At 41.8% G+C, this 118,363-nt stretch overlaps 3 protein-coding genes across 5 annotated transcripts; 2 read left to right on the top strand and 1 right to left on the bottom strand.

The window, feature by feature from the left end:
• Nucleotides 1–10,056: 10,056 nt before the first annotated feature.
• LOC142202994 (pseudouridylate synthase 1 homolog) lies at nucleotides 10,057–22,856 on the top strand. 3 transcript variants are annotated; one of them, XM_075273407.1, is made up of 6 exons: nucleotides 10,057–10,060; nucleotides 16,942–17,044; nucleotides 19,677–19,820; nucleotides 19,910–20,044; nucleotides 21,929–22,034; nucleotides 22,138–22,856. In XM_075273407.1, the coding sequence occupies exons 2-6, from the start codon at nucleotides 16,949–16,951 to the stop codon at nucleotides 22,800–22,802; spliced, it is 1,146 nt and encodes a 381-aa protein (XP_075129508.1). In that variant the 5' UTR covers nucleotides 10,057–10,060; nucleotides 16,942–16,948; the 3' UTR covers nucleotides 22,803–22,856. The 3 variants fall into 3 exon arrangements, with proteins under 3 accessions (XP_075129508.1, XP_075129511.1, XP_075129509.1); XM_075273410.1 differs by lacking the exon at nucleotides 10,057–10,060 and adding an exon at nucleotides 16,270–16,302; XM_075273408.1 differs by lacking the exon at nucleotides 10,057–10,060 and adding an exon at nucleotides 16,352–16,422.
• Nucleotides 22,857–25,538: 2,682 nt separating this feature from the next.
• STARD5 (StAR related lipid transfer domain containing 5) lies at nucleotides 25,539–37,102 on the top strand. The gene is made up of 6 exons (XM_075276193.1): nucleotides 25,539–25,681; nucleotides 28,334–28,383; nucleotides 29,730–29,862; nucleotides 30,585–30,702; nucleotides 31,427–31,520; nucleotides 36,679–37,102. The coding sequence occupies exons 1-6, from the start codon at nucleotides 25,592–25,594 to the stop codon at nucleotides 36,824–36,826; spliced, it is 633 nt and encodes a 210-aa protein (XP_075132294.1). The 5' UTR covers nucleotides 25,539–25,591; the 3' UTR covers nucleotides 36,827–37,102.
• Nucleotides 37,103–39,682: 2,580 nt separating this feature from the next.
• Nucleotides 39,683–101,916, bottom strand: IL16 (interleukin 16). The gene is made up of 20 exons (XM_075273371.1): nucleotides 101,468–101,916; nucleotides 81,468–81,532; nucleotides 75,677–76,061; nucleotides 72,895–72,997; nucleotides 67,506–67,648; nucleotides 66,516–66,626; nucleotides 65,262–65,376; nucleotides 64,784–64,857; nucleotides 63,416–63,608; nucleotides 62,808–62,925; nucleotides 61,731–61,863; nucleotides 59,467–59,539; nucleotides 58,386–58,783; nucleotides 54,841–54,964; nucleotides 50,595–51,642; nucleotides 48,617–48,806; nucleotides 45,568–45,669; nucleotides 43,915–44,155; nucleotides 42,645–42,776; nucleotides 39,683–40,512 (listed from the first exon to the last, which is right to left on the bottom strand). The coding sequence occupies exons 3-20, from the start codon at nucleotides 76,016–76,018 to the stop codon at nucleotides 40,337–40,339; spliced, it is 3,816 nt and encodes a 1,271-aa protein (XP_075129472.1). The 5' UTR covers nucleotides 76,019–76,061; nucleotides 81,468–81,532; nucleotides 101,468–101,916; the 3' UTR covers nucleotides 39,683–40,336.
• Between the last annotated feature and the right edge of the window lie 16,447 nt (nucleotides 101,917–118,363).

The following is a 118,363-nucleotide window of genomic DNA, read 5'->3' as shown; positions in this document are numbered from 1 at the left end:
AAATAATACTCATACGACACATTAAAGAAAGCCTTTTACTTCCATTGCCCCTATATTGTGACTACTGTGACAGTCCTTATACTAGGTTCTGGGGATAATATCACTCCTTAAGGAGTGAGCACCTTTACAGGCATATGGAGACTTACAAAGCCATTTTCGTTCCACTGGGGGATTATGGGAAAAATATGCAAATCTGTTTTCAAGATGTAAATAGGACAACAGTGCCTCTGCTTGTTGCCCTCTAGGGGAAGCCCTCTTAAACATGTTGTGTTATCCCATTGTGTCCTTATAATGTTATAGTCCTGCCTCCATCCTCTGAAGAGTAGGTATTCCATACTTACATTAGGAGAAGTTACATCTTGGAAAACAGATTTGCATATTTTTCCCATAGTCCTTATACTGTGATATTAGCAAGACTGAAGAACATCAATCACAGCATAGGGACAGTGTTGGAGTAAGAGAAGGAGCATGCAGGAACTGGTCATCTTGAGGTGAGGAGGCACATCAGTGACCCTTAGACTTCAGATGATCACTGCAACCAGGGCACCAACACCATGTGGTTCACATGAGGCAGGTGTCACATCCCCCAGGCTAATGGAAGTGTAGTAGTTGTCACCAGAGCCATAAGCTGTACCTTAGTTCCATATTGTGTACAGCACAGGTGCCAGAAATGGCTCCATACAGCTGAAGGGGCAACTGTGCCCCCCCCCCCCCAATTAGGATGCGTAGAAAAGCCATATTTATTCTTTATTCGAATGAGAATCTTGGAGCACAGGAGGAGTTTTCTTCTATTACTGAGCACTGCTGCATCAGCACTAAACATGGCCATCCTGCATACAGCCTGTCCTGCTGGGCAGTGGGAGGATCTGAAACATAACATTTTATTCTGCTAAAGACATCTACAGTATTAGTGGAGCAGTTTTTGAAGTAGCTGGGGGCAGTGATAAACTCGGTTTAAGACTAAAGCCCCATCTTGCATAAACACAGCGTTCTGGCTGTGGAAGAAACGCTACGGCAAAAAAAACACTGCATTTTACAGTATCTACAAAATGTATGGAATTCTGGCTAACGCTAGGTTCACACCTGCGTTCATCTGTCCGTTCTGAGCTTTCCATCTTCTGCATGCCAGAAGTCGGAAAGCTCAGACCGGGTCCGGCCGTGAGCGGCGGTGAGCGTTTTAGGCTCTCCGCCGCGAAACCGGATTTTTTAATCCGGACACAGAGTACTGCATGTCCGACTCTGTGTCCGGATTATAAAACCCGGTTTCGCGGCGGAGAGCCTAAAACGCTCACCGCCGCTCACGGCCGGACAGCTTTCTCACCCATTCAAATGAATGGGTGAGAGAGACTCCTGCAGGTTTCCGTCTCCTGCTCTGTTTTAGGCAGGAAACGGAAACCTGAACTACGGAGAGGGCAACGCAGATATGAACGAGCCCTAATTCTATCCACACATTGCCGAATAAAATCAAACAATGTAAAAGCAGCATTTTGAAAGATGCCACGTTTTGATAATCACAGCCTGTCAGTTATATCTTTGGAAACGCTGGCATTCTCTTTACAATTACAATGGGGCAAAAAAGTCCGCAGAGGAAAATTTTGTGAAAAAGCAATGAAAAGTGCTGTAGAAAAAAATTAATGGCTTTTCTGCTGATTTTTTTTTCTATCACTATGTTTTTCTAGAATGGGAGGAAATCCACACAAACATTTGGAGAACATACAAACTCCTTGCAGATATTGTTCCTGGCGGGCTTCAAACCAGGGTCGGACTGCTGGGGACTTCCCTGTTGGGCCCCGAGGCTTGACTTTCATATCCCCCCTCCATCTCTGTCCCCAGTTTCATGTCCCCCCCCAACTCTGCCCCCAGTTTCATGTCCCCCCATCTCTGCCCCCAGTGTCATGTCCCCCCATCTCTTCCCCCAGTTTCATGCCGTCCCCCACTTCATATGCCCCCAGTTTCATGGGCCCCCTACATTATGTTCCCTTCAATGTTTAACACAAAAAAACCACTTATACTCACCCTTCCAACGCTCCCCAACAGCTCTCTCTGCAGTCTCAATCACTCATAGTAATAGGTGCAATGTGACGTCATCACATCGCGCCTACACATGCAGGAGATGGAACGCAGCGTAAAAGCAGCAGCTGAGGACTGACAGCTCCTGCTTTAATCGTCTATGTATTCAACTCATGAGTTAAAACCGGGACCGCGGGACAGGACACCGACTCCGTGAATCCGGGACGGTGGGGAGGTATGCACTATGATGTGCAGGATGCCACACTGCATGTGAGAAGGAGGGGGTGGGGGCGGCACAGGATGCTGCTAAATGCCGGTAAGCTGTAGAAGTTGCGATCGGCTCACCTTCCATAAGATGCTTTTATCTACTCCGGAGTATCAGTCCTCATAATAGGCAAAGAATGGGGCCCCTAAAGGTGTGGGGGATCCTGGGCAATTGCTCAGTTTGCCCCCACCCCCTAACACCGGCCCTGTGTGTAAGTATGTGAGTGTAGCTTACAGCTGAGTTCACAATGGAAGATGGTGATCACAGCAAAAAAAACAAAAAAACTATTGAGTCTCACATCAGCTGAATCCTCAGCATGAATGACCTCTTTTAGGACATGATCACGCAGGATATCTAGTAATATTTTCATCATTTTACTGGTGATACATAGGGGGTATAGTGTTGTACCGTTTAAAAAAAACAATCTGGTTTTGATGTGTTAAGACAATAGGGGAGAGTGCAGAGAGGCCGATACCAAATTTATACCACATGTTGTATATTTTGCTACAACTTAACTTTTAATAATTGAAAAGGTAGCAAAAGACTGCCCAAACTCCAGGGATCACATGAAAACACAAGTCTCCAAAGTAACCACTATCGAATCTTTCTGACAAGAGAGAAAAGTGCCTGATGGACGCCACCGGGAATTTTGGCCTAGTTGAAGGATAACGTCTAGCTCTCCATCTGTCTGGTGGAGAGGATGGACCTTGGTCAGATTGATTGGAAGCTGCCATATGAGTAATACTTGGATGGCTCAGGGCACAGAATTGGGGCAGGTTCTCACTACACCCTGTGGTCTTTAGTAGAGATGAGCGAACAGTGTTCTATCGAACACATGTTCGATCGGATATCAGGGTGTTCGCCATGTTCGAATCGAATCGAACACCGCGTGGTAAAGTGCGCCAAAATTCGATTCCCCTCCCACCTTCCCTGGCGCCTTTTTTGCACCAATAACAGCGCAGGGGAGGTGGGACAGGAACTACGACACCGGGGGCATTGAAAAAAATTGGAAAAAGTCATTGGCTGCCGAAATCAGGTGACCTCCATTTTAGACGAATAGTGGATTTCAAATCCGGGTCATATGAGAATGTGAACTTTGTGACTATGAGACAGGGATAGCTGTACAGGCAGGGATAGCTAGGGATAACCTTTATTTAGGGGGGAATGTTATTAAAAATAACTTTTTGGGGCTCTATCGGGTGTGTAATTGTGATTTTTGTGAGATAAACTTTTTCCCATAGGGATGCATTGGCCAGCGCTGATTGGCCGAATTCCGTACTCTGGCCAATCAGTGCTGGCCAATGCATTCTATTAGCTTGATGAAGCAGAGTGTGCACAAGGGTTCAAGCGCACCCTCGGCTCTGATGTAGCAGAGCCGAGGCTGCACAAGGGTTCAAGCGCACCCTCGGCTCTGATGTAGGAGAGCCGAGGGTGCACTTGAACCCTTGTGCAGCCTCGGCTCTGCTACATCAGAGCCGAGGGTGCGCTTGAACCCTTGTGCACACTCTGCTTCATCAAGCTAATAGAATGCATTGGCCAGCGCTGATTGGCCAATGCATTCTATTAGCCCGATGAAGTAGAGCTGAATGTGTGTGCTAAGCACACACATTCAGCACTGCTTCATCACGCCAATACAATGCATTAGCCAGTGCTGATTGGCCAGAGTACGGAATTCGGCCAATCAGCGCTGGCTCTGCTGGAGGAGGTGGAGTCTAAGGTCGGACCTGAATGGAGACTGGTGTGGAGCGATCTTAGACTCCGCCTCCTCCAGCAGAGCCAGCGCTGATTGGCCGAATTCTGTACTCTGGCCAATCAGCACTGGCTAATGCATTGTATTGGCGTGATGAAGCAGTGCTGAATGTGTGTGCTTAGCACACACATTCAGCTCTACTTCATCGGGCTAATAGAATGCATTGGCCAATCAGCACTGGCCAATGCATTCTATTAGCGTGAACTGAGTTTGCACAGGGGTTCTAGTGCACCCTCGGCTCTGCTACATCAGATTGCTACATCTGATGTAGCAGTGCCGAGTGTGCATCAGATGTGTAGTTGAGCAAAACTGACTCAGCACTGCTAAGTCTCTGCATTCGCATAGGAATGCATTGGCCAGCCTTCGGCCAATCAGCGCTGGCTCTGCCGGAGGAGGCGGAGTCTAAGGTCGGACCTGAATGGAGACTGGTGTGGAGCGATCTTAGACTCCGCCTCCTCCAGCAGAGCCAGCGCTGATTGGTCGAGTTCCGTACTCTGGCCAATCAGCACTGGCCAATGCATTTCTATGGGGAAAAGTTAGCTTGCGAAAATCGCAAACTGACAGGGATTTCCATGAAATAAAGTGACTTTTATGCCCCCAGACATGCTTCCCCTGCTGTCCCAGTGTCATTCCAGGGTGTTGGTATCATTTCCTGGGGTGTCATAGTGGACTTGGTGACCCTCCAGACACGAATTTGGGTTTCCCCCTTAACGAGTTTATGTTCCCCATAGACTATAATGGGGTTCGAAACCCATTTGAACACTCGAACAGTGAGCGGCTGTTCGAATTGAATTTCGAACCTCGAACATTTTAGTGTTCGCTCATCTCTAGTCTTTAGGAAAGCACCACTGCGTCATACATAATTTATTTCATAGACACTTTATGTGGATTTGGATTGATTTGGGATTATTTAATGTTTAGAAACATGAAATATTTATTTTTGTACCCACCCTAAGGCGGCGTTCACACTGCCGCTGCTGTCTGCTTTGAATGGTATCTGTCCGTGCAAGTCATTCAAAGGTGACCGCTCATGTGTGTTTTCAGCCTCTCTGCCTGGAAACCATTGTTTTCCCACGGACACAAAGTCCTCCATGAAGGGCTTTGTGTCCGCGGAAAAAAACGGTTTCCAGGCAGAGAGGCTGAATAGGATTTCAAAGGTGACCGCCCGTGCGTGTCATTCGAAGGTGACCGCCTGTGTGTGTCATTGAACGGTGACCGCCTGTGCACATCATTCGAAGGTGACTGCCCGTGTGCGTTTTTAGCTTCTCCACCTAGAAACCGTTGTTTTCCCACAGGCACAAAGTCCTCCACTGAGGGCTTTGTGTCCGTGGAGAAAAATGGTTTCCAGGCGGGGAGGCTGAAAACGCACACGGGCGATTATCTCGTGGCGCATTGCAGCAGGAGAACAGTGCCCAGAATCTGAAAAAGAAAGAAATGGGATTTCGCAGAGAACAGCAGCACCTCCTGGTGACACAGCATTGTTATGACATCATTGCCCCCCTCGTTAGTGCAGCCACCACATCTTACACTGGAGTCAGGCGGAGTCACTCAGGATGGGGGGTCATATACTTAACCTGCAATATGAGGACCAAACTTTTCTGCTCCCTCCTCCCATTACGGTGGTGATTTTACAAGGTGAGGCTGAGCCACCCCCAATATTCCCAAACTTCCCCTCAAGGAGAAGCACATAGGTCCCAGACTCCCAGCAGCTTCTGTGGAGGATTCTGACTCTGCACTAACATTCTATTAGGGAGGGAGCAATCAATAAGAATATCTTATTCCTGGAGCTCGGCCTTGTACTTACCTCGAAGGGCGTCTCTCACTGCGGCTGCTGGGGCTGGAAAGAAATAAAAACAATTAGTCCCAAACAAATCCTTCATTCCCTGAGGACCCTAGTGGGCTGGGGGTCATGTATCCTGCCCCAGTAACCCTATGGGATATCTCCCTATAGTATGGGAACGTCCACAATGATGTGTATCGACCCCTGTCCCCCCCTACACAGCTGGTTACATTCCTCTGCCCCCCAAGCTCTGGCCCACATTGTGACAACCATGTCTACTGTCTGCAATATATAAGAGGTGACTGTAGAGATTACGCTAAAGGCAGAGGAATTCTGCGACCATAAAACCTTCTGCCATTCAACTGTTTCTTATTCCCCACCACCTTCCAAACCAGCGTCTTGGTCTCCTAAGAAATTCAGATGGAGAAAACACACAATAAGATGTGATGAGGTCGGTAATGAGCGGAATCAGCGGCCGCTCTATGTACCCCTGTACTTACGTGGTCTGGGTCTCTTCAACTTCCTCCCTATAGGAGACATAAAAGGGACACCTGTCAGATATCAGTCTAGTGGTGGAAATATATTTATATCTGTACTGTATGTATGCAGTGAGTGCCCCCTAGTGGTGGCTGTATATGTAGTATGTATGAAGTGAGTGCCCCCTAATGGTGGCTGTATATATAGTATGTATGAAGTGAGTGCCCCACAGTGGTCCCCCTCTAAGACAATCCGCCCCCCCCCCCCTCCTCTCCATGCCATAGACTTACCTAATTTTGTACGGGTCTGGTTGATGGGAAAATTCGGGTAGATGTTTCTGTGTTCTGCAGTGGTAAAATTCATCTCAAGGTAACCTCATAAACCCTTTATTCCCTGTAACAACCCGTCTCCACCACATCTATACATGGACTTACAGGAAACCCCCCACCCCCACCCACTGTAATGATAATAAAGCTTAAAGGGCTCTGGCTCTGGCGAACTGACATTGCTAAAAAAATGGCCTGGGAGCATACGCAGAAGCCGTAGTAGAAGCAGCATGCTACTGCGCATGCGCCCAGGCTTTTTGCTGATAGAGCCCCTTTAAAGAAATATACCAAGTCCTAAGAATAAATCCTACTCCCCCCCCCCCCAATATCTGGTCCCCCCATGTGTTTAGTGCACCCCACAAGCAGGATTCATGTTTTGTTACAATGTATCTCTTCTCATACAGTAAAGATGGTGGTTTTCCGCTCAGTGTAAAGTATTGGCCCCCCCAGGACTAACCCGTTGCTCTAAACATAGAGGACCCTAATACTGTAATACTGTAACTATCATAGTGTCATTAAAATGTATCAGTGTAGCCTGCCTGGACTCTAGAACAGGAAAGAGGTTTCTACCACTGCTTAGCTCATAGAGCATTACACTGATACATTGTAACAAATCCCAAGCTGTGTGAGCAGAACGTGGTCTATACAGGTCTTGGCCTCTCACAACGGTCTTTCCTCACACAGTATAAATGGTGGTTGTCCGATCAGTGTAAAGTATTGGCCTCATCCCAGGACTACCTCGCTGCTTTGTACATAGAAGACCCTAATACTGTAACCCAAGAGGAATCGGGGGTGTCCCAGGATAGATACGTGAATGGTGGCTCAGCTAAGAAGACGTTGAGTCTGATTCTAGTGAGAGAAAAGAGACACAAAGAAGAAATATTATCTAGAAGGTTCCGTCACTTCCAGGACGACTTTCTTCTGTATCTTATGGAATAGTCATAAATCTCGGGATAATGTCGGGGTTACATCCAGTATTGTAGTGCAGACCCCATAATGACCACAAATGCCCCATTATCCTACTAGTTGGGGTCAGACTATAGAGGGGGAACCTTCCCATCATCCTCCACCCTCTGCCCTACACCACATAGGAGAACATGAAGGAGAACAATGGCCGCCATGTCTCCTCTCGGCTCCCCAGTACAAGTCTCTGTTGGTATCACATTACAATAGTGGAGCGCCCTTCAGTATCTGTGGCCCTGTGAAGATGTCAGATAACTGGGAGCCCCCTAATCCATGTCCTGTGCCCTCATAGTATCCATGTACAGTACTATCTGCTGCTTGCTGGCACCCCCAGTGGTCAGACTTCTCATCCCCAAATCTTAGAGATGAGACGTCTATGAAGTTGTGTCATCTCTGGAGTCTGTATGTCACCCCCTGCTTCTATCCCACCACTTACTGTGTCATGTCAATTTCTTCCTCATTTTTCTCTTCATCTTCCTCACTATTGGAGACATAATATAGAACCTGTCAAACATCAGTCTATAAATATATGAAACCCCTTATGTCCACTATGCATGGCTCCATGGATCAATTCTGGATTTTCTTATCTAGAACTAGAAGAAGCTGCAGATCCCGCTCTGTGTTATGTCTGGGATGAAGGTAGGGGGAATTACTTATCATGACAAACTTCTAGGTACTAGGAGCTCCCTCCAGTTCTGAAAAAGATATAATTATTTAATTTCATCAATCACTAATAGGGGGCGCTAACTGCATACTGATTTATTAATGAGTTCATTGGGAGTCTTATCAATTCATATACTGTAACCTCCCCCTTGTGGGGCTGACTATCCAGTATGTATGCAGTGAGCTCCCTCTAGTGGTGACTGTATATCCAGTATGTATGCAGTGAGCTCCCTCTAGTGGTGGCTGTATATCCAGTATGTATGTAGTGAGCTCCCTCTAGTGGTGGGTGTGTATCTAGAATGTATGAAATGACCTCCCTCTAGTGGTGACTGTATATCCAGTATGTAGGCAGTGAGCTCCCTCTAGTGGTGACTGCATGCCCAGTATATAGGCAGTGAGCTCCTTCTAGTGGTGACTGTATATCTAGTATGTATGCTGTGCATTCCCCCTAGTGGTGGCTGTATATCCAATATGTAGACAATGAGCTCCCTCTAGTGGTGACTGTATATCCGGTATGTAGGCAATGAGCTCCCCCTAGTGGTGGATGTATATCCAGTATCTATGCAGTGAGCTCCCCCTAGTGGTGATTGTAGACAGAGTTATTTATTGTCCATAAATATCTGATAGTAGCAGAGCTGACAAGAGGACCACTACAAGTATTTAGTTGTACAGTGCCACTTCTGACTCCCATACTATATGTAGTAAAGAGCTAAAAGCAGTTGGCTATGGTCTTTGTATAGTGGCCGTGGCTCAGCTGCCATTGACTTTAAAGTAAGGTGACCTGCAGTACTGGTGCTTGGCCACTATATTGGGTATGGAGCCACCTGCTACTGGTTCTGTACTGTACATAGTATGGACATCAGAAGTGGTCCTGGACTGCTGACCCGTGGGGTCTACCTCTCGATTAAAAATTCTTGGACACCTCCCTATGACTGAGTGTGGGAGTCAGGAGATAGTGTAAGAAAACCAGATTTGATCTTCCTTCACATTACTCAGTTTTGCCTTCTTGGAAACCCCTCTCTAAAAACCCAACGTCTCCCTGTCTCAGCCTTTGTACTTAAGTGATGGTGTCTAAGTCCGGCTCTCTGGAGATTGGATAAAATGTTTTGCTGCAATAGAAAAAAATGGTTACCGTTATTAACCCTTTATTCCATGTAATAACCCGTCTCCCCCACATCTATACATGGACTTATAGGAATCTCCAATCTAATAGGAATAAAGCTTAAAGAATATTGTCCATTGTACTCAAATATCTGTGTCTCCCCTAACCCTGCTCTATTTTCTTGACCCCAACCCACTATTATAGTGTCCTTACAATGTATAAGTGTAGCCTGCCTGGACTCTAGGACAGGAAAGAGGTTTCTACTAAAGATGAGCAAAGACCTGTATAGACCACGTTCTGCTCACACAACTTGGGATATGTTACAATGTATCAATGTAATGCTCTATGAGCTAAGCAGTGGTAGAAACTAGAGATGAACAAATAGTATTTGAAACTAGAGTTTCGAATACCTTGCTCCCATAGGAATGCAAGGGAGCGGCCGTACAGCAAGGGTTAAGCGCCGGCCGCTTAACCTATCGCTGTACGGCCGCTCCCATGCATTCCTATGGGAGCGAGGTACTATTTGTTCATCTCTAGTTTCTACCACTGCTTAGCTCATAGAGCATTACACTGATACATTGTAACAAATCCCAAGTTATGTGAGCAGAATGTGGTCTATACAGGTGTTAGCCTCTCACAACGGTCTCTCCTCATACAGTATAAATGGTGGTTGTTCGATCAGTGTAAAGTATTGGCCCCGACCCCAGGACTACCTCGCTGCTCTGTACATAGAAGACCCTAATACTATAATCCAGGAGGAATCGAGGTTGTCCCGAGATAGATACCTGAAGGCTGGCTTGGCACAGAGGACGGTGAGTCTGAATCTGGTGGAGAAAGAGACACGAAGAAGAAATAATTCGGTTCCGTCACTTCCAGGACGACTTTCTTCTGTATCTTATGGAATAGTCATAAATCCTGGGAGTATGTCGGAGTCACATCCAGTATTGTAGTGCAGACCCCATAATGACCACAAATGCCCCATTGTCCCACTAGTCGGGGTCAGACTATAGAGGGAGAACCTTTCCATCATCCTCCACCCTCTGCTAAACACCACATAAGAGAACATGAAGGAGAACAATTTCCGCAATGTCTCCTCTCTACTCCTCAGTACAAGTCTCTTCTGGTATCACATTTGAATAGTGGAGCACCCTTCAGTATCTGTGGCCCTGTGAAGGCGTCAGATAACTGGGAGCCCCCTAATCCATGTCCTATCCCCTCATAGCGTCCATGTAGCGTCTCTCTGCTGCTTGTCAGCGCCCTCAGTGGCAGTGTCCCTCAGAAAGAATGTTACTGGTGGATCTTAGGTATCTCACTCTGAAACTGTACAGATGGATTGCACAGTACAGACAAGTGCAGTTATTTAATACATAAAGGACTTTTTCTATCGAAAGGGGTGTTCACACTAGCACTGCAATCTGCCCTTTGTGAGTCCGTCAAGTAAGCCAGGTAAAACTGTTCATTTTTTTTGTCCAGACACAAGGTCAGACATGCAAGACTTTGTGTCCATGAAAAAAAAAAACAGTTTCACACCAGGGAGGCTGCATACAGACACTGACGGTTTGCTTTTAAAACCTTTTCAAATGGATGAGTTTTTAAACTAAGTGCTGGCAAGCCGTCCCTGGGCATTTTTGCCTGGCTTTTCGATGAACTCACAAAGGGTGGACGGCATTACTAGTGTGAACGCCTCCTATGTATGTGGTAGTATACTATCAGCAATCGATCTTTAGATCTTGACTGTGTGGTGGAGGAATAAAAGAGACATTGCATCCTGTGAAGGTCCACAGTTCCCTGAATGAATGGCACCACTGCCATCGACATATAGTGTAAAAATGTGTTAGTAATAGAAATCTATGAGCAGTGCCAATGGGTTTATGGAGGATTTGCAATCAAAACAATGAAATATATTTATTAGTAAGCCAAAAAGCCCTTCTACAGCTGTGTAGAAAAAAAAATCTTTACGTGAGCAACAAAATACTTAAAAATAAATAAATATTAGTAATAAAAACGTTACAGAATGAAGTTAAAAATTACAGGTTACTGCAGGGCAAATGCTGTAAATACAATACCAAAAAACAATGGCAGAATGGCTCTTGGTTTCCATTTCCCCTCTAAAAAAAAAAAATTGTTATTAAAGGGATTCTATCCTTAGAAAATTAGGTTTTGTAGTAATGACATGTTGGAATGGCCTTTAAAAAGTCTATTCTACTCCTCTCATTCTCATGTCCTCCCTGCTGTTTCTGTAAAAAAGTGTTTCTTCTGACATGCAAATTATGTTCAGTGAGCACAGGGGGCATTGCACACAGCGCCATCAACTGCTTGCTGCGCCTTATTGCCTCCTGTTCAATACCCCCTGCATCTTCTCCTTGTCTTCAGCCTTGCGTAAGTATCCAACGCTGCGCTATTCAGGTTCAGAGGTGACTGCGCATGCTCCGGCAGCAATTTTGCAGTGGTCTGTTAATGATTTCAAAAACATAGCGCAGCAGGAGCAACACGGTGGCTCAGTGGTTAGCATTTCAGCACTGGAGTCCTGAGTTCGAATCTTGCCAGGAACAACATCTGCAAGGAGTTTGTATGTTCTCCCCATGTTTGTGTGGATTTCCTCCCATTCTACAAAGACATACTCAAATGAAAAAAAAAAAAAAAAAGTACATTGTGATCACAGAGGACAGATAAGGGATTAAAAGTAGAAAATTGTAAACAGAGTAGAGATAAGGACATTTATTATATATCCTTATCTCTACTCTATTTACAGTTGCTACTTTTAATCCCCTTATCTTTCCTCTAGGGGATGGACAGCGTTTGTTATCAGCATAAAAAGGTGTCAGTATGCAATCAGTATGTGTATCAGTCCGTTTTAAAGTCTCAAACTGAATTCAAACGGACGGATGGCATACTGATGTGTGAACCAAGCATAACATGAAGTAATTTAGAAAAAGACAGAAGACCAAAGCCATTCCTAGGTCTCTCTCAGGTCCAGTCCACATACATTACAATGGCTGGACTAGTCACATTTGCATGCTGCAAGGGTCTTATAATTTAAAAATTAAATATTTTTTTGCTAAAATGAACCTATCGATAACCTAACTTTGAGTTCTTTTATAGATGATTTAGATTTGGGAAAATGGTGGATTCTGGTCCTGATATGCAAGCAAGCACAAGTAGAACCATTACAGGTCTCAGCTCATGAGAGCCATCACTGAAATATGGTACAAGTCCTGAGGGTAGGTGTTTGATAGGGCTATGGTCCAATCTGGAGAGTGAGAGCTTTTTGTATGTTTAATATTAAGCCCAAATGGATTTCCAGGCTATTCCGGTAAGGTAGAGACCCTGCTGCTGCTCCTCACACAGGTGGGTATAGTCAAAAGTCAAGGCACACACCAAGACTGATAGTAGAGGTAACATGTGGGCAGACGTTACCACTAACCCAGCTGCAGAGAGGCCTAGGGGACATGCCTTACTGACAAATGGTCACTATAATAGACCAAATCATGTTCTAAAGCATTGCAGCACCAAAATGGTCGAGACTTGGAAACAGTAAGGATCGAAAAAGGATGTACAAGTCCTGATGGCCAGTGGTAAGAGTGTTTGTCTACTGAGAGCATTGTTCCCACTGATGGCATAAGCAGCTCATTCCTAAGTGCACTGTTTAGAAGCAGCCATGTGTGACCTGGTGAGCAGAGGATGGGCAGCTGCAAGATTTAGCATCACTACAGTCAGATATATTTGTGAGCCTGCATGGCATGTGTTAAACACAATGTAGGCCAAAAAAAAAAAAAAGTGACGCTAGGTTCACACCTGCGTTCAGCCTTCCGTTCTGTGCTTTCCGTCTTCTGCATGCCAGAAGACGCAAAGCACAGACCGGGTCCAGCCGTGAGCGGCGGTGAGCGTTTTATGCTCTCCGCCGCGAAACCGGATTTCTTAATCCGGACACTGAGTACTGCATGTCCGACTCTGTGTCCGGATTATAAAACCCGGTTTCGCGGCGGAGAGCGCAAAACGCTCACCGCCGCTCAGGGCCGGACAGCTTTCTCACCCATTCAAATGAATGGGTGAGAAAGAATCCTGCAAGTTTCCGTCTCCTGCTCTGTTTTATGCAGGAAACGGAAACCTGCAGAACAGAGAGGGCAACGCAGATCTGAACGAGCCCTGAGAAGTTTCTGAGAGCCATGCCCGAAACCTTTGTACCTGTTCCAGAGATTGCAGGTTAACTACTGTATATGCAGTTACCAAAGGTGGGAAGGAATGAGTTTGTGCTTGTGTGTATGGATATCTCCTTTCAGGATGGCCTGGGGCATACCTGGTGAAAAAAGCCACCACAAACAAGACAGGTAATGAGAAATAATGAAGGCCGTAGAGATATAACAAATGTTTCTAACCCCCGTACTGTTCCCAGAGTATTGGGAAGTATTTATCAGTTGTCACTTGTATTTGTCTTTTCTGTAACGCTACATTTTATACAGGAAAATTGGCCTTAGACTCTATATTTTTCACAATTGTTCCAGATGTAATATGGTGTGCTGACTGATTATGTGATGAATTATCAAAAACATGTGATTAATGTATATTCTCGAGTTTTTTCCTTCCCTCCAAATTCTAAGTCAGTGGAAGGAACTTATAAACTAAAACCCAAAGATTGGATGGTGATAAAGAAATATGAGATTCAATGGTCCCTTCCAGTTCCTGTTGATAACCAGTACAACTGTGAGATAATAAGGAAAACTTTAAACCTTTGCCCACTCAATAATGGTCTTAAAGATAAAGTGGACAATAAACAGCTAGAGGATATGGATCCTGAGGGGAGAAACATAAAAGACTGTTGGATCAATTTACACACCTATTCCTGTTATGCTTTTATGCAATGTACAGACTGATCATATGTATTGTAGAGAAATGTACTATTTGTGAGGAGAAATAAGTGAATATATACCCCTATAGAGGAAATATATATATTTATTATCCAATTAAGCATTTAAGGGTTAAAACACAAACAGATAAAACAATAAGCTGTTATAAGCCGAGGACGACTGATACATTTAGCCTCAGACATATAGAGTCTCACTGCACATCAGTGCTGGGATATATTTACTGGATTTTCTCCTTCAGCAAAATAGATAATAAATTTTATGTTCCAGCCTATAGTTATTACATTCATACTGTTTATAGCTATGATAATAGTCAATGTACTGTATATGCTTTTAATTTTCCTACAGGCCAGTAGAAAGGGAAAAACTGATGTTGTGAATATCAGAACAATTTTAACCTCCATCTGAAATCTGGTACAACCCAGCAGATATGTTCTGAATGTACATAAGCTGGAGTCAAATTGTATTGATATATCACAAAAGGTGGGAATTGTGGTGGAAAAATATTAGATAATGGCTTGCAAATCAGTAATCAATGGTAATTGTGTCTATGGCTTTAAGAGAATATATTCAGTATATGAGGAGAAGCTTGATTCATTAGAATGCCTTATTGTTAAGCAAGTTCTTCTCACAGCTTATTATCAAGGTCTCCTGATAAGATGGTTCGATTATCCCATACTCCCTTCATGTGGGAAACGAAATACAAGAGCTAGGCCTTATTGTGAAACATTCCAAGGTCTACTGACAATAATGAGCCAGTGTTGTCAGGAGCACAAGATGGCGGACAGGGATATTCATGTGTCAACTAATGTGTTGTCCACGTGCTCATCATGTGTAAACTCCCATTTTATTCTTTAACCAATTATAATATGCGTTTCTATATGCTGTATTGTGTGACACATAAATTGGCATGAAGGCATTATTTCCTTTTATAATCCTGTGAACAGCCTCAATAAACCTGAGAGAATTATCATAGGGAACACACGTTGTGTCCTGGTGATCTTTCTTTTCCGAGCTCGTTATAATTAATTTGGACATCTCCTGACAATCTGAGACTGAAACACTTGGGTTCTGATAACATCCCTATATGGGGCTCACAATCTACATTTAAACAAAAAGGGGCAACACGGTGGCTCAGTGGTTAGCACTGCAGCGCTGGAGTACTGGGTTTGAATCAGGAGCAACATCTGCAAGGAGTTTGTATGTTCTCCCCGTGTCTGCAAGGAGTTCTGTGAGTGAGGACCTCTGCAAGGAGTTTGTATGTTCTCCCCGTGTCTGCAAGGAGTTCTGTGAGTGAGGACCTCTGCAAGGAGTTTGTATGTTCTCCCCGTGTTTGCGTGGATTTACTCCCATTCTACAAAGACATACTGATAGGAAAAAAATGTACATTGTGATCCCTATATGGGGCTCACAATCTACATAAAAAAAACAAAAAAAAAAAACATAGCGTAGCATCGGATGTGTACGCAAGGCTGAAGGCGAGAAGAAGATGCAGGGGGGAGTAAACATGAGGCACTAAGGCGCAGTGAGCAGTGGATGATGCTGATGTGCTCGGAGCACAGGGGGAACGCCCCCGCTCTGCTCCCCAAGCATAATTTGCGTATCAGAAGAAAATGCTTTTTTAGAGAAACAACGAGAACAACAGAGAATGTGAGGTAGGAGGAGAATACTTTATAAAGGTTATTGCAAAGTGGCATTACTTCAAAACGTCATTTTCTAATGTTGGACTCCTTAATGTACATGAGTCACTTCATAGTCCCATCTAGGCAGATATAGCTTTTTGGTATAGTAGGTAATAAAGTAGGTGGGGGAAGGGAGGGGTAGTTCAGATTAGGAAGGTTGGTTTAAACTAGACAAATACACACACACTCTACTACACACATACATACAACTCTACTACACACATACACATACATACAACACACAACTCTACTACATGGGCACTATAGGACAACTCCTAGTCTAACCCGCGCTAATAACATCACGCATTTCTAATCCATCACAGCCTACTCTCTATCTATGCGGAAGTGACTGACTCCTCCCACACACGTGACTGATCACATGATCATGACATCACCACAGGTCCTTCAGATCACGCTGCTCTGTGAGTACAGTAATGTGCCCTTGCAGTCAGACCAGTCGCTCCCTGATCAGTCATTATTCTCTAGCATGAAGAGTCTCTGTGTTGTAGAGGGAATACCTACCAGCTGTCATAGAACTACAGGTCCTTGTATACTGTAATACTCATAGTACGGAAGCCCATGTGGTCCATACGGTAGTTTGATGGTCTCTATTCTGTACAACTACAAGGTGCTGATGTATCCGCATCACCTGCAGTGATTTCTGCAACTCCGTTCAGATGTATGGAAATGAAATACTAAATCTTCTGTATGTGAATACACTCCTAGTAGAGAGGAGTGCAGTGATTTTTCCATTTTCTTCAATGTTTCTTCGTGTTCTATCTGAAGGATTAAGTGTTTTCTTCAGAACTTCCCTATCCCAGTTCCCCTTCCAGCTGCCCCACAGTATATAAATATGCCCTCTCTTGTCAATTAACATCCTCATCTAACAAGGTCTGGACATTACTTTTGAGGGACGGGAAGGGTTAATGTAACACAGTTACATATTATTCCATTGAGGAGACCAGAACATAAAGACTGTTTTATCGTTTTCTATACTTTATATTGTTACTACATTGTATAATAAGTGACCTGAGATTTGTTTTTTTATCACATTTCACCAGAAAGAAAATGAAGAAACTTACATTGCTGGGTCGTCATTCAAGGAGTATTTGCAGAAATCACTTTCTTTGCTTTTCAAGCTCGACCGTCAGTATTCCATACCAGGTACTGCCAGTTTTATACAGGGGTATACCTATCTTTGGATGTGAAGGAATGTCTTAGGATATACTATAACATTTTGATCGCTTTGACCACAGCAACACCGCTGACCAAGAGAATGAAAGCTGTATATATAGTGTGCAGAAGGCTGTATTTCTCCTGCAACTGAGGCTAAATGTACCAGCCCTAGTTATAGGAGAAATCAGCCTCCAGTACAAAAAAAAAAGTGATCAGATGTCCCCAAAGGCCTCTTATCACCTTATGGGGACACAATCTGAAAAACTAAATAAAATAAAATTATAATAAAAAAGTTTTTAAAAACATGTAAATAAAATACTAATAAAAATTTTTAATAATACGCTAATAAAACGCCGTTATTAAAGGTTATAGCCCCACCCCCAACGACACCATACAAAATAAAAATTACCGTAACGGAGAGGAAAAACTATATTATAAAGTTTTTCAGTGACACTGTGTTATTAAATAAAAAAAATAATAATAAATTGAAAACCAGACACAATTTCCCTCCTATTATGTTTATATTTTCCCGGATATAAAAAAAATTAAAACACATTTGAAAATAAAAACAACATAAAAATAAAGCCCTATGTGTCCCCGAAAAAAAGACGCAAAAATTAGTTGACTGAGACATACGGGAAAAATGTTACAGCCCTCAAAACCGCACATACAAAATAAACCCAAAATGTGTCTGGTCCTGGACCAAAAATTGGCCCAGTACTGAAGTGGTTAAGGGAATTCTTAGTATAAATTTCTTGCATAAAAAACGTTCAAAAATAGAAGACATTCTGGGGGCCACACGGTGGTTAGCACTGCAGTCTTGCAGATCTGGAGTCCTGGTGTTCAAATCCCGCCAAGGGCAAAACACCATCTGCAAGGAGTTTGTATGTTCTCCCCGTGTTTACATGGATTTCCATCTCATATTCCAAAGACCTACTGATAGGGAAAAATGTACATTGTGAGCTCTATGTGGGGCTCACAATCTACATAAAGAAAAAAAAATAGAAGACTTTCCCTGCTGAGATGCTATTGAAATCTGCATCTGATTTTCTGTTAGGAGACTCTGCCACAGATTTCATCAAAAATAGCGGATGCAAAGTTCCTGCATGCAGGGCCAAAATGGGGCCATCCTCAGATACCCAACAGACCCCGTTATCATCAATGGGGTCAATTGGGATCCCTTTTTCTCAGTCATATGACTAGTCTGCTCCACCTGAATATCTGTTTTTCTATTCCTAAAGTTGGTTGTACACGACCATGTGCTGCCAGTCATGAATTAAAGACACAGGTGGCGCACGGGACACTCATGGATGTCCCCCATATACAGCCAGTGCACAGGCCATGCTTCCGCGGCTCCTTTCATTAAATGACTAAAATAGGAATAGCACCTGTTCTATATTTCGTGGCACGGACTGTCGTCACACACGCATGACCGTGTAATTCAGCCGTGTACGGGCCCATAGAAATGAATGGGTGAGTATGATATCCGTGAAATACACAGATAGCACACTGAACACGGCCACAGACATCTGCAACAGAAAAACAAGAAGGGGCCACACGGTGGCTCAGTGGTTAGCACTGCAGCCTTGCAGCACTGGAGTCCTGGTGTTCAAATCCCGCCAAGGGCAAAAACCCATCTGCAAGGAGTTTGTATGTTCTCCCCGTGTTTGCATGGATTTCCATCCCATATTCCAAAGACATACTGATAGGGAAAAAATGTACATTATGGGGCCACACGGTGGCTCAGTGGTTAGCACTGCAGCCTTGCAGCGCTGGAGTCTTGGTGTTCAAATCCCGCCAAGGACAGAAAACCATCTGCAAGGAGTTTGTATGTTCTCCCCGTGTTTGCATGGATTTCCATCCCATATTCCAAAGACATACTGATAGGGAAAAAATGTACATTATGGGGCCACACGGTGGCTCAGTGGTTAGCACTGCAGCCTTGCAGCGCTGGAGTCTTGGTGTTCAAATCCCGCCAAGGACAGAAAACCATCTGCAAGGAGTTTGTATGTTCTCCCCGTGTTTGCATGGATTTCCATCCCATATTCCAAAAAAGACATACTGGTAGGGAAAAATGTACATTGTGAGCTCTATGTGGCACTCACAATCTACATAAAATAAAAAAAAAAAAGAAAAATGTGCAATATGCATTAAACCAAAAAAAAGAAAAACAAGAATCCAATGGAGATATGATGAACTTAGCCTTAGAGTAAGTTCAAACATGAGGCCACCTCAGATTCCGGTCCAAAAAAGGCTAGCTGTGCGACTGGATGCCAGTTCAGTGCACCAGCATCCAGTCGCAGCATTCCGCTCCAGATTAGGCCCAAATGAATGGGCCTAGTCGGGAGGGAGGTGTCGCGAGGTGGACGTCCCACGGAATCCGCCTGAAGAACGAGCAGGGAACAAAACCGCTTGCGGAAAAAGGAAATGACCAGCTCCCATTGATTTCGGTTTCCGCATCAAAATCCAACCAAAAAAACCTTTGTGAACCCGGCCTTAGGGATAAGGTCATATTTTCTTCAGTTTGCTCAGTATGCACACAGTACAGACTACCACCACATCATTCTTTTTTATTGCATGGAGTTTGAAAGAGATTTATTCATTTTATTTTTGTTTTTAGAAAAATGAAAATAATTCATATGAAAAGAAGTTAGAGGAGGAAGATAAAGAGGAGCCTAAGGCTTTTACTGGAAGTATTAGTATTCCAAAAAAGAAACATGCCATACAAATGGTCTACTGTGGTGCAGGGTATCATGGCATGCAGGTGACGTCACTATTCATTGACTATTGACTACTTCCTTTTTTTTCACAGTTCAGGATTGTGACTCTTATGTTTTTATTCTGTTTTTGCAGATAAATACTACATCTCCTTTGCCAACTATAGAAGGACAAATTGTTTCTGCACTTATCAAAGCAAAATGTATTCCTGAAATTTGTTTTAATAATCTAAAACTTGTGCGATTTCAGCGCTGTGCCCGCACAGATAAGGTAGGTCTTTTTATGTTGTCTTTATTTTATAAGTAACGTCACTTAAATGGTTATTTGTAGACCATTATATATATACAGTATATAGATATATATATATATATATATATATATATTCACATACCATGTTTCTCCGAAAATAAGACGGTCTTATATTTTTATTTGCTCCGGTTAGGTCTTATTTTTTTCCATGAACAACAGTCCACTCACTAGACCCCCTTACACCCAAAACAATTTAAAGTTGGCAAGTGCTAATGGTGGATGGGTTCTCTCACACAGAACTCCTGTCTCAGGCACCTTGACATTGCAGCACTGTTCCACTGCAGTCAAGTTTAGCAGTTGGCTCCCCCTGGTGACTGGAGGCAGCCACAATGTAGTCATTCCAGTGGGACTACCTGATCTGTGTGTGAGAAACCAGCACTACTGGTAGTCAACCTTTACTGTTGTGAAGAACTCTCTCACTAGTGCCATCTTGTGCAGATAGCTCCCTTAGGCTAAGGCCATGATCGCAGCGCTAAAGTGCTGCGGAAAGAACCGCGGTGTGAACGCATTGCTTTCCGCAGCGCTTTTAAGAGAAAGTTCACAGATTTTTCCTCTGCGAATTTTCTCTTAACATTATATCTACGGGAAAGCCGCCGGCGTTTATGTAGATATAATTTACATACTGTGATTTGCAAAGCCGCAACGGCTTTGCAAATCGCAGCGTGCGCTGCAATCTTTTCCACAAAGTGGGGATGGGATTCGCATGACCCCTTTGCGTCTCCGCTGCGGGCAAATTGCGGCGTTTACATCCCGTGGGGCCCCGGCCTTAGGGTAAGTTCCCACTGGGTTTTTTGGATCACAACCTGAACCAGAGGCTGCCTCAAGTTCCTGTCCAAAATACGGGCAGCCGCAACTTAATGCCGATGCACTGCATCGGCATCCAGTCACGCACTCTGATCCGGATTAGGCCCAAATGAATGGCTCTAGTCGGGAGGGAGTGTCTTCAGGCTGAATCACGAGATAAAAAGCCTGAAGAATGAGCATCTCGCTTCTTTTTCCGGGAGTCGGTTTGTTTCAATGGGAGCCGTCTTTTTGGTCAAGATTTTGAGGCGGATACGGCATCAAAATCCTGACCAAAAAACTCTGTGTGAACTTACCCTTAAGGTCAATGTGTGATTTTCTTGGGGTGCACTTCTTTTTGGGGTGTCTGCTTTCATTGATGAAGGCTCTACTGTATCAGTTCTGTTGTATTCTATTTACTTTTATACATGTATAACGGTCTGGACACTTTTTTTTTTTTTTTTAATGAACTGAAGCTAGGGCTCATTTTCAGGGTGGGTCTTATTTTCAAAGAAACACAAACTTTCCAACTCTCCTATTCATTTCAATGGGAGTCAGTTGTAGATTTTTTTTCCTCTAGTTGATTTTTCAGCTAGAGGAAAAAGAAGCAGCAGGACACATCTTAAGGTGGATTTCACTGTGCAAACTGCATTGAAATGAATGGGAGGTAGAAAAAAATGGTAGCTTTTTTTGCAGCGGTATTTGGAAAAACCACTGTAAAAAAAACACTAGCAGTTTTTCTCTGTCTTCCATTCATTCCAGTGGACTTTTCAAGAGAGAATCCCATTGAAATGAATGGAAGATTTGGGAGGTGTTTTTTAGAACATATTTCACTTCAAAAATCAGAATAGAACACAGTTTATCCTAAAAGATGGAGCAAGGCCAGTCAGAGAGGTATTCAATCAATAAACCTTTATGTTTCTAGTCTTCATAGCCCGGGCTGAAAGCTTATGAAGGTGCATTATGTTCATGATGAGTAGTGACATAACCTAATATGTGCCAAATGAATCTAATAAATACACAATGTTGTTTTACTCTCTTTTTGCATTTTTTTTTGTTTCTTAGGGAGTTTCTGCCTTGGCTCAAGTTATCTCTGTAAGACTCTTTGAGAACTGTGCAAATCCTGTGGAGGTTGTCAACTCTTACCTTCCACCAGAAATTCGTGTCATAGGTAATAAAACCAAGTAATACTACATTTGTAGTATAGACTGTATTATAATACATTAATTTATCATAGTACCCATCATGTTTGCTTGTATCTTTTTTATATCCAGGTATAAAGAGAGCCACCAAAGGTTTCAATGCTAAGATCATGTGCGATGCACGGACCTATTCTTACACACTGCCCACATTTGCGCTGTCGAGGAATGCCAGTCTTGCTCCTGACACCAGCTTCCGTTTGTCTCGAGAAGAATACCACCATGTGAACAGACTTCTTTCATTCTATAAAGGAACGCACAGATTCCATAACTTTACAAAAGGAAAACTGTCTGATGACCCTAGTGCTCGTAGACACATATACGGGATCTCCTGCTCCGAGCCATTTGTTCGCCATGGCGTGGAGTTTGCTAGAATAACAATTACAGGACAAAGCTTCATGCTACACCAGATCCGTAAAATGGTTGGTCTTATCATAGCAGTGGTGAAAGGTGTTGCTACGCCTGAGTTTCTGCCTCTGTCAATGCAGGTGCAGAAGATCAACCTTCCCCTGGCTCCAGCTTTAGGGTTGGTCTTGGAGTGCACACATTTTTATTTTCACAATCGGCGCTGTCTTAGCAGTGAGTCTACCCGTACAGTAACCTGGGAGGAATATGTACCTGCAGTGGAAGCCTTCAAGGAGGAGAAGATCATGCCAGTCATTATCGAGGGAGAACTTACAGATCTTTCCATGTGGTTATGGTTGCAGCAGTTTAGTGGATACACATTCTCTATCACCTAAAATAAGACACTGTAGGATTTCTCATTTGGTAAAAGCCTTAAACATTGTGAATAAGTGACATACTAACAGATCTGTTTTTATATTACTGTATATTTATTTAAATGCAGGATAAAATCCATATTGTCCTTCAAAACATTCTGTGTTATATGTAAAATCTGGTCTTCAGTAAAGTATTGCAGATAATGAAAGGTCATCCATCAAAAAGGAATTTATGACAACTCATAATGTGGTAAAGTTGCCATAACCACCTTACAGACCCCCTGCTGCCCGTTACACTCCTGCTCCCTTTCTGGTTCCTGCATTTCCTGAAGATGACGGTGATTTCTTGTGACAATCATTGTTGATGTTGGGATTTAACATCTGCTCTAAAAAGTGAAAAGAGCGATGGGGAAGCGGGAGAGTCATAAAGGGAGTGGTGGGGGATTTATAAGGTTAGTATAGCTCTTTTATTTTGAATTAGTTAGTTAGTAGCCTCCTATTGAATTCAATGGCTCGCGGAAAATAGAAGCGACATGCCCTTTCTTGAGGCGGATTCCGTGGCTGATTCAGCCACAGCGCAACACTCCCTCTCAACTAGGTCCATTCATTTGGGCCTAATCCGGAGCGGAATGCCACGACTGGATGCCGATGCAATGTATTCACTGTACCGGTATCCAGTCACAGCTAGCCGTTTTTTGGACCGGATTCTGAGGCAGCCTCCGCATCAAAATCCGGTCCAAAATCCCCCGTGTGAACCCGGCTTCAGATGGGTGGTTCCATTTTTATTGGGTTGGTAGAAACCAAAGGGATTAAATGTTGATCTCAAGCACTGTTTTGCAAAGTGTAGGTCTCAACCCATTGCGGGGGCGGGGGAGGGGTCTTGTAATGGCCTCCACGGGATTGGCAAGGATAGATGATATCCTAGGGTGCGACCTTGCCACCTGGGTTAGGTCCTGTGAAATGAGTCTAGTCAGCACTGTACTAAGCAGTGTCATAGAGGCCCAGTGCACTGTATCAGAGCCCTTAGGCTGTGTTCACACAAGGCAGTTTGAAAGCAGAAATATAAGGGTATGTTCACACGGCGGAATAGGTCACGGAAACCTTTTCCGCCGTGTGAACATTCCGAGCCACTTGTCGTCATTCCATCGTGGCATCCCGCTCGTGTGTAGGGCCTACACTCGAGCACATCTCGAGCCGCGTACGCCGCTGCTAATTCGGCTGCGGAATCCGCGGCAAGATAGGGCATGTCGCTTCTTTTTTCTGTTACTAGAAGTAGTGAGCAGCTCCCGCTGAAGTCAATGGGAACCGTTTTTGGATTTTGAGGCGGATTCCGTGTCAAAATCTGCTGCCAAAAAACTCTGTGTGAACATACCCTAATGGTGTATTCACACACAATTGTTGCAGAAATTCCTGCACTGAAAGCTGGTTCCATCAATCTGAATGGAGGTGTTAGGAAGCGAGCACGTGGATTTCTTCAAAGCCCATTCAGATGATTTGGACAATTGCAGAACGTTTTTATGCAAATCAGTTTCCTTGCTTTAGAATTCACTCCTGATTTCTGCTAAAAACAAAGCAAAAAAACAGCTATATGAGGAGCATATAAATGTCATAAAGAAGGCCTTCACTTGCAAAAGAGCAGCGTCATAACAAGTATTACCCAAGCACTTATTCACCTAAATAAGCACAGTGTAATACTATGTATCCACTGCAGCGCATCACCCTTTGGGAACAGAATCCACAGTCACGAAATGGACTCCATTGGCTTATAATAGGGTCCACTAGGGCCTGCCGAGGTGACCGTCAGCTTGATGGGTAAGAGAATACTGTATGTTTTGGATTTTAACATCAAAAACAATGGAATCTGATATGAAGGATCAGTCTAATGTAGGGGGGTACAGTGAAAAGAAAAACCCGTGGCAGAAACACATTGTGGTTTTTCCCACAGCACTTTTCACAGAAAGTTCAGAGATTCCTTCTGCTGACTTTCTGCTTCCATTATACCCATATGGAAAACCACTGACGTAGGTATATTTGACATGCTGCGATTTCGAAAAACACAATGTTTTTTGGAAAACGCAGCATTTCCTCTGTGTTTATTTTTCCTACAATGTGTACCAAATCCCATCCACTTTGCAGGCTCTGTAAAACGCTGCGGTTTTAGTCTAAACTCCCAAAATACTATAAAAAATTTTATGGAAAATGTATATTTAGTATTGGCACAACTGTAATGATTTACACAACAAAGTATATATACATATACATGCGGTGAGCGGGTAAAAAAAAATCCACAACATGACGGTGAATTTACAGTCTAGTTCTTAAAATAAAAACAATGCCACAAATAAATAAGGCTCTGTTCACATCTGTGCTCAGTAACTATAATAGGGTCTTAATGATGCCGCCAATTTACTGCAGGGTGACAGTGAGGACCCCATAAACAATGGGGGCGCTGTGCTTTTGTCCACCCCGCGGTCCATATTTCCACATACCACAGCCCCCGTTGTTATTGGGTTAACTAGGGCCCTATCACTGGTCTGCATGTGACATGAATACTCTTCTATATACTGCCGCAATATGGACGCCACATGTACAGCCATAGTCTCCTGTATGCCGCAGGTTACAGCCTGCAGGTGAGGGGAGCCGCCACTCGCCATTTGTCACAGCCTGTCTGTCTGGGCGGAGGCGGAGGAGGACGGGGAGACATGAGGTGAGGGGAGGGACGTGCGGCCAGGCCCTCCCTCCTCCAGCTGGATCCCTGTCACCTCCAGCGGCACTATACAGGCACCTAGCCCGGTGCCCTTCTCCTGCCCATGGACTACACGGAGGCGGCCACAGCTGCGGCTGATAAGCTGCTCTCCTACAGGAAGGACGAGGCGGGCTGGAGACTCTGCAAGAAAACTGTAAGCAAGGGGATGGCCGCGGCTTCTGTCACACCTGCACCAGTCACCAGCTAGAGGCTTGTAGGACTACAAGTGCCAGAATGTCATGGCATGCTATGGGCTGCAGTGGGAGGGGGCACAGGGCCCTGCAATACATCTGTGCCATCTACTAGTCTACGAGCCGGCCGGGTGTGAGGAATGGCAATAGAAGCCCACCTGCCACCAGGTCATTGTACTAGCCCCAGCCAGTCATCAGGGCAAGCTAATATCCTCAGCTGTAGTACTGTGCACATCCTGCTGGGGGAGCTCATCCGTTATCTATCTGTCTGTCTGTCTATCTATCTATCTATCTATCTATCTATCTATCTATCTATCTAGCTAGCTCTCATCTATCTATCTATCTATCTATCTATCTATCTATCTATCTATCTCCTATCTATCTATCTATCTATCTATCTATCTATCTATCTATCTATCTACCATCTATCTATCTATCTATCTGTCTGTCTGTCTGTCTATCTATCTATCTATCTCCTATCTATCTATCTATCTATCTATCTATCTATCTATCTATCTATCTATCTATCTCCTTTCTATCTATCCAAACATTTACATTACCACCCCCCTGTCTCTATCTATTCTAGATCATATCTATATACAACCCCTCATTCATTCATTCATTCTGTCTCATATCCATATACCATTCCTTTTGTATCACTATATCTAGCTCCTGTATCTACCTGTCTATTGTATCTCATTTATCATCCAATACATATATGTGTTGGAGGAGCTCAATGAAAACAAAATGTCTATAGTAGCGAGTACAACGCTTCAGAAAAGCTGTCTTATAGGGGCACATAGGGGCAGATTCATACATACTGGCATAGTAAATACAGCCTTGATGATGCCTGTGATGATGTAGGATTCGCCTGATTCATCGCAGAGCTCATCATGAATCAGACGCATTCTTCCCCAGGGCGTGTGCCACAACAGACACTTATTCCAGCTGTTAGTTGCCATAGGTTTCTATTGCCATTTATGCTGTAACCACTTTTTGAAAAGTGCCAACAGTGGTGTATGATAATCACTTGTAACTATTATAGTCGCAAGTGATGCTAAAAAGTCACAGAATGCTGGTTTAGGACTTAAATTATTAAAATTATAAATATATGACAATCTATTTATATGAATCATAGCTGTTACTTAAAGGGGTATTCCCACGTCGCATACTCGCCAGTCTTCGATGCTGTAAATTCTTCTTTCTTCCGGCTTTGTTGCGTCATTGGTGGGCGGGGTCACATATGCAAAGCCAGCGGCGAGAAGTCGTCGCTTCTATGCTGCTGGCTCTGTGTGTGTGCTCCTGATGCTTAGGCATTGGACGTACAGCCTTCACAATGCAATACAGACCCGGCATCCGCTGTAATAGAGAGGCAGATGCCGGAGAGTGTAGACGCCGACACAGGTGACTGCAACATCGCTGCGCTCATGCCCTGCATGAAGCCAGCAGCGGCAGGAGCGATGCTGCTATTCCGCTCCTCCGCCCCCCCCCCCCCTCCCCTCCGGAATAGCAGCATCACTCCTGCCGCTGCTGGCTTCATGCAGGGCAGGAGCGTAGCAATGTTGCAGGCACCTGTGCCAGCGTCTACACTCTCCGGCATCTGCCTCTCTATTACAGCGGATGCCGGGTCTGTATTGGTGCCCCCCCCCCCCCCCAGGCTCGCTCCCGTGCACTTAGCCCCTCCTCCCTCCCCCCTCAGAGCAGCAGATGCATCACTTGACTTATGACCAGATAAGTCAAGGGATGTGTCAACAAAGAAATGAATAAAGTAATATAGTGGACAAACAAAGCAGTTTTGCTGAAGCAGTGTATTTAGGAAGTCTTACTTACGCATTCACAAGCATTATAGATAGGATCCTTGTGATGGGACAACCCCTTTAATCGGAAGAATGGGCATCATCAATATAACAATGCCGGATTGCCATAGGCCATGCTCATACAGTTATTATTTGCATTAGATGAATCCGCCAGGGACATATGCAGGGGGGTGACATGGTTAAAACTGCCTCACTGTAGTCCCCAGTTGGCCATAGATCTACAGTGCTGGTGTGGCAGGAAAGTAGTGGCATGCTAACACTTTCAAGAGATCAGGAAGGAGGGGCAGAAAGACAATGTGTACATTTAGGGCGATGTCACATATTGGCTACCCTTCCTTATCTCCTACAAGTTCTACCACTGTCTTGTTGTGCCAAGACCTTTATGACAATGATAGAGCTCATCAAGTCTGGCACGGCAGGATAGAAGCAGCTCTTGTATGAATCCTGGGGTGAATAGCGGTGGCCATGGGAGCGACGGGTAAGCAGAACCTGCAAATATTAATTTGATTAAATTATGTCTGAATTCTGGTCCATTTTCAAAAGTAAATTTTCCCCATTGTGTATTGAAGTTTTTCCCAGTGATGAGTTGTGTAGAACTGGAAACATGCCTAGGACCTTAGCACCCACCGGTCTTGTGACTTACATGAGAGCCCACGTACTGGCACCCAATATATTAGTTTATGGTTAACAATCAAAAAATATTGCAAGGGTTCAACTTAGTCTTAGTTGTACAGGCATTATTAAAATAAAATATGTATATACATCAATGTGTAATGTTTTTGGGTCTTTTCTCTATAGGGTGACATAGCTGTCTACTGGAGGCCGTCAACTGAGTTCACCGGAAACTTGTAAGTTATGAAGTCAAAATGACATAACTGGTTCCTGAAAGCGAGCAACCATGCCATGTGCTGAACAGTTCCCTTTTCTGCTGTTTTTTACATTAGTCATTACCAAACATAAAGTGATCCTTGCTGCAAAGAGCCTAAAGTATTCATATCATAAGATATAGACACTAGAAAAAAACATCTGTAAGGTCTATTATTTTTGCACTTTTTTTGCAGCATTTAAAAGATAAGATAATCCTTTAATAGTCCCACCATGGGGAAAACTTATGTGATGTCATTTTCCATGACATCTTCTATTAGCATTTTAGGTCACGTTTTTATTTTATTAAAGAGGACCTTTCATGGTTTGGGGCACAGGCAGTTCCATATCTGCTGGAAAGCTGACATTGCACTGAATTCAGCGCACTATCGGCTTACCCGATCTGTGCCCCGGGTAAAGCGCTATCGGTCCCAGTACTGTAGTACTTTACAGTCAGAAGGGCATTTCTGACAGTCTGTCGGGAACGTCCTTCTCCACAGCAGCGCCTATCACGCTGTACAGTGTGGACAGGGAGGAACGCCCCCCTCCCCTCCTGATAATACGCGTCTATGGACAAGCACTGTGAGCAGAGGTAGGGGGCCTTCCTCCCCGCTCACTGTACAGCGCTATAGGCGCTGCCATGGAGAAGGATGATCCTGACAGACTGTCAGGAACGCCCTTCTGACTGTAAAGCGCTACGGATAGGGACTGATAGCGCTTTACCTGGGGCACAGATCAGGAAAGCCGATAGTGCGCTGAATTCAGCGCACTGTCTGCTTTCCAGCAGTATATAGAACTGCCTGTGCCCAATCTGATGAAAGATCCACTTTAAAATATGTTTTTTCCGTTTTTTTCAAGTGATATGAAGAAGCCTGTGGGAAACCAGCGGAAATGTCTGCACTGAGGTTTTTACCACAAAGTGGGCATGGGATTCTCTAGAATCCCATCCACTTTGCAGTTACTGTAAAATACCACAATTTTTCTTGTGGCGTTTCCACGGCAGGCAAATCGCAGCATTTCCGACCCGTGGGGCCACAACCTCAGTTGGGGCAGATTCTCTGCAAAGATTTCCCACAACTGATTTTAAGGAAATGTAATGCTTTAAGGATAGGTTCACATACGTTCTTGGCAAAAACCTTTTCAGAAGGATGGAAAAATAACATGGTGTGTATGGGCCTAACCCATCATTAAACGCTAATTCAATATTGTGTTAATAAATGTTTGTGACTACTGAAATGGTATAAGTCTCCATACCAAAAAAATTTTCACCATACAATCTCTACATCTTTAGGTTATGTGAGCAATTGCAAATTTTATTTCTTCTACTTAGGTACAAAGGAGAAGGTTTGGTGGTGGGTAAACCAGAACATGTGTGGGAATGTTTAAAACCAGAACCTGGAGGCCTGCGAGTAAAGTGGGACAGTAATGTTGAGGATTTTCAGCTCTTAGAGACTGTTACTGATGTAAGTATCATAATGCATCACTTTAAATGCATGGACTTATGTTTTATAATTCCTACTATTTTTTAGGAAATCTAACAAAATTTATACATTGTTTAATGTCTCATACAGGGTTTCGGGTGGTGGTTCATGAGGCATTTTTAATTAATAGAAAATTATTACGGCAATTATTTGATACAGTTATGGTGTATGCTTTCACTTCTTGTTTTTGGTCCACCATTGGTAACAATTAATTTTCTAATATATTTTTATCGCCATAGCTGATATAAAGCTCCAGATCCACTCCATAGACATATAATTTGCTCTCCCAAACATTGCTTTCTCTTCAAACATCTGTTTGATGGGGATTCCAGGGTTGGACCCCCACTGATCTAATATTGATGAGATTATTATTATCATTATTACAATCCTGGAAAATCTCTTTACTCCTGACCTCTGAATATATATTCTCTACTATCAGTTTTATAACAGAGATTGTAAACTCTTTACATGAACATTAATAAATGGTATCTACTGTCCGGAACTCACTTGTGGTCAAAGTTGCAACCACCTGCAGTAATAGCTGATACCTCAGTCTTACCCATAGCATCTTGCACACATTGATCATTACGGGTGGGCAGGGCTTCAACCACTTGCAATTTCCAAAACATGTATCCTTATACTTAAGCTATGAACTTTAGATCAATGATGTATTTGCACTGAAATGAATTACTTTGTCTTTTTAGGACATCACTATATGCCGAACAGTGACCCCATCAGCAGCCATGGGTATTATATCTCCTCGGGATTTTGTAGATGTGGTGATGATCAAGAGATATGAAGACGGTTCCATAACATCTAATGGTTAGTACATTCCAGCTCTAGACTACAACATTATTTGGTACATTTAGGACGAGGTCTCTCGCAGTGGTCGGCAAAAAAAAAGCTGCGTTTTACAGTATGTGAAAAGTGGATGGGACTCTATCTAATCCCATCCACACATTGCAGAAAGAAATCTGCAGCCGAAAAGCTGCGATTTAAAAAGAAACGCTTATGTTTATGATAATCACAGCATGTCAATTATACGGTGTGTTTTCTGTATAGGTATAATAAGGGTAGAAAGTTGCATAGGAAAACTCTGTGGACTTTCTGTGAAAATTGATGGGGAAAAAAACATGATGCATTTCCACCGATGTCTCCTTATTATGTACCCCATTATGTGCCAACAGTTATCTACTAACTAAGGCATATGAGTCAGCGATATATATGAGTGTGTTTGGCCAACAGTCATATTTTATAACTTTCCAGAAGCAAGCACATAAATTGGCCATCCATGCTGTTACATCTGGTGTAAAATGAGCTCTGATAGTCAGTGACTTGCCTGGTTGTTAACCAAAATGTTTCCTATCAATCTTTCCTGGTTATTATTTGTAAAAATGTTGTCTAGTAAAATAGGTGACTACAGGACATATGGGGTAATTCCAGTATCCAGACATATATCCAATATTTATTGGAGTTTTACTGTCATACTTCATGATCTGGGTTTCACTATAAACTATACTTACATTTACTTTGTACTTTTCTATAGCAACAAATGTTGAGCATCCAAGCTGTCCTCCCCAACGACACTTTGTCAGAGGTTTCAACCATCCTTGTGGCTGTTTTTGTGTTCCTGTTCCTGGGTAAGCAGGCTAGAATTTTTCCTATGAACTTAAATAGGATCTCACACCAAAATATTATCAGTAGGTTTTATGTTAAAGCAGATGGGTAAAATAGTGTACTTAGTTTTCTTAGCAGGTGCTTTATTTCTGAATATTTCACACTTATATCTTTCCTTTCCTACAACCTCAAATAGTTATTCAGTACCTTCAACTCCCTTCTCTCTCCCCCTTTGCCCCTCCAACATCATTTATCTCGGATGAAGACTTTACCTCTTACTTCAAAAACAAAATTATCACCATCAGAGAGAGCTTCAACCTACACCCCTCACAGCCACTCTACTCAACTGTGCACTGCTCTTCATCCTAAGGGTCCATTCACACGAAGGAAAATGGTGAGGAATTTGATGTGGAATTATAGCGCTCTCTCTGCTAGCAGAAAAAGGATTCCATTGAAGACAATGGGAGACTTTTTTTTCAGCACTGAATCTGAGGCGGATTCCACACCAAATTCAGCGCCATTTTCCCCCGTGTGAATGCACCCTTAACCTGCTTCTCCTCCGTCACCAATTAAAAGCTTTCCTCCCTAATTTCAAAATTCCCCCTCACTACCTGCACGCTCGACCTGATCCATTCACACCTCATTCCCAGCCTCACTGAAATCTTTATTCCTGCTCTAACCCTCTTTTCATCCTATCTCCTACTAGGTTCTTTTCTTTCAGCCTTTAACATGCTACTGTAACACTCAATCTTAAGACACCATTCCTCTCCAGCCAGCTATCACCCCATGTCCTTGTTCTCATAAACTCAAAACATATCCATTTTAAACTAACTTTCTATCTCTTGTCCAATGTACTCTTAAACAGACTACAGTCAGGCTACTGACCTCATCATTCCACAGTAAACACCCTAACCAAAGTCACAAATGACCTACTAACTGCCAAAGCTAGAAGCATTAGAGTAAGTTCACATGTAGTTTTTTGGTCAGGATTTTGAGGCTTCTCATTTTCCAGCAAATAGAGTTTAAATGTTAATTGTGAAATACAAAGCCATCCACAACCTGTCCCCTCCATATATCCCTGACCTAATCTCCCGCTACCTGCCCACACGTAACCTCCAATCCTCACAAAACCTCCTACTCCACTCTGCTCTTATCCACTCTTCACACAACTGTCTTCAAGATTTTTCCCATGCATCTTCCAGACGCAGAAACTCACTACCAATATACATAAGACTGCATTTTGCGGTATCAGCTAAGTAAATAAGATTTTGCAGGAAAAAAGCTGCATTTTGATTTTGTTAATTTTAGCTGCAGAATTTTGAGTGATGGGGATTAGTAGGGGAAGGAAAAACACAGAGAAAATAGCAAAAACTAAATGAAAATGCTGTGGTAAAAACACAGCATGTTTTCCCTGCATTTTTTTTTTATCTGTGATTTTTTTTCATGAAACTAAGGCCCTACATTGCAGAAACGCAGCATTTTTTGTTGCAGATTTTTCTGTGTTTTTTTTTAAGTTAAGGTCAAGAATGGCTTGAAAAGGAATAGAAAATATAAAGAAAGTACTTAGATATTTCCCTTCTGTTAATTCAACAAAAAACACTGCTTTTTCCCAACATGGGGCATTTCCACAACAGAAAAAAATTGGAGCGTTTCACAGTCAGAGTAAAGTAGATGGGATTCTAGTGAATCCCGTGGCCAGTTTGCGGTAAAAACCGTGCTGTGGACATACCACGATTTCCAAAAGCCGGCGGTTTCCCTATAGGTGTATTTGAAACAGAAATTCTGTAGAAGAAACCTCTGTGAACTTTCTGTCTAAAGTTCTTTGGGAAGAACGCGATGCGTTGCCACCACGGTTTTTCCCACAGCACGTTTTTGCTGCAGGACGCCATGTGGGGCTTTAAAGGGTTTTGATGTTGATGACTTTTCCATACAGAATGATTAGAACAGACGTTCATGTTTACTAGGAGAATGAAATAACAACACCAGTTACACTTGAGTTTCCACATTGATCCGCTATTACCGAGGAACATAAGAATATGCAGTTACTAAAGCACTTCATGTAATTTTATACACTGTTTACCAAGTCCGTGAGTTTGGAGATTTTCCAGACAATTAATGCTCATGGATTGCCCTAATACTATAAATTAGATTTAGTCATAATATGGATTGGGTGTCAGCTGAGATTTACTACTTTATGTTTTACTACTGTTTGCCTTCATTGGTCACAATGGTAATTAAAGTAAATCTGCTTAGCCATGGGTTTGCTTTAATGTGCTGCTGTATTGCAGAATAAGAGACATAATATTACTGTCATGCATTTATTAATGTTGTTGTCATATCTGTAAAGCTTCCCATCGATATTAGGAAGATTCTGCCACATTGGTTGGCTGACCGTTCCCTAACAGATACCCTAAAGAGGTTGTCGTAAAGCGATCCAAATGGCATGTTAAAAAGGGGTCAAACATGTTATACAGGGGTCCTTAATCTTTGGCACTCCGGTTGTAGTGATACTGAGCACTTGTTTGGCTGTTCTCAGAACCTGCTGTAGAATCAAATGCTGGCGGGCATAGTTTAACTACAGCTGGACTTCTGATGGTTGCAGACCTATAATGTAATACATGTACCGTTTCTTGCAAAAGTATTCATACCCCTTAAACTTTTTCACGTTATGTCACCTTGCAATCACAAACTCAAAAGTATTTTATTGAGATTTTAGGTGATAGACCTAACACAAAGTGGCAAATAACTGTGGCGGAAGGAAAATGATACATGGTTTTCCAAATTTTAGTCAAATAAAAATCTGAGAATTGTGATGTACAAAAGTATTCAGCCCCTATATCAATATTTGTAGCCACCTTTCACTGCAATTCTAGCTGCCAGTCTTTTGGGCTATGTCTCTACCAACTTTGCACATCTAGAGACTGAGATATTTGCCCATTCTTCTTTGTAAAATAGCTCAAGCTCAGCCAGATTGGATGGAGACGTCTGTGAACAGTAATTGTCATGTGTTTGCACAGATGTTCAATGGGATTTAGGTCTGGACTGTGACTGGGCCATTCTAACACATGAATATTCTTTGCTCTAAACCATTCCACTGCAGCTCTGCCTGTATGCTTAGGGTCATTGTCTTGCTGGAAGGTGAATCTCCTTCCCAGTCTCATGTCTTTTGCAGCCTCCAACAGGTTTTCTTTGAGGATTGACTTGCATTTAGCTCCATCCATCAGCTCTGACCAACTTCCCTGTCCTTGCTGAAGAAAATCATCCCCACAGCCTAATGCTGCCACCACCATGTTGTTGGTATGATCAGAGTTATGAGCAGCGTTAATTTTTCAAAGCTTGGGATATGTTTGTATAAGATAACCCTGCTCTAAACTTCTCCACAACTTTATCTCTGACCTGCCTGGTGAGTTCCTTGGTGGCTTTGATACTGTTTGTTCACTAGTTTTCTCTAGCAGACCACTGAGGCCTTCACAGAGCAGGTGTATTTATACTGAGACTAAATTACTCAAAATTGGACTATTAACTAATTGACTTTTGACGGCAGTTGATTGCAATGGATTTTATTTAGGGGTATCAGAGTACAGGGGGCTGATATTTTTGCACATCACACTTTTCGGATTATTTTATTAAAACATTGAAAACCATGTATCATTTTTGTTCCACTTCACAATTATCTGCTATTTTGGGCTGGTCTATCATTTAATATCTCAATATAATACATTTGTTTGTGGTTGTAGGGGGGCTTCACACTTGCACCCCTGTGCGCCCTGTGTCAGTCCGTTGGGTTTCATCCTAATCCCTGAAGAAACTGCATAGGGGATGGCTTCCCGGTGGTCAGTTTTAGAACCCATTCATTTGTGTGGGTTTAAAAAGCAAACCACCAGTGTCCATATGCATCCTCTGCATGGGGAAACCATTTTTTTTTTGGCCGGACATAAAGTCCTGCGTGTCACATTTACCTTATAGGAGTCTATTAGCAGCATTATTTTTATGTGGATATTTTAGAATTAGTTGTCAGTCTGCAACATGCAGTGAAAAAGCCTATGCAATAAGACAAATTGAAAATCTGTCTTGTAAGAAAATATTTACCGTATTTTTCGGACTATAAGACGCACTGGACTATAAGACGCACCTAGGTTTTAGAGGAGGAAAATAGGGAAAAAAAATTTTGAAGCAAAAAATGGTAAAATATTTAATATATGGGAGTTGTAGTTTTGCAACAGCTGCAAGGCCACATTGACAGGTGACCCTGCAGCTGTACGGGGACATATAGAGTGTTTTTTTTTGCGGGGCCAGAAGGTACTTTTTAGTTTACCATTTTGGGGAATATCTATTGCTTAGATCACCTTGTATTGAAAAAAAAACCCGGTGGTTTATGACATATGATTTTCTACTTTTATATATATATATTCTAGGGACAGGAGGTGATTTAGAACTTTTATTTATTTTATATTTTTATTATATATTTTTAAAGCTTTTTTTTTTTTTTTTTTTTTTTACTATTTTATTCCCCCCCGGGGGCTTGAACCTGCGGTCACTTGATTGCAAGTCCCATAGACGGCAATACAACTGTATTGCCGTCTATGGGACATTCTGTCTATTAGTATTACGGCTGGTCCTAGACCCAGCCGCAATACTAATACAGCAGTGACAGGCCTGGGAGCCTCATTAGGCTCCCGGCTGTCACCCGAACAGGTCGGCTCCTGCGATATCGCCGCGCAGGAGCCGGCCTGCAACTTTACAGGTACGGGGCCGGTGGGGACCAGCCCCGGGGGAGAAGGGGCCACCGATACTGACCCGGCATCCGCTGTACTAGAGAGGCGGATGCCGGCACGGGATAGACGCCGGGGCCTGAGACATCGCTCCTCTGCCCTGCCTGAAGCCAGCGGCGGGGGGACAGAGGAGCGGAATAGCATCACTCCTCCCGCTGCTGGCTTCATGCAGGGCAGAGGAGCGCAGCGATGTCTCAGGCCCCGGCACCTGTGCCGGCGTCTATCCCTTGCCGGCATTCGCCTCTCTATTACGGCGGGTGCCACATTCAGACTATAAGACGCACCCTTCTTTTCTCCCCAAATTTTGCGTCTTATAGTCCGAAAAATACGGTATCTATTAAAACATACAATCTTATAAGAGTTTTCTAAGTAAATTCATTATTGTTATTTTTCTGTGTTTATCTTTCAGGGACCCTGAGAAGACCCAAGTATTTAGTTTCTTCCAGACGGATCTTAGTGGTTACCTCCCGAAATCTGTTGTGGAATCGTTTTTCCCATATAGCATGACTCAGTTTTACAACAATCTGTCCAAAGCTGTCAAAGCCTTAAATGTATGACACAGAGCACTGCCTATTTTTACATGAGTGTACTATTTGGAATGGGTCAAGGGATTCACCAGGAATCTACAGTGTTTATGTTACAACCTGGTTACAAGACATGTTGGAGCTCTTTGACTGCATTTGAGCAGTAGTTACATGAAGATATCTATGTATATTTATTTTTTCATTTGCATAGCAGAGTAACTATTTTACCAGAGATTAGCTATTGGAAATGTTTTTAAAACTAAGAACTATTTGATTTTCTATGATCGTTTCCCTAATTGTTCTAAAGACATAATAAATCACATTTATTAAAAGTGCATGCAAAATGTGCAGTAACATATAAATAGCATGCAGACGATGGGGGGGGGGTACAGATGAACATACCTGGTCTGATCTTAGAGAATATTCTAAAAATAAACATATTTGTACTATACTGTTATCACATTTCAATAATCTGTAGTTATACGAATAACACGCAGCCTGCATGTTATGTGTTTATTGTATGTAGATGGCGTGTCCTACTGAAAGGATCATGAAAGTTCAACAACATGAATGACTTTATTATTATTTGCAATAAAATCCAATCTGAACAAGGGCATTCAATTAGACAATTTTATTCCATACGTATTTACATGTATACCATACACCCGAGTTAATAGAATATTTACAAAACTGCATATTGCATAGATTTAAAGCAGACTTCATACAGAGCGTCCTGGGCAGACCCATTACTGAATTTCCTACTGTGAACTCCATCATGTTAAATCCCTTATATCAATGTATATGGTTAAGTAATATTAGTTGTCCAGTAGTGGTAAAATCAAAATGTATACTGAAAATGTTGATTAAAACCTATTGAGGACAAAATAAAACTAGAAAATGACCCTGCAGAAAATTATTAGTATCATTTAGGAGGACTTGTCACCTCTCCTGACAAGTCTGTACTTGAATTCCTCATATAATAAAAATTCTGCAGTATCTTTTCTCTGCATCGTGCAATTCCACTGATTGGACAGTGTCAGACTGTGTAGGAGTACAACCCATCGAGAATGGACATGGTATCATCCGGGTCTCAATTCATTTATCCATTTCCATGAGGAACAATAGAGGGATGCACAACACATAAGGGTCCAGAATTGCTATTTTACCTTATATATAAGCCTTGAAGACTATTGTACAAGAATTCAGCCTCACATAGGTGAGCTTCATAGTTAACACATTTAAGAGCTTTAAGGGGGTTGTCCCATAATCAACACCTATTACCTGTCTACAGGCCAACTTCACATGGGTCTATTTGGTCCTTGAGATATGGACTGGATTTGGGCCAGTTCCCTGAATGAACACTCCTAGATAGTCATCTATGCCTTGTCACAGGACTACTTTCTGGTACTGAAAACCTGATTATAGTGCTGGTCACTAGTCCGTGGGAAGCCAGGGACTGCTAGAATCAGTGGTGACCATGATGCTAATATCCCATGTACTGAATACTCCTGACCACATGATTGGAAATACGTGATCGCTGAAGTATTAGAAAGAGTCCCGTGTCCCCTGTGTACATGAAGCAGCATATAGCTGATAGATGCTATGTCTATGCCAACAACTTCCCAATGGTAGGAAATGTGAAAGAAAAGCAACCTGTACATATTACTGTCACCCCTATATACACTTGGCCTACAAAAACTTATAGAACCCATGGCTTATTTATTTGATTAAAGAAAATATGTTCAGTTACATATATATTAAATGTGGCTTGTCATGATAGACCGCATTGGTTATTTTACATAAATTCTATATCTAGTCTAGAATCAACACAGCCATGTCCAGGAATAATTTATATTAGCCTTGATCCAAATATTCTTTCATTTGAAGATTTGCATAGTGCCATGTGTTCTGACTTACATTAGCAGATGTACTAAATAGCAATTATTCAATCTCCATAAATCACAGACCACACTGTGTGTATTTATATGTGGATATCTTCAATATTAGAACTGCTGGCTTCCAATTAAAAAGAAATCTCCTTACATGAGTGTGCACAAGACATAAACTCCTCTAAGCCATCTTAATTGCAGTAGGATACTCGAAGGCTCCCATCTGCGGTCGTATAATGTTCATTTACATAAAAAACATACCCGTCCCAACGTTTTATGGCACTATTAAGTTAGTAATTGGAACATTCATACAGTTCAATGGATTGTGACAGCTGGTAATGAATATTGCTTCACTCATTTTCTGCCTTTATTATTTTTATTATATTATTTTTATGGCTCTGAAGTTAAAACAATTAACTCTACTCCACGTGGGTGTATGTGCCGCAGTATCCACCACACTTGGGGTCAGGCACTGGAGGCTTGGACTTCTGGATATCCCTCTGAGGAAGGGCACTTGTCATTTATATAATAGAAACTGCATTGGGGGGGGTGCTACTCTTGTCTCCATGTACTGTGCATGTCATAATATACAGGTTAAGGTTCTAGTATAATATAAAGCGTGTTTTTGGTGGGTCTATGGAGTCTAGCACCTTCCCCATGCATATTCAACTGCCATCACAGTGTTACAGAGCGCATTACACTGATAAACATACCTTGGTTATATATGTCACGTTTATAGATTTGGAGAAAAAACAACGTTGAAGACTTATGCAAATGAGGAAGTTGGTGCACTAAGGGCGGGCCTTCAGATTTTGCAGTTCTGACCTGTAACATCTCCTGGCTGTACCACCCAGTGTAATGAGGCTTGATCTTTCCAATGCTATGACATCACCCATCCTACTTAAGCAGCAGAGCAGTGCTTTCAGGACCCCAAGTGCACCAAACTCCAAATCTACATAAAATGTCAAAGTTGTCTTTTCTCCAAGTCTAGAAAAGACATATCTTACAAAGGAATGATGTTTATCACTGTAACATGCTCTGTAACAGTGGTAGAAGTTGAATATTGTTGGGGGAAATACTAGATTCCCTTTAAGGAATGTGTCTGCAGAATTCAAAGTTCTAAATTTTACAATACCCATGCTAAAATAGCATTCAATGAAAGTGAACTAGGCAGGATATTAAAAAAAATTCTATTTTATTACATTTACTGGCCGTTTTTGAACCGCTAACTAATAGCGATATAATAGTGATATCAAAGGGACAATGTGACTACGATTAATGTTGACATATTCAGTGCACTCGCCACAATCATCAGACAGCTCGCAATATCCCATAAGGCCACAGTCAGGATGAGTGCTATTCTACAGATATAATACTGAACCTCTAATGCACCTGAAATGAAAATGTCAATTTGTACTAAACATACATTTGTGCATTTCTCAACCACACTGGTACCCCCTATATAAACTCAGTTAGTAGGGACAAGTTAAAAGATTCCTATGTATATGGTAGATTATTATATCATCATATCACTAAGATCTGAAGATTAATGTGCCCTCTCCTTCTCACCCATTCCTGCGCTTTGCTGTGAGTCTGCCATTGCTTAAACTCTTTGGCTAGACTGTAATAGACTGTAAGCATTTTGGTACGTTCATTAATTGCTCATGGAGCCAGTGGTGCTTGGTCGCCTGATAACAGCGAGGACTGGCCCATTGGGCAACGTTTTGATGGCAGTCCAAGCTTCAAACCGAGTGAGGCCTTGTAGGCTGATATTTCCCAACTGCAGTAATTCATCTCCTGGCTGAACAGCATCGTTCTTGTCTGACACACCTAGAAAAACAAACATCTGTGAGTGAAATGTCAAGGTCCATATTACAACTACATTTTCACTGGTAGACACTGGTTCTAGCAAGTGCTATTGAGCTGTATATAAAGGTAAAACTGCAGAGAAGTTATGTCTTAGGCTGGGGCAGGGGCGTAACTTGAGGGGGTGCAGAGGGTGCAGTCACACTGGGGCCCAGGAGGCTTAGGGCACCCATAAGCGCTGGCATCAGTATTGAGATTGCAGCTTCCATCTGGTCCATAAGCCAAGGAGACCCACAGATTACCCCTAACCACACTAAGGCTGATTAAACTCCTTAGCACCCGTAATCATCACTATCAAGAATTCACTGTAGGGATGAGATAGAGGATCTCTGACAAAAGATTGCACCAGGGTCCACAAGACTTTAGTTACACCACTGGGCTGGGTGGTTGTAGACTAGCTCTGATCCCATGTGGAAGTTTTCACAGTCCTATATGTAACCAGTATGTCAGTATGTCAAAATTTTGCAGCAACCTATTGGGAATTGTAAAAGAAATAAATGTGTGAGCAGACTATTGGGTGCGGTAATGCACCCCTATAGCAAAGCTGAGCACAGAGAAGGGCTGAGGCAGAGGGGACCAGACCCAGCAAATTCCAACCACACTTTGCAGAAAAATATGCGCAGAGGAAATGCTGCGATCTCCAAAACTGTTGTCTTCTGAAAACAGGTTGTTGTTATTTTTATAACCAGGAATTGCTGCTGGTGTTATTGTTTGAGTGACCAGCAAACTCTTCAACTATATAACAATTCTAGAATAAAACAAGATAGGAATTTGTTAGCCATCAGACAGATCAGATATCTTGATCCTTTTTCATTCCTCTTCCCAGTTAGAAGGGGGTGGATTTCTCTCAACCAATTATTAATACATCAAATTTAGGGACTAATCTGAGATTTTACAGATCAAATAATTTAAAGTTACATTTTATTTTGTATAACTATAATATGTCCTATAGAAAAGGTAAATTGTTACCAATAGGCAAAATGAGTATGTAGTTAACCTATCCCCACACCTATAGGAATATAGTAACTAGGCGCTCCCAAAAAAGAACTGAAACTTCTGGACAGATTTTAACATTAACCAGTTGTAACCACATGATGTTATATGTTGTATAGGAATATAATCCATAAACAATACCAGTTAGTAATAGAGGCAGGCAGTATATATTGTGTGTGTGCTCATGCTGCATTTCGCAGTCTCATATACTGCCACTTCTTAAAGCGAGAGCGATCACAGTTATTTAAGGGGAACAAACCTCTGCAGTTCTATTATGATCAGGGCACATACAGATGAGGAAGGGGAAAAAAACTTGATATAGCAAAAAACATGACAGAGACTGTTATCTCTTTTGAGGTCAGCAAGTAAGGAAGTTGGGTGGACTTTTACAGAAGTCACCACATTCATAGAAAAGCCCTGCATGTGCACCCTACATTGCAACAAATGAAAAGCTGACTTGTTATTATTCCCTTTCTTTCTGCTGAAAACAATGTTGTAGGATGAGGGTCAGTGCTGTTCTTAGAGAACTGGACAAGCCTGGTATACGCTCCGCTCATTCTGAACATAAAAGTCGTTCAGAATGAGCGCGTAAAAACCAGCTCCCATTGACTTGAATGGGTGCCGGCATATGGAAATCAATGGTAGGCTTTTTTCCCTATTGCTTTCAATGTGAAAAAGCTGTATTTTGCTGGCTAGGTATACAACTGCCCTCTAGTGGTTACTATTACAAATGTCATGCAAAGCATTCAAATATATTGTCACAAAATATCTTATGCGACTTAATTGTTTTTATTGTAAATTTACTACATTTATTGTAAGTGTACTACATGTCAGGGTAGAGCAGATCCCTCACTGAACAGAGGGGTAGGAAACAAGATTAGGATAGTGTTGACCATGAAAAATAGGTTATTTTTTTAGCCAATTTTAATCTAAACAGTTTGCATATGTCTTTTATTGGCAGACTGCATGTATTGGTATTGTAATCTCACAAAGTACTGCAAGTTTTTTTTTTACATCCATAAAACCTGGCTTTTACACTCTCTCCTCTTTACAGCACAGCTCATACTATATCAGTGCTATTAAAGGTAATGGCATATACTCACCTTTGAATATCCTGTTAATGACAATAGGCTTGTCTCCATTAACAGAGCCTTTTCCTCCTTCTAAACTAAATCCTAGACCGGACAAATGCTTCTCAAGGGTAACAGTCATTGTGGAACCTACACTGTCTGAATCTGTCAGAAATGAGGGAATATATTCTATTAGAAATGCATAACATGTTATATACAGTTATTTCATGTACAAATCATTCCTGATGACATGGAAAACATAATAGTAAAATAATTCTTATCAGCACTGGAAGTAGTAATAGTGGTAGATCTATTGCCAATGGTCTATTGCAATGAGAGGCTAATTAGTGGTTGCCTCAAGGCAATAGTCACATTATCAGGGCTGACTTCCTAAAACCGTTTAACTTCAGGCAGTAATAACTAGAGAGTCTACATAAATGCTAGACTGTCTAGTTTAGGCCCGGTTCACATCTGCGTTTGGGTTTCCGTTTGGGGAGTCCACTTGGGGACCCCCTGAATGGAAACCTATATGCATAAAAAATCAGTTACCAAAGGAAACCACACGGACCCCATAGGCTATAATAGGGTCTGTGTGGTTTCCTGCAAGCAGCACTCTTCTCTCCACATGTTTCATGCGGAAACCACATGGACACCATTATAGCCTATGAAGTCCTCGAGTTTAATTAGGTAACCACTTTTTTATGCATATAGGTTTCCGTTTGGAGGGTCTCCAAGCGAACTTCCCTAATGGAAACCCGAATGCAGATGTGAACCAGGCCTTAAGTACATGCCACCTCTTAGCAGATTGTTGCATCTTGATCCCTGCCCAGTTCCCCTTCCCCTCTAAACCCAACTACTTGTCAAGCTGGGATTAAAAGCCATTAAGACTAAAGTCCCACGTTTCAGAAACACTATGTTTTAAAGTACCATCAAAGTGAATGAGATTCTGGCTAATCCCATCCACACATTGCAGAAAAAAAAACACAGCATGTCAATTATAACTGCGGAAATGCTGCCATTTTACCTATAGGTTTAATAAGGGAAGAAAATATGGAGAGAAAAACACAGCAAAAACGTGCTTAGAAACGCTTTAGAAAAAAACGTGATGTGTTTCCACTGTAGTTTTTTTCCTGCATTCCGCAACATGGGGCTTTAGCCTTGAACACATAGCTTTTGGCCCAAACTAAGCCAGAATTCTGATGCATTTTAGCTTAGAATTTCCTCCCCATTGTTTCACTTCTCTATAATATGGAGAATAATCGAGCCATTTTGGTGTAATGATCATGGTTAACTCTTCACTTACTTGATAGTGATGAGTCATCTGAGATGCCACAGAAATCAGTTGTTTCTATAGATTGTCCTCCATCTTTTTCCTTCTTTATTACAATGACAGCTTGTCTGGGGTGACGAGCCTGGCGCAGAATCCCTATAGCATCATTATGGCTGACGCCTTTCAATGATTTCCCATTAATAGACAAAACTTTATCTCCTTTTTGTATTGTTCCCTCCTGAGCAGTCAGTCCATCGGGGAAAACTCGGTGTACCTGAATCAGGAATAGTGTTCACTTTAGTGAAAAGATTGTAAGATAGGTCAAAACATAAGGCACATTAGTCTGTATTACTTGGCCAAAAACATATAGTGACCTCTTCTAATTTCATTACTATTTATTGTAAAGCAACATTAATCTAGAAATCTTGTAGACAGATGTGAGAGCAGCAGACAATAGGAGTGCAAAGAATGAGGTCTTGGGAAGAGTTTGGATTACATGTGGGGGAAGCAACATAAGGTTAGGTCAAAGATATATGGACCGACTGCTGTCAAGTGCATAAAATCAAAGAATACAACCTGCCATCATAGAATACCACCTACCATCATAGGTTACCATCTTCCATAACAGGATACCACATGCCATCATAAAATACCACCCATCATAGAATACCACCTACCATCATAGAATACCACCTACCATCATAGGTTACCATCTTCCATAATAGGATACCACATGCCATCATAGAATACCACCCATCATAGAATACCACCTGCCATCATAGAATACCAACTACCATCATAGAAAAGCACCTGTCATCATAGAATACCACCTACCATCATAGAATACCACCTACCATCATAGGTTACCATCTTCCATAATAGGATACCACATGCCATCATAGAATACCACCTGCCATCATAAAATACCACCCATCATAGAATACCACCTGCCATCATAGAATACCAACTACCATCATAGAAAAGCACCTGTCATCATAGAATACCACCTACCATCATAGAATACCACCTGCCATCATAGAATACCACCTACCATCCAGTGGCATAACTAGGAATGGTGGGGCCCCGTGGCGAACTTTTGACATGCCCCCCCCCCTAACTGACACCGACGTCGAAGACCATGACCGCCCCCCTTCTCCGCATTCCTGCGCGCTCTATTATGTCCCATAGTGGCCCCTGCACACAGTATTATGTCCCATAGTGGCCCCTGCACACAGTATTATGTCCCTTAGTGGCCCCTGCACACAGTATTATGTCTCTCAGTGGCCCCTACACACAGTATTATCCCCCATAGTGGCCCCTGCACACAGTATTATGCCCCACTGTGGACACCCATAAACAATTATTATACTCTGGGGTCTTTTCAGACCCAGGGGGGATAAAAAATAAAAAAAAAACACTGTTAACTCACCTATCTCCCGGCTCCGCTGCAGTCCTCCGCTGTCGGCCTCCGCTGTAGTCCATCTTCTATGACGTCAGACGTTACATGACCCGGGACGCAGGCCGGGGTCATGTGACGTCAGAGACGTCAGACGACTAGGCCCGAAGCCTGCCCGATTTGTGGAGAGGTAAGTAACAGTGTTTTTTATGTTTCTTACCTATCCCTGCCCTCCAATCATTATACATTTTATATAAAAGATGTTCAGAAAATTAAATAAAAACACATACCGTGATTTCCTTATTTTCCAGATCAACTCCACCTGCAAGACTGAAACCTAGACCAGCGCCTTCCTCCTTGTGCAGAACCACTACATGGATGTCATCAAATTGCTGTAATAGAGGAATATACAAAAATAAGATTATACATTACTGCAAATCTTAAAGCAGGTGGCATGAGAAAATATGAAAGTAAGCCTAAATGTTGCAGTGCCAGGAACAATAAAGTACAAATGGCTGACCATTGCAGCACATATAGGCGGAAGCAGTGGCGTAACTACCACCATAGCAGCGGTAGCAGCTGCCACAGGGCCCGGGACATTAGGGGCCCGGTGACAGCTGCTACTGCTGCTATCATTATGCTCGGAGGTCTTTTCGGACCCCCGAGTATAATGATCGGGGCCCCCTGCTGGTGGAATACTTTCCACCAACAGGGGGCCCCGAAGCTGCTGCAACGGAGACACAGGAGCTGCAGGTCTGGCTCCTGTCAGCGCTGCAGGACGCTCTCCCTCTCTCCCCCCTCCCTTTCTCTGCTGTCCTCTGCCCACCAATGAGAGGAGGAGGCGGGGCTTATCCCTGCCGAGCTCCTGCACAGAAGAGAAGAGGAAGAAGCTGCTCTAGGAAAATGAAACTGAAGCTACACAGGTACGTACTGGGGTTACTATACTTATTACTATCAGGCATTTGGGGGGATTACTTGTGTTTTACTAACTCCATGTGCCTCATAGTAATAGCAGTTAACCCCATCATCTCCCTCACATTAACCCCTGTTTGCCTCACCATAAGAGTTACTGATATGTGAGACATTTGGGGGTAATAGTAATGAAGATACTTTATTATTACCTCCATGTCTCTCACATATCAGTAACTCTTATGTGAGGTACACAAGGCTTAATGTGAGGGACATGATAGGGTTAACTGTTATTAATACAAGGCACATGGAGTTACTAAATTGTAATGCACAGGACCAGATTTTTTTTTATCCACAATTTGTCCTGGTATAGCGGTCAGCGGTGACAGTATTTAGTCCTGTAGGGGCCACTATGGGACATAATACTGTGTGCAGGGGCCACTATGGGACATAATACTGTGTGCAGGGGCCACTATTGGGTATAATACTGTGTGCAGGGGCCACTAAGGGACATAATACTGTGTGCAGGGGACACTATGGGACATAATAGAGCGCGCAGGAATGCGTAGGAGGGACTCGGTTGAGATCTTCGGTGTCGGGGGGGCCCCATGTCAAAAGTTCGCCACGGGGCCCCGCCATTCCTAGTTACGCCACTGGGCGGAAGACAATCGCACTGTTTAATAATGTGAAAAGCCACAAGAAGTATCGTCAGTGTTCCTCGTGTTGTCAAGCTATATATATGTTTTCACACATATTGCTAATATAACAGAAACTTGACTATATTTACAGTTGTGGCAAAGATAAATTTCCAGTTTGAGCACTTTTTAACTTTGGTTTCTCGGTGGTGTTTTTTGTGTTTTTTTCAAGCTGCAGAACGTTATCAGATAAAAGTTAAAGGGTTTGTCCTGTTATGGACACTTATCTCTTATCCACTGGACAGTAAAAAAGGGTCCTATCACAGGGGAGCCCAATTGCTGGTTCCCCTAGTGATCAGGAGGACATGGGTCTGAAAGTTCCCCTAAGGCCTCCTCCTGACTGGAGTGCCAGTGTGCTTGTGTGACCGTCACTCTATTCACTTCTATAGGACTGCCAGGACTATATTCTCCAGCAGTGCCTGCAGCCCCACAGAATTGACTACAACACTCAAAAGGGAGGCCTTAGGGGGACTTCCAGTCCCCTGTCTTCCTAATCACTGGGGCACCCAACAATCAGGCCCCCAGTGATTGGACACTGATCCCCTGTTTTGGGGATAGGAAATAAATGTTCATAACGGGACAATCCCTTTAAATAGTCCTACATCTGTAGCTGTCTGTAGTAAGTGTTACTTTTGCTAATACACTATTTTTATGTACTATATGCATTATATATTGTATAATATATATTTTTTGTTATACTAAGAGCACTGAACTGTTTGAATTTTTGGCAAAGCCATTTAAAGACCCTCCTATCACTTCCGATTTGATTCTATAGATTACAGGGGTATCTAACCTTATAACTAATTGAAGTGTTTTACCCAATACATCACTTTATCTATCTTGCTCTATTTGGTAGATACTGCTGGTATCTCTTCAGCCTAGATTCACATCTGTGTTCTAGTCTCTGTAGGATGCAGATTCTGTGCAGGATTTTTATCTCCACTGGTTTCAGTATAAGGGTGCATGCACACTACGTAACGCCGGGCGTGTATGAGAGCCGTACACGCCGGCGTTACAGCAGGGCTGCCGAACACTTCCCATTCACTTCAATGGGAGCGCTCGTAAACGCCGCTGTTACGAGCACTCCCATTGAAGTGAATGGGAAGTGTTCGGCAGTCTGCCGTAATGCCGGCGTGTACGGCTCTCATACACGCCCGGCGTTACGTAGTGTGCATGCACCCTAAAACTGGCGGAAACCCAATGGACCCCATTATAGTCTATGGGATCTGCAGGTAACCGCTTTTTTTAGCAGAAGGGCTCTTCGTCTTTTGGGTGCCCGTGCAGACCCGAACGATGAAGAGCTGAACGCTAGTGTGAACCTAGCGTCAGTGTTTACAGCTCATTGCCTAGGTTTCAGACCACCTCAATGGTTGGGCTGGTGATGTCAGTCCCTGTTCTTAGCTACCTCAATTAACTTCTTTTCACTGTGTTTGACAGCAAATGGAGCAATCTATTAACTCTGCACTGTACTTAGCTGCTGAACCCCAATGAGGATTAGAACAGTGCTGAGTAGCACCTCTGTTATCTCTGTATGTAAATCCAGAGATAATAGTGTGCAGTTTCCCCTGCACTGTCCATCACACAGCTAAGTCTGCCCACCACCTTCTCGCTGAAACCAGGAAGTGAAGGTGAGACAAGACAGTAAAGCAGTTGAAACACATCGATGAAGTGTTTAGATTTATGATTTTTTACACAGTGACAAAAAAAAATTGCAAAGTATTACATAAAAAATTACCTTCAGTGTTTTCTCATCCAGTCCTTTAACTTCCTCTATTAGTTGCATCAGTTCTTCCAGAGGAAGTAGAGAAATGACGGACTGTCCCGCACTCAGACTTGTAGGGGGCAGAGAAAGTGACTGCCCTGATAGCTTCTCTTCTTTCTCGCTTTCTGCCTGTCCCACTCTGTACTCCCTCAGTTCAGAAAGGCTTTAAGAAGAGAGAATATAACTTGTAGCAGAATGGTTTTTAACAAGTATAAGCAATGTTATTTACAGAGAAGTTGGTGGAGAGCTTATGACACAGATCTTTTCTCCTTCTTCAGTGCCCACTAGAACAATTTGCCATGATGGCAGAAGCAGGTAACATTTACCCAAATTTCATGTCAGGGCATAGAATTGAGGTTGAGAGTACCCACTACCCACAGGTTAAAATAGGTTTTCTGACAGCGTAAAAATAAGGAAGAGCAACTAAATGTTCATGAATGTTCATCAGACCCCCTGCCGATCTTCGATGGATTGCTTATCCTACAGGTAGGTCATCGACATGTAGGCCTGGAAAACCCCTTTAAGGCTAAAGCCCCATGTTGAAGAAGTGCATAATTTTTTGTTGCAGATTTTGCTGCAGTTTTTTGAGCCAAAGCCAAGAATGGCTATAAAAAATGAGGAATATATAGGAAGTTCTTATACATCTCTCTTCTGCTCAATCCACACTCCAGGCTTTGGCTCAAAAAAAACCAAAGTAAAATCGGCAACAAAATAATCTGTGTGTCCGCAATGTGGGATCTCAGCCTATGAGTGGGGCCCATTGTTGCAAAAATGCAGCATTTGGCCGAGGCGGAAATGCAGCGGAAAAAAGATAAAAGATAATCCATATGCAAATGTACTGTCGAGTGCGTGGACGAAGCACCAATTTTGACCTGGAGTTCAGCACATCGAAAACTGTATATTTTTGTATTATGGGAGATGCTGTGTCGACTACAGGTAAAAATGTGTGCTCTAGCAGGTATAGCAATGACATGGGTGCAACGAATAGCTTATTTGCATATGGATTAGAAGCTGATTTACTCAGCAGTAAAATTACACGGTGCCAGTGACAGACCCTACAACAATATATAAATGTAGTAATCCTACCAAATTTCAGCAAATTCCGATCAAATGGGCCGTACATACAAACAAATCAAATAAACTCCTATATTTATATCCCCCAACCTAAACCTATGAATAGCAGCAAAAAAAAGTACAATTAAATTAATAAATGTATTAAATATTCATCATATCAGAGCCAAATAATTTAAAAGATATTAAAATCCCACCAAACATAGGAGGGGAGGAAGTGGTGACTGTTATTTCTGGGTCTATCCAGAAGTGCACAGTATAAGATAATGTATTAATACCTGTGAGAAATTCACAAGTCACACATTTACAAATAGCTTTTGTCTTCTGCTGTCAGCACATTTCAGCCTCTTCTGTATTTATCTCAACGCCAGTAACAAATAGTATTGCTGAAACAACCTGCCGATGTCGGCAAAAATTAGTAGAAGAACAACCATTAACCATCTGTACTCTAGTCTCTACCCACACCATGGGCCCTGTAAATCTGTGCTACCATAACAAATGCATGGGGAGGAGCAGAGAATGACTGCACCATTCTATAATACTGCTCGATGTATATATTTCACCCTGCTAGTCGTGTAGACCTTTCACCCTGCTAGTTATTCCTTATGTAGTTAATAGGAACCCAGGGAACTCTATCAATCAAAAATCCATGACCATCATTCCCAGTCCTTCATTTGCAGTCAGTACTATACTATTTGCCGACCATGTGCCAACACCTAATACTGTCATTATGTGAATCGCCTCATAGGCCACTTATGAATGGTGTCCACACCACTAATAATATGGATAAAGATATAATTTATAAATACCAGAAATATCAGCTGTCATCTGCACTAGAACTCAATTATCACAGTATATAATATTTAACTACTTGTCTTACTTCACTGAAAATCCTGTGTCCAAGTGTTGATTTTCATTTGCTGAAGCTGATACGTTTTCTCCTCCAGTATTGGCCTCAAATTGCCACATATCGCTGCCGTGTATACATGGTGACTGAGGAAAGGATAGCAAGGATTTCATGAGGGCTGAAGACACCTGGTTGCTTATAGAATAGATTTTGCTGCAGTTCTCTGATATGTTGCCATTATCGATGGACGGCGTGGAGGTCAGTGGATAACTCCTTGATCTTTGGCTTGGGGTCTTGAAAGGTAGGGGCTCAGTGAGCTCTGTATAAGAGGAGTGGTGATGTGGTTCATTACTGGTACTGCTGGTCCTTCTTGTACTCAGTAACCTTGGTGGAGAATGTGACTCTCGATTCTCACTCTTGTCCACCGGAGACACCATCGGAGGGTCACTAATTTCTTTTATTTGACTTTCAACTGAGTTGACAGTGACTTTATTGAATGAAACAGTAACACATTCTACCTCCAGTTCCTTGCTAGTAGGCTTTTCATGTTGGGCTGAACTTCGAGCATTGGGTCTGTCATTCCCTTTTTTTGGTGGCTGTGATGTACTAAACGTTTCAAATGAACTTATTCTCTGTTTGATTGAGGATGTCCTATTGGAAATTTGGGGTCTTATACTGTTACTAGATTCCCTTGGCTTTACAAGAGAGGCACTGTCTGATGTTCTTTCTACGTTCTTAGAACTTCTTAAACTCTGACGAAACCAAGCTGGCTTTGGTGCTACTGGTGGGCCTTTCTTGAGGTTACCCACTTCTTCACTTCGGCATGTCTGAGAATTACAGTCCCCAACCTGAGTCTGTTGCTGCCCACATTCTAGTTGAGCAGATCCTGAACTATTCCCTCCGGTGCTGATGCTTCCATCTAGATCCATTAGGCTGTGATCTTCAGATAGTATGGGACTGAATAAATTCTTAATACAGTCAGATATCCGTACCCAAGGATCTTCTGGAGTTGTATCAAGGCTGTAGTCAACACGTGCCTGTCGTCTTAACAGTGGCTTGTGGTGTGATACAATAGGATTTCCTATGGAACACAAGTAAAAGTACTTGTATAATTATGTTAAGGGTACATTTATAGCAAGCTTGTAACATCTATTTCACATATCCTTTTAATGGATGCAAAAAAGAGATACAAACTGATGGCCATCTGCTTACATAGAAATCGTTGCAAAAAAAAGATCCATTTCTGTTCTGTTTACTACACTTTTGTGTACTTTAAAAAAATTTACAGAAAGTGATCCTTTTTTATAACTTTAAAAAAAAAATTGATATCTATACTATATAAACAGATGTCCATCTACAGTATTTACATCTTATTTTGCATGTGCTAAATGTAGTTGCTAAACAAATGTAAAGAACATAATATGAATACACTCTAAACTTCACAATATCTTACGGTGGCCATACACATTACATGAATGATTGCTGGACTTGCCGATTTACGTAGGACTATCTGACATTATAATGTATGTGGTACTGTCCCACTCTCCAATGACAACCAAGTCAGTGTTGTCACATTTAGACACATGGACAATGCTATAACCTTTTAGTTGATCTATTACGTATACCTTTGGAAAATCAAGATTTAACTAGAATTTAGAATATAGTCATTTACAAACACATCAGTAAAAGGTAATACAGCATGGAATTGTAGAAGATGTAGAATGTAGTTTTTATTAAAAGGAAAATGTTTTTGTACCGTGTTAACCAGTGGGTAGGAAATATAAAAAACAAAAAAACTTGAGAGTCTTCAGTAGATGATACCTTTTTTAATGGCTAACTCATAATGATGACAGATTATAATGTTTTCAAGCTCTCGGCTTCTTCCTCAGATATATCTAAAAACAATTTCTGAAGGCTGTCCTGTTCAACAGGACACTAGGAATACAATTTTAGGAGGGAGGGGGGAAGAGGTTTATTGGTATATACACATAAACAGTTCCACAGTTCCCAGGTTCTTATCAGTTCAGAGTGGATTTATGGCTGTCTCAGTTCAGTGATTTCTGTAGGATGACATGAACCCATGTGAGAGGTTCATCCCATTCTCCAGAGTACTGTAAATCCAGCTTGTACTCATAAATCCGTCTGTTCTTCCTGGATTTAAAATTCCCTCTGAGGACCAAAATTTTCATGTCATTGGTGATATTATGATCTTCATTGCAGAATTGTTTTGACACAGGAAGGTCCATTCTCTGTTCTCTACTTGTATGGCGATGTCAACATCCCACACCAGGACGGTGTAAACGCCTGCCAGTTTTTCATGGAAAAGCAAGGTATGAACGCTGAATTGGTGGTGAAACTGACAAATTTCATCCTCACCCACAATTTACTTTTCTTTTGGTGACTGCATCTATCTACAGCAGACCCGCACCAATAAGCCTCTTCCCCCCTCCCTCCTAAAATTCTATTCCTAGTGTCCTGTTGTACATAAATATGCAGCCTTCAGAAATTGTTTTTAGATATATCTGAAGAAGCCGAGAGCTTTGAAGCGTTATAATCTGTCATCATTATGAGTTAGCCATTAAAAAAAGGTATCATCTACTGAAGACTCTCAAGTTTTTTTGTTTTTATTAAAGTGCACTTGTCATTTCATTTGATTATTCAGTATAAGCTGATATATATACATGAGGATTAATACTATTTATGGTCATTATATGACTTATACAATGCAGCTTTGAGCAATTCCCCCTACTGCAATCTATATCTGGAGCTTGTGGTTCTGTCTGGGGGTGGTGGGTAGAAACTAGCTGCCATTCACTGCTCACAGCAACTGGAGGAGAATCTGCTATAACTGTTTCTGGGAACATGCAGGACATATATAGAGAAGGAATGACATGTAGTGATGTGAAAACAGTGTTTTGGTTGTGATAGTAAGCTTCTGTTCAGTGTTATCTTTTCCTGTATTTCCTGTTAAATAACCCCTCCCCTCTTTATAAACTTCCATAGACATAGGTAATCAGAGTCATGTGACCTGCAGTCTGTCTGGTCAGAGCAGTGCTTTTCACAGTGAACGTCATTTTAGCAAAGGGAGGAGTGCAGGGATGGGCCTGATAAGAACATAAAATAGCTATTTCCTCTGATAAGATATATTATGTCTAGGGGGCAACACGGTGGCTCAGTGGCTAGCACTGCAGCCTTGCAGTGCTTGAGTCCTGGGTTCGAATCCCACCAGGAGCAACCACAGAGTTGAAAAAGGGCATTTTTCAACTCTGTGGTTGCTTCAGCTATCTTTTTCGGTGTGGCCTGCTGGGGGAGCAGTATATCAAACAGGGACAGAAATAGACTTGACAGGCTGATCAGAAGGGACAGCTCTGTCCTGGGGAGCCCCCTGGACCCAGTACAGGTGGTGGGTGACAGGATACTGTCCGTGGTGAGCTCCATGCGGGAGAATAAATCCCACCCCATGTATGAGACCTTGATGGCACTTGGCAGTACTGTATGTGACCATCTGCTTCACCCCAAGTGTGAAAAGGAGCGCTATCGCAAGTCCTTCCTTCCAACCGCGATCAGACGGTATAATCTACATCAGACCAAGCAAAGATCACTCCGCACAGAAAACTAATGATTATGACTATGAAGTCTTTCTTCTTTCTTCTTCTGTATATTACATCTACTTCTTACAACTATTAAGTATCTTATACTCACCTTTATTATTCATCTATGCAAAGTTTATTGAAACAATAATGCCTACTTAAATACTTAGGAATGGGCGACTTTATGCCTTTATGTTACTTATTCAGCATTAGTCCAGGTCCACCATAAATTGCATTGCAAATTATGCCATTAAATTATGTCCAATAAGTGAATTTAGGAGCTGATATTTCAGTATTGGGTGTTGTAGATAGATAGGAACTTACAGTACTTCATTTATAAAGGTTTATATTATATATAGATTCATTCAGTTTATAATACTGGCTCAGGGTGACTTATGAATTTCTTACTGTACATTGCAGCCATAAATTATATCAAAATATGGACTTCGATTATATGCCACCATTTAATTTGTAGCTCTGACATGGGACTGACTTATTAAAAAATGTGTTAACTACAGTTAATACAGTGAAACCTCTTTTAGAGAGGGTTCATTGTATATGTTATATAATGGCTTATAAAATCATACTGCACATTATAATGATACAAGTATTAGATATGTTAATATTTCAATGCAGGGCAGTGTGGTCCGCTCTGTGCAGGACAAAGCTGTGATCAGCCAGTGGCATACCTGTGTCCGGAGACTTTGGTTCACCAGTCGTTGTGTGCGAAGATTCAGTGGAAGATACTGTTGTATCTAACACTCTGTGGGCTGTCATTTGCTGGTTTCCTTTTAGCAACAAGTTTCCTGCTTCCTGTGAAACAATGCAGTCAGTCAAAAACAGAATTATGAAAACCACAAGTTTTCTCAAAGTGCTGTATACAGTGTCTATGAGTCTGAGCAGGCAGGTGCAGGCTGTGATCTGAAGGCTACATATAGATCAGAAATTACTTGCTGTGGCCTTACAAATGCTATTTCCATTGACCCCATGGCTAAATTTTACTGTCATATTGCAGTAGCATACAGCAGCAAAGTAAAATCTAAGAGATCCAGAAATACTCATTGCTATTGTTGGACCTTGCTGTCTGAAGGAACGGAAGCTTGTTGTCTATTTTGACCAAGATACCATCTTTAAAGACTAACTGTTTCAAATATTTTTATACACTTCAGGTGAATAAAAAAAACCTTTGTAATATATCTGATCAGCAGAAAATAGTGTTATCTGCTGTTATCAGCTCCTCACCTGCATGGCAAACTGCTCAGTTCAGTGAAAGAAAATCCATCTTCACTGAACACAAGCTGCATTTCATACAGTCCTATGGAGGGGGGAGGAGGGAGCAGGAAGAGTAGTAAATGAAACAGATATCCTGGATTAGATTACAGAAGGATCTCTCCCTCACCAGAGCTTTATTCACATCTATACAACTCAGTCTTGCTAAGACCTTCTGAAAAACAGTTCTAAAAAGAGAAATAAAATAAAGAAATCTTACTATATTCTCTAACAGCTTGTTCCTCTCTGCTAGCTTCTGCCTCATTGGGCTCCTCCTTCTGCTCCCCTTCCCATAGACCACAATGTAATCTGATTTGTGAGTGAGCTAAACCGCCTTCACAATGATGATTGGTCTCGGTGGAATGAGCAGTTTGCCAGGCAGGAGAGTAGCTCATATTAGCAGACAGAAGCATTTTCTTCTTATATTTCACAAAGTTTCTTATATTCACTTGAACTTTTCATTTGCAAAACAATTTGAACCAACAGTTTTAAAGGTAGTCTGTCAGGTACAAAATGCCTTCCAAACCAGTAATAGTGCAGTGAAGCTGCTTTTAATGGGAGTAGATATTTGTGGTCACAAACCAATGCCTAAGTTTTTATGGATATGCAACTCAGCATTCAAATACACTGGGGGTGGGCCTGATTTGTCAAATTTGCCTATAAACAGCATCAAGTGCTAAAACTTAGTTCTCAAATCCAGTGCCACTCCAGTACCATCCAGTGCCAATCCTTTAGTCATGGTTGACATTTTTAGCCTCTGCCTGTGTCACAACTGTCTGTAGGTAAATCTGGCAAATCAGTCACCGCCCTCAAAGCACTTGATTATTATCTCTGCATTAATACATTGGTTTTGACCACAAATATATGTTTCTCCTTCATTTAAATTATTTTTTAATTATAGAGCACCATTATGTGTCGAGGTAGTGAGTATGGGAGATGCACTGGAAAAATCTTGAAGATGGTAGTGTGATGATAAGGGTAGAATATTGTAGGAGGTCTTAGGAAGATCAGAGGTTACCAGTGGGCAGATAATGGGAGATTAGGTCAGGGTTGTATGGAGGGGAGAAGTTGTGGATGGCTTTGTATGTCAGCATTAACATTTTGAACTCTATTTGCTGGGCGACGGGTAGCCAGTGAAGGAATTAGCAGAGGGGAGCAGCCAGTGAAGCAGTGAAGATCAGGGGGAGAGGTGAATTTATTATTATTATTTATTTATCTAGTGCCATGGTGCTGTACATTATTATATTAATTCCATGGTGCTGTACATTATTATATTAATTCCATGGTGCTGTACATTATATTAATTCCATGGTGCTGTACATTCTTATATTAAATCCATGGTGCTGTACATTCTTATATTAATTCCATGGTGCTGTACAGATATGATACACAAAATATACGAAACAATTATAATACTAACAATGACCGACTGGCACAGTGGGATAGAGGGCCCTGCCCGCAAGGGCTTACAATCTATGGGGGAAGAGGGATAGAGACAGAAGGTGAGGGGGAGACTATTCAGATGATAATGTGGTGACAGTAGGGATATTGGGGATTGGAGGCCTTCCTGAATAGGTGAGTCTTCATGATCTTCTTGAAGCTTGTGATTATGGGTGTCAGTCTTGTGTGTCTTGCTAAGGAGTTCCATACTATGGGGGATATTTAATCAAGCGGCACAGTTTAAGGTGGACTAAAGGGGAGCAAGAGCATTTTCTGGGAGACTGTGGAGAAGGGTGTTACAGTAGTCTAAGCATGAGAATTTGAGGGCTGTGGACATGGATGACACCATGCTAGCCGAGATATACCCCAGGTACATTTTCAACCTAATTTGCACGAGTTAAAAGTGTATTATCTCTTTATTTATACACCACCTTTAGACTTTAGGTTCACTGAGATACCAACAATTCCATATTAGTGCCGAGTGATTTTTCAGCTAATAAATCTCCCTTTAGTCATTGCATAGTATGAGATCTTCATTTCCACTGTGTCTGTGTAGCTCACAAAGGATTATGTAGACTTGGAGCATAGTAGCAAATCTAGTCACTAGGGTCAAGTTTTAGGTTTAGATAGATATTCAGTTTAGTTCTTGATATGGACCAGAATATCTCTATTCCACAGCAAGTAAATCACATTTTGTCTGTCCATTTGTTAACATATTCTCCAATGTCTGCATGAGTATTTTTCGTTTTTCAGAAGATATTTTAAAAAATTTCTCATACAATTCAGGAGCACATGAGTATGTGGTGGAAAAGTGAATTTTCACAGATTTACTCTGTTATTACATATCATCTGGTATTATAAACTGTCAGGCACATCTAGTTTTATTTGTAAAAATCAAACTGCCTTTGCCAAACCACATCCTGCATCTCTTTTGTTTGTATTTTTGATCTTTTTTATATAAAGTTCTCTGTAGTTGTAAATTGAGTATAACAGTGATGTTTTATACATGTATGTGGTCTAACTGGCACAATATGGCAAGTAGTGGGTTAATAGGAACCAAAAATGCTAATACTGGCCAGTATATAGATAACATTAAGATGTGTTCCAAGAGTAACAAAGAAAAAAACACATTGGGGCAGAATTTATCAACGCACCTACATCAGTTTTCTGGTGCAGATTGGTGACAACGTGCCCCATGATTAATGCACAGCCATTTCTTGTGCCATGGATGCACCAGATCCTGAGAATGTGATGAGCGGGGCAGGCTATGGCTAAGGATGCCAAGCCTGACATATTTATTATAACACACCAGAAAACTGGCATGGGTTATAGAGACTGGTACATGGTCGGGGCCGGAGCCTCTTGTAAATTCAGGCGCACGTCATCCCATGTGGTGCCTTTATTAAAAGTATAAGGCATAAGAAGCACCAGTGTTAATAAATCCCTCCTACCATAATTCTGTTTATAAATCCCTCTTTGCCCGATGATATAAATATAATCCAGACTAGATTTTATGTACACTTACATCATCCTTGGTATCTTGCTTGTAGTATTTCCTTGGTGGTGGAGCTGGTTTTGATGGCAGCTTCTTCACTATGATCTCTCCTGAGTGTCCACTCATTTTTTTACACAGAACCTGAGTTGTGACCTGAGCTTCACTACTAGTTGGCGAATGGTCATCAATGCTTACAGGGGCAGAGTAATGTGGCGGACTGGGCACATCCACACTATGTACCCTGTTCTTCAGTTCATACAGCTGGTAGGTGTCTGCACTGGCACATCGGGGGTTATAATTACTGTCACTGCTCGAGCGAACCATTGGCTTCTGCTCTCTCCGGCTGTAATATAAGTATGCAGCGTACCTCTCTATACAGTGGTCACATTGATATTTCCCATGGGAGCATGAAAACATCTTTTTATCTCCTGAAAGAAAATGTATATAGTTATATATATGCTGCAGGTCTGTGTAGATAAGCTCATAGTTACCAACTTGACTATTATATGGTAATACACTGAGCATTTTCCAAAAATAGTAGTTGAGTCAAAGCAGAAGTACTTCTGATATATTTCCCATTCCTTTTGTAGCCATTCTAGGCTTTGGCTTAAAAAACCGCAGCAAAATCTGCAACAAAAAAAACGTGTTTCTACAAAGTGGGGTCTTAGCCTTAAGAACGCAGTGGAGAAAACGCAGCAGAAAAAAACATTTTTTCAATGATTTTCCACTGTGCTTTCTTAATTTTTCTCCACCATTTTTGAAAGTACTGTGCTTTCTGAGGGGGTTTTCTCAATGTGAGGTTGAGATTAAGCAAAATCTCATTGACTTTATGGGACCGTAAAACAAAACAAAGTTTTGCAATGTGTTTCTGCAATGTGAGGCTCTAGGCTTCAGGCACACAGGGCAATTCGGACTGCAAAATGCAATATGTATTGGCCAAATTTCCCAGTCCATGGCTCCCACTGCTCCACTGTCAGTACTGGATCACTGTTATGAGTTAGGCTAGGTTCACACTAGCGTTGGAACTACGTTCTGGGTTTCCATCCCTGAATCTGCTCGAAAAATGTGGAGAGAAAAGTTCTGCAAGTTTTAAATGTGGGTTTTGCCATACCTTCCATGTTGCACTGGGGATGATCTCGTTCTACTGCCTCGGTCATAGCTTGCTGCAACTGCTGCTCAGAAACCTGCACGAATCCAACCACCACATTAAGTACACGTATATAAAGTTTAAATTGCATTAATTGTTATAGATGGTGAAATTTCCAATATTTTTTTATAAATATCTGTTTTTACAACTTCTTTTTTACATTTATGATGGTTGAAGTGTTCACTCTGTATATACAGTAGATGTTTAAAATAATATATTCTGCAACTATGCAAAAGTCCTGGTATACAAGATGTCATTTATCCATTTACTTAGTATACAATACTAAGGCTACATTTGCACCAACTGCTCCAGTTTTGGAAAACGCAGCGTGTCCGCACCACGGTTTTTACCACAAAGTGCACATGGGATTCGCTAGAATCCTGTTCACTTTGCACTTACCGTAAAACGCCTCAATTTTTCCCGCAGCGTTTCCACCGCGGTCAAATTGCGGCGTTTCCATCCCGTTGGGCCCCGGCCTTAAACTAAGTTTTCCCAGCCAGGATGTCAGTCTTTAAAGACCAGAGTCTTCTGGGCAGTAAATGCAGCAGGTTAGCAGCCATGAACTTGCCAGCAGTCAACCTGTTGTGATCTACAGCAACAAAGCTCTGAATTGTAAACTTGTGATAAAAGATGAACAGTCAGTTTAAAATCAATATGAGAACATATACTAAACTCCATCATGATTTATTGCTTAGTAAGGGCACAGTCAAACATCTGCATTTCACGTATGTATGGTGTTTGCATTTTTTTCATAGATGGCATATGGATCGATTAATTTTAATGTATTCATTGATAAGTCCGTTTTTTGTTCATAGATCATTGATCGTAAAAAAAAACAACACACACTCTACCTGTACATTTTTTTTAGCAGATGTGGCTGCATCTCTAATGCATCTCACCAATGCAAGTCTAGGGGTCAGTGAAAATAAAAAAAAACAGATGGCTTCCACATATCACCTATTTTTTATGGACATTTTATTCAAACATACTTTGAATAAAAAAAAGATGATCCGTTTTCATTGATGTATCAACCATGGACAGCACATAAATAAGGACTTTGGGAATTTTACGGATGTATGAATAAGGCTGCTTTCACACCGTCAGTGTTTAGTCAGTTTTTGTTCAGTGATTGACTTCCCTCCCCTTCCTAGAGAGGATGGTATTTCTTTTTCAGACCGTACACTTTTAAAGATTGAGTATTCATGAAACCTGCGTTTATTTTATTTGTCTTTATTCGCTTAATCTACAACCAGGCATACAACTGCTGTTTAGACATATGTTTTGCAGTTTATGTTCTTGTAACTGCATTGTTCTTGTCTTGTATTTATTGTTCCCCTTCCGCACCTCACCCCTCCCCTCCCTTTCTCTTTTTGTTCCCTTGCCCCTGTCCCTTCCCTGTCCCCCCTCCCCCTTGTATATTGTGTAAAACTTGAAAAAAATCCCAATAAAAGTTTTTGAATTAAAAAGTTTTTGTTCAGTGATTGTGTGCTAAAACGGGGTAAACGGGGTGTGCTAAAATGGGATAAAAACACAGAACAGGTACAAATATCTATTATATCTGATCTCTGTGTAGTCTCCGCTCCTAATTTTGCCTTACAATCACTGAACAAAATGACTGACCAAACCTTGCCGTGTGAAAGCAGCCTAACCCCTCGTTCACACGTTCACATAATCCGTTCGTGGAGTCTACATGGGGACCCCCCTGAATGGAATACCAAACGCATTGGCAAGCGGTATGCAGTGAAAGTACATGGACCCCTTAGACTATAATGGGGTCCGTGTGCTTTGCGCATACTGCCCGCACAAATCATGTGAAGATGAAAGTAGATCACAAAGTATGCATTTTAGGCTTGAAAAAGCGTCTGTTTGGACGCAAAACGGCTGTTGCCATTTTTTCTGCCAATATGCTGTCACTCCCTCTCTGAATTTTATCCATGCACCCAATAAAGGATCTATTATTACTTAGAAGATTGTTCGTCTACTGATTGGTGAGTGCCCACCCCTATATTTTCTTTTTCTCCATAGATCACAAAGTACTTTTCTTCCCGCATGTTCCGTGCAGAGAGCACACGGACCCCATTGTAGTCTATGGGGTCCGTGTGCTTTCACTGCACATACCGATTGCAATGCATTTGGTATTCCGTTCTCGGGGGTCCCCATGCGGACTCCCCCAAACGAATTACCAAACGCAGATATGAACAAGGGGTAAGCCCTAAGATTTCGGTTACCTGAGGATCTGGATGTCGGCTGATCAGAATAATCATTGGCCCAGGGTGACAATGGCTTAACAATGCATACACTTCATTCAGGGACTTGTTTGTGACAACATGTTCATTTATTTCAACAATTTCATCACCTTTCCTGCAATAAAAAAGCATTACTAGACAAACAGTACATGCGAATCCTATTACGTTTTTTCTTTCTTGGAGGAATTGTTGGAGTAGTTGTTTGCATTATTTGCAGGCTGAACATATTAACCAAGTTTTGTAAAAGAGGAAGAATGAGTAAAAGTGAATGTTAGCAGCAAGAGTTTAGAAACTTAGCAAAAGAGTTGGAACCCAGAGCAACCCACAGTACAATATTCAAGCTTCACTTGCTATACAATATATGGAGCGGGACTGATATTATCTACACATAACTATCAGATTCAGAGCAGAGCTGTGTCTGGATACAATCATACCGCTTCTAGAAACCAGAAATACATCTTTCATCATGACGCATGAAGCTGAGCAAGCAAATGAAACCATGTGGTGACAGTGTGGGATATCGGTGGATCTACTGCCAATGCCCTGAAACTGTTTTACACAGCCTTAAATGTAGCAGTCTCTATGTATAAAGGGTTTTATCCCTCTATAAATTTCTGTACAAACAGGGTGCAGAAATTATAGATTATGTAAATAACGAAAAAAGTACCATAACTAGAAAATGAATGGATTCACCACCTAATATGCCCACCACCTGTACAGTTCAGTGTTAGGGTCCATTCACACGGAGTAACGTGCCGCATGATGTGGCACGTATACAGCGTGTAAGACTTTGCGCGCCGTAAAAGCTCCCATTGATTTCAATGGGAGCCTAGATCGTATACAGCCGCTGTATACAGCCGCAAAATAACGCGGCGTATACGATCCTAACTCCCAATGAATTCAATGGGAGCGTTTACGGCGCGCAAACCCTCACGCCATATACGTGCCAGATCACGCGGCACGTTACATCGTGTGAACTCCCCCTTACACCAAATTTCACACTCTTGAAGGAACATTTTATTCCTATTTTATTTTAGTCCTGACACATTTCTACTGTACCTCAGACGTCCGTCCATGTGGGCCACAGAACCTGGAGAAAGCGTATGGATAAATATCCCAGAAATGCTGCCACAGTTGGGAACACTGCACAAGCCGATACCCAGACCAACTCCTGACTCTGGAGAAATAAAAAGCAGGAACATTACAACAACCACGTGAGACATTTTCTATTCGCTTCAGTTTGTAAACTTTAGGCCTAGTTCACATTGGGCAGTTTTGATTAAATTTTCAATGCATCATTTTTCAGGCCTTAACAATATGAAAAGAGAAGTATAACTCCTGCACATCTCTCTACAGAAATCCAAATGGATGCAAAAAACATACAAAACAGACTTACATTATCTATGATTTTGACATGGAAAAGGCATGTGTATATCAGTCTGACAAGTTATATACAAGTCACACAACTGTTATTGAAGTGGAATCTCAATAAAACTTTCTCCGTGTCCTCAACCAAAAACACAGGGGCGATTCATAGCGAAAAGCAATGGAGAGAGCGTAAACTGTTAAAAAACAGAACTGTACCTCAGCAATTCTCAATGAAAAAAAATTATAATTCCTGAATTTTAGGAAAACTATCAACGGTGAGATCAGAATACAAGTATTACCTTTTTGTAACGACACCTCCATAATGACTCTGTCATTTGGATTCGAGTTTTCTGACTGGAGCGGGCTGTGCTCTCTCACTACGCAGGTGCTGGAACTTTTGGAACGGACCATTTGAGAGTTGCAAGCTTTGATGATATCTGGTGCACTGAGTCCTGTACGAACTGTGAGAGTGATCACTCCTTTCTTCACCTGCTGGAGGTTACAAATAACATATATTCCATTTACATTGTATTGATTACAAAGGAGAAGGGCTTGACTTCAGTGGAATAACTGTACGGGATGCAGAAGTAGAAGTTGCTACCGGGCTCTTGACCCTGAGGGAACCAAAGGTCCATCTGCCTCCCCAAATACTCCACTATCCTAAATGGACCAACGTAAGTAGGAGCCCCTGATATAATCATTATAACTCATGTTAAGGGAGTTTTACAGGAAATCTCTGCCAGGTCTTGACTGGTGTAGATATCCATTCTGGCACAATGGTATACACCAGATTTATGAAGAGGCCACATTCGATCCAAATACTCCAAATTGTATTTTTCTACATTGAATAAATGGGAGACTTGTCTCGGGCAAACTAAAATGGCCACAATATTATACTCTGCGGTCTCTTCAGACCCTAGAGTATAATAGGTGGACACCCAGGGGAGGTGAAAACAATAAAAAAACTTTTTTACTCACCTTCTGTTTCTTCTTTTGGGACACTTTGGCGCTACCCTGGTGATGTCATGTATCCAGAGGCTAAGGACTGTGCTTGGACCACCAGCAGTCACACGGACCCATCCATGTCACCACTATGGCCCAACCTCAGGCCTCTGCATTGTCAGGCCTCTATGACACCACCAAGGAGGTGGAGAGAGTGCTGGATGCTGCGAGGAGGCCCAAAAGAGGTAACAGAAGGGGAGTATGAATAACTTTTTTTTATTTCTTGTCACCTCCCTTGGACCACAGAGTATAATAATGTCACTATCACTTTTACATAACTTGTGTTTCCTTGGAGAAATAGACTTTGGATAGCTAGGTTTCTAGTAGAGCATTCTACACTGTATTTTAAGCCATTTCAAGGTGTGGTTTGTACCTAATTTGTTCCAAAAACAAACTTGGACCCGAGCCACCAGAACCTGAAACTAAACAAAAACTTTGCCCATATCTAATAGAGAATGCAACTCCTTACACAAAAGTGTTGCAGACCCCAACTAGCATGACCAGCATGCTGCAACCTGCAATATAATAAAGTGAGATATAGAAACACATTTCCCTGAGCCCATTGTGTTTTCTTAGCTGTATTATCTTCTGTTTTCTATATATATCATCGCACCACTGTACCTTACTAATAATAAGTATTCTAAATTAGGAATCATTATCCTTACCTTAAATTTCTGTAGTGCATCATTATGTGTTAGACCGTACATAGACTCTCCATTAAGTTCCAGAATTTCATCCCCTGCAATAAAACACTTTGGAAAGTTAAATATGCACAAACCCATCATCAGAATTCTCTATCCTCACAGAGCTAAATCTAATAGTAACTACTTATGTTGTAATTACTGAGATGATATTACTTTAGAAGACTGCTCTGTGTCAGCCGCTTCAATTTTCTATATCTTCTACCATAACAGGTCAGCTTTGTACATTTTACTCATATACAGTATATTGCATACATAATGGATGAATCATGATATTGTGTTGTTAGAATATAGGGCAAGATTTGATTTCAGTATAAGAAAACCCAGATTTGACTTGTATGGGCTGTGATTTTTTTTTTATAATAGACATATATCATATATGAAAACACCTTTGCAACTAGTAGGATACAATATCTGGTTTACACACTTTGGAGACAGTTACCTTCTTGTAGCCTGCCATCAGCTGCAGCAGCTCCATCCGGAAATATTGTCTTCACATAGATACCCACTGGTCCATAGATGCTGTCCTTTCCTCCAACAATACTGAAACCCAGTCCCTGGTCGACAATGAGATATACAACTTTATGTGTTTCTAGAACTGTTAGGCTGAATATACATGCAGTGGTGCAGCAGAAAATGCAGGTTTTCAATCCACTCCTGTTATGGCTCCAAAAGCTGTATTAGGCTAAGGCCCCACGGGCGTGAACGCATCGCGGTTCTTCCCTCAGCGCTTTAGACGGAAAGTTTCTGCCGCAGACTTTCTGTAACAATTATATCTACGGGAAAGCCACCACTGTTTTCGTAGATATAATTGACATGCTGCAATTTTCAAAACCGCAACGGTTTTGGAAATCACAGTGTGTCGCGCTGCAATTTTTTCCGCAAGGTGGGCATGGGATCAACGTCGTAAGTCGAGGACTACCTGTACTTACATACTACAATGCTAGTCACTACATGATGTACAGAGCTGTGCCTGCACCCTTCAGTCAGCACAGTGGTTAGTAAGGGTGCCGAGCTTGGACTCCCTTGGAACTGATTTTGATGAGGTATCCCAAGAATACTTAGTTATTATTATATATATTATATATATCCATCTTTAGAATCATATATCAACCTAGCCCCGCACATAGATAGCTTAGGGTCACCTTAAGCCACCAGTGGTTTCCCTTTGTGAATTTAGTGTCTTAGTTTCCAAGATATTCTGTTAGTCAATATACAAACAAGGGCATGGCCACCCATCTCATTGGAGCAATGGGGGCTCCAATTACTTGCACATATGTCACTGTACAATACAATCTATCTTGTGTGCAAATGCCATGCATTCCTGGTTTCGGCACTTATTTAGCCTATGAATTGCATTGAATTTTAATCATATCGGGAAGTTCACACAGAGTAATGTGCCGCATGATGTGGCACGTATACGCCGTGTGAGATTTTGCGGGCCGTATACGCTCCCATTGATTTTACGGCCGCAAAATAGCGCCGCGTATACGATCCACGCTCCCATTGAAATCAATGGGAGCGTATACGGCCCGCAAAGTCTCACACGCCGTATACGTGCCACATCACGCAGCACGTTACTCCGTGTGAACCCCCCCGTAATTACAATAGTAGTTTGCAGACATTTCTCTGACAAGTAAGAATAGCAAGCAACAAATGAAAGAAATGGCCTGTAAGTTCTATTGAATCAGCTCACCTTGCCTTGGCCCTTCATCAAGATGATGTTGGAAATGACAGAAGCATGTGAGGAGCTCCTCGTATTCACTAACTGTGCTGAACTCAGTGACCTTGATGAACGGGAAACACCCTGTAAGTATGGAGGATTTAATACCACATTATTAATACTACATTACTTGTAGTAGGGCCCTATAGTAATCATGCTCATGGAGCGCGGCTGTTGTGTCGTACCCCACTGATCTTCAATGATGACCTATCCTATAGATAATTCATCAATTAGCAAGGCCCAGATAATCCATTTAATGCCATTCTTGCCTCAAAAATGCTTGATCAGTGCTACAATTTGACTCAGACATGTATACTGCTCTGTAAAGCATCTCTGAGCAGCTGAAACTGGTTTGCCTTTCGTGTTGTAATAGAGACCGGTCTTATTACTGCATTTGGGGGAACTACTGATCAGGGCTCCAGGAACCCCAGGATTGCTAGGAGCTCTGGTTGTTAACTCTGCTCCATAGACTTGATGCATAGTCCTACTGTTAAAGGAACTGTCCATGAGTGTCCTACTATACAACAACCTATCCCTAGAACAGATCCCCCACCAATCACCTCTTTGCAGCAGCCGCGGTGTACCAGAACTAGCGAAACACTGTGCACTGAGTAGTGGCCATGAATATTGCAAACTTAGTACCTACAAGTCTTTTCATCACTGGACAACAAGGTAAATGAACATGAAATATGCATGTATGATGCTGAACTAAACATATTAAATGTACCATTATATCTCCTATTAGAATTACCTCTAAAATAGTTAATAGAGACTGTATTTGACTGGTAGCTATATCTTAAAAACACTCCCAAAATACATAGGCTTAGTATAACCAGAGGAATAAAATACTACATATCTTCTAGACCAGTCACATATGACTTATGGCCTAGCAGAGTATACTATGGCTGTATAATGCGTCTGGCTTTGACTTGTGTGCAGTATATTGAGTCAATATGCTTTTACCTGTACAGGCCCTGTGGGACAGTCAAACTGCTGAGACAAGGACTTCCTATTGCTGCATAAGTTTGCAGACTGCCTCTCTCTATATAGTGATGGCTTCCTAGTAGCAGATGGGTCAATTTCACCAATCCAATATGGGTTCACACCTATAACAATAACAATCACAAACACGATATAGCCATATAATGCTGAAAACTGCAATGATAAACTGCTTTTTGTTACATTTTTCTGAATACAGATTATTCAGTTCAGGTTTAAAATACCATGTACCCAAACCTCTCACCTCTCCTTTCAGCCGGGGATCCAATGGCAAGTTACTGTTTGGGCCCATGGTATTCCATGTGAGCGATCCAGACAATCTGTATAAGTAGAACACCACTGATCAACCAATATTGGATGACGAGTTCACATGTGGGCAGAAGATCAACCAAACTGAGGACCCAAATAGAGACTCTATGCTGGCTCCCCACCTGAATGGAGAGGTGAGTATACATATTTTGTTATTTTAAACCTCTGCATTGGACAGCACTGTTCCAGTGGCAACCATGCTGAATTTCCATTCTGTGTAGTGTAGAAGTGCTGGTAGCATAGACTGTAAGCCCTCGCGGGCAGGGCCCTCTACCCCACTGTGTCAGTCGGTCACTGTTAGTATTATATCTACCTGTATATTTTGTGTATTGTATGTAAACCCCCAAATGTAAAGCACCATGGAATTAATGATACTGTATAAATAAACAATAATAATAATAATAATAATAATAATAATCTACCTCTATACTGAATTTAGCATAGTAAGATGATACTAGGAGCATAAGTAAGACTCCGATCATATTACAATTGTGTCCTATATAATACATATATGGTTTCTATTCTGCAGATACAATCCAAAGGAATTATTTTGGTATAGATTTGGTAAATTTACTATGCTTTTCAGATGTGGAGTATATGTTTTTGATAACAGGAGTCAAGATCATTGAGCCAAACATACAGGCATTCATTTGCACACTATACATTTAGATCAATCTGAAGGAAGAGGGAAAATAAATGTCACTTTGCCATCAGATACCAATTCAACAACTTAGCATACACAAGTTAAGGCTGAGGCCCTACATAGCGTAAACGCCCAACTTGACTAAAACCTACAGTTGATAAAACATCCAGAACTACGAAATAAAAGTTACGTTTTAAGTTCCAAACCTGGAATGTCGGAGTGCTGGATGTTTTATCAACTTTTCAAGCTACATCGTTTCTACCGTGGGAAATTAAGTTCCGTGCACAAGACACCAGGAATTGCTACTTATCTGGAGGCTACATCACAGGGATCTTCAGCACTGTAAGTGAACTTTTTACTGGACATTTATATATGTATTGGGCTGTTTGCTACATTTCGTTATACATTGACTTAACACTTACAGTACCTGCAAAGTGGATGGGATTCTGGATAATCAAAACTATGTGCAGTGGAAATGCTGCAATTTCAAAAACGTAAGCGTTTTTGAAAATCGCCACATGTCAGTTATACCTACTGGTGTTTTCTGTATAAGTATAATAAGGACATAAAGTCCTCAGACTTTCTGTAAAAAGCACAGCAGAAAAAAAACGCAATGCGTTTCCGTCACGGTCTTTCCCACAGAGCTTTCTGACTGCGGCTTGCTATGCAGGCCTTACCCTAAGTGAGATCTTTTAGATTATCGTGCTACCTTGTGTAAAGGAAACATACTACAGCTATACGTCCATACTACTAGTAATGAAAGCGGCAAAAGAAAGTAGTTTGGCTACTACAGCTGAAATAATACACCACAAACATGAAAGAGAATCCTTCCAGGATTGTGCCCTGGAGTGATTTCTGCGTAATACATTAAACACCATATGCCTCTTTATGAACTAGACACTTTTCTATACATGTCCCAGAGGATCGTGTAAACATGTAAAAAGTCTCAGACTGCACAAAAAATTTATTTACACAAAAATGTGTGACTTTTTATGTCAATAGGGAAATCTTGAATTCCTCCCATTGTTTATGAGTCCAGTCTATTGATGATGAAAGCTTTTCCTCACCTCTCCCTGCTCTATGGCCAGGATTGGCAGGCTGCTGTGTATGCACATATGAACGTAAGGCTGTCATTTACTGCAAGAAAGGGGTAGACAGGGAGACGCAGGGGGGCAATCTCCCCATGAATAGGCTGCACTTATAAACTATCCAGTGTTCAGTGTTTCCAGTCAAATGGAACAACATTTAGTGTAGGTGACATGTAGCTGTCATATGCTGCCCTTATATAGCTTGTTTAATGAATACCAGAAGCAGACATGTGCAACCTGCGCAGCCGCGTACAGTCCTAGTAGATAAGGGAGCCCACTGTTACCTTAAAAACAGCCAGCACCTTCCTACTATCCAATATATTTTCTGTAAGGGACTATCATAATGAATTTCATGGCTCACAAATACTGATGGATTGAGTGAGCTATGAGGAGTTATTGAGTGAACAAAAGGTGTTGTCTCTGGGTCACTTACTGTATGTCTACCTGCACAGATGGATACAGATCTATTTACTTTTTTCATAAAACCTTTTCTATTTTTTAAGGAAAAAATAAAGAACCACAAAAGGCCTCAAATATGGAAAAAAAAAACATAAAGAAGATCCCTTTTTGTGTCTGCAACCTGTTTTGTGTTTGCATGAGCCATGGCCTCATAAGTAAATATATACTATTAGTCACAAACTGCTGTTCCTGTACAGGATCTTATATCTGCATTCACTGTATAAACTATAAGTACACCTTATCAGATACTTAGTAGAAAATATTTCACATATGGCTAGTCTACTTTATCTTTAGTATAGCTAGGCATTATAATACTGCATACACTAAGTATTGATTGAAGGCACACCTTTACTAGGAGGATTAGTATAATAATAGGACAGGTAAGGCCAAATATCTTATCCTGCACTGTGAGCCCAGGAGTAAACTCAATAAACTTTACCATTCTATGTAAAGCTTCTTGTGAACACTAGATGTCACTCGATTTCAGATTTTTGAATCAACTGTATTGGGTTAGTCTGAAATTGTTTTCTTTTTCATCTTGATCTAGTTCTTTCTTCTATTCTGTAAGTCCATCTGTCTATATGCTCAGAACTTCCCAGATATAGAGCAGCATCTTAGATATCTACCCTGTATATTATGTTACATTATGTTAATGTTTTCTCCTTAAAAAAGCTTGTAAATTACAAATGGCAGCCTAAGGATATATGCACACTGCCATCACTCTGTCCATTGGTGTTATGGGCCATTGGATCAGAAAAGTGGCCTGACACATTGATATAATAAAAGATGCATATTGAGCTTTTTACATTTGCATCTGCCATCATTGACTTTAATGTAAAAAAAAAAGAAAAAGTGTTGGGCCTATTGCTTGATAAAACTGCCTAAATGCAGTAATAAATCTTGAAATGCTGCAGATTACTTCAGAATAATGACACCAATTGTTTAATAGGTTCCCCCTTTTGTGCAAAAGCAGCTTTTTTTGGTTGCAAATTTTGGTTAATTTTTTTGAGCCACAGTCAAGTGGAGTTAAAAAGGAATGGAAAATATATAGGAAGTACTTAGATGTTTCCCTCCTGCTATATCTACTCCTGACACTGGGTTCACACCAGCGTTCGGTCTCTGCTTTCAGTTTCTGCATGCAGAAGATGGAAACCTGTCATGCCGAGTCCGGCCGTGAGCGCCGGTGAGCGTTTTATGCTGTCCACAGCGAAACCGTTTTTTTAAACCGGACACAGAGTACTGCATGTCCGACTCTGTGTCCGGTTAAAAAAAAACGGTTTTGCCGCAGTGAGCATAAACCGCTCACCGGCGCTCACGGCTGGACACTATTCAAACCCATTCAAATGAATGGGTTTGAAAAATGCCTGCAGGTCTCCATTTCCTGCCCAAAACTGGCCCAAAACCTGAAAGCGGAGACCCGGGGCGCAGATGTGAACAAGCCCTTACTTTGACTCAAAAAACACTCAGAAAAATCAGCAAGTAAAAGCAGCTTTTCAACAATATGGGACCTTAACCTTGGACTCAACACTCTTAAATTGTTCCAGACTTATAATAGTGGCTTATGCTGTTTGATTAATCTGGAATATCTTTACAGTGTCTAGTCTAACCTTACACCCATTGAAATAAGTAACATAAAATTTTTGTGTATTTTATGGTTGCATGATGTTGCATCTTAAAAGGGTATTCCCATCTCAAGGATCCTATCTATACTGGTAGCTTATTTAAATTGAAAACTTTTCCTAAATATATTGCTTTTTCAATGCTTTGTTTGCCTGCTCTAAAACCTGTAATAAATGAGGTGTAAGCATGCTTGCCTGTTTTTTCCTGCACTCCATAATTCTGGCTGAATTTCAATATTATCAATAGGGGGTAACTCACTGATCGGTGGGTGTGCCACTGGGTGCAAAACTAATCTTCAAAAACAGGGTAGTTTACACCCCAGTTAAGACCATGATGCCTGGTTGTACCATTGCGCTACTCCATTCATTTGAATGGTGACCACCAGAGGTAGCCGAATCCTATAAATTGTGTTTATATCGTGGACTATTTTCAAGAAACAGGCCCCAGACAGTCTTATACTTTACGGTTTCTTCTGCTGTTCTCACGCCAGAGATGCACCTCCATCCTATTCCTCACTTTCTGCAAAAGTTGTGGAATGGGGTAGAGAACCAGCGAGGACACCTTGGCTCTACATAGTTATTATAATTCACACCGGAAAACTTCCTACTGGTGTAAATTTCAGTTCTTGTGCCTGATTTAATAAGGCGAGAGTCCCCCACCCCCAATGGTAGTTTGTGAGGTTCGTCATCCACACACTGCTAATATACTCTAAGTAATGGCACCGGTGCTCCATTTCATAATTGTTAACGAAGGCTCCAAAAGAAGAAGTAGCTTATTAACATTTATAAGTGATCACTACTTTGGGGGTACTTGGTTGGGATATTTTCTCAACAGGGGGTACTTTGCTTGAAAAGGTTGAGAACCACTGATATAGAGTATAGATAGCAGCGAACTGACTGCAGGATCAGACTTCACAGAGTTTGATTGTAGTCTGTTACCATAGAGATGCATATTCTGCTTAGGAATTGAACTAATGCAATTTTTCTTCATTTTTTATATTATATGCATTGAGAGAATTCAAGATTTTCATTTGCAAAGGTGACACAACCTTAAAGTAGTAGTGGATGGGCATGTACTTTCCATGAGAATGCTGCTATTCAGGTCTTTATTTACATTGTTGGTATAAGCTTACTGCTGCCACTCCATATAGTTTACATGACTGCAGTCATTCACTTTCTGAGCTGCTTTTACACAAACCAGCCAATATCTTGTATAGATAAAAACCAGAGCTTACTTGTGGAATTACTACGTGTCCTGACGCATGGGACCTTCATTTGTAGTATGCAGTGATTTTCCAGTTTAGCTTGACTTTCCATATAAGCATTCAAAGCTGTTTCCTGAAAAACAAAGGACTGATGGTAAGCAGTAGAATTATAAGACATTGCTGTCAATAAAGGGTTAAGGTTACTGATCTCTTCGCTGCGGTTAATCTGTCTACATCAATTTTGTAGACAAAGCTCTTGCAAATCCAAGCTGGGGTTTCAGAAGAGCCACGTGCCAAATGTGGTAAAGTACTGGCAAGCTGTCCCCTGGTTATAGAAAACATTTGCTGTATATACATCCAGCTCAACAACCTTCAATGATGATTTCACTGTAGAAAAAGTATTCATGACAAGCTTGTGTAACTCAGGCTAAAGTAGAGGCATTTCCAAATTATAGCAACCGCAGCAGATAGAAGTTAGAGAAAATCAGTTCCATCAGATACTATATACCAGAGCTATCCCCCCTGCAATATCTAAGTAATTCTATATAAAGGCACCATGCTGGGGCACAAGTGCTTTGGGGTCATAGGAACGATGAATGCCACCATACAGGCTCTGTGCATTTGAAATGACGTTACTATGGGTAATATATCTGTCCATTTTATCACTGCAGAATGACACTACATGTCTGGCCGAGGCTGCAGGTATCTTCCCTTTGCTTTTCCACACTCCTGTAATGCCACCTAGCTGCAGCTGCTGACATCCTCTCTCTGGCCACCGCACTTCTGTCCCTGACTGTGGACACTGCCTGTAGTACTTACCTCTCTGGTGCACTGGGCCTTGACCAGGCTGTACTCTTTGCAGTGTGTTCCCAGCCAATCTCCTGCAAATGTGGACTATTTAAGGCTAAGGCCCCACATGGCGAAATTCAGCAGAAAAAATGGTGAGGGAAAAAACATGGCGGAAACGCTACATGTTTTTTTCCGCAGTTTTTTTTCATTGCATTTTTGCAGTTTTCCTTTGTGGATTTTCTGCCCCTATTATGCCTATACAGAAACCGTCATTGTTTTCACAGGTATAATTGACATGCGTGATTATAAAAAAAAGTGTGTGTTTTTAAAAACGCAGCTTTTCCGCTGCTGATTTTTTTATGCAGTTACCTAGAATCCTCTCCACTTTGCAGGTACTGTAAAACCCTGCATTTTCACAATGTGGGGCTTCAGCCTAAAGCTAAGTTCCCACGTAGCGAGCCACAGCCAAAAAGCGCTGTGGGAAAAAATGTGACAGAAACGCGTTTTTCCCGTAATGCTTTTCACAAAAAGTTTTACTCTGTGGACTTTCTTTTTCCACTATATATACGGAAACTCTTTGGTTTTAATGACATTCTGCAATTTGCAAAAACACAAGTGTTTTTCAAATCGCAGCATTTCCGCTGCAGATTACTTTCTGCAATATGTGGATAGAATTAGCCAGAATCACATCCACTTTACAGGGACTGTAAAATGCCACAGTAAAATCACAGTGTTTACGTTATTCGAGGTCCTGGCCTAACAGAGTTTTTCTGTGCTTAAACTATTGATCTATCCTAAGGATAGATAGATCACTAATCATATAGGTGGGAATTAGAGACCTGCACCCTCATTGATCATCAGCTATTCTCAGTAGTGGATATACACAGAACGGCACAGGACGTAGACGGCTCTTTTCTCTATTTATGGGCTGAATTGAGTCAATGCAGCTTAGGTAGGATTCAACCAAATGGGAGCTGTTCTGCAGGACCCTGGTCTGGCCTCTACACAGAACAGAGCTTTCTGCTTCCTGTACCATTCTGTGTATATCATCTGCAGAGAACAGCTGATCCATGAAGGTGCCAGGTGTTGGAAACTGTGTATCCCCCCAGCAGTAAATCTGAAATGCTGCGCCTGTATTGTGTTCAAGGTTTCCATCCCCTAACCCACTTAAAATGTCAAGAGTAAGTCTTGCAAGAGTGACTTTTCTCTCCACATGACACTTTTCACAGCGGCGTTTCACTATGTGGGGCCCCAGCCTTAGGCAACTTTCTATACGGAGAGATGCCTGAACAAAAAGGTTCTTAGCTTGCAGATCCTGAGAATGTGTTTTCTCTGCTAATGCATTCCCTATTAACCTGTGTATTGACCCATGGTTTGCTCTCTGACAGCGTCTCTGTCTCCTGATCTCTGCTCTTCCAGGTAACTGGTCTGACTTCGGCTTTAGAACTGCATATCCTTCTATGTTTTCTCTGCACAGCGGTGCTCATGGCCAACTCGCGGTGCAGGGAAGTGCAGCTGATCTAATTCACTTTGCATGAAGCTCTTCCCATGCACAACGGGTGACTGGGGTACATTCATGCTCAGGCCTGGTTCACATCTGCATTTGGTATTACGTTCAGGGAATCCACTTGGGCACCCCTCGAACGCAATGCCGGACACATTAAAAAGCGGTTAGCTAAGAAACCACATGGACCCCATAGACTATAATGGGTCCTTGTGTTTTCTGTGCGGTGTCCGTACGAATCATGCAGAGAGAAAAGTACTGCAAATGTCCCATGTTTTAAGGATACATGATGACTGTTCTTTGTAAGAAGACTTTAGGGTTTTATAGTAGTCAGAGCTGGTGCAAATCCAATATTTATCTGAGTTTGTCAGACTAGTCATAGACACCATTTGTGCCAACCATTGACTATTTAGGATGTTTTTTTTTTTTTTTTTTGATCAGCTGCATAGACCTTGTATATTCCGCAGTCATTGTCTAACCTAGTTTCCAGGCCTTTCAGCATACAGTAAAATAACGTACCTTTAGAGATGATTTGTTTGTAGTTTTGTCGTTGGAAACAGCTTTGGATAGTGCAATTGCTCGTCCTGTCACATCTGGCATTGTGCTGTCTATGTGCAATGTATCACTTGTGGCTGGCTCTGTATCTCGTATACTGGTATGTGATATTTCTTTGATTTCAGAATACTTTTCTTCCAGGCTAGACCCATCGTCACTGTTCTTGGTGTTGCAAAGAATAAGAGACTTGGATATAGACCGGAAGTTTTTCGGTTTCTTCATTTTTTTCCCAGTACTGTTCTGTCTACTCATCCTTAGTGAGGACATAAAGATACTGGCTCTCTCGGGACCATATTTGTTGGGCATCTCAGGAGGTAAGGCCTACATCACCCACAGTGTACCATTATTGCTGAAAGTACAATGAAAGTTATTATTATTATTACTGCATTTTGTAACATTCAAAGGAGAGAACTCATGATCTTATTACATAATGACGCCATTCACATGATTGCTTGTGATCAGTATCACTATCTTGTCAAGTTACATGGGAAGAATATGCAAATCTGTCTCCCAAGATGTAAACAGGGAGACAGTGCCTCTGTTATGCTGCCCTCTATGGGAAGCACCCTGAACATCATGCCCGACTTCCCAGAAGTCTTTACTGCATAATGCGGGGTTATAACCAAATCAATTCCTAAGCTACGGACGGCACCATTTCTGTCTGGTTGGACTTCATCAGCGCAGCCTAGAGAGAATTGATTTGGTAGAGTGAGAGGCTGAGAGACCAGATTATGGGGATAACGTCCATCCTTAGGGAGAGACACTGTCTCCCTGTTTACATCTTGGGAGACAGATTTTCATATTCTTCCCATGTTCCCTTGCAGTGGAGCAACTATGGCTGTATAAGTCTCCACACACCTGAAAAGGTGGTCTCTCCCTAAGGATGGACCTTATCCCCATAATCTATCTTTTCAAGTGACTCATAAAACTTACACCAGCCTATTGCTCATTTTAACTTACATGTTATGTATTATCTAACCCAATATATACATATAACGCATACATTTAGATATAATACAACTGGCAACCAGCGCATCTCATTATTACAGCTGAGCATGTGCGGAGTTCATACTAACTGAGTATGATTGTTCTATCAGTAATATCTTCACCATAAACCTAGTAAACCTAGTATCTACAAGGACCATTCACATGGCCAGCCGAAAACGAAAAGGAGTTGAGGTTGATTTCTGCCTGAGATTCCTCTTTAATTTCCAGCCCTTTCACTTTGTCATATACCAAGTGCTTTCACTTTGTGGTTAGTTCCAGGTGAGAGGGGCTATTTAGCTAAGTGTCTCCCGTTGCGGGTACTGATCAGTCATGGAATCCATGGAGAGATCAAGCAGGAAGATCATTTGTTTTAGTGTCCTGCTCCGATCTCTGCCTCTCATTGTTTTCAGAGTGGAATTTGGTGCTGAATTTGAGGCTGAATTGATGTGAATAGCCTAAGGGTGCATTCACACTGAGTAAACGCTAGCTTATTCTGAACGTAAAACACGTTCAGAATAAGCGGCGTCTAAAGCAGCTCCATTCATCTCTATGGGAGCCGGCATACGAGCACTCCCCATAGAAATGAATGGGCTGCTTCTTTCACTCCAAGCAGTCCCATTGAAGTGAATGGGGAGTGCCGGCGTATACGGCAAGCTCTGCTCATGCCGAGCCGTACACGCCGGCACTCCCCATTCACTTCAATGGGACTGCTCAGAGTGAAAGAAGCAGCCCATTCATTTCTATGGGGAGCGCTCGTATGCCGGCTCCCATAGAGATGAATGGAGCTGCTTTAGACGCCGCTTATTCTGAACGTGTTTTACGTTCAGAATAAGCTAGCGTTTACTCAGTGTGAATGCACCCTAAGGGTGCATTCACACGGAGTAAAATGGAGTGTATTTTGGAGTGTAATTTTACACTTGTAAAAAAATTTACGCACTTATTTTGGAGCGTGTTTTTACACGTGGCGTTTACAGAGCGTTTTTTGGAGCGTTTATGCGTGTAAACGCTTCGTAAACACCACGTGTAAAATAATGCTCCAAAATAGCAGCTTGTGATTTGTGAGACTTGTGGGCTGGCGTATTGTCAGAAAGCAGTAACATACCTGCCAATAACTTCTCATAGTATTTCTCATTCATTTTTTTAAGTAATGCCTTCATTGTTGAAGCATAGGTTTATCCAGTAATTGTTGGCTTATGTGGCATGAAATCTAGTAATAAAACACCTTTTGTATCTCAAAAAACTGTTGCCATGACCTTTTCAGCTGACTGCTGCAAACAAAATATTTGTTGGTGACCCCTTGTGCTTGCATGGATTCTTGTTTGGTCTCAGGATCATGGTAGTGCACCCATATTTCATTACCCATAACAACCCAAAAATACAAGTCTCCTGGATTTTCTCTAAATAAATTATCTTGGTTAAATTGCTGGCGACCTATTTTTTTTTGCTCAGGTGTCAACATTTGTGGTACCCAGGGGGAACTGACCTTTGACATCATCAAAACATCATATACAGCAGTCATCCTTTCATGGATTTCTTTAGGCTTCTTTTTCTATTTTGTAAGGAATTTAACCACAGAAAGCTCCAAATCTGTCATTTTCTTTGTAGACATACACTGTACTGTACTTGATATCCTGTCACTTCCAGTGCTTTCATCAGACTGAACTGCTACTGTGTGTATTACATGTCTAGATATGTCTCAACTAGTGTGGAGCTGATCTTGACTTTTCAAGATCGATTTTAAAATCCGATTTCCGATCATTTTTCATTCGAACCCGATCTCGATCCCAATTCCGATCCCAATGCAAGTCAATGGGATTTTTTTATTAATCGGAGATCAGATTTTAAAAGCAATCCTATTCACTGTACAGCATGGAATCTAACAATTGTTAGAATCCACGCTGTGTAGTGAATCACTAAAGTTGAGTAGGCGGCTACTTAGTCTGGTGTCCACTTACCTCCAGATATGGCTGGTCTGGTGCCCGGTGCCTTCTTTCTTCTTTGCCTCGCTGCCGCTCCACGCTGCTCTTCTCCCTTCGCTGCCCCCTCCCTGCCAGGTTAGGAGAGTGTGGGTGGGTTAGGAGAGTGTGGGCGAGTACTGGGAGGGGAGATGTCACGTGTACCCGCCCATACTCTCCTAAGCCACAAGCCCCGTCTACCTAGTGCTTTAAATAATAACCTGGGAGGCGGGGCAAGGAGGCAAGAAGAGCAGCGTGGAGCGGCAGCGAGGACAAGAAGAAGGAGGGCACCAGAGCAGCCATCTCTAGAGTTAAGTAGCTTCTGTTTAGTTTAGCCTCCCATTCGAATGAATGGAGGCAGCCGGCGCGCAGGGGGTTAAGGCTGTGTGCCGGCTGCTTCCATCCATTCCTATGGAACTGCAGCAGAGCCTTCACACTGAGTATACAGCGTATACTCAGTGTGAAGGCTAAGCAAAGCATTGTGGGAAAAGATCACCGATCTCGATCCCACATAAAAAGATCGTGTTCGGAATTCCGATTGCGATCGTGAAATTTTCTCGTTCGCCGATCGGAATCCGATCTTTTCCGAACACAATCACTCAACCCTAGTCTGAACCTGCACAAACAAGCAGCTTTCTAACACTGAGAAAACATATTGAGGTAGATAACTTATTGAACACCCTTGTATGCATGCCATCGGGATGAATCAGAATGTTGTGTTGGTCTAGGTCGGTGGTTCTTAACCTTGTTTCAGGTACCGAACCCACCACTTTCATATGCACATTCACCGAACCCTTCTTTAGTGATAAATCAAATATGATTTTTTTCCAAATTCAAGACATAGGTATATGTTTTTTTACTGGTACACAAAATGAACCGTGCATATGGCCTAGGGTTCGATTGAACCCTGGTTAAGAACCACTGGTCTAGAAGAACCCTTAAAAGATATGGCTTAATGAATAAGCAATTTACTAAGTTTAATATGGATACTAAGAATACGTAGAGATAGAAAAGCATTAATGACTTCATTGAATAAAAGAAAAACTACTGCTATGTAGATGGAGCAGCAACAATATACTGTTAAACCGTTTGCTGTCCCTTTATGACCCTTACCATGTTTATGAGATTTGCGGCTATCATTCAGTTTCCCAATAAATATTAAAGATTTTGTTACATCACAAATGTGCTGCAACATGTACACTTAGGAATATTTATTGGCCCGCAGATTTCTTTGTTTCTCTGTCCACAGAACTTGGAGAAGGATGAGGTTTTAATTTATTGCTGTGTTAACTCATTGTGACTGACTCTGCTGTCATACAAGTGAGCGGTTACGATGACTCAGGCCCAGTTTATTACTTATTTAGGTTTGTTGTGTAGACAGTTTATGGATAGAAGTTTATCCAATAATTATTGTATATGTGTCTTCTGTGCTGACATTTTAGCTGTTTCTAACATAGCTCATAGCCTCATAATTCTTGTGAATGAGGACATCATTTCAACATCCTATTAAATATTATATATAATGCCCATTATTACTAGTTGCATGAAGTGTTTGCTCACGTGTCTACATTGTAAGCACATTAAAAGCAAGACGGCGATCGAGATCGGCTGGAAAATGATCGGAAATCGGATTTTAAAATCGATCTTGAAATCTCAAGATCGGCTCAACCCTACTTGTACAGCTTCCACTGAATTCAGTGAGCGCTTACTAGTGGTGGCTGCAGGAAACAAGTCTTATTGCTCAATGAATTCATACTAGTTGTCTGGTGTGAAAACAATGAAAACTACGTTGTTCATAATGTGCATCATATTAATAAAGTGGCTCAGTGGAGCCTTGCAGCGCCAGAGGCCTGGGTTTGAATCCTGCAAAGGACAACACCTGTAAGGAGTTTGTATGTTCTCCTCATGTTTGTGTGGGGTTTTCTCCCACACTCCAAAGACTTACTAATTTTGTGAGCCCTATTTGGGGCAGTGTTTGACAATGTCTATAAAGATCTGCAGAGTATGATGGCATTATAAAAGTAAGCTAAATTATAATAAAGAAGCTAGCACGGAATATATTGAATTCACCAGCGAAAGAAACTAAATTGCACTACTCAGTTTGCAGGAACAAGATCTTGCCCTGTACTACATAGAGCTGTGGGCTGCAGTCCCACGCTGGAAATAGAGATTATGGTCTGTAAACAATAAACACAGCCACAACTATATTCATGGCACAATGCAGGCATTTCATGGTACTCTCTGCATAATATGTATACACAACATAGAAGCTCACTGGAGCCATTGATGGAAGCATTTTAGACCCATTTATGCAGCCTTTGGATGTCATAAACCGTTCTAGCAGCCTTTTTGTAAAATCTAAACAAACTCAGTTTGGACGGCCACTCAGACCCCTCATATATTTTATTACCTTCATTAATTGTGATCGCTGCCTCTGATCTCCCTCCAGCTCTATAGCATACTCTTAAGAACTAATGCCAAAATCTACTGCATATGTAAGGTGATCTTGTGCTGTAGTAAATCAAACATCTGCCTCCTTATTTTCAACATGTAGGAATGTTCTGAGAATCCTTTCAGTACTGTATTTAATCAGAATCATTTGGGTTTTCAGGTTGACTATTTCTACCTATTGACCGTAGAGACTCCAGTAGACGGAAAAAGTCATTTCTGAGCACCATTGTCTATTTGTCTATTTGACTTCAACTTAATATCCCTATATGTTCAAAACATATGAAGAAAAAACAAAAAATTGGGTAAAAATAATGATAAAAGGAAGAATAGTAGGATGAAACTTCCAAGTAAATATAACTCACCTTTTAATCTGCTTTAACATGAAAGTGCGGATTGAAACGGATCCTTTACGTATTTCAGGGTTTCCCTTGATTAGGAGACAGAAATGGCATATATAAGATCTCTATAGATATCATGTAGTTTGCAAGCCAATGTTAAATACTACTAACATACTCTTTTCCTGTGTGCAAATATAATAACCAGTCTCTATATTGAAAGGGGTATTCCTATTTAGGAATATTGTCGCCTTATCTATAAGGTATGTCTTAAATGCCCATCTTTGGGACCCATCCCTATCTTGAGAAGAGGTTTGCCGGCTTTTTAAGAACTCTTGTACAAATGAATGAAGAGACCCATGGCCTTCTCTCCTTTCACTGTAAATGCATAACAGAAGTCAAAGTACTCACAATCTTGAGATAGAATGTACTTTACATAACGTCAAACTTTGGTCTGTTATTTTTTCACTGATTATACTACAGTATCTTACAAATCTGGTACCACAGATTCAGTGGGACAGTCCTTATTTTAGGTGCTGTTCCTCTGTCCTTGGTGGTGGGAGGTATGTCCTGGACTTAATTCTATCTGCACCACTTGCTGATTCAGCCTACAGCCCCTGTATCTCCTGCCGGCAGCTTGGAAGCAGGCACGGAAAATGTAGTGACATCACTACATCACGCCGCTGCTCCCAATCCAACAACAGCAGAGCCTAGAGTGAACTCCATGGGGTACAGGGAAGGTGATTATTATTAGGGGTTTTTTTATCTTGCATATTACTTTATTGGCCACAAGGTGAAAATTTTACTATGTGTGGGGAACAAGGGGTACTGTGTGGGGTCACAAGAGGGACATGCTACTGTGTGGGGTCACAAGGGGGGAAAACTATTGTGTGGAGGCCACAAGGGGGATAAGCTACTGTCTGAAGGCCACAAAGGGACAATTGGACTGTGTGGGAAACACAAAGGGGCCATGCTACTATATGGGGGACAAAAAGGGGCAATTCCGATGTGTGTGAGCCACATGGTATATTCAAATCCACAGGGATCTCCAGAGGGCCACCAAATGGAAAAAGAAGCATAGCAAAATGCACATTAAAATGAAATGGTGACAGGCCAAATCCTCCAGAGAAAGAGATGTATTTCAGTCACATTTTGGCTATGACTAAATAATAGATGTCCTAAATAGGGAACTCTCCCTGAGTGTTTGAAATTGAAACCTGTCTTTCATAACTAGAAAAACACTTAACTTGTTCCCAGGCCCTTTAGTGAGTCTATTAAGGAGACTGATACTGAGTTCTGACAGCAATGCATCTGATAAGTAAAGTGGAAAAACTCAGATTAACCTATTTTCTTTTCAGTAAGGTCATACCACTTTGAAGCTGCTGTGCCAAAATATGCCCACAAATATTGAATTTTGTGTTGTGATTAAGGACTTGTACAAACATTGGCTGTAATCCATGACCATGACCACACTTCAGTACAAAAAAACATTAGGTCTGGCATTCACTTTGTTCAGGCCCTATGCTCAATGTGCATATTGGCAAATTGCCACCGAAAGTTTACCCCTGAAGTTACATGCCTCTTTCACTGACTTCCAATGTAGCTGAATCTAAGGTACTGACTATTGGCATATGCCAGCCAATGAAGTTCAACTTAAAGTTTAATGTGAGAATTTATTAAAACTGACTTTCCTTATGCCAGTCCTAATCAAGTCCCCTACTAGTGTGGGATAAACCTGAATTATTAAGAGGCGCTACGCCAGTAAGGAACTGGAGTCGATTTCAAGTATAACTCATGCCAGCTTTCTGGTGTGTTATAGTAAATTTGTCAGGGAAAGGGATCTCATCTCTGCCCTGCCCACTGTCACATATACTGAAGAATGGAGCACAGAAGGAACAATGTGGTGCATCAAGAAAGGACTGTCCGTCAAAGATGTGGCACAGTTGCACCCGTTTATACTAGAAAACTGGTGTAGATGGGATCACAAATTGCCCCCATCATTTTAAATGAACATTTGCAACAAATTTTAACTCAGCGTCCTTTTTCATAAGTTTTATGAAATAAGTTGTGAGATATCACGTTACAAGTTATCAAGTGGATGATACATCTGTATGTTTAACTACTATAGATTTTTAAGCACTTCCAACATATACGGCAGAGTTATCACCCAATATGTCTACATTGTTTGACTTTAGTAGATGTCTAAGTATCAGCACTGGTTGTGTATGTAGCACTGAGACAGTTAAAAGCTCCAATGAGTCACTTTCTCAGTTACTGGTTCAGCAATGTATGTAAAATCATGCACTTTAGTTTTGAACTTGGAAACTTGAATCAGACCTTCCACAATATAAACTTGTCCTTGGCATTGACCAGTAAGCTTGAAACTTTCCAAATGAGTTGTCAGCCAAGTTACCATTTACTGTCATCTGAAAAGGCTGTTTGTTGAGGATCTCTCCACAATGCAGACTTAGGATGATGATGATGATGATGATAGGATGCTATTAATTATCTGTTAATTGAATGCAGAGATCAATTTCTGCTTTTCCTTCCTGTTATAATTTATGTAGAATTTTATAATGCTTACAAGGCAGGAACTTGGAACTAATTACCTTCTCTTACTAAGTCACATAGTGATAAAGGGCGCCCTGTGGTGCAGCCTATGGGCTCTCTCTGAAACGAAAAGACCTATTTAACCACAACTTTTTTTAATAGTGTAGTTTTACATGGTTAAAGGGTTAGTATATGCTCAGAGCAACCAGAACTTTTTTTTTTAGGAAATTATATATAATTGAGTACAAAGATCTATTATGCCAAGGAATTGATTGTTTTATAACCTGTGAGAAAAATAAATACATTAGCTGCGCTATTAATGGCAACTTTGCTTTAGCCACATAAAGCTGTATTTATGTAACTTGTAGCCCTACACTCTTTAGCAGCAAAAATATATATTTTTTATGTTTTGTTTGTAATCCATCTTTTAAATGAAAACTTCAATAAATAGATCATTAAGATATAAATAGATATAAATAGATCATTAAGATATAAATAGATATAAATAGATCATTAAGTCAGCTCCTTGCTTCAGCCACGTATGTGTTCAACTCAGATCTGCGTCCTCTGGACACAGATCTGAGTTGAAACAAACAGGACATACAATGACTGCTGCCGGCGCCAGGGGGCCCGGGACCCCCCCATTTTTAAATTTGGCCGGGCCCCTGACGCCAGTAGCAGTAGTACTGGCCTATCGTCAGCCCTGGCTACAGCCACATGGTTAACAGAGTACGGTAACGGCAACACTTCAGACTAGACTCTCAGCAGTTTGCAGTGTGTTAGGACAGAACCCAGCTCCTCCTTTCTCCCCAAAAACTGCCCAGAACAGAGGTCTTGGCAACCTTATATAGGCATTTAATGAGACCCAGTTCCCACCTGTATTTGAAGGCTCCTCCCTAGTAGGACAAGAAGTGTCTCATAAACAAGGCTATGGTATATTCACATCATGTGTGGTGTATGCTTAGCATGTATCCAGGAAAAATCTCCTGATGTACTGTTCATGTAAGAATCTTCATAGGATTCCATTAACTTGATGGGGACAAAAAATGTCCATAGGACGTATGTCAGGCTGGTGAACAAAAAAAAGCATGCATAGCTAAGTAAAAGAGGTTGTGTGGCCATCAGAACCTAGAAGCAATGAAGCCTTAGGTTTTGGGTTTGTAGCTTATATCAGCATAGACACGTTTGTAGAAGCATTCATCAGTTTCCTATAGTAAGTCTCCTTAATATGGATCCGCCACCAAACCGTGCATGTATATTTCTGTTAAAAATTATTCTAGAGAATCTTTTCTAATAATTGTACATAATATCATTGCTCTTCTTCCTGAATCTTGTGGATAAATTGACAAGAGGGTGTTACCATTTCCCTAGGTAGGCTGAGGCTCCTTATAGCTAAAAAGAAAAAGCTGTTTTTTTCTACAGAGTTTATACTGCATTTTTCTCTGTGTTTTTTCCTTCCCCTATTAGATATATTAATGAAAATGGTCACGATTCCGCAGCTGAAATTAACATGCTGCATTTTTCAAAAATAAATGAGTTTTTGAACGCAATCTCATTCACTTTGCTGGTACTGTAAGGGCGGGTTCTCACCTGTGCCAGGTCTCCGCTTTAAGGTTTCATCTGATGAGAGAAATTTGGACAGGAGATGGAAATCCAGCGGTCAGTTTTTAAACCCATTCACTTGAATGGGTTTGCAAAGTGTCTGCCCATGAGCGTCTTGTGCCTGTCAGCGGAGAAACCGTTTTTTTTTAACCGGACATGCAAGTCAGACATGCAGGACTTTCTGTCCAGGTTAAAAAAAACAAAAACGTTTTGCCGTGGAGAGGCAGAAGACGCTCACAGGCAGTTACTTTGCAGACCCATTCAAGTGAATGGGTTTGAAATTTGACTGCCAGGTTTCTGTCCCCTGTCCAGATTCTCTCGGTGAAAGGCAGAAACCTGAAAGCGGAGACTGGGCGCATGTGTGAACCCGCCCTTAGGCTGAAACCCAATTTACGAAAATGCAGTATTTTACAGTACCTGCAAAGTGGATGGGATTTTGGCTAATCCCTTCCACACATTGAAGAAAAAAATCTGCAATGAAAAAGATTCGATTTAAAAAACACTCATATTTTTTGAAAACTGCAACATGTCAATTATGTGTATGGAAACGCTGTCATTTTCCATACAAGTATAATGGGCAGAAAGCCTGCAGAAAAAACTCTGCAAAATCTCAAGGAAAAACACTTAGGAAAAAAATGCAATGTGTTTCGACTGTGTTTTTGTCCACAGCATTTTTTTGCTGCACTTTGCTACATAAATTGGTTATACACCTAACCCCAGTATCTTGTAGAGGTGATTCTACACCTTCCAGATACTGTCATGTAAATCTTCTTCATATAGGAATGAGGATAATAGTGCTTTGCCCAGGAATCATGGAAACATTTGTGCCTCCTCTGTTTTTTAGGCCCCCTCCTGGGTTTTGGTTTACAAATAGTAATGCAAATCTGACCAAATATTGACCATATTAAAGTGGCCTTAGTCATTGACTAATTTTCCTGTGAGACTTAAGACATATCAGTATTTCTACCAGATGTATTTTAATGTGTCTTAAATAAACTTCTGTTTTATGGATGACTGCCATGGCACCCGATATCTGCTGTCTTCCTCTTACAGTACATCTGTATTTTCCTCCTTTTTAGTATAGTAAAATGGAGATGTATAAGTTATTCCTGGATGCTGTTGAAAATCTCAACAATTTTCTCCACAAAGCAAATAAATCTGACCCTATGAAAAGCAGTGGTCTGAACTATTTGTATCTATCACAGGCTGTCATATGGTTGAAGTGAACACGGTCTCATGATTAACAAAGAAAGCCCTTTGTATAAGAGGGTAGGCATTCTAAATATGAGCCGTGGAGACCACAGACTGTAGGACGCTGAATGTTGCCTCCTGTTTAGTAAGCGGTGGGCAGGGTAGACTCATAAATACTGGCCTCATAACATTTTCTTTCATAAGTTGTTTATCTGGTATGAATCTACAATAGTTATGTACAGGGAATAATAAGCATGAAAGAACTGAGGACACATTCCAGCTTGTGCTAGTGAAAAGTCATTACCATTTATATGTAATGTATGACACCTACATTGTAGTCCAATTATGTAATAAGTGTACCAATTGTACACAATGTCTGCAAAAGCATAAGTTAAAGGGGTTTTCCACGAAAGCAAGCACTCTGACCCCAACTGATCAGTAAGAAGAGGGACTTTCTCCCCCATTCTAATAATAATATCCATTATTTTCAATGGAGTTGCGGGAGATAGTTGAGCCCTGCACGTCAGCTAACTCCGACACTCCCGTATAAAAGAAACGGATGGATCCGTGCACGCACACCACCCAACAACCACTCCATTCAGATGAGGGAGGAAAATACCTAATTTTCCTGATCAGTGGGGATCTGAGTGGTTGGTCCTCCCACTGATCTGCATGTTATTTACTGTCCTATGAATAGGGAAGAACTGGCATTTGTAGAAAAATCCCTTTAAGGTTCCTCAGCCTTAATGAGAAAACTGTATCAGAGTTCCCGTGTCTGTCATGCTCTATTTTTGCCCCTGCTGTCCTCTTATGTGGCACTGTGTTCACTTGGTTCCTTAGTCACATGGGCCCAGGTGGAATTGCCACTGACATTTATCTAAGATGTATGTCTCACTTTTTGGAAATTTTGTAAAATGGTTGATGGAGTCAACATGCTGCCAGGGATCAGTGTGGATTAAGCCTCTTTAATGTTGAAGGGATAACCATATAACCATCTTGTAAGAAGATGACATATTATTAGCAATACTGTCACTTTATGGTCATGGGGATATGACTTCTGGTGCCTCCACCAATCCTGAGAAGGAAGGAGACACAACACTGATTTATATTAGCACTTCTAGCATTCATTCATTGAAAGGGATGCAGTGCTATATCAAAGCTGTGTTTTGCCGTAGGATCGTGGAGGTCTCAGAGGTCGGAGCTACTCTGATCTTAAAATGATGGCATACCCTTGCAATATGCCATCACTTAAGACTACGTGAACACTTTGTAACATGAAGCAGGAGAGGAGGTGGAAGACTTCTGGGTGAGCGGAAATATATATTTATAATCCAAACATATTGTTAGGATCTGTCCTTCTTACTGCTGTTGGCAGAAACGCTTCAGAGACAACACAAATACATGAACATCCAAAATATGCCTTTATTGAAGTCCAACAAGAAAAAGTCCAAAACAAGTAGTAAAGTGCGGGAACTTTCCATGCATTGGGTATTCATTAAAGGAAAAACAAGACGCTCCTGGCAGCTGACTAACCATAGCATGGGTACTCTCTAATATGCAGGGGCACCCCCTAGAAACATACTTATTTTGATAACCTATGATACATTTGCAAATTTACAGACATGAATTGCTACCTCCTATGATCTACCACTAACCTCCATGTTAAAAATATGAATTATACACTGTCTAGCATACTCAGAATATATTCATTATTAGGAGTACACATTTATTATGTCTTAAAATAAAATAACTACCACTTGCCTTCTAAACTCGCCATGACTCCAGTGGCCCCTGTACCTCTTTGTGTACTTGTCCTACAGTGATGACATCACATACATAGATGCAGACATCACTGTTGAGGTCAGTGACATCATTGCTGCAGCAATCATATGTATACACGTCATATTACCTCTGAAGAGGGGTAAACAATGACTGGTGAGGACCAAGGGAGCAGTGGGGAATTTACCAGGAGAGAAATGGATTTTTAGGGCACTACAACTGAGTTTTCTCTAAACCACATTCTATTGAAAGAGATACAAACATATGTACATCCATACACTGCATATGGTAGCTAGCGCCTTATATTATAGTAGTATATACATGAATGTCTGTATTTGTTATATTTTTCCTTGGAAAGTATTGTAGTCTATGCAATTCAATATTGTCAAAAAGTATCAAACCATTAATCTTACAAATGTATGCTAAGAGCAAACAGTTTTGACACGTATCTAAACAACAATCTCTGTGATTATATTGAAGTTTACAACTGCATCATTTATTTTGTATACAAGTCTACAGATGTGTCTATCCTTAAAGTTGATTAAGGACTAGCAAAACCATTGACGGACCACTGGCTACAACCAAAACCCTGGGTGGGCGCACAAAGAAACATATAGGAAAGACGTCTCATGACGGAATATCAAAAAATCCTGTTTTTTTTCCCCAAATGCTGGTCATCTTCACACCATACATCTTGGGATATTTTGAGCCAAGGGACACATCTGTGTACATTTGACGTATCCTTAGTTTCGAAATGTCTGAACAAAAACAATCCCTAAAGCAGAAACTGGTTGAAAGTGACTTTTCTTTGAAAACTCTCAAGTAGAGACTGTATCCAGGCAACAATGTGAGACAAATAATCTGAATAAAGAGAATTTGTACATAAAAGCACATCAAGTTCTGTTAAAAGTAGTCCCAAATGATTTAGAAATATAATTATGTAAAACATAAAGAAGTTGTTTTGTGCATTGTGTGACATTAACAACTAGGAATAGATATTTGGCAATGTCGGCTATTTTCCTGTCATCTCTCTAGATAAGATTCTACAGTAATGTAAACTGTCATCTTCAGAATGTATATACAATTCTCATTCCACAGAAGTTCTTCGTCATTCCGGCTGGATAAGGACTTAAAGCAGCCCTCCAACAGTTTTTTAATTGCTTTACTTAGAGCTGTGCACCATGTAATTTGCAGAACTGTGTATTTGCTAACACCCCCTCTGTTCAGGTCCCACATTCCATCATGGGATCACCCAATGGATTTGATGATTCACATATTGCCTTTTGCTGGACCAAAACTCAATTTTTCTACACCAGTCTTTGAGACCTCTATAGAGGAACCGACTTCTGGTCCACACAGCAGATGATATATGAATTGATACATACAAAGGATTGCTATGAGTGCTTCTGAGTAGGCAGAAGAACAATCTCAAATATCCGCTCATGCATGAAAATGAATGCAAGAAATGGAGGAAACTTGTCCATGATAGCCAATCAGATAACTTGTATATGTCACCTGCACTGAATATGAATGAAAACCTGATTGTGACACTTGCCTATGATTGGTCAACATTAGCAGCTGCTCCACTTTTTGTCTACAGTAGTCTTCATACAAAAGAACCAGTGCTTGGGTCTCAGGTTCGAATTTGTTCAAGCACAACATCTGCAAGAACTTTGTATATTCTCCCTGTGTCCCAAAGACATACTGACAGGGAATTTAGATTGTGAGCCCAATATGGAACAGTGACTAGTAGAGATGAGCGAACAGTGTTCTATCGAACACATGTTCGATCGGATATCAGGGTGTTCGATGTGTTCGATTCGAATCGAACATCACGTGGCAAATTCCAAAAAAATTCAATTCCCCTCCCATCTTCCCTGGCGCTTTTTTTGCACCAATAACAGCGCAGGGGAGGTGGGACAGGAACTACGACACCGGAGGCATCGAAAAAAATCGGAAAAAGTCATTGGCTGCCGAAATCAGGTGACCTCCATTTTAGACGAATAGTGGATTTCAAATCCGGGTCATATGAGAATGTGAACTTTGTGACTAAGAGACAGGGATAGCTGTACAGGCAGGGATAGCTAGGGATAACCTTTATTTAGGTAGGAAGGTTATTAAAAATAACTTTTTGGGGCTCCATCGGGTGTGTAATTGTGATTTTTGTGACATAAACTTTTTCCCATAGGTATGCATTGGCCAGCGCTGATTGGCCAGAGTACGGAATTCGACCAATCAACGCTGGCTCTGCTGGAGGAGGCGGAGTCTAAGATCGCTCCACACCAGTCTCCATTCAGGTCCGACCTTAGACTCCGCCTCCTCCGGCAGAGCCAGCGCTGATTGGCCGAAGGCTGGCCAATGCATTCCTATTGGTAGCAGTGCTGAGCCAGTTCTGCTCAACTACACCGTGTGCCGGTCAGCCCACCTGATATAGCAGAGCCGAGTGTGCACACTCGGCTCTGCTACATCAGATGTAGCAGAGCCGAGTGTGCCGGTCAGCCCATCTGATATAGCAGAGCCGAGTGTGCACACTCGGCTCTCCTACATCAGATGTAGCAGAGCCGAGTGTGCACACTTGTCTCTGCTACATCAGATGTAGCAGAGACGAGTGTGCACACTCGGCTCTGCTATATCAGATGGGCTGACCGACACATCAGATGTAGCAGAGCCGAGTGTGCACACTCAGCTCTGCTACATCTGATGTGCCGGTCAGCCCATCTGATATAGCAGAGCCGAGTGTGGATATAGGAATCCATAGGAATGCATTGGCCAGCGCTGATTGGCCAGAGTACAGAATTCGACCAATCAGCGCTGGCTCTGCTGGAGGAGGCGGAGTCTAAGATCGCTCCACACCAGTCTCCATTCAGGTCCGACCTTAGACTCCGCCTCCTCCGGCAGAGCCAGCGCTGATTGGCCGAAGGCTGGCCAATGCATTCCTATGGGAATGCAGATACTTAGCAGTGCTGAGCCAGTTCTGCTCAACTACACCGTGTGCCGGTCAGCCCATCTGATATAGCAGAGCCGAGTGTGCACACTCAGCTCTGCTACATCAGATGTAGCAGAGCCGAGGGTGCCCTAGAACCCTTATGCACACTCGGCTCTGCTACATCAGATGTAGCAGAGCCGAGTGTGCACACTCGGCTCTGCTATATCAGATGGGCTGACCGGCACACGGTGTAGTTGAGCAGAACTGGCTCAGCACTGCTACCAATAGGAATGCATTGGCCAGCCTTCGGCCAATCAGCGCTGGCTCTGCCAGAGGAGGCGGAGTCTAAGGTCGGACCTGAATGGAGGCTGGTGTGGAGCGATCTTAGACTCCGCCTCCTCCAGCAGAGCCAGCGCTGATTAGTCGAATTCCGTACTCTGGCCAATCAGCGCTGGCCAATGCATTCCTATGGGGAAAAGTTAGCTTGCGAAAATCGCAAGCTGACAGGGATTTCCATGAAATAAAGTGACTTTTATGCCCCCAGACATGCTTCCCCTGCTGTCCCAGTGTCATTCCAGGGTGTTGGTATCATTTCCTGGTGTGTCATAGTGGACTTGGTGACCCTCCAGACACGGATTTGGGTTTCCCCCTTAACGAGTATATGTTCCCCATAGACTATAATGGGGTTCGAAACCTGTTCGAACACTCGAACAGTGAGCGGCTGTTCGAATCGAATTTCAAACCTCGAACATTTTAGTGTTCGCTCATCTCTAGTGACTAGCAATGTCTGATAAAGACTGCAGAATATGTTGCTGCTATATAAGAAAGCAAAACAAAAGCAATAAATGTAAGAGGGTTGTCCAGTTTACATTTTTATTAAGACTGCTCATAATGGGGATACAAATATAACAAGTACTTATCTCTCCTTACCTTCGAGCAGCAGCAGCTCTGTCAGACTCTGTATACAGTCCCCTGGCTCACATCACCGGTGACATCCTGCTGATGTGAAGGAACCTCTGCAATCAATCACAGGCCTCAGCAGTGATCTCTTGACTAATGGCACATGACTGTTTTGATGTGCCATATATGAAGCGGTGACTGTATTTGGCTGCAGTGGTCACCTGGCAATACAGTTGGGGGAACTTGTATATGGCCCAACTGAGTTGTCACCACTCAAAACAGAGGCCCACAAGGGGTTACATACTTTGTATGTTGTATTGCAAACTTAGGAAAACTAGAGTCAGTCATTTATCTGAGGGCACCTGGAATTGGACATTAATGTTTAATGTCCCCCTTTAGTTTCTCCAAGTTTAATGTCACCCTCCAGTTGCCCCAGTTTAATGTCCCCCACCAGCTAACCCCACAGTATGACTTATGACACTAATCTCTTTATTTTTCTTCTTTGTAAAGTCTGTTGTACAGCGTTGGTGAGGTTACTTAACTGGGTTTTCCCACAGACATAGTTATATTTAAATTTGTAGACAACCAAATGTTAAAGATTTTTGTAAAGATAAGTAATAGAGATGAGCGAACACCGTTCGATCGAATAGGTATTCGATCAAATATCAGGCCGTTCGAGGTATTCGTTCCCAATCGAATACTACACGGCATACGCAGTAAAAATTCGTATCCCCTCCCACCTTCCCTGGTGAGTTTTTTGCACCAATAACCGTGCAGGGGAGGTGGGAAAGGAACTACAACAACGGAGGCAGTGAAAAAAATTTAAAAAACCCATTGGCTGCCGAAAACATGTGACCTCCCATTTATAAGAACGGCCGCCGCCATATTCGTGTCATTTCGCAGTGAGGGATAGGGAGAGAGACATATCTGCTGAGGGCTAGATAGGCATTAGCTTCAGATAGGCAGGGAAAAACCGAAGAACAACAACAGCTCTTCTCAGAGGTCAGAGCTATATACTGCAGGGACAGGAGTCCAGCTTTCCACGAATGGTGGAAAACAGGGATACAGTACAGTTACTTTTTGCTATATACGTGCAAACCGGCTTTTATTAGGGGTGTCCCCCACAAAATAGCAGGAATCCACAGCAGTTACTTCTTGCTATATACGTGACGGCACACTGGGTGAATGTAGTTGAGGCTGGGACCGGGTCACAATCTGGGGCGGTCTACCTCATTTCCCCACCCAACATCCCTGACAGAGGCTCTGAACCACCACCCTCCTCCTCCATCACCTCGACCCCAGCTACCTGCTGGAAACACTGCAGCACTGGCATGGGGAGACGCCAGCAGGCCGTGCTGAAGCTCATCAACTTGGGGGACAGACAAAACACTGCCTCTGAGATGAGGGATGCCCTCCTCGATGAGACGGCAACATGGTTTTCGCCACTGCACCTGGGCCCAGGCATGGTCGTGTTTGATAATAGCTGGAACCTGGTAGTGGCTCTGGAGCTTGCCAACCTCCAACAGGTTCCATGCCTGGCCCATGTGTTCAATTTAGTGGTGCAACCTTTTTAAAAAACGTACCCAAATGTACCTGAGCTACTGGTGAAAGTGCGGCGCTTGTGCGCCCACTTTCGCAAGTCTCCAGTAGCCGCTGCTAGCCTCCGAAGACCCATCATTTTCATGTCCACCTGTGTCAAGCACCCCGACATGAAGTTTCATGTGTGTGCTCACCCTCTACAATTCCTCCTCCTCCTCCTGCACCATCAGCGTTGCACAATTATGCTCCTACTAGGCTCAATCCACCCTGATTCCCCCCAACTCTGCTGATTAGATTCTCAATCCACCCTGATTCCCCCAAACTCTGATGGTTAGAGGCTCAACTCACTCCAAGGGCCAAAAACACTGCCGGTGCAAGGCTCTACTCACTCTAAGGTCCTAAAACTCTGCTGGTAAGAGGCTGAAGTCACCTAAAGGGCCTCAATCTCTGCTGGTAGTCAGCTTAAGGGCCTGTAACTTAATTTTGAAGGGCTCACGTTAAGGGCCATAAAAGTTAACTTTGGAAGGTCTTACCACATCTCACACACACACACATAAACAATGGCAGTTAGGGTGGGGGCTTTTAAATTTCCCATTGCCTATTCCATCTGTGGTTGTCATGGGCAACGTGATTTAAAGGGGTGCTTGTTAAGGTTTCATTAGAGTAAGATTTGGGTTTCTGTCCATACAATTGGGGAGTAAAGAAGGTTTCCAGGTATTTTCCCACTTTGATAGAGGTTTTTTTGAGTGTGGAAAGTGTGTAGTTGTTAGGCTGTGATAGTGGGGTAATAGAGGGACTTGGGCTTGATAGATGCCCCCAGACATGCTTCCTCTGCTCTCCCAGTTTCATTGCAGAGGTGTTGTCATCATTTGTTGAGGTGTAATAGTGGACTTGGTGACCCTCCTGAGTCGAATGGTGGGTTCCCCTGAAACGAAGCATTTTTCCTCATAGACTATAATGGGGTTCGATATTCGATCGAATAGTCGAAATTGAGCGGCTATTCGAAATGAATAACGAATATTTTACTGTTCGCTCATCTCTAATACGTAATTAAAAATTATTTGAATGAATTTTAAAGATTTTCACTAACCATCACCATCTTAGTGGTGACACGCAGGTGTCTTGATAGGCTGCCAATGAACAACCATGAATGCAAAAACTTTCTATGGTCTGAAACTTGTCAGAATACCAGCCATGATTTCCTGATTGCAGCTGGATAATTTTCTCATGTATGTAGAGTCCCTGCCTGATAAGATGTCCACAATAAGCAATGTATGGCTGGGCTTCTGAATGTTCCTGCATTCATGGTTATATCCACTGACAACCGATCCAGACAACAGAGAAAGTCTTTAAAACTCTGCAAAATGTTTAGTTTCAAAGGTTCATAGAATGTAAGCCCTTGTGGGTAGGACCCGCTATCCCACTGTGCCATTTGGTCACTGGTAGTATTGTAAACAATGGACTGCACATCCCAATCTTATATATTGATCTAATGCTTCTCAGAAAATTCTGCAATAGTGAATGTGAGGTTCTTAGTATACATATTGATCAATGTGTCTAAGCCCAGTAGTCACTTCACAGCGACCTCTCCACAGTGGGTCCCTATTCTACTAGGTGCAGCACTGAGCAGTGACCGCCACCACCAGAATACCGAGAGAGCAGCCCTGCGGCCAGGCTAAGCCCCCTGTCACTGGGCCATATTGCCCCATTAGCACCTTACCACAACAATGGCAGAGACCACACAGCACTGCACCATGTGAACAGATGACAAAAAAGTTCACCTTACCATATGGTGTCAGTGTATTTGTTTTGTATATTTTGTGTACTGTATGTAAGAGGCTAGAGGAGCATTGTTGCATCATAATGTAAACACATAGGGAGTTGGTGTGGAGAGGGACCTACCCCAAATAAGTAGGAAGGGGGTGAGATAAATTGAGAATGCAATGTGTCAGTTAAAGCTATAGACAATAGGGCAGAGCCAGGATGTGAGACCTGTTGACCCAGGGCATCCAAACCTTATCGAAGAAAGGGTGAGTATCCGAGACCGAAGCATTGATTTTAAAATGTTTAATTAATTATAGTTGCAAAAATGTTCAACTTTTAATTGTCTACAAATGTAAATTTGGTTATAAATATTATAAATGTGTATGTTCATGGGAAAACCCTTTTGAGGGGTAGACCTTGTGTAAGCCGGTGCATTATTGGAAATGCCTCAGTGGCATAACAAAATTTGCCATTTAGCCCTACTCTTACAGTGGATCTAAAATGTGACATAGTAACAACAGCAGTACTGTGATTAATAATAATATGTATTTATTAAGATGTAGCCTTGGATAAGACTGTAAACTACAAGCCACATATAAATAGCTATACGTAATGGCATACTAAACTTGATGGTAATACTAAGCACAGTCATTTAAAGAAGCTATTTATAGCATTCATTAATATGTATGCAGAGGTTCCTGGATCTTGAGCGCAGGGCCATAAGGATAATAGCCCCCTGGGCACTTTTGTTTTCACAGATGTATGCTGGCACTGAAAGTGTGTCCGTGGGTCCATAAATTCTACAGAAAATCAACTTTACATTCAGTACTTACTAGTGTATCAGTGGCACAAGTCTCTCTCCTATCCCGGGCATTTACTAACGTATTACTGTAGATAAAGTTGCATTCATACTATGATGTAGGTGATTGCACCAGGACATTGGAGTCTTAAGGGCGACAGAAATGGCTCCTATGTGAGGATTCCAATACCTTACCATACCAGCGATACATTGTCACTGGGGGCCCTGTTACCCAGTTTCCGCAGGGCTGGGAGCTTCAAGTTATCAATTTAGTTCTATCTGTCCAACAACAGATATTAGTGACACCCCTCCCCCCCACCTTCCCCCAGTATTCCACACATTGTTCCTTTGTAGTCCCATGTTAAAGAGGTTGTCCGTTTATCAAAAAAGAAATGTGAAAGTGATAGAAATGACTTACCTATATATTTGGTTTTGAGGTCTGGTCTGTGTCACTTCCAGTCACATCCTGCCATTCACAAGGGTTACTTTTCTAGAAACCTTACTTCCTAAGTCAGTGCATGATTAAAAGGCAGGATCAAATCTCAGGTTCATTGCAGTACTTCCTTATTTAATCCTGCTAGTCTCACTACTACTAGTATAAGAGGTAGGGCATGTAAAAAAGTAACCCATGAGACTGGCAGAGGGATGCCATCTTGTCACGTGAAGTCATCTTCATGTCTGTCTTGTCACATAACGGGGCAGAGTTGCCTTTATAACTAAAATGTGAAATAGACTCATATGTCTTCTATTCTATCATACCCTTGAACTATTCATTCTTGGCTAGTGGTTAACCACTTTAATATACTTTAAGGCTAAGGCCCGACATTGAGGAAACACAGCTTTTTTTGTCGCAGACTTTGAATGCCAAGAATGGCTACAAAAAGGAAACTCTTATACTTCTCCATTTTACTCAATCCACTCCTGGCTTTGGCTCAAAAAACTGCAGCAAAATCTGCAGCAATAAAAAGCTGCATTGCAACGTGGGGCCTGAGCCTAAAGGGATTTTGCAGACAATTCTCAGGCAGCCCTGTTATCTATGTAGTAGTAGCTTCCATTTACTTGTCCACTACACAGAGAATAAACCTGTCTGCTTCCTGCTCCATTCTCCGTGTACCAGCTGCAGAGAATAGATGATACAGTACTAGATGTCAGACTCCACCAATCTGATATTGATAACCTTTTGTTAGGATAGGTCATAAATATTTTTAGCTCGGACAACCCCTTTAATTATTTTACTGAGGGACACTACTCATCTTTCTACACATCATGGCTCAATGGCTCTATAAAGGATGATTCACAGACACTTTATTGTTAACGTAATCTTTGTTTTTAATGGTTCAATCATAATATATATGTATATATATATATATATATATATATATATATATATATGTAACCCATTTTCAGTGACTGATACTTCTCCTGTTATAGTATGTGTGACTTATATGACCTATTCTGTTACATATGACTTGTGTAAATCATCTTTGACTTGCCCACCACTTGTTTCTATTCGCATGTGAGTGAAGGTTCTTTGTCTACAAATAATTTCAATTTTCTGCATTTAAGTGATTTGATTTGATATATAACTTTATATTATTGAATCATTTCATCCAGCATTTAGCAAACCATAACTGGATTATGAATATGAAAGATACAAAACTCATTGTTTTGGGATGTCTAGTTCATTTAAGTTAAGAAACCCAGAGTTGACAACTGTAAATGCGTACAATAGAACTGTGCAATTAATCAAATGAAAACAATCCCCGCCACGCACACAAAAAAAATGTGGGGGAACAGGAGGTGTTATACCCCCCCCCCCCGTTGTGAACGTATACTCTTGCTCCCATTCATTTCAATGGGAGTGCTGGAAAAAGCTGAAGTACAACACATCTCTAGCATTCCCATCAAAGTTAGGAGTGTGTCTGTGTTCGCCACAGCTATGTTCACAAGAGGGCTAAAACAACCCCCTGTCTCAGGATCAGTGGTTATCTCAATCGGATCTCGACCAATCAGCAATTTCACTTCTATTTTTGTGGAATATCCATAACCATGATCCCCATAAAAAAGACAAAATTTTCAGATTGCCCCTTTCCATGAAATGCATATAAAAATAAACACATTAGGCATAACACATCCAAAAAAAGGCCAAGCTATAAAAAATTGCTTAATTTGGTGTTCAAAGAAAAATTCCCCAAAATGGTATGAGTTAAAACTAAATTTTGTGCTGCAAAAAAGACACATAACGATACAAAAAAGCTATGTGTGTCGGAATTTGGTGACTGAAATAAATTGTTTTGCATTTTTCAATAAATAAGAAAATTGAGATTCAAATCAAAAATTGACCATAAGGTTAAAATAGAATCAAGATTTGATTTTTTTTACAAAATTGCCTGGCCGTTAGCATCCACAGTGGAGAACTGAATGAAGGGAGTACAGAAGTAGACATCCCTCCTGCTATGTTGTCAATAGAAGTCAATCCAATTGGTAGACATGGGCAAAAATTCATTGCAAAGAAAAGTAGCAGAGACATATTCTGTGATAACTTCTAGCTCAGGGGTAGGGAACCTTTGGCTCTCCAGCTGCTGTGAAACTACAACTCCCAGCGTGCTCCATTCACTTCCATGGGAGTTCCCCAGAACAGCAGAGCCAGTATGCATGCTGGGAGTTGTAGTTTTGCAACAGCTGGAGAGCCGTACGTTCCCTACCCCTGTTCTAGCTTATGTTTATAGAAATGTCCTCTATTTATATGGAAATTGCCACTTTAAAAATATCAAAGATCTTCTGCAATGACAAAAGTAGCTAAAGCAACCTCACAATCAAAGAATTGGAGCAGTTCTATATTGAGGAAATGAGTTTCTTGGAAAAGAAAGAAATAAATTTTTTTATTACGAAATCCAAATTTCAACATCATCTTACTCATTAAAAAGTAGTTGTTTCCGTATGTTCAATAAAGACACATACAACAGCAAATGATTATGTCATATACAACATTATTATGCACTGTACCATAGCATGTAAATACCACAAGTACCAATAGGGTACACAGTAATAGGGATTAAGTCCTCATTCGCATGACAGAGCTGTGCACTCATCCATCAAAAAGAACTTCAGACATGAGTCTATTGAGAAATCGGTGAAAATGGCCCAAGAAATAGCATGTTCTATTTTCTCTCAGATCGTTCACACAGACAATAAAGCAATGGTTGTGTGAATACATCCATTAAAGACTATGGAAACATGTCCTGGCCATTAATACAATGGCTATCACGCGGGTGTGGAATCCTGCCGTGTGAACGAGCCCTTAGGTTGTCACAAAGTCAAAATTTAGCGTCCATATTACAACCATGACACAAGACCACCACCACCACCACAGCTCACCATAGAACCATCTAAAACCATCATCATAAAGGATTTCTATCTGACGCAGCAGGAATTCCTGATAATGATGTCACTATAGGCCACATTTCGTCATTATCCGAGGTTGTGAAGAAGGCGCTTGGTTTGCAGCAGCTAGTAATGTGATATCTATGCCAGGTACAAGTACATGTATATCACATGTGTCACTAATATAACATCAAATAAATAGAATAATATGAATCCTTCTTCTGCCAAGTTCCATCTACAATGTGATCACAATGCTGCTTTTTCTTATGACCATGATTACCATGAAGCTGTCAAAGCATAGAGTCTGACAACCCGTAAGGATGGGCCATCCCTCATTGGCATGGCAGACAGCTGTTACTGACAGGAGCCATTCAGCAAAACTGTAGCTAGACGTTCCTTCACTCAAGACAAAGGTTCAATTCACTGCCCTCACCTTCTTTGTAAAATCTCTGGCCCAGGCAAAGTGACTTGTTGGTGTCCCTGGCACCCAGTACTTGTAACCCACGCCTGAGTTGCCCCCTCTCCTTGCTATGACATTATATATTTAACCACCAAAAGATTGAATTCCCAATGACATAAAAAAAGAAAATGGCAGAGCAAGACTATTTTATGCCTACCTTAGAGGTATACAAATAAATAGCTGAAATTCAGTATATGGTGTCAAAATGTGTGACATGGTGCAAGGGCCTAGATAGAGGATGAGATAATAAGACAAAACCTTCTTATTTGCACCATAAATTTAAACATATGTTAAAGTCTGACATGCCAAGTGCTTGTAGTATGACTTGATATGAACGTATGATTTACAGCAGGGATTATAATCCCTAAACTAATATGCCTTTACACTTTATGTGTAGGGTTGAGCCAATCTTGAGATTTCAGGATCAATTTTAAAATCCGATTTCCGATCATCTTCCAGCCGATCCCGAAATTTGCTCGATCGCCGATCTGAATCTGATCTTTTCCGATCCCGATCGCTCAACTCTAGTCAATGCTTCTCTATGGGAAAAGTCACTTTTAGGGTTGAGCCGATCTTCAGATAACCTCTGACCTCGATCCCACTGGAAAAGACTGGGATCGGAATTTCGATCGCGATTGTGAAATTTGCTCGATCGCCGATCGGAATCCGATCTTTTCCGATCCTGATCGCTCAACCCTATTTATGTGTCATGTTTGTATGCTGCAAATCCAATTTTGCAATACTGATTTATTCCGTCATAGGTCTGCTGGTGACCAATGTACCATCAACTCCTAAAAATCCAACGCTTGCATTTGCTATTCTGTATAACACCACCTTATATTTTCGATTTATATATTAGCTTATTAATCTCCTTTTTATATAAATCCCAGTATTCTGGCTTTATTCCACATCATGTTTGAAGTCACATTGTGTACCTGGCAATGAATTTGGTGTCTGAGTCCCCAGCAGGACTTCATCTCCTTCTTATAGTAAAAGAACTCTTTCTTTGCTTGGTCTTAATTAAAAATAACACAAGACAAACTTCTGCTACTGTAAATGAAAAACATCTGGCAAACTTTTCCACTTTATAAGAGGCTAGAAGTATGTCGATGATGATAAAAAAAGGGACTTACCATTGCCAAGAATATTGAATATCTTCTTTACAGATTCATTAACACAAAGTTATTCCCCAGGTTAAGAGTGAGCGGCCAGTCCATGTTTGCGAGTGCAGAGCCTGTAACTCCTGTGTGGATTTCCCTCCTCGGCTGCTAAACACATCCACAGCAAGCTAGACTTTCCCAGTTTTCCCTCTCCCCTTGCTCTGCAGTGACTGAGTGGCTTGCCAGTAAATCATAATTGCCTGAGTCTCTGCATTAGAAATACCGCCCAGTGAGACAGATGTGCATAAAAGAGATGCTATTTCACTGAATGAAACCACTTTGGTCATAACCTTTTTTCCCTGCACCACGAGGGAACATGAACAAACCTCAGACTTTCTTTAAGACGTTCACTGAGTTGCTGCTGTGTTATACAAGCCCACTCCCAGACTTATATGGCAGCACAGCCGGTAGTGTGACGCTATTCGCCCTGGTGCCAGTGAAGGGTTAAGCCACTCTTTTTTCTTTAATCCCTCAGAGCGGCTTGTTAGCTGGCGGACTGTCTGTTTATATAGTTCTCTACTGCTACACATTAGCTATACTTCATGCCGAAAATTAAAATGAATCATTTCGATTTTTTTTAAGGAAAAAAAAAAAGTTCTCTTTGCTTGCTTTACCAGGAAGAAAACGCCTTTCATAAAGTGTTTCCAGGCTGCTAGAGGGTGAATAATGTCTGTGTGGAGACTATTCAGAAAAAAAAATCAAAATGACGTGACAAGGGACAGAGCGTTTTACTGCCTCTTGTAAAAATATAAGACAGTGCACGGTGACATAGAGCACAAGCGTGTGTCACTTATTTATTGCTACTATTTTAGGACATTAGCTATCTCGGGGTGACAAAGATACATTGTACAGTGCAGTTTTTGGAAGGTAGGAGATAAATAAATGAGAGTTCTGGTTCATAAAGTTATGCCAACAGTATAGATAATGTAGTCGTAAAATTACAGTGGAACTTGTAAAAACAATACATATAATACGTGTATATATATATATATATATATATATATATATATATATATATATATATAGTATATATGATCTGAGATATAAAAATTTTTAAAGCTATTTGTTATTACATAAACACAACTCTATATTGATATATGGCATAGGAAGACCATTCAGCCCCTCCACCAAATCTATGTTTTTTCATCTTTTAATAGTTACCGCTCCAATGATTCCAGCACAGTTTTTCTCCACCTCACACCATCTCCAAGCAATAAGTAATGTTAATTTTTAATTCAGAACTCCAAGCAAAGTTCTTGTCTGCTCCTGCCTGACACTGCCCACCTGATGATATAGAGCCTAAACATCATATCAGGCACCAAAACTAACAGCACTTATTGCTGGGGAACGGTGGGGAAAAAATCTAACTGTGCCAGAATCAGTGGAGCAGCGCCTACTAAATGATACAAAAGCTGGACCTTGTAGAGGTGGTGAGAGGTTCTCTTTAAATATAATACATAAATAGAGGCATGGACATATAAAAAGATAGATAGATAGATAGATAGATAGATAGATAGATAGATAGATCAAAAAGTCAGGCAGCACTGATGGGTCAAAGATAGGGCCAGCTCCAGGTTTTTATGGGCCCTTGGATGACAGAGCCTCAGTGGGCCCCCTTGTGGAGGAGGCGGGACGAAGCAAGTGATGTCACACAGGAGCACGGCGTCACCTACGCCATACCTCCCAACTTTTGAAGAGTAGAAAGAGGGACAAAATCGTGGCAAATTTAGCTCCACCCACTTTTATGTTGACTCCGCCTATTCTCATTCATTTTTCATGTGCTCCCACACATTATAATCCTCCTACAGTCACCCGTAAATTATATGTCCCCCCTCCATCTCTGTCCCCAGTTTCATGCCGTTCTCCCCCCTTCATCTGCCCCAGTCTCATGCCATTCTCCCCCCCCCGTCATCTGCCCCAGTGTCATGTCGTTCTCTTCCTCTTCATCTGCCCCAGTGTCATGCCAATCTCCCCCCTTCATCTGCCCAGTGTCATGCCCTTCTCCCCCCTTCATCTGCCCCAATGTCATGCCGTTCTCCCCCCTTCATTTGCCCCAGTGTCATGCTGTCTCCCTCCTGCATCTGCTCCAGTGTCATGCCATTCTCCCACCCCTTCAGCTTCCCCAGTGTCATGCCGTTCCACCTTAATGTTTAACACAAAACAAACACACTCACCTTCCAACGCTCCCCCGCCGCTCCTCTCTCCGCTCTCACTCCACTCACATAGTTGTAGGCCCGATGTGACGTCATCACATCGCGCCTACAAATGCAGAAGCCAGACCGCAGCGTTAAAGCAGGAGCTGAGCTGTGACAGCTCCTGCTTTAATCGCCTATGTATTCAGTGTATCCGTCTGGCAAGTGCTGGGGCGGGCAAGTGCCAGGGGGCCCCCAGAGGCTCTGTGGGCCCCGGCACTTGCCCGCCTATGCCGTGTGCTGACACTGGCCCTGGTCAAAGACATGGGTCAAAAAAGTACCCTCATGTTTCTCTCACTACCTATGGAGTGCTGTCTGATTCCTTGATTTGTCTATCTATTGACTTGCATACTGAGTGGGACTACTACCTGTTCGAGGTGGGATAGCACCCAGGTTATTTGGATGGTTCTCTCCAACATTTTGCTTACATAGATATAAAATAAAAGCATCATGTATGTACCATAATTGGTGTAGGTTCCAGTGGTTGGACCCTCACCAATCACAAGAACAGGGGTCCCTTGTACCTGCTGAATAGAGCAGAGGTCATGCAGACACACTACCCCTTCTTTCATCTCTGTTGGAATAATCCAATAGGTAGTGGCTTAACATTAGAGATGCACCAAACTTATTCACCAGGAACATGAAGTGCTATTATTATAGTCTGGGATGTTCTCAGACCCCAGAGTATAATAATTGGAGGCCCATGGGAGATAAATAAAAATAAAAATTGTTATACTCACCATGCCTCACCTTTTCTGGGCATCCTTGCAGTGTCTTGAAGCCCCCAGTGTTCTCTTGAGGTCTCTTTTGGCCTCTGGACGAAATCATGTGATAGCCTTGGGGTGCGTGACATCAATCTGAAGCCTGAAGGAGAGGCTGGGGACCACTGGATGCTGCAAGGATGACTAGGAGAGGTGAGGCAAGGAGAGTATGTGAGAATGCTCAGGAGAGTATAGGCAAGGTGAGTATAACTGTTTATTATTTTTACTCACCTCCCCTGGTCCTCCACATTATACTTTGGGAGCTAAGGAGATAAGTCTCTGAGGGGATCATAGGGTATAATAGTATTTCATGGGTGACGAACCCCAGAAGTTTCTGTTTGGGCCAAGCTCAAACTTTTTTAGAATTTCGTATCGAATCCGGTTCGTTCTAAATTGGTTCACTCATCCATACCTAACAGCACTGTGTGAGGTCAAAAAAAAAAAAAAAGTATACCATGTGAGGGCTAAAAAGAAGAGAAAATTATTATTTGTTGAGGGGACATTATATTTTGTGGGGGCCTGTATACTGTGTAGGGGCCAGGAAAGGTGGTGTCATATGATGTAGGGGCCAATAAAGGGGGTAATATACTTTGGAGCCCAGTAAATGGGACATTATACTGTGTGGGTGTCAGTAAAGGGGGCAATATACTGTATGGGGATTTTTTTTTATCTGCAAATGGGGTGTGGTGTTGGTAAAGGGGGTGTGGCCTAAAACTTTAACAAAAGTTTGCCAGATTGCATAAGTCATGGTGGTGTTTTTTTTTTTATAGCTTATTGTGTTAATTCCGATTTTTTATTTTATTTTATTTTTTGAAGAGGGGAAGCCCTTCTATACATTGCCTCAGACAGCAGAGAGGTTAGATTCACCCGTCACCCCTCTCAGCTACCCTGTGTTATGAAAAATCCAAAAGAAAAATCCAGCATGTCACCAAATAACTAAAACATAACTTTTACTTCAATGCATAAAAAAAGATGGATATTACATCACCCTTGATGAAAGTAGGAACATGATGAAAAAACTGACGCGTTTCGGGACAGGAATTAATATACGTCCCTTACTCATAGCATGTTCTACAGCAAATGTGGTAACGTAGAATTCACAGAATTCTCTTTTTATATATATCCATTAATGTAATTGATCTGTATTTATGTGACTGAAGTGCATTTAATGTATTTTTGTATATCGCGTTACATGGTGGATATGTTTGTTTAAGTGTGGGATGTATGTTGTCGGGCTTATTTATATGCATCTTTGTACTTCGGCATTGCTGGGGTTAATTGTGTTTGATGGGCGGGGTCATTTTGGCACTATATATGTGTCTTCACATTTGGTGTAGAACATGTTATGAGTAAGGGACGTATGTTGATTCCTGTCCCGAAACGCTTCAGCTTTTTCAGCATGTTCCTACTTTCATCAAGGGTGATGTAATATCCATCTTTTTATGCATTGAAGTAAAAGTTATGTTTTAGTTATTTGGTGACATGCTGGATTGTTCCTTTGGATTTTTCATTATTGAACTCCTATGCAGTCAGGAGTTTCCGTGCAGCCACACTGGTCTCGAACTGGGAGTCTCTGACAAGTTGAGCGGTTTCTTTTCTTGTACCCTGTATTATACAAGAGCCCACCCATTAGTACTCTAGTGAGAGAGAAGCAGTGTACAGATTTCAGGTGGCAATAGAGAAACAGGAGACAGAATAAATATGGGATAGAATGTGGATTTCAATCCAAGATTTCATAGAAAGAAATCAAAATCTGTAAATATATTATGTTACCACTTTTATTAAAGTCAGATGGGATACCAGAAAGTCAAAAATTCTTTGAAAGTAATATTACCAAACAATACATCTAAAAACAACCCAAAAAAATTCAATAGTTGGCATGACATGGCTGACATCAGCCTTTAAAGCCAGCCAAAAGTCTCTAATGTATGACCAGGCTTAGATATAATGAACCACTAAATCTGAAGACCATATCAACCATTCCTTTTGGTTCCCACCAATCTTGTGTCCATGTCTTTCTGTGTCACTAACTGCCTTTCTTCATTTATTCTTTATGTATTGTAATGTATTGGGTTATGGTTTGTCATATTGGATTTGTTATGCGCAATGTATGGATTTACTATTTACTTTTAACTTATGTTCTACATTGTGGTATGTAGTGTAGTACTCCTTTAATGAAGAAGACACAACACTATAAGACTGGCAGTTGGAAATAAATATTGTGTAGCAATAACAACAGTCAAAAAATGTTCTCCGCAAATACTGTATAAATCTGGAGAAGATGAGAGGAAAATTTAGCGTCCTGCCAGTTGCTGTGCCACACCCGTCCACATACAGATGGATTCCACATCACCCATACTGGCCATAATAAAATAGAAATTCAGATCATTTACTCCACCGTAACTGTTATTTTTTCCAAGTTACTCTTAGCCTAACCAAGCGTAGAACTTACTTGACCCACAGCAGTTCATGACAAGATAGATGAGGCTCGGTTATAGGCAAACTGCCTTTGCTACATGTATAGGAAGGCCATGATGTTAGGAGAATTTAAAAAAAAAGAGCTCAAGGTTTACTGATAATAAACAGGTGGTAAACACAAAATTTTGTAATTTTATGATGGAAGCACAATTCTTAGGAACTTCCACATGAATAGAGCTGAGGTTTGGAGATGGCACTCTCCAGCCAGTTAATAGCTGGCTTGTGTGCGCAGTCTTCCTCTCGGACAGTGTGTTTTATATTTCTCAATCCAAATAGATGTCTGCAATGCCTTGGGTGCAGATCCAAAAGAGTGCCTTGTCTGACCTGAGGCTAAGGAGCTGGGTCATGGCTTATGAGGTGCATCTAACAGTTACTCTAACAGTTTCTTCTTGTACACAAAATCCACAAAATGAGCAGGTACTTTTCCCATCTCCTGACTGCAGAGCAACACAATGGCTGGCTTATTAGTAGCTTGGGTCAGCCTCTTAATCCACAAAGATGTCTACAATGCTTTGGGTGAAGATCCAAAAGACTGCCTCGTCTGACCTGAGGCTAAGAGGCAGGGTCATGGCTATGAGGTCCATCTAAGAGTTACCCTAACACAATATATACACAATATCCACAAAATGAGCAGGTAGTTTTCCCATCTCCTGTAGAACAACACAATGACTGGCTTATTACTAGCTTGGGTCAGTCCAACCATAGATGCCTCCTCACAACTACTTACCACTGTCTCAGGAAGGAAGAGACCAACTATCTCCTTCCCTTCCCAAATGAGAGGTTTCCAAGTCAAGGGTCATACCATCAGCTTAATTCTCAGCCCAGCGGTTTGCTCCATTAAAGACCCAGCAACACATTACACATAAAGTCACAATAACAGCACAAATATGGCAATAAACACAAAGCTTCCTAAACACACGTAAGTATACACATACAACTTTTGTTTTTCCAGCGCTTCCATTGGGTAAGTACTGGGAAAGGTCAAAAATTTGCTACTGTTGAAAAATTTTGAGAATACAAATGGTTTTTGTCTGAATAGTAGGATTTCATTATAATAAAGCCTAGATTTTATTGGCAAATTTGCAGCACTTTCATTAGTAACATCTATAATATAGATACGTTTTACATTTTAGGTTTCATTCTGTTAAAACAATAGGATAGATTTTTCAAAACAAATACAAGGGATACGTGGAGGGTTCCTCCAATAGAATCTTTGCCATTTTATTATTTCAATAGCTTTGACCTCTTAAATTTTCCCCCTAAATTATTTACAGAATACAATATAATCCAGGTCAACATGGTGGCTCAGTGGTTAGCACTGCAGCGCTGGAGTCCTGGGTTTGAATCCCGCCAGGAACAACATCTGGAAGGAGTTTGTATGTTCTCCCCGTGTTTGTGTGGATTTCCTCCCATTGTACAAAGACATACTGATAGGAGAAAAAAAGTACATTGTGATCCCTATATGGGGCTCACAATCTACATAAAAAAAATACCATATAATCCAAATAGTCTATACTTGCAGTAAGATTACTGTGTACATGGCTTGTTCTTGTGACAGATGTCAGCCTATGCCATTGTCAAATATACAGGAAACAAAGAATGGAGCAGGTAAGAAGTTATATTGTGAACGGAGCCTTATCACAATGTATAAACAAGTAAGCAAGTTTTCCTGTCCACAACTTATTTATCTTATTATATTAGGTCACTGGCAAAAATAAGAGTACTCTATTACTTCAAATGGAAAAAAATAGGATTTTCTAACAGGAAATTTGTTACATTTTACGTGTCTTGTTTAATTCAATTTCTTAACATATAAGCATAGGTTCGTTATAGGTCAACCTACGTTTTTAACCTATGACCCTTCATTATATGTCAGTTATGCTCTAGTGGAGTTCAGGTTTACATGCTCGCCCTCTGTGGTAGCATTATTCAAATGTCATAGTTACAAGAAATCTGCAAACTAGAACCACCAGCAACTAAATGGAAACTTTTGCACGCTGTATTATGATAAAAAGTTGGTGGCTAGAGGCAGTGGCTATGCCCAGTCTACCATGTCAAACATCAAGCTGAATAAAGTAGCATTATAGGATAATGTCTGTAAAACCACTAGGTCTGGGATGGGATGGAGAATTGAGCATTGCTGTGATTGTTGTACAGAGTTCTGAAAAATTAATTCGGTGACAGAAACTCAAACTGCTAGAGAGTACATTCTATATTAGGTTTTACTACATCCTATCCTAATATATGTAAAATGATCTAGTAGCCATATATCTCATGGCAGATTCCTATATGGAGACACTCAAGAGATCATGTACTATGGAACCATACCATTCTGTATGTATTCCACTATATTATGAAGACATTTTCTGTAAAACACTCAGTTGAGTACACAAGCACAAACAAAAAGACTTGGAGATTTCTGTGCTACTGTTTGTTCACACACATTTTAGGATTGGATATTTGTCTTATGTAATGTTAAACAATTTTTCCAGTTTTACCATGTCTGGCAGTTCAGGCTAGTAAGGCTTTGTCCCATTGACTTGAATGAGACAAAGCTATAATACCCTTTGCAGCCACTACTAAGTAGATGGTGTGCAGGTAGGTGGGCTATGTAAACAGTGAATAGGCTGCGCACATGGTGGGAAGGTCAAGAGTCCGATGCCCATGAATCTGATATTTATTATTTATTTATAATATCCTGTGTTAAGGACAGGCCATCAATATCATGAAACTGGAAATGCACAAATTAACAAATTAGGCAAATTTATTCTATTGATAATCTGGTTAAACTAGTAGATCCTAGGGGGTGGATTGGGTAGATGGACGAACCAAGTCATCAAGAGCCAGGCTCAATCCAAATATTCCAAATTGTTTGGAATCAGTGATTTGTTTAGGAAAAACTAAAATTCCCACTGCCACATGTATTGTGCAGGAAAAATGCAGAAGAATCACTTGTCTTGTCAGTCAATGTGATATTCTGGCGCCACCTAATAGCTGACAGCCTCTTAGCCAATAGTCAGTGGTAGGTGGACACCTTACTGTGCAAATGTCATTTACATTATATAAGGTGCTTGTAAGCATGATCAGGAGGCATTGCAGGGATGGTGATTGCAAACATGGATCTGTTATTCATCTCACTGCATGATAGGACAGGGCAGTTTTGTCGGATTGAATCAATTACAGGCAGATAAGTGATATAAATCATAGATAGGATGAGTTAAGGGAACATAATTGTAGTTGTGAGGCAGTTGCAGCCTGCAGTAACAGGCAAAGGACAGTTAACTCTTTTATTGCAAAAAAAATGTACTTTTGACTTTTGTGCAATAGAGCAGTTTCATCTGTCTATAGAGTGTTTATTTTTTGCAGTCCTATTGGTGAAAAATATTTTCTTAAGGATTTGTTAACAACAAAACACTACATTCTTTTATTTAAGCATTTTTTTCTGTTGTTGTTCACCCAATAAACGAACTTGATGCTTGATCTAATCTGAAAAAATTTTCAACCCTCAGCCAGACATCCTGCAGCCTGGTCCATCATATTATTTCATGATGCACTTCTACTCATGTTACCACAGATACCACCTCTAAGCCAGACACGTCCTGCATCTTGGTCCATCATATTATTCTATGTGGCAACGCCACTCATGTTACCACAGCTATCACCACTACCACCTTTCAGCCAGACATCTCCTGTAGTCTGGTCCACCACATTCCACTGTATAACACTGTTGGTGACACAGTGTTGGCATACAAAAAATTGATTTCACATCAACTCCCATAAAGTCAATTCTTATTCACTTTTCAATTAGGCTTACAGTCAGAAATGTGTCTCCCAAATAACAACAAGCCTATGGCACTTACAAGTTATCACAAGTTATCAAAATTTTTCTAGAAAACTATTGCTGTTTACAATATGGCCACCACGTGTCTCTAAAAAAACATCACTTGCAAGACCCTTTTCCCACCAAGAACAGTCATCTTTGGAGCATTTAATATATTAAAATGCCTAAAAGCAAGTGACAGTACAGTGTCTAAACTTGGAGTTGTATCTGTTGCCTACCGTCAGTTTTTCCATAGACATACATATCACTTTCACTTTGACATATCTTTGGATGTGTTTTCCTTAGAGAGCTAGAATTTGGATAGGTAAGCTCCTAGGAACCTATCTTATTCAAGTTTTAAGACAATTTCAGTTGTGGTTCACAACAAACTTGAAATCTGGGACACAAGCCACCCACACCTGAAACTAAACAAATCTTGAGATATTCACTCATCTCTATTTACAGCATGTAGATACATATTTGGAGGTTATCCTTTTTAATTCTTCTTATCTCAACAACTGAAGCTAGGAAGAAATCATATTAATCCATACATAGATTGTGTGGTAGAACAGCATGCCACCATCATATTTCAGTGAGATCACACCTGTTCTGGACATTGATACACACCCTTTTAGATATTATCATTCTCCTTTCCTGTGATGTTGGCGCACAATATGCTGGTCATACTCCTTTAATGGATATGCCCAAGCCACCTATAAAATGATGGCTAGCCCAGTGGATGTAGGACCATTATTTATATTAACATTTATATGGCTGGGAGATTTGCCTGCTCTTCCCAGAATCTGAGAGGTCGCCCCTTTTTTCGGGATCCTCCCCGATGTTTTGGCAAAGTTAGCAAGTATTCATCCTTACTAGAGATGAGCGAACAGTGTTCTATCGAACACATGTTCGATCGGATATCAGGGTGTTCGCAATGTTCGAATCGAATCGAACACCACGTGGTAAAGTGCGCCAAAATTCGATTCCCCTCCCACCTTCCCTGGTGCCTTTTTTGCACCAATAACAGCGCAGGGGAGGTGGGACAGGAACTACGACACTGGGGGCATTGAAAAAAATTGGAAAAAGTCATTGGCTGCCGAAATCAGGTGACCTCCATTTTAGACGAATAGTGGATTTCAAATCCGGGTCATATGAGAATGTGAACTTTGTGACTATGAGACAGGGATAGCTGTACAGGCAGGGATAGCTAGGGATAACCTTTATTTAGGGGGGAATGTTATTAAAAATAACTTTTTGGGGCTCTATCGGGTGTGTAATTGTGATTTTTGTGAGATAAACTTTTTCCCATAGGGATGCATTGGCCAGCGCTGATTGGCCGAATTCCGTACTCTGGCCAATCAGTGCTGGCCAATGCATTCTATTAGCTTGATGAAGCAGAGTGTGCACAAGGGTTCAAGCGCACCCTCGGCTCTGATGTAGCAGAGCCGAGGCTGCACAAGGGTTCAAGCGCACCCTCGGCTCTGATGTAGGAGAGCCGAGGGTGCACTTGAACCCTTGTGCACCCTCAGCTCTGCTACATCAGAGCCGAGGGTGCGCTTGAACCCTTGTGCACACTCTGCTTCATCAAGCTAATAGAATGCATTGGCCAGCGCTGATTGGCCAATGTATTCTATTAGCCTGATGAAGTAGAGCTGAATGTGTGTGCTAAGCACACACATTCAGCTCTACTTCATCGGGCTAATAGAATGCATTGGCCAGCGCTGATTGGCCAGAGTACGGAACTCGACCAATCAGCGCTGGCTCTGCTGGAGGAGGCGGAGTCTAAGATCGCTCCACACCAGTCTCCATTCAGGTCCGACCTTAGACTCCGCCTCCTCCGGCAGAGCCAGCGCTGATTGGCCGAAGGCTGGCCAATGCATTCCTATGCGAATGCAGAGACTTAGCAGTGCTGAGTCAGTTTTGCTCAACTACACATCTGATGCACACTCGGCACTGCTACATCAGATGTAGCAATCTGATGTAGCAGAGCCGAGGGTGCACTAGAACCCCTGTGCAAACTCAGTTCACGCTAATAGAATGCATTGGCCAGCGCTGATTGGCCAATGCATTCTATTAGCCCGATGAAGTAGAGCTGAATGTGTGTGCTAAGCACACACATTCAGCACTGCTTCATCAAGCCAATACAATGCATTAGCCAGTGCTGATTGGCCAGAGTACGGAATTCGGCCAATCAGCGCTGGCTCTGCTGGAGGAGGCGGAGTCTAAGGTCGGACCTGAATGGAGACTGGTGTGGAGCGATCTTAGACTCCGCCTCCTCCAGCAGAGCCAGCGCTGATTGGTCGAGTTCCGTACTCTGGCCAATCAGCGCTGGCCAATGCATTCTATTAGCCCGATGAAGTAGAGCTGAATGTGTGTGCTTAGCACACACATTCAGCTCTACTTCATCAGGCTAATAGAATACATTGGCCAATCAACGCTGGCCAATGCATTCTATTAGCTTGATGAAGCAGAGTGTGCACAAGGGTTCAAGCGCACCCTCGGCTCTGATGTAGCAGAGCCGAGGCTGCACAAGGGTTCAAGTGCACCCTCGGCTCTCCTACATCAGAGCCGAGGGTGCGCTTGAACCCTTGTGCAGCCTCGGCTCTGCTACATCAGAGCCGAGGGTGCGCTTGAACCCTTGTGCACACTCTGCTTCATCAAGCTAATAGAATGCATTGGCCAGCACTGATTGGCCAGAGTACGGAATTCGGCCAATCAGCGCTGGCCAATGCATTCTATTAGCCCGATGAAGTAGAGCTGAATGTGTGTGCTAAGCACACACATTCAGCACTGCTTCATCACGCCAATACAATGCATTAGCCAGTGCTGATTGGCCAGAGTACGGAATTCGGCCAATCAGCGCTGGCTCTGCTGGAGGAGGCGGAGTCTAAGATCGCTCCACACCAGTCTCCATTCAGGTCCGACCTTAGACTCCGCCTCCTCCAGCAGAGCCAGCGCTGATTGGCCGAATTCCGTACTCTGGCCAATCAGCACTGGCTAATGCATTGTATTGGCTTGATGAAGCAGTGCTGAATGTGTGTGCTTAGCACACACATTCAGCTCTACTTCATCGGGCTAATAGAATGCATTGGCCAATCAGCGCTGGCCAATGCATTCTATTAGCGTGAACTGAGTTTGCACAGGGGTTCTAGTGCACCCTCGGCTCTGCTACATCAGATTGCTACATCTGATGTAGCAGTGCCGAGTGTGCATCAGATGTGTAGTTGAGCAAAACTGACTCAGCACTGCTAAGTCTGCATTCGCATAGGAATGCATTGGCCAGCCTTCGGCCAATCAGCGCTGGCTCTGCCGGAGGAGGCGGAGTCTAAGGTCGGACCTGAATGGAGACTGGTGTGGAGCGACCTTAGACTCCGCCTCCTCCAGCAGAGCCAGCGCTGATTGGCCGAATTCCGTACTCTGGCCAATCAGCACTGGCTAATGCATTGTATTGGCTTGATGAAGCAGTGCTGAATGTGTGTGCTTAGCACACACATTCAGCTCTACTTCATCGGGCTAATAGAATGCATTGGCCAATCAGCGCTGGCCAATGCATTCTATTAGCGTGAACTGAGTTTGCACAGGGGTTCTAGTGCACCCTCGGCTCTGCTACATCAGATTGCTACATCTGATGTAGCAGTGCCGAGTGTGCATCAGATGTGTAGTTGAGCAAAACTGACTCAGCACTGCTAAGTCTGCATTCGCATAGGAATGCATTGGCCAGCCTTCGGCCAATCAGCGCTGGCTCTGCCGGAGGAGGCGGAGTCTAAGGTCGGACCTGAATGGAGACTGGTGTGGAGCGACCTTAGACTCCGCCTCCTCCAGCAGAGCCAGCGCTGATTGGCCGAATTCCGTACTCTGGCCAATCAGCACTGGCTAATGCATTGTATTGGCTTGATGAAGCAGTGCTGAATGTGTGTGCTTAGCACACACATTCAGCTCTACTTCATCGGGCTAATAGAATGCATTGGCCAATCAGCGCTGGCCAATGCATTCTATTAGCGTGAACTGAGTTTGCACAGGGGTTCTAGTGCACCCTCGGCTCTGCTACATCAGATTGCTACATCTGATGTAGCAGTGCCGAGTGTGCATCAGATGTGTAGTTGAGCAAAACTGACTCAGCACTGCTAAGTCTGCATTCGCATAGGAATGCATTGGCCAGCCTTCGGCCAATCAGCGCTGGCTCTGCCGGAGGAGGCGGAGTCTAAGGTCGGACCTGAATGGAGACTGGTGTGGAGCTATCTTAGACTCCGCCTCCTCCAGCAGAGCCAGCGCTGATTGGTCGAGTTCCGTACTCTGGCCAATCAGCACTGGCCAATGCATTTCTATGGGGAAAAGTTAGCTTGCGAAAATCGCAAACTGACAGGGATTTCCATGAAATAAAGTTACTTTTATGCCCCCAGACATGCTTCCCCTGCTGTCCCAGTGTCATTCCAGGGTGTTGGTATCATTTCCTGGGGTGTCATAGTGGACTTGGTGACCCTCCAGACACGAATTTGGGTTTCCCCCTTAACGAGTTTATGTTCCCCATAGACTATAATGGGGTTCGAAACCCATTCGAACACTCGAACAGTGAGCGGCTGTTCGAATCGAATTTCGAACCTCGAACATTTTAGTGTTCGCTCATCTCTAATCCTTACCACAGGCCTGACATACAGACTATGTTCACAGAAAACAACAGAGTACTAGAGATGATTGTTATACTTTCAACGCTGCAACAAGGTGGAAAAATGAGCATAGCTATGAACTTTAAAGAAACCATATAAAGCTATTTAACAGGGTTGGGAAAGAGTAAAGGGTTGTGACAGAAATGTATGGGGTCAAATAACAGAATGCACATGGGACTGTCCAATAATGTCCTAACAAAAAGTGGCGGATGGTACAGTACGTCTCTCCTCTATTAAATCAATGAATATTGACAGTGTGAAAAATATTTTTTATTGTATTTTCACAATCTCTTCTCTAGTTTTATCTCCAAGGTAATGAATGGCATCACACTCACTATTACGCTACTGTATTGTAGGGAAGGGAAGGGAAGCCACATAGTAAATGCTGGCTTCATCTGCAGCCCTTCCTATACATGACATAGAAGCTGTATAGAATATGGAAATCAGGACTGTGTGTTGGTGTGGACTATGTATTTCTTCCATCGTGCTAGCTTTCTTACTTTCTTTCCTTGAGCATTGTTTTGAAAGAATGTACACGCTACTATATCCAAATATCTAATGGCAATAATGTCAACCTCATAAGTAGATCTTGCCAAAAACGGCAAACCTCAAGATTATGGAGCATAACAGAATGACTCTACCCATGGAAGAAGCCTCAGTTTGGTTGGCTTTGTAGATCAAGCCAAGGTTAAATCCTTGCCATGGATCATTGTGTCAATAACAACAAACTAACTACTAAGGGTAAGACCAGAGGTGCAGCTGACTGCACGTGGCCAAACCACATGCGGTGTCCAGTGACTCCAGTATTTTATTGGTAAATTGCACAGCCATTGTTGTCAGAAAACATATGTCATCCAACGAAGACTCTGGTGCAGATGTGAACATAGCCTAAGAGGATTAGTATGACAAATATATATACATGTAACAAATGACAAATATATATACATTGGAAAGTATATATACATGTTGCAAGTGACTTTTATATTATTATTATTATTATAGATGAGCGAACAGTAAAATGTCCGAGGTTCGATATTCGTTTCGAGTAGCCCCTCAATATTCGACTACTCGAATCGAATATCGAACTCTATTATAGTCTATGGGGGGAAAATGCTCGTTTCAGGGGTAGGCAACATTCGATGGAATTATACTTACCAAGTCCACGAGTGAGGGTCGGGCTGGATCCTCCGTGCAGTCTTCTCCTTGCAGCGTCTTCCGGCTCTGAATTCACTCTGCCAGGCATCGGGCCTGGGCAGAGCGACTGCGCATGCCCGCACTACAAGCGGACATGCGCAGTCGGCTCTGCCCAGGCCCGATGCCTGGCAGAGTGAATGAGGAGCCGGAAGAGCCGGAAGACGCCGCGGGGAAGCTGCACGGAGAAGACTTCTAAAGGTAGGAGAAGAACCAGCATTGATTGACCAACTGTATAGCATTCGGCCAATCAATGCTGATTCTGCATAGAACTTTTACATTCGAACAGCGAGTGGTACTCGATCGAGTACGAGTATTTCGAAATACCGTAGTATTTGATCGAATACCTACTCGATCAAATAATACTCGCTCATCTCTAATTATTATTATTATCATCACATTACGGAAAAACTCATGTGACTAATTGTATGTGTAGCCTCTGGCATGGACCACAAATGGTTCTTCATACACTTATATGACGGACGCCAAATGATGGATTATGTCCATACTGTAGTTCTTGTAAAGATGACTGCAGATGAAAACTGCATTATAAAATAATAACATTACAAGTAATACAATATGTTTTCTTACAGTTGTTATTACATTGCTATAATTACCATATTAAAATTCTTTATAGTCTCTATATTTCTACATGCAATTTACTATTGGTAACTAGATATACACAGAGGAAAATACCCCTAAAAATAGCTCCACTCCTCTAAGACTGGCTCACCACTGGAGCCCCTGTCTCATTACCTCCCTATGATCACTTTGCCTGTGTAGCCTGATCCCTACCTTAATGAAATAGCCAAAATCGACAGTGTTACTGACTATCCCATTCTTATAAGTATCCATGTCCTCATCCCACTTATACCCTAAAAGGTTTCTAAGATAACAACCTCCCAATAGGTGGTGCTAGAAGTTTTCATTTTTCCATTGAAAAAAAAACAACTTATTTGAATACCTTTTCCCAGAATTCCTAGTGGAGTAAGCATGGCTATTAAGTTCCCATAGTGCGCATTGTCGTAAACTTGGTTCAAACTCTCAAGGGATGGGCAGGGATTATTAAGACCAGCTTTGGTAAATAAGCCCCTATGTTCATATCCACTGGCCAGACCAGGCAAGACACAGTAAAGCTGAATTCACACGGAGTAAAGTGGAGCGCGATCTGGCATGTATATGACGTGTCAGAGTTTGCACGCTTAAAAAGATCCCATTGATTTCAATGGGGTTAAGATCGTATACGCCGCATAATTTTGCGTCGTTAATTTTGCGTCCGCAATATTACGGGTGCAAAATTACGCGGTGTATACGCTCCTAACTCCCATTGAAATCAATGGGATCTTTTTGAGCGCTCAAACTGCTGACATGCCTATACGTGCCAGATCGCACTCCACTTTACTCCATGTGAATTTGCCCTAACACAGTAACAAGAATCCAGATGTGAACTGTATAATGCTAGGTTCACACCTATGTAGTTGTTTTTGTGTTTCTGGACCGTTAAAGGGACAGAAAAACGGTATCTTCCATGACAGACACAAACAGAGCCCAAGGGACCCCTTTGACTAGGATTGTGTCCATCCGTTCTATCTGATCAAGTCAGACTTGTAGGATTTATTCATCTGGCGATTTTAGATGGATCTAATCAGTAGCCTCCAAACAGCAACACAGGAAAAGCTCATGCACCAAAGATGCACCATAGTATCAGCAATCTATGACAGAGGCTGACGTAGATGGGTTGATCCCCCTCTGTCACACCTCTT

This window comes from Leptodactylus fuscus, chromosome 5 (assembly GCF_031893055.1).
Source record: "Leptodactylus fuscus isolate aLepFus1 chromosome 5, aLepFus1.hap2, whole genome shotgun sequence".
Taxonomy (NCBI): domain Eukaryota; kingdom Metazoa; phylum Chordata; class Amphibia; order Anura; family Leptodactylidae; genus Leptodactylus; species Leptodactylus fuscus.
Note: the sequence above shows the minus strand (reverse complement) of the source record. Positions and strands in the feature narration are given on the sequence as shown.

What these genes read in the sequence shown, in the direction of transcription:
- LOC142202994 (XM_075273407.1), top strand. Translation starts at nt 16,949, where the DNA reads ATGAAGAAACTTACATTGCTGGGTCGTCATTCAAGGAGTATTTGCAGA. An exon ending in GCTGTGCCCGCACAGATAAG is followed by an intron (nt 20,045 to 21,928) that starts GTAGGTCTTTTT and finishes TTTGTTTCTTAG; the next exon opens with GGAGTTTCTGCCTTGGCTCA. An exon ending in ACCAGAAATTCGTGTCATAG is followed by an intron (nt 22,035 to 22,137) that starts GTAATAAAACCA and finishes TTTTATATCCAG; the next exon opens with GTATAAAGAGAGCCACCAAA.
- STARD5 (XM_075276193.1), top strand. Translation starts at nt 25,592, where the DNA reads ATGGACTACACGGAGGCGGCCACAGCTGCGGCTGATAAGCTGCTCTCC. An exon ending in CGGTTCCATAACATCTAATG is followed by an intron (nt 30,703 to 31,426) that starts GTTAGTACATTC and finishes ACTTTTCTATAG; the next exon opens with CAACAAATGTTGAGCATCCA. An exon ending in TTTTGTGTTCCTGTTCCTGG is followed by an intron (nt 31,521 to 36,678) that starts GTAAGCAGGCTA and finishes TTTATCTTTCAG; the next exon opens with GGACCCTGAGAAGACCCAAG.
- IL16 (XM_075273371.1), bottom strand. Translation starts at nt 76,018, where the DNA reads ATGCCCAACAAATATGGTCCCGAGAGAGCCAGTATCTTTATGTCCTCA. An exon ending in GTCCCACAGGGCCTGTACAG is followed by an intron (nt 66,627 to 67,505) that starts GTAAAAGCATAT and finishes CCATACTTACAG; the next exon opens with GGTGTTTCCCGTTCATCAAG. An exon ending in GCCGACATCCAGATCCTCAG is followed by an intron (nt 59,540 to 61,730) that starts GTAACCGAAATC and finishes GGATTCGTGCAG; the next exon opens with GTTTCTGAGCAGCAGTTGCA.